The 144,179-nt window shown below is 37.6% G+C and overlaps 1 long non-coding RNA gene across 1 annotated transcript; it reads left to right on the top strand.

Moving 5' to 3' along the window:
• Positions 1 to 38,865: 38,865 nt before the first annotated feature.
• On the top strand, positions 38,866 to 86,936 carry LOC126959371 (uncharacterized). The gene is made up of 3 exons (XR_007727506.1): positions 38,866 to 38,971; positions 41,739 to 41,837; positions 86,527 to 86,936. It is a non-coding gene; the product is annotated as an uncharacterized LOC126959371 (long non-coding RNA).
• The last annotated feature ends 57,243 nt before the right edge of the window (positions 86,937 to 144,179 follow it).

The raw sequence follows: 144,179 nt of genomic DNA on the forward strand, positions 1-144,179 counted from the left end.
GTTGCACAGCAATAGAAATTATCAGTGGAGAAAACAGCCAACCTACATAATGGGGGAAAATATGTTCAAACTATGCATCTGACAAAGGTCTAATATTCAGAATCTATAAGGAATTTAAACAAATTAACACACATAAAACAAACACTATTAATAATGGGGAAGACACATGAACAGACACCTCTCAAAAGAAGACATACACATGGCCAACAAGCATGTGAAAAAATGATCAACATCACTAATCATCAGAGAAATGCAAATCAAAACAGCGATGAGATAACACCTCACATTAGTCAGAATGGATATTAAAAAATAAAAAACAGACGCCCATGAGGTTGCAGAGAAAAGGAAATGCCTATACACTGCTGGTAGGAATGTGAATTAATTCAGGCACTGTAAAAAGCAGTTTGGAGATTTCACAAAGAACTTAAAACAGAAATACCATTCAACCCAGTAATCCCATTACCAGGTACATACCTAAAGGAGTATAAATTGTACCATAAAGACTCATACACACGTATGCCCATTGTAGCATTATACACAATAGCAAAGACATGGAATCAACATAGATGCCCATCAGTGGTGGACTGGATAGAGAAAATGTTGTACATATACAACATGGAATACTATGCAACCGTAACAAATGTAAAAATTATGTCCTTTACAGCAACATGGTGGAGCTGGAGGCCATTATCCTCAGTGAATTAATACAGCAATAGAAAAACAAATACTGCATGTTCTAACTTATAAATGGAAGCTAAACGTTGAGTACACATGGCCAAAAGAAGGGAAAAATAAACAGTTTGTCCTACTTGAGGGTGGAGAGTGAGAGTAGGGTAAGTATCAAAAAACTACCTATCAGGTACTATGCTTATTAGCTAGGTGATGACATAATATGCACACCAAATCCCAATGGTGCACAATTTACCCATGTAACAAACCTGTACTTGTATCCCCTGAACCTAAAATAAAAGTTGGGAAGAAAAAAAAATCAATTATTTGCTCCATTAATTTTTTTAAATTTTTTTGGTGGGTCTCGATTTTGTTTATTTCTCCTCTAACTTTTGTTATTTCCTTCCTTCTATCAATTTTGGATTTGGTTTATTATTGTTTTCCTAGCTTCTTGATGTGTATTAATAGGTTCTTTATTCAGTATTTTACTTCTTCTTTGATGTAGGTATTTATTGCCATAAGATTCCCTCCTAGAACTGCTTTTACTGTGTTTTGGTATAATGTGTTTCTATTTTTGTCTCAATTTTTTTTTATTTACCTTTCAATTTCTTCATGGACCTATTGGTTGTTGACGAGCATGTTGTTTAATTTGTATGTATTTGTAAAACTTCTGAAGTTTTTCTTAATTTCTAATTTTATACTACTGTGTATAAGAAAAAATATACTTGATATAATCTCCTTCTTATTAAATTTGTTAGGACTTATTAGGGGCATAGCATATGATCTATCCTGGAGAATCTTCTATGTGTAGCTAAGAAGAATCTGTATTCTCTAGCTGTTACATAAAACATTCTGTAAATATCTGTTAGGACTATTTGGTCTATGATGTTTCAGTTCAGTTGTTCAGTTTCTCTGTTGTTTTTTGTCTGGATGATATGTTCAATGTTGAACATGGGGTGTTGAAGTCACCTACTATTATTGTATTGCTGTCTATATCTTCCTTTAGATTTAAAAATATTTACCTTATCTATTTGAGTGATCCAGTGTTGGGCACATATATATTTAGAATTTTTGTGTCCTCTCACTAAATTGATCCCTTTATTGTTATGTATTGACCTTCCTGTCTTTTTTTCCACAATTTTTGACTTAAAGTCTTCTTTATCTGATAAAATTATTGATACCTTACTTGCTTTTGATTTTCATTTGCATGAAATCTTTCTTTACTTTGTTACTCTCATTCTATCTTTGTCTTTAATGGTGAAGTGTGTTTCTATTAGGCAGTATATACTTGGATTTTATTTTTATATTCACTCAGCCACTCTGTATCTTTTAGTGGGAAAATTTAAATCATTATGTTGAAGATTGTTATTAATACACAAGGACTTACTCCTGCCATTTTGTTAGTTGTTTTTCGATTGCTTTGTAAATCTTTTGATTATTTCTTTTTCTCTTGTTGTTTACCTCTTTCGTTTGGTGGTTTTCTGTGCTTCAAAGCTTTATTTCCTTTTTCTTTTTTATTTTCTGTATCTGCTGTAATTTATGTGATTTGCATGACTCTAACATGAAGAGTCTTGTAGTTATAACTGATTGATTTAAACTAATAGCAACTTAACATTGTTTGCATAAAAATACTTTAGAGTTTATCCCCACAAACACAATTGATATTTTATTGCCTCAATTTACTTCTTTATGTATTATATGTTTCTTAGCTACTAATTATAGCTGTTGTTGCTTTGATTATTTTCGATTATTTTGTCTTTAAGTCTCCATACTATAGGATTGAATGATTTACATAATACTTTACCACACTAGAATATTCTGAGTTTGATTAATGACCTTACCTCTGCTGCTGAGTTTTAAACTTCGTGTGTTTTCATAATAGAAAGTATTTTCCTTTTATTTTGAGTTGTAGTACTCCTTTAAGCATTTCTTGGAAAGCCAGCACAGTGGTGATAAATTCCGTCATTGTTTGCTTGACGGCGAAGGTGTTCATTTATCCTTCATTTTTAAAGAAGAGCTTTACTGAATATAGTATTTTTGAAAGACCTTTTTTTCTTTTTTTCAGCATTTTGAAAATATCAACACATTCTTTCCTGGCTTGCACAATTTTTGCTAAAAAATCTGCCAATGATCAATTGGAGATTCTCTTATATGTAATTTGATGCTTTTCTCTTTCAGCTTCTAGAATTCTTTTCGTTTTTTTCTTTTGATATTTTTATTACAGTGTGCCTTGGAGAGAATTTTTTGGACTGAATCTGATTGGGAACCTATGAGCTTCTTGGATCTGGATGTCCATATCTCTCTCAATATGTTGAAAGTTTTTAGCTAATACTTTGCTACATAAGTTTTCAGTGTCTTTGTTCATCTCTTCTCTCTCTTGCACCATTACATTGCAAAGATTTGTTTGCCTGTGTCCCTTGAGTTCCACAGACTTTTTTTATTCTTCTTTATTCTTAAGTCTTCTTTTTTCCCCTCTGACTGAGTTATATCAAAAACCCTATCTTCAAGTTCAAAAAAATTATTTCTTCAGCTTGAACTAATTTGTGGTTGAAACTCTCAATTTATTTTTTATTTTATTCATTGAATTCTTTAGTTCCAAGGTTTCTATTGGGTTCTTTTTGTATAATATCTCTCTGTTGAATTTCTCATTCTGATGTTGAATTATTTTTCTGATTTTTATTAAATTATTTGTCTGTTTTATCTTGTGTCTTACTGAGCTTCTTTAAGATCATTATTTTTCATTTCTTTTTCTGCATTTTGTAAATGTCCCTTTTTGGGGGGTCTGTACTGGAGACTTACTGTGTTCCTTTGGAAGTGTCATGGTTCCTTGTTTTTCATGTTTGTTGTGTCCCTTTATTGATACCTGTACATCTCGGGGAATAGTTGCATTTTCCAGTTTTACGGAATAGCTTTCATAGGAAGAAACATTTTCCCTATGAGTTGATGGGTCCTAGCATATCAGTAGGATGCAGTACATTAATTTCGATTCTGGATAGATTCAGTCGCATGGACTTCGTGCAGTTTCTTCTGCTATAATCTTTGTAACTAGTGTGTCTGATTGTCTCAGTAGTCTAAGCTGAGGAAGTTTGTGATAATGATAGCATGGTTTTGTTTCAGGATAGGGCACTTGGCTGGTTATGGACTGAACATGATGGGCAAGACTGCTCTACCACAGTCTGTCAAAGGGTCAGGACCACCACAGGACCAGCTCTTGGGTTGGCCATGGTCATATGCAAGCTCATCATCAGGCTGGTTGTGCTGCATGGGTATGCACAGGTGAGGTTGGCCAGCCAACTTTTCAGCAATTTTCCTGATGTGAAAGTCTGGCTGTTTCCTGGAGGAAGTGGAGTGCTACATGGGTTTGAACATCGTGGTTTTGTTTGTTTCATCTGCCCTAGGCTCCAAGCAACAGGAGTTCTATTGTAGCAAGTACTGTCGTTAATATTATGTTATGATAGCAGAGACTCAAGGATGAAGAGAGGCAGTGGCTACCGGCCCCCAGAGCAGGATACACTTTGGCAGTAGCCAGAGGTGAAGCTGGCTGGGCTTCTGGGTCAGGTGGGGACTTCGAGAACTTTTCTGTCTAGCTAAAGGATTGTAACCACACCAATCAGTGCTCTGTGTCTAGCTAAAGGTTTGTAAATGCACCAGTCAGCACTCTGTAAAAACGGACCAATCGGCACTCTGTAAAATGGACCAATCAGCACTCTGTAAAATGGACCAATCAGCAGGATGTGGGTGGGGCCAAATAAGGAATAAAAGCTGCCCCTCCCCCAGCCAGCAGCACAACCTGCTGGGGTCACCTTCTTCTCAGTGGTAGCTATGCTCTTTTGCTGCTCACAATAAATCTTGCTGCTGCTCAGTCTTTGGGTCCGCACTACCTTTAAGAGCTGTAAAACTCAGCTTTAAAGGTCTGTGAAGGTCTGCAGCTTCACTCCTGAAGTCAGTGAGACCACGAACCCACCAGAAGGAAGAAACTCTGTACACATCCGAACATCTGAAGGAGCAAACTCCAGACACACCATCTTTAAGAACTGTAACACTCACAGTGAGCGTTCGCAGCTTCATTCTTGAAGTCAGTGAGACCAAGAACCCGCCAAAAGGAATAAATTCCAGACACAGTAGGTTCAGTTTCAAGAGTGTATCATGCCATTATAGGTTAGATCACAGGAGTGATGAATGCCCACCGTAGGCTTCTACTCAGGTAATACAGTAGTGGGAACTTCAAGCTACTCTCCAAACTTAATTCCAGGACTGTCAGAATTAGAGGACTCTCCTGTGGCAAGGATTGCTGGCATTTGAGGTAACAATGAAGACTGCAGAAGATCTCTAGCATACCTTTCTCCATAGGAAAAAGTCTATCCTGATTTTGAGCCAATCTAAGCAGAGGAAATAGTGTAGCAGAGGCAAAATGACTTTCTTCCCTCTTCATTGTGCTATCATGGCTGTCTAGATTCCACAGGGATTTTGCTGCTTTCCTTGGGCTCTCTAGCATACTGCTTCAGTAACTTCAGTCAAATCAATATACTGTTGTTTATTTGTTGTTTCGGTTTCTTTTTGTGGGGGAGGATGAGTGCCAGAAAGTCAGCCATCTTGCTCAGCAATCTGTCACCATGACTTTTGGATGGGCTATTAAGCAGTGTCTTTCTAATGTTAATATGTACATATTCATTTGCCCATAATTTTGAATGGCAGGGATTAGAAACATTAGTGAAAATCCATAAAATATAAATGTAGGTATGTATTGCAGAATTGTTGCCTAGCAAAAAAGAAATGCTATCAAAATGTTCATCAATAATGAAATATTTAATAAACTGTGGTACAGTATAATAAACAACCATTGAAAAGAATGAAGTTGATCTATACGTACTAATAGAAAAAGTAAGTTGCAAAATGGTTTTACTTTTAAACATTACATGTTTATTTGTGCTTACTGGAAGTGGTAGTGGAATACGTCTATGTGTATTTTTATCAGAGTGCTTTGCTCTAAGGAAGGTTTAGAGAAGCAATGTATGTCCAAGATGGCGTCTCCAGAATCGTTTTGGACCACAAGTTATAGCTGACTGAGCTATTTGTCAAAAAGTCTTCAGGGAGTGGTGAAAAAAGCCACAGATACTTGCATCCTGCAAATAGGATTTCAAAATTCAGCTTTCCAACTCTAATATGAGATTTAAACAATGTTGTTTTATAGACCTCAATGTTGTCTAATTCTGATCTTGCAGACTTGCCATAGGAATTAAATAAAATTATATTTATAAATCATAGATCAGACAATGTATTCTCAAGATATGCCATCATCATTTTCAATGTACAGAAATGCATATTTATCTTAGTAAAATTTTAAGCAGCATAAAAAAATGATATTTTTGGCTTTGGGTTGGAATAATAACTAGTGGTAGGTAATGTCAGTATACATTATGCTAATTAGAAACTCTAATTGCCAATTTTCTTGATTAATAATTTAAGGAAAAGAGTGAACTACTGCTTAATGGAAATTGTTAATGGAACCAGTCTCTCAAATTTATGGAGCAAATCTCTCAAATGTTGAGGGGAAACAAGGAAATAGGTTTGTGGTGATAGTCAGCCTAAGCTTTGCTCAACAGGACACCCTGTATGGCCTTTGCTTAGTCTCCTACAGCCTTTGCATTTGCAATTTGCACAGGAAGAACGCACTTCCAAACTCCAGGAGACAAACACATCTTTTGAGTTTTGAATCTGAAAACACACTGATAAATGTGATTTTCCTCCCCCTTTGAGGAAGGTAGTATTGAAGTGTTAGAAATCCAGGCTAAAGGATTATTTCAATATCCTCTTGAGGTAAAATCCTTTAATCATAAGAAAAGTCTATTTTGTATTACTCAGCAGTTTATTTTTTCACATGAAAAATTCTTCCCACTTACCTCATCATCTTCCCCTGCCCCACCTAACGTACTTATTCTCTATATTCTTATTTACTCACACATGCATACATATCACGAAATGCGGTTTGATTTTAAATAAAAGGACAATTCTGCAGAAATGCAGAGAGCATCTTTTGGTAAAATGACTTTGAGGTCAGTTTTCAGGGTCCCTTGGTTTTTATATGCAATCTAGCCACATTTCCTCTCTCTGCTTTGCTTGCTTAACTTACTAGAAACTTGGGCACAATTTTGCTGCTGTTGGCAGTTTTATGGTATGGATTCGTGGAGGCTATTTACAAGATGCCAAGGGATGTCAAATCAGGAACATGTGTTTTTTTATTCCATGGTCCTTCCTTGACAGCAGAAATACTCTGCAGATTATCAGATCCATTTGATGATATTTAACATCTTTTTTTTTTTAATCCACTACAGGTTTTCGAGGAGATGAATTTTAATGTTTCTTCATGCTGAAACTGACAAAAAAAAATCCTTTAAACATTTAAAGAGAGGAAATGGGAGCTTTACATTTCAATGCAAAGAGAGCTCATTTCATTTACTTAAACACTTCACAATTACTTTCTTGCCAAAGAAAGTCAGCTTTTTATTTTATTTTTTTAAAGAAATAGCACTCTGCGAACATTCTAAACACTGAGCAGAACTAATGACAACTTGGTTATAGCCATTCTGAATTTGTCAGTATTTGTTTTGCCCAAGTTATCATGATATTGCTGAGGGCTGATTCAAGATTATTTTGTTCCATAAAATGTTAAATTTTTTCTAACTAAAACAGTTATGAAAGTACCTACCATTTTTAGAGAAGATGCAGAGTCATCAAATGTGAGTTAAGATTAGAGAAGAGGGAGTCTGTGTTTCTCATAGTTTTTCTCACATTATTCAGTTTTTTTTTTTTTCTTTATCTGGCCTCTTTGCTGCAAGATGCTATGCCATGCCTTTCAGATTCTTGCTTCCCAGTCTGTTTCAGCTCCTCCAGAACTCTCTAAAACCAACACCATGCATCCTTTCTATTAACTAATCAGGGCTATAGCACAGGCCTTCCCAACCTGGAGGTCAATCAAAGTGTGTAAGCATTACAGTGATAAGACTGCACTGGGCTCTAAGCTCCCATATGCTAGTGACAGCTAGCTCAACCTGATGGTTCTGGGTGGCTGACACATGCTCTCTGCCTTTCATGTGCGTCTGTGTGAAAAGACCACCAAACAGGCTTTGTGTGAGCAACAAAGCTATTTAATCATCTGGGTGCAGGTGGGCTGGATCCAAAAAGAGAGTCAGTGAAGGGAGATAAGGGTGGGACCATTTTATAAGACTTGGGTAGACAGTGGAAAATTACAGTCAAAGGGGGTTGTTCTTTGGCTGGCAAGGGTAGGGGTCACAAGGTGCTCAGTCGGGGAGCTTTTGAGCCAGGATAAGCCAGGAGAAGGAAGTTCGCAAGGTAATGTCATCAATGAAGGGAGGAACCAACTGTTTTCACTTCTTTTGTGATTCTTCACTTGCTTCGGGTCATCTCGATGTATATGTGCAGATCACAGGGGATACGATGACTTAGCTTGGGCTCAAAGGACTGACATTCCTGCCTTCTTATATTAATAAGAAAAATAACATAAAATAGTATTAAAGTGTTGGGGCACTGAAAAATTTTGGGGGCGTGGCATGGAGAGATAATGGGCAGTGTTTCTCAGGGCTGCTTCGAGCAGGATTAGGGGCACCCTGGGAACCTAGAGTAGGAGAGGTCAAGTTGAAGGAGGATTTTGTGGTAAGGGGTGATATTGTGGGGTTGTTAAAAGGAGCATTTGTCGTCTAGAATGATTGGTGATGGCCTGGATATGGTTTTGGATGAATTGAGAAACTAAACGGAAGATAACAAGGTCTGAATAAAAGAAGGAGAAAAATAGGTACAGTCATGGGGGTCACGTGTGGTATCTGGAATAATGTGGGAGGCCAGATTGAAGTCCAGGCCAGGAACTGTGGTGAGTGTGGGAGACTCAACAAAGAGTGAGTATAGCTGAAGGAACCGGGGAGCAGAGAGTGTATGCATCAGGTGTGAGGAAGAAAATAGATTTTGGAAGTTATGAGAGCTGTAGAGAGTGAGTTGAGCATGATTTGTGATTTTGAGGGCCTCTAAATGTATTAGGGCAGTGGCAGCCGCTGCACAGAGACAGGATGGCCAGCCTAAAACAGTAAGATCAAGTTATTTGGACAAAAAGGCCACAGGGCACGGTCCCAGTCCTCGTGTTAAAATTCTGACTGCACAGCCCTGCACTTTGGCTGTGTGTAATGAAAAGGGTTGGGATGAGTCAGGGAGAGCTGGTGGGGTGGCAGTCTCTAAAGCTGTCTTCAAGGAACGGAAAGAGGAGTGGGGAAAGGATTTAGGATCTTTGGGGTCAGCTAGGTTTCCTTTTGTGAGTTTATATAATGGTTTTGTTAGGATGGCAAAACCAGGTATCCAAAGGCGAAAGTATCCAACCGTGCCTAGGAAGGAAAGGAGTTTTTGTTTTGTAGGAGGTGTTGGGGTTTGAGAGATCAGTTGGACATGATTGGCAGGGAGAGCATGTGTGTTTTTATGAAGAATTATGCCTAAGTAGGTAACGGATGGAAAAGAAATTTGAGCTTTGGAGGGGGATATCCTTTGGAGAATGAATGTTGAAGGAGCAGGAGGCTGTCTTGTTGAGAAGATTCAAAGGAGGAGCTACAAAGTAGAAGATCATCAATATATTGAATAAGGTGAGAAGCAGAGGGGTGGAAAGAAAGTAAATCATGAGAAAGAGCTTGGCTGAAATAATGAGGGCTGTCCCTGAAGCCTTGTGGCAGCACAGCCCAGGTAAGCTGCTGGGACTGATGGGTGTCAGGGTCAGTCCAGGCAAAAGCAAAGAGAGGCTGGGATGAGGGGTGCAAGGGAATAGTGAAAAAAGCATCTTTAAGATCAAGAACGGAATAATGAGTTGCGGAGGAAGGTATTGAGGACAGAAGAGTATATGAGTTGGGCACCACAAGGTGGATAGGCAAAACAATTTGGTTGATAAGGCGCAGATCCTGAACTAACCTGTAAGCCTTGTCTGGTTTTTGTACAGGTAAAATGGGGGAATTTTAAGGAGAGTTTATAGGTTTTAGAAGCCCATGCTATAGCAGGCGAGTGATAACAGGCTTCAATCCCTTTAAAGCCTGTTGTGGGATGGGATACTGGTGTTGAGCAGGGTAAGGGTGATTAGGTTTCAATGGGATAGTAATGGGCATGTGATTGGTTGCCAGGGAGGGAGTGGAGGTGTTCCATACTTGTGGGTTAAGGTGGGGGGATACGAGAGGAAGACGCAAAGGAGGCTTTGGATTGGGAAGAAGGGCGGCAATGAGATGTGACTGTAGTCCAGGAATAGTCAGGGAAGCAGATAATTTGGTTAAAATGTCTCAGCCTAATAAGGGAACTGGGAAGGTGGGGATAACTAAAAATGAGTGCGTAAAGAATGTTGTCCAAGTTGGCACCAGAGTGAGGTAGTTTTAAGGGGTTTTGAAGCTTGGCCGTCAATACCCACAACAGTTATGGGGGCAAGGGAAACAGGCCCTTGAAAAGAAAGTCATGTGGAGTGGGTAGCTCCCGTATCGATTAAACAGGGGATGGAGTTACCCTCCACTGTGAAAGTTATCCCAAGCTCGGCGTCCATGATGGTCCAGGGGGCTTCCGAGGCGATGGGGCAGCGTCAGTCTTCAGCCGCTAAGCCGAGCAGATCTGGGAAGAGTCAGTCAGAGAGCCTTAAGCTAGAGTTTAGGGGCTCTAGAAGTAGCTTCTGGGTGAGCTGGGCAGTCTGATTTCCAGTGGGTCCCTGCACAGATGGGACACAGCTTGGGAGGAATCCAGGGCTACAGGCATTCCTTGGCCTGGTGGCCAGATTTCTGGCACTTGAAGCAAGATCTGGTTGGAGGAAGTCCTGTAGGAATGCTTGACCACTGCGGCTTAGGCATATGCGGCTTAGGCATTTTGAAGTTCTTGTGTGCTGGAGATGTGGCTGAGTTTTGTCTCACAGCAGAGGCAAGTAATTGTAACTCAGAAATGCATTGCCGTCTGGCTGCCTCCTCTCTATTGTACACATTGAAGGCGAGGTTGATTAATTCCTGTTGTGGAGTTTGAGGGCTGAATTATAATTTTTGAAACTTTTTTCTAATGTCAGGAGCTGAGTGGGTGATAAAATGCATATTTAGAATGAGACAGTCTTCTGACCTTTCAGGGTCTAGGGCTGTAAAGTGTCTCAGGGTTGCTGCCAAATAAGCCATGAACTGGGCTGGGTTTTTGTCTTTACCTTGGGTAGTTTATTTAATTTTGTCATAATTAACAGCTTTGTAAGCTGCCTTTTTAAGCCCTTCAACTAGGCAGGAAATCATGTAATCTCACCTAGCTATATCATGAATCTGCCTGATGGTTCCATTAGAGATCCTCTCTGGGAACTGCTCTAATGCCTTCCTGGAGGTCTGGCTCATGGAGCAGGTGGTTGTCAGCATGAGATTGGGCCAGAGAAAAAACTCTTTCCCGTTCATCTGGGGAGAAAGTAGAAGTTAGGATGACATTTAAGTCACTCCAGGTTAAATTGTAGGAAGAGTTAGATATTGAAATTCCTGAATATATTTAGTGGGATCTGATGAGAAAGGGCCTAAAGGCTGACTGATCTGAGAGGGGTCTGATAGAGAAAAAGGTACATGTACCTTGACTATGCCTTCAGCTCCAGCCACCTCTCTAAAAGGAAATTATTGGGCAGGTGGGGAAAAGCTAGTCACGGAACCAAATTGTAAGCTGGACTGGGTGTGAGGAGGGGAGGTGATAGAAGGATTATAGGGTGGAGGAGTGGAGGTTGAGGAAGAATTGGGACCTGGATCAGCCTGGTGACGAGGAGCCTAGGGAGGAGGAAAGGGGTCAGATGGCTCTGTAGAAAAGGAAGATTAGAAAGACTCAGCGACACTTGGAGTTGGGACTGAGGGGACAGGCAGGAGGGAAAGAAGGAGGATTTGGGAGGAATTGCATTGGGAACACACACTAGGGAGGGAACAAAGTGTGAAAAATCCCTGGATGTAAGGCACCTCAGATCATCTGCCCATTTTTTGACAAAAATTGTATAGGTTTTGCAGGATGGAGAAATCAAAAGTGCCATTTTCTGGCCATTTAGAGTCATTATCAAGTTTGTATTGGGACCAAGCAGTGTTGCAGAAGAAAATAAGGCATTTAGGTTTTAGGTCAGGTGTGAGTTGAAGAGGTTTTAAGTTTTTGAGAACACAGGCTAAGGGAGAAGAGGAAGGAATGGAGGTTGGAAGGTTGGCCATAGGGAAGGAGGCAAGCCCAGAGAAAAGAGAGGGTGGAGACACAGAGAGAAAGAACGGGAGGTGCTTGCTCCCCAAGAAAGCGGAGAGAAAAGAGAGGGTAGAGACACAGAGAGAAGGGGTGGGGTGTGCTTGCCCCCCAGGAAAGTGGAGAAGGGGTGGGGGGTGCTTGCCCCCCAAAATAATGGTGCTTGCCACTAAGGGTGAAGGATCAAGGCAGGCGTCCCCGTGGTGATCAGACATCTCTGAAACGTGGGTGAATAATCAAGCAGGTGTCCCCGCAGTGATTAAGCACCAAGGGAAGACTGTCTTCCCGAGTCTATGACCGGCGCCAGAGTTTTGGGTTCACAGATAAAACACGTCTCCTCTGTCTCTACAAGAAAAGGAAAGGAACTGAAATTAAGATAAGGGAGAGATTGAAAGATGGCACCAAGATTGAAAGGAGAAAAAGGTTGGGGGGTAGTGAGAGAGGTTGGAGAAGAGAGTAAAAAGAGGCTGCTTACCTGATTTAAAATTGGTGATATGCTCCTTGGGCTGGTTGGTCTGAGGACCAGAGGTTGTAGGTGGATCTTTCTCATGGAGCAAAGAGCAGGAGGACAGGGGATTGATCTCCCAAGGGTGGTCCCCCAATCTGAGTCATGGCACCAAATTCACGCGTGTCCGTGTGAAGAGACCACCAAGCAAGCTCTATGTGAGCAAAAAAATTTTTAATCACCTGGGTGCAGGAGTGCTTGGTCCGAAAAGAGAGTCAGCGAAGGGAGATAGGGGTGGGCCGTTTTATAAGATTTGGGTAGATAGTGGAAAATTACAGTCAAAGGGGGTTGTTCACTGGCTGGCAGGGGTGGAGGTCACAAGGTGCTCAGTGTGGGAGCTTTTGAGCCAGGATGAACCAGGAGAAGGAACTTTGCAAGGTAATGTCATCAGTTAAGGCAGGGACTGGCCATTTTCATATCTTTTGTGGTGGAATGTCATCAGTTAAGGCAGGAATTGGTTATTTTCACTTCTTTTGTGATTCTTCACTTGCTTCGGGCCATCTGGACGTATATACATGCAGGTCACAGCGGGTACGATGGCTTAGCTTGGGCTCAGAGGCCTGACACTTGCTGTTCAGTATTCTCTCTGGAGTCTTTGACTTAGTCTCAGTCTACAGCCACAGATCTTGTTTTTCATTACCTCTGAGGATCTGTATCCTTGACACAACTAGTTCCATCTAGTTGGTGTTCGACAAATATTTGAGTGGGTGAATGAACGAATGAACAAATGAGGTGTTACCAATGTCCCATCAGACTCCAGGGAAAGGATGAGAAAAAAACTCCACTAATAACAGTAAACACCATTCACATTTTATTCCTGATATTTTTCTCTTTACCATTATCTATTTATTGATTTTAATTGACATATACTAGTATGTATTTATTGGGTACAGTATGATGCTTTGATTCGCATATACATTGTGGAACTACTAAAACAAGCTCATAACATATGTCACCATACATGCTTATTATTTCTTTATGGTGAAAACAATTAAAATCTTACTATTTTAGTAATGTTGAAATATACACTACATTGTTATTAACTATAGTACCCATGCTGTGCAACTGACCAAAACGTTTTCTTCCTAACTGAAACTTACACCCATTAATTAAAATCTCCCCTTCCCCCTCCATTGCCCAACATCCTACCCCAGCCTCTGGTAACCACCATTTTACCCTCTACTTCTACTAATTCAACTTTTATAGATTATACATATTACTTTTGAACATCAAATCTTATTGATATCTCTTTCTAGACTGGTAAACACTACCAAGAAGTCTGGATACTCCTTTTAGTATTTCACAGGAAGAAAGGCTCCCTCATTCCCTGGATCCCCCTGCAAGAAGATAAGAATTTATCCCCTGGGACCCTGGTTCTCTCTGTTCATCACAGTCAGGAAAATTAACTGGAGTATTTGAGATGATGAAAACTTATTTTTTTCCCTCTCTAAGCAATGCAGCCACATTGGCTGGCACCACATCCCCCAGCTTCTGCAGCTCCATAGACTCTGATGTACTCTTTAAACACAATGCAACAAATGAACCAAAGTTCATTTGAACAACAAAAAAGATGCTGAAGTCTCTGTAGCTGTTATAGCCAAACATCTTGTTGGGATTTTGAAGGAGGAGGTGGAAGCCCTCCATCAATGCCAGTTCTGTGGCCATAGCTTCCTACCCCTCTTCTGTCTCACCTCATTGTCCTCCTTTTCTTCCAAGATTAAAATCATGACTGAGGGAGATACTGTTTTTCCAGATATTTTAAGTAAAGCAGATGCATTAAAGGCTATACAACTGTGCAAAATATAAAAGAGAAAAAGATAACTATGACCAAAATATAGGACTATACTTTGCAAATTCTAAGTAACATTAAAATGTTAAATTTCTTCATTTTAAATGTAATTCACAAGTTTTTTACTATGACCTTCCAAAGGACATGAGACAGCTTAAATTAAAAGACATACATTTGAAAATAATATAAATAAAAACAGACAAAAATATAGAGCAAAAAAATAAATATTTCTACCCTATAGATTAATATTCTTGCCATAAATAAATAAATAAATATCAAATAAGAGTCTAATTTTTTTCTCAGAAGCGAGGGTAAAAACCGTGTGACACAGTAATTTACATAGCTTTCACCATCTGAATGAAAAAAAGCACAGTGGAATCCTTAGGGAAACAAAGATTTTACTGGCAACAAAGTCTTTAAGAAATTTCTCACTTCAGACCTGCTATAAAGAAAGAGATCATTTTTGCTCCTCAATTGGAAATCATATCATCACAAAATCTGACCCTTTAAAATTAAATGTTATACTCTCAGTGGAAGAAATTTTTAAAATCCTGAATAGGAATTATACACTTAAATAAAAATATCTTTTTGTTATGTAATAAGTTATTATTATTACTAAGTTTAATACCAGTTTGAAATTTAGACAAAAAGGTAAGACTAAGAAATAGAGGGGTTTTTTTGTTTTGTTTTGTTTTGTTTTGTTTTTGAGATGGAGTCTGGCTCTGTTGCCCAGGCTGGAGTGCAGTGGCACGATCTGGGCTCAGTGCAAGCTCTGCTTCCTGGGTTCATGCCATTCTCCTGCCTCAGTCTCCCGAGTAGCTGGGACTACAGGTGCCCGCCACCAGGCCTGGCAAATTTTTTGTATTTTTAGTAGAGACGGGGTTTCACCATGTTAGCCAGGGTGGTGTTGATCTCCTGACCTTGTGATCCACCTGCCTTGGCCTCCCAAAGTACTGGGATTGCAGGTGCGAGCCACCACACCTGGTGAAAATAGAGCTTTTTAAAATAATTTATTCAAGGGAAAAAAATGGAGCTGGCCCAGAGTCTAGTTTCATGGGTTGCACAAAATTAGTGCTCAATACTCCAGCCAATTGAACAAGTTTAGAGGGAGAAATGGCATAATGGAAGGACTCACTGACAACCATTCATGAGTCACTCTATATTTAGTGATTCCGGATAAATCTTTCTTAAGCAGTTATGAAAAGATTTTGAGAAATAGCAGCCAGAAGGGTGAAGGTTTCTGCAGGAGAGCATGGGAGAAAATGACTATGTAGACAGATGTTTTTCCATAAGATTGCCTGAAGCATTTTGAATCTCTACCTTAAATTCTTACATCTGCATAAATAATGCAAAATCTTCACATTAACCAATCATTTTAGAACACTCAAGATTTTGCAGTTTTCATTCTAAGGGTGAAATATTAAGCTGAGTCTATCTCAGCATTGCTCTCTTTCCAAATGCTCTGATCATCCAGTTTTTCTCTTTGATGGCCAATTCATATCATTCTCAATAGGAACTCATGACCAGAATGATGAAAACTACAGTAAGCAAGCGGAAGTCATTAGTCGTAAAGGCTAAGGCAGATGACCAGATAATTTGGATCAATCCCACTTGTTATTGGCGCTAATTCGTTGGATTCTGTGTGCTAATATTTTATTTCAAGTTTTTGCTTCAATATGCGTGGAAAATACTGAACTTGGTTTTCTTTTTATATTGGCTTTAGGAATTTAGATACCAGTATTATACTACCTCAAAAAATAAATTATTATGAGGTTTTCCTTCCTTTTAAATGTTCTTTTTTTATTTATAAAGCTATTTTCTGGTCTTTGAACATATAGTAGAATTCCCTGTGAAACTCTCTAGACTTGATACTTTTTGGGGAATATTTCCAATGGAAACTAAAAGCATTCTATTTGTAATGGGGCCAATTTCAGTTGATTGCACTTCTTTAGTAAGTTTTCAAAATTTGTTTGCATAGAAATCTGCAAGATAGTCTCTTAAACATTTTTTAAAAATTTTCTTTCCCAGTGCTGTTTCTCTTGTTATTTCCTATTTTGTATGATCCTATTTTTCTTGATAAATTTAGCTGGTGGTTCTTCTATTTTGTTAATTTTCTTAGAAACCAGAACTTACAATTTTTAAACTGTAGTTACTGTTTTTCCATTATTGACCTTACTGGTTTCTGCGTTATGTATGTATGTATGTATGTATGTATGTATGTATGTATGTATGTATTTTTATTTATTTGAGATGGAGTCTTGCTCTATCGCCCAGGCTAGAGTGCAGTGGCGCGATCTCTGCTCACTGCAAGCTGTGCCTCGCAGGTTCACGCCATTCTCCTGCCTGTCTCCCCAGCAGCTGGGACTACAGGCGCCCGCCATCATGCCCAGCTAATTTTTTGTATTTTTATAGAGACAGGGTTTCACCATGTTAGCCAGGATGGTCTCAATCTCCTAACCTGGTGATCCGCCTGCCTCAGCCTCCAAAGTTACGGGATTACAGGCGTGAGCTACCGCGCTCGGCCTGCTTTCTTTTTAATACTTTCATTCTCCTGCACCTTTTAGTTTTATCTTATTGTTCTAGTTTTTGAACTGGGCATTTAATTTTATTTATTTTAATTTTTACTAATGTATGTGTTTAGTATTACGAATTTTTCTCTGATCATTATGTTAAATATACTTCAGAGATTCTGATATGTAGTGTGTTTGTTGTTTTTAAACATGCATAATTATTTCCTATGTGCAATTTCTGTTTGTATTTCTTCTTCTACTCAAAGTAGTGAAATAATAAAATCCAAAATAATATTCATGGTAAAAATATTAAACGTCAAAGATGAAGATACAAATCTCTAAGGCCTCCAGAAAAAAAGATCTAATAACTTAACACAGGTGAAAGAAATAGACAAGCATCAGTTTCTTCTAAACCAACAAATAAAGTAAGACAATAATGAAGCAATATTTAAAATGAGAAAAACAAAAATGCAATTTAAAAATGTGAGCTTTTATATCTCATCTATTGATCCTTCAGATATCAAGGCTATAAAAATGAGCTTTGGATTAACTTATCCAGATACCCAATGAGCCATCTTAGTAATTTTCAGTTTTTTCTATTTCTGCAACATTTTTGGGGTTATAGTTTGAAATATTAGCTGAGTTCAATTGGTAAATTTTTATTTATTTTCAGAGACTCTAATAAAAGAAACATTATTTATTCTTTGTGTTTCTTCCACTTTCACTACTTTCTCACTGACCCTTTCATTTTCACTTTCTTGGTTATTTTCCTGTCTTTCTTCCATGCCTTATAAAATTATTATTTGAGTCTATCCTTCTTTGGGCCCCCTGCAATGTATTATTTATTTGCGAGACAGTTTTGCCTTTTTCTTCCATTTCTTTCCCTAATTAAATCAATTCCCTTTGTATTTCTTCTTTTTTGTTGTTGTTCATTTTTGTTTCTATTTTTTAAAGTTCTGACTCAAGATGGGTTTTCATGTACTTATTGCTTATTTGAGTATATTTAATTTTGTTTGAAGTGCTAACATACAGTTTTGTTCTGTTTCTTCCTCCAAACCTCCTCCCCACCTTCTCAGAGGAATGTTCCTCAGTTATTATGTGTGAAATTTTGTTTCCTGATTTTCTGCAATACATCTATGTGAATTTCACTCATCTGTCCGTTTTTATGGTATGTAGACATTTTGTATAATTACTAGTTTAGTAGCAACCTCATCTAACACCTCTAAGTCGATTTTCTTTGATTTAAATTGAATGCTCATTGTTTTGCCATTTGGCTCCTATCCTTTTACCATTGTTCTAATGAAAACTTTTATGACTTATCAGATAGTAGAAAGACTGGAACTAGAAATAAAATTTTGTCATCATGTTATATTCTCATCAGTGTAATTATCTCTCACAACTAAAACTTTTTAAGGGAAGTCCAGATATTTTGGCTGGTCTTTTCTGTTTGTTTTTGTGGTTTGGGTAGGAGATTGCAAGCATTTCAAAATTTTTTTTTCTTTTTTTTGAGATGGAGTCTTGCCCTGTCACCCAGGCTGGAGTGCAGTGGTGCAATCTTGGCTCACTGCAGCCTCTGCCTCCCAGGTTCGAGCGATTCTCCTGCCTCAGCCTCCCGAGTAGACTAGCTGGGATTACAGGCACATGCCATCATGCCCAGCTAATTTTTGTGTTTTTAGTAGAGATGGGGTTTCACCATGTTGGCTAGGCTGGTCTTGAACTCCTGACCTCAGGTGATCCACCCAACCTGACCTCCCAAAGTGTTGGGATTACAGGCGTGAGCCATTTCACCTGGCTGCATTTCAACTTTATGGTTCTCTGTTGTCTGGCAAGACCTTCCTTTTTTTTTTTTTGAGACATAGTCTTGCTCTTGTCCCCCAGGCTGGAGTATAATGGTGTGATCTTGGCTCACTGCAACCTCCCCCTCCTGGGTTCCAGTGATTCTCTTGCCTCAGCCTCCTGAGTAGCTGGGATTACAGGTGCCTGCCACCACACCCAGCTAATTTTTGTATTTTTAGTAGAGATGTGGTTTTACCATGTTGGCCAGGCTGGTCTTGAACTCCTGACCTCAGGTGATCCACCCGCCTCGGCCTCCCAAAGTGCTGGGATTACAGGCGTGAGCCACTGCGCCTGTCCAACCTTACTCTTTTTATTCTTCATTACTGTTGCTAAATTCTGCTCCTCTCTTCTTCTTTTCCCTCCTCAAATCTGTGCCACTTTAAATCACACTTATCCTTTTAAATTATGTTTGCTCTGTTAAATTCAGCCTACCACTTTAATTTACACATATTTTGAAACCTTTGCTTATAGTCCATACCTGTGAAACAGGAGAGTTCCCTGACTCCCCTTGCAAGATGTGCAACGGGGTTGTGGCTTGTCTGTTCAGCTACCATGGGTGCTTGAATCCCTTATAGGAGGGGGATCACACTGATGGGCAGGTGCAGGAGCGGGGCCAAGCGCTTCTGGGCTCTGGCCCCTCAGTAGCGTCTAGGGTGGGTGCCTGTGACTCTTGAAGCAACAGTGGGTGTGCTACGATTTGTCTTTTAGCTCCACTGTCTGCAGACCGCTTAAACGTTAACCAGCTCAGTGCCCTTTTGGTATCCTAGTTCTTGTCTGGCATCCAGGCAGAATCAGGTCACACACAGACTTGAAGGGGTTTTATTGAGTGGTGGAGGTGGCTCTCAGTGGGATGCATGGGGAATTGGAAAGGGGATGGAATGGTAAGATGATCTTCCCCTGGAATTTGGCTGTCCAGCGGCTGATCTCTTCTCTGACTGTCCCCAGATGAACTCCTCTTGACATTCAGATACTCCTTCTCTTCTCTCCTCCTCCACCACACTGTTCTACCACTCTTCTGCTCTTCTGTTCGTCTGCCCTTGGAGCCTGAGATTTGGGGTTTATATGGGTCAGGATAGTGGGGCATGGCAGGCCAAAAGGCAACTTCTGGGTGTGAAAATTACAATACCTGTTTAGGGCCACTTTCCAGGCTTGAAGGTGGAGCCTTTGCCAGGGATCCACCCTCTTCTACCCAGTATTTCCATCTCCTGTCCAAATCACCTGGATCCACTTGGATACTTTTCAGACTTAGGGAAGACCTACCTTGTTTTCCTGAAGCAGTTTAAGTTCAAGTTTAGGCCGCTTCACAGCCTTTCATCTTCTGTCTTTCCCCACAGTCGGGCATTACTTTGGGTGGAGGCCTGGCAGGAATATGAGAGATTTTAAACTGGAAATCATTGACTTTTTTTTTTTTTTTTTAAATTAGAGTGATTTGAAAGATTGCACATTGTCTTTCCCCAAGTTATGCAGAGGATGTGATTTACAAGTACAGTCTATTTTTCTTTCTATTATTTTGTCTGTTTTGTACTGTATTAAGGAGGCATGGAGTGGGCTGCCACCACAGTCTTCAGCCACCCTTAAGTTGGATTTTCTTCGATTTAAATTCAATGCTCATTGTTTTGCCATTTGGAGCCAGTCCTTTTACCATTGTTCTAATGATATGATTATTGCTCTAGTGCCTTTTGTGACTTTTGAGATGGTAAAAAGACTGGATCTGGAAGTACAATTTTTTCATCATGCTATGTCATCAGTGTAATTATCTCTCACACCTAAAACTTTTTAAAAAGCACAAATACATTTCAGTTCACTTGATCCTCACATAACCATGATGAAGTATTTACTGTCTTTATTGTACTAATAAAAAGCAAACAAAGCCCCCCAATACTTAAATAGGCTAAGCGTCTTGCCCAAGTCACACAGTTAATCTCAAAGCCAAGAATGTCAAAGTCCAATGTCCCTTTTACTCAAGTTATGGGAAAAAATAGAAATAACATAAAAATAAATGTGCTATAGGTGTAGAAACAATTATTAAGGCATCAGTGTTGTTTAACATCTTTACAAAGTGTAGTTAATTAGGGAATATGTATTTATTAATCCTTGACTCCACGGCAATTTTGGTTGTGGAGTTAATTCTTTCTAGCCCCTGTGGATTCGGGGACTTATCTTGGTAACACTGTGGCAATTCACTTCAAGACTAATATTTTAGAGTAAATAATATGAATTAAAATATTTACTCCAACATAGATTATTGAAGGTTGACAATTGCTTTAGTGTTTGATATAGTTTCCTAAGATGATCAATTTCATTTCTGAAAATGCAAGTGGGGACACCTCTTTGCTTCAGCTCCACATTCCTTTAAAGCTAATAGAGTAGTTTAGATTCAGTATAGAATGACTTGATAGAAAAGTTTTTAATCAACTTGAAGCACTTGGGTTTTGGAGATAGAAAAAAAAATGAGTAAATTACTTCTCACTTATTAAATGCTAAAATTTTCCACTTCTTATTTTTCCCCTTCTTATTTTAAATGTAATTGTGTAGAAAAACTCTTCAGGAAACAATTCAGGGATCTTCTTTACCCTCTAAACCCCTCATCTATGTATTTCTTCCCATTTACATGCATTTATACACTAATGACCCCTAATCTTAACACTAAAATGACCCTTCTCCATAGCAAATCGTTGATTTACAAAATTCAGACATCTCCATCATCTGTGTTCAGACAATTGTGCTGGGAATCTTTTCTTAACAAAATGTTGTGTCAAATTCTTAACAGCAGGTTGCATCTGAAGACTGACTTGTGGCAGAAATTAGTGACTTTGATTTAAACACCCTTTTCTCTAAATGTTTCAAAGAAAGAGTGAGAGGGAATAAAAAGGGCAATTTGTTAAAAAATAAAATGAAATAAATGATAGCCAACACTTAAAAGTAATACATTTATATTGGTTTCTTGTAGCAATTCTGATTTTCTCCCTTTAGGATTAAATGTCAGCTGAAGGTTGAATCGGGCAAAAACTGAAAGAAGACAACAGTTTGAAGCCTTCGTTTTCCATTTCCAAACATAATGCCAAATGACTTAAAATGAATGAAGATGTTTTAGAGCTCTGGGTGTCATGATAAAACATAAGCTTACACATTCACATTGACCCACATATTGTTCTTTCTAAAATGTTTCAAAATGGGAAAATCCTGTGTGTCATTTTATTTAAAAAAATCAGGAAGCACCATTGCATGCATGTGAGCTGAGTAGATGTGCACACAAACATGCGTGTGTGTACACGAAGCACAACCAGCATTTGGAATATCCTCCCTCAGGCAAAGCAAGGACCTGTAAGTAGTACTATTTTTCCTATCAGCCCCAGAGAGTACAGAGGCAGCCCTGTGTGTTATTAATGGATAAAATCTGAACAGCAGCCAACCCCAAGGTGAACCCTATGCATTTAAAACATTTCATCAGACAGCTAAGGTTTTTCTTTTTCTTTTTTTTTCAGCAGATATCTCTCCAGCCGCCACTCAATAGATCCCGAGAAGAGAGCAATAGCTGGCATCACTAATGTGCAAATTGATAGTATGAGCTCCCCACCAAAATATAAACAGCTCTTTATTCCTTAAGTATCAATATCATAGGCTGGGCTGGTGTGAGGAAAGTCTGTGGATTACCGTAGAATTATCTGGCAAAAGGAAGTAGTAAATGTAAAATCTTTGCCCAAACAGCTGGCTTCCTGAGTTTCTTTCTGTGATGTTTGAATGCTCTGCTGAGTTCTAACAGCTGGAATCTAGACATTTGTCTAGTTTATGACTTCAATTTTTTATAAGGGTTAATGTGGGTGGTTTGCAAAGTTAGAGGTAGAATAAAAATAATTGTTTACTTATTATTATTTTTATTTGTCTCTGCTTAATTACTAAAATGATTTGAATGTTGGCTGGTTATTTTCATTTGCTGCAGATCTGTTCTTCATTCTGTTTTGTTCCTAGAGAGGCTGACTCCTGTGGATTGTATCACCCTGGTTACCTGGCCAACTGGCTTCAAACTGGGCTTGACCACTGGGAGGTCCTGAGAGAAGACTGGAGGACAAGAAGAGGCAGAGACTGTGGTATTTCTTTCTTCCTACTGTGGGCCGATTCCTGGCACTGGCTGTGTCCTTCCAGGAACACAGCTCCCAAAGAAAGTCCCATCTGCATGGCCCCAGCTCTCACTGTGCTTCGCTAACACGACTTCCATTCATGTCCCTTTAGGCTTGAAGTGGCAAAGCCTGTCTACTCTTGCTAGTCTCTGAGTGCCTCATATCCCTAATTTTTCCCTTTTGCTCTATCCACAACTCAGGAAGTAATTTCTTCATTAGAGTCCCCTGTGCCACATGGACTGGATTCAACTTTCTGCTATTTTCAGTATTAAATTAGTTACTATTTGTAGAATGCTTACAACAGTGCCTGACACATAATAAGCATGCTTTATGTTTGTTAAATCAACCAAAATAAACACATATAATTATAACACTGAATCATGTGTTCAGAGGAAAGGGGTGCTGTGTTTGTCCAGGCAGAATCAAGAGCTCACCCCCGGCATAAGAGTTTGTGGAGTCAAGGGGTTAATACTCAGGAGAAAGAAAACCCCCAAGGTGACCAAAACAATAGCAGCAACAACAAAACAGAGTTGTATGCCATATCCTAGTTCCTAAGGTTGCTGTCTTGGCCTCAAGGATTCTTTTTTTTTAACATTGGTTAAACATGTGTTTCATTTTTCCAAAGGTAGAATTTGAAACAGTGTTTCCCTCCTCCTAACTAAAGAGAACAAAGACTAAGGAGGTATGAGTAAAACAAAAGGAAATTTTATTGACACATCCTGGCAACCTTTAGGCCAGTAGAGAGGAAGAGGAGGAGGGTGTACACGCCTAGAAAAGAATAGGAAGTCAGAGCCCTTGCCACTGCAGCCTGGGTGTGTGGCCCATTGATGGTGGCGACAGTGCAGTGGACTATGTCAAGGAAGGCTGTAGTCCCCAAGGAACTAGATCTGCCTTGTCTTGTGGGAGAAATGCAGAGCAGGAATTCAGCAGTCTGGCAGGTGAAGCAGCAAAGGTCCAGCAAAGAATGTGAATCCTGTCATTGAAGACCATCTTAGGGTTTTTTTTTTGTTTTGTTTTGTTTTGTTTTTTGAGATGGAGTCTTGCTCTGTCACCCAGGCTGGAGTACAGTGGCACGATCTCGGCTCACTGCAACCTGTGCCTCCCAGGTTCAAGCTATTCTCCTGCCTCAGCCTCCTGAGTAGCTGGAACTACAGGTGCCTGCCACCACGCCCAGCTAATTTTTGTATTTTTAGTAGAGACGGGGTTTCACCATATTGGCCAGGCTGGTCTCGAACTCCTGACCTTGTAATCTGCCCACCTCGGCTTCCCAAAGTGCTGTGATTACTGGCATGAGCCACCACGCCCGGCCCGGGCCCTTCTTTTAACTGAATGTACTTTATTGAATCTGACCAGTCTGACAATGGCTGGTCTGTGCCTGCACAAGAAACTCACCTATACCGTCAAATGATATTGTTCCAATCTAGACTGTACACATGAATGCAACTGCTACACTATTATCATGTTTTGTTGCAAATTTGTCCCCAAAAAGATTGCCCTAGGAACCATTGTTATATACTCTGCAATGCAAATCTCCATTTGCCTTTCAAGAAGCGCCATCCAGTAGGAACTGGCCTCATCTCGAAATCTATTACCCTTTTGCCACTTGTATGTATGCCCAAGTCTGAATTTTTTGTCTAGAACACTGCCTGGGGAGGCTATATCAGAACAGTTTGTGGTTGCAACTCAATGCCATGAAGAAGAGTTAAGGCGCTGGAGAATCCATTTTAAGTTCAGCAGAAGAATGCAGAGTAGGCAATTTATGTTCTGTCCTTTCACAGGTGTTCTTACACAGCTTAGAGGCAGACACACGTCTTTAGACTTCCAATTTCTAGTTGATAATTTCTGGCTTCCACAGATGCATGCACACATGAATAAGCACGTATATGTGCATGGGTACACAGAAACACACATACACAAACTAGGCACAATCCCATACATCTCCCAAGGCAAGCATTACTTCTATTCTAAATCCGTAAGAAAGAAAAAAAATATTTTCCTAAGTTCTCCATCATTTGAAAGGCAGCCTTTCAGAGTGGAGTTCACACTGAGCCCCGTCTGGTTCAATGCAAATAAGAATAATGCACATTGCTAAGACATATATCACTTTTTTTTTTTTTTTTTTTTTTTTTTTGTAGAGATGAGGTCTCTCTTTGTCACCCAGGCTGGAATGTGGTGGCATGAACACAGCTCATGGCAGCCTCAAAATCCTGAGCTCAAATCATTCTTCCACCTCAGCCTCCTAAGTAACTGGGACCGTAAGCATGTGTCACCACACCTGGCTTCTTTTGTTTGTTTGTTTTATACAGATGGGGGTCTTACTTTGTGGCTCAGGCTGATCTCAAACTCTTGGCTTCCTCCTGCCTTGGGCTCCCAAAATACTGGAATTACCGGCATGAGCCACCATTCCTGGCTGAGGGAGTGGTATTTTAAATTACTATGTTTTATTCTTAAATAAAATATGTTCATGATAATTAAAACAAGAAACAAGATTTATAATGAACAGTAACAGTATCCAAGCCCATCCCAGGTCCATTTTCCTACTCCAGAGATACAACCATTAATGGTAGTTTAGTTTTGTATTTTTAGCAATATGTATATAAATATGCTTTCATATTTTTAATTATTATGCAATAAAATGAATTTCTTTTTTGTCTTTATAGATCAATGATTTTTGTACTTTTTCATTGTGGTAAAATGTACATATAAAACTTACAATCTTAACCATTTTTAAGTGTACAGTTCTGGCATAAAGTACATTTACAGTGTTGTGCAGCCATAATCATGATCCATTTCCAAAATTTTTTCATCTTGCTAAACTGAAACTTTATATCTATTAATTGGCAACTCTTCATCACATCTTTGCCTCAGTCCCTGGAAACCACCATTCTACCTTGGCCTCTATAATACATTTGACTTCTCTTCATATCTTAGATAAGTGGAACCATACAATATTTTTCTTTATGTGACTGACTTATTTCATTTCAAGTTTCACCCATGTTGTGATGTATACCCAAATTTCCTTAGTATTGAAAACTGCGTAATATTCAATTAACTTATCCATTTGTCTGTGGACACTTGGGTTGCTTTCACCTTTTGACTATTGTGAATAATGGTGCTATGAATATGAGTGCACAAATATCTTTTTAAGTATTTGCTTTTAATTTAATCTTTTGGGTAGATATCCAAAAGTGGAATTGATGAATAGTATGATAATTATATTTTTAAGTTTTTGAGGAATCACAATGGCTGTATCATTTTACATTCCCACCAACAGCACAAAAGAATTTCAGTTTCTCCACATCCTAGCCATGTGCACTTGAGAAGAATGTGTATTCCGCTATTTTTGTGTGGAGTGTTTTTTAAGTGCCTGTTATGTCCATTTGGTCTACAGTGCTGTTCAAGTTCTCTATTTCCTTACTGATCTCCTCTCTGGTTTTTGTATTCATTACTGAAAATGGAGTATTAAAGTCTCTTACTATTATTGTAGGTACATATATTTCTCCATTCAGTTCTATAAATGTTTGCTTCATATATTTAGGAGCTCTGCTGTTTGGTGCATATATGTTTACAATTGCTATATTTTCTTCACGAATTGATCCTTTTATCATTATATAATGTCCTTCTTTGTGTCATGTAACAGTTTTAATGTGAAGTCTATTTTTTTTCCTATTACATGCCACACAAGAGACAGGCAATGGTAAATAAAAATGTTAAAACATTTCCTACCATTTCAAATGTGTGTTGTTTTTTTTTTTTTTTTTTCCTGCATTAAGTGTCTATTTGGTTGCTCTTTGGTAGATCTTTGGCTGATTTCCAGAGCACCTGTAAAATTACTTTGGTTAGTTTCTAGTTGCTTATTCTGTGTTTCCATGGGGAAATAATGTCCTAGAGCCTCCAAGTCTGCCATATTGCTGATGTTACTCTCAGTTGTATGGAGATACATATAATATAATATACACACACACACACGTGTGTGTTTATTTATATTTGTATAATCACTACCACACTTAGGACACAAAACAGTTAGAATTCAGAAAAATCCCATCCTCTTAGAGAACTCTCTCATATTATCTCCTTGTAATCACACTGTCCATCCCACACATAGACCCTGGCAACTATGCAGATATATATTACACAAACATAAATTCATACTATACCCACTACTCTGCAACTTGCTTTTTGTACTTATCAGTATTCTAGACACCATTGTAAATCAATGCATGTGGACACATTTAATATTTTAATGAAAGCTTAGTTTTCCACCATCATTGGTTTATCTGGGCTTATATACATGTATAAAATGATCTTCTTTACTAGACTTTTCAAGCTGTACTGAATACATATATTGAAATTGGTCATTCAATACTTGTACTAATGTAACTGTAGGATAATTAGAATTTCTATGTCAAAAGTTATATGAACTTAAGCTTTTAATATATATAGCCAAGATACTGTCCAAATTTTACCCCAATTTTCACTCCTACGAGAGTAAAGTGCCTTTCTCTCCATGTACTCATTAACGATGATTTTAATAAAACTGTTAAACATTGACAATCTTAGAGAAAAAAAAGTTACAAAACTCTGTTGAGTTTTGCATTTATTCAGAATGAACAAGGTTAACATCCTTTCCTTTGTTTAGCCATTTGTTTTTGTTTCCTGGAGGATTACCTTCTAGAATGTTTTGTCCTTTTTTTTATTTGATCGCCTTTTACACTGATGTTTAAAAACTCATTGTACATTGATGAAATTACTCTTTGTAATGATTTTTTTCAGTCTGTTATTTGTTTCTACTTTGTGATATTTTGCCATCTAAAAAATTTAATTTTCATGTGCTTAGATTTTTATTTTCCTTTCATGCACATGTGTCATGCTTAGGAAAGCATTATCTTTTAATTTATAATAAAATCTAATAATATTTTCTTCATTTTAAGGTTTAACTTTTGAATCTTTTATTTATTTAGCTTTGTTGTGTGGTTTAGGAGGTAAGGTGGAGATCTACCTTTATTATTTTTCCCAAATGGCAATTGAGTTGATCCAATGCATTTTAAGGAGAAACACATTTCCTTTCACTATTTTGAAATGTTAGTTTTATAATGACTAAATTCCAGTATGCAGTTAGATTCACTTCTGGACTCTCTATTATATTCTTTTGATCTGTGTATTCTTTAGTGCAATTCTTTGCCAAATTGCTTTAATTATTGTACCTGTAAGAAATATTTTACTATGTGCTAGGGTTAGTCAAGCTTTGCTATATTTTCTTTTTAAAAATATCTTGTTTATTCTTAAATGTATTTTAATGAAATTTATGCAAACAAGCAGAAAGTTTAAGACAGAAATCAATAGTAGCAACAACAAAAATAAATAAGATAATTGGAAATAAACCTAAAATTAAGAAAACCTTACACTTCTTTTAAGGACCACAAAATAAAACATGAATAAATGGGAAGAAATAGCTTGACCTCATCTAAAAAGAAAAAATTTTAAACTTTTCAATATTCCTATTTATTAAATAACTGCAATCTAATTCCAACCAAAATTCTAACAGGAATTTTCTTTTTAGTTTAACTAAATGTTACTAAACTTTATCTTTAAAATCTGTGTGAGTCTTCTTAGTCATTCCTTTAACAACACAAACAATCAGCTAAAGCGTTTGAATTAAGGGCCTATTTGTTACATAAGGTCCTTTTGGTGTTCCAGCTTTTGGGGGTGTGGTTTTATTCTTCCAGTTATGTAGAAACACTGACATTGTGTCTTTATCTTCAATATAAACATATACATAGATCGTATGATGACCAGCTTCTAAGGAAAGAAGGCTCTCCCTTTCCCTAATAGCTACATCATTTTCCCGATTTAGAGACCTGGAACATTCTTTAAAAATCCAAATGCCACATACCACCATGCAATGAAACGTTTACTCTATCTTCATTTAAAATGTAAACTTCTCAAAGGCAAGAGTGTTCACTTTTATTCTAACCCATGTTCTAATATGAAGGGGCTTAAGAAACATTTAGATTGTGAATAGGTGCCACACTTTCACGCATTCCTAAGAAATAATCTTCCTATTTCTTTTCCATTCTCTTTTTTCACTTTTTCATCTGATTTTTGTTTTGTTTTTGTTCTTAATCAGAGAAAGTATGACTGTAATTCAATGTGCATCTCTAACAGAAGACTGAATTTTGGAAAACATCAAGATTTCAGAAAATCAGGAAAATTATATATTGTGCCATGTGTTGATAAACTGACTTTTTTGTCAAGACCACCATATAAGAATGTGTTTTCTGCTGGGAACATGTTTCTTTGAAATGTAGGGCTGCCTAGCTAAAATGCCAGATCTTCTACATGTTTATTGAAATTTCTGTCTGCTTGTATAGGCTTCAGGATCCTTTTACTAAATGTGACTCGGTTCGGGGAATCCAAATATGTAGTGGGAGATCATGCCTAAATTAAGAGTTCTTCACACTTGACAGGCTGACAAAACATCCTGTAAGTGAATCTCAGAGGATTCAAGATGAAAAAGTCATGCTCCACTGGAGAAATTGTTTAAAGCAAAGGGAGGTTGTATTTAACATTCAAATGTGCTATTTTCTTCAGAACATTTTTAACCCTAGACACTATGTGTATTATGGCTAAAAAACAAGAGCTATAAATACATATACACATCTTTCTATGGCTACACCAAACCTGAGATACACACACCTCACATATGCATATACACACACCCACAGTTTTTCCAAGTTAGATATTTTTACCAAAGTTTTTTCTAATTTCCAAAGTCTAAGGCTTTAACTATTGAAACAATCAAAAGAATAAGAATTTTACATTTTTAATTGTCACAATTAATGTTTTTCCTCAGCTGGAAAGGCCTGTCAAAATAGATCCTAATTAAGGAGTTGTAAATTATTAACTTGTCCTCCAAATATAAGAGATTTAAAAATTTTTTTTACAACCATTTATTGCAGATGCAGTATGTGCAAACAAGGAATATCTACTGTTGACAAAAGTCAATGAGGTAAGGATCAGTGATAACCAGATCACTTTCAAGAGATGATTTGTTAGCACTAATATAGATGTCAGTATTCTGATGACTTAGAAGTATAGAGAAACATTTAATACAGTTTTCAAAAATTATTACTGTTAATATTTTAAACCCACTTAATTTTAAAAATTCTTGTCCAAAGTTACAAACCATACCAGAAAAATTAGGTAAATTCATCTATATTCAACTTAAGAACTTCTGTTCACCAAGGCAAAGATTTTTGTTTTGTTTTGTTTTTTAGACAGAGCAAGACTCTGTTGCCAGGCTGGAGTGCAGTGGAGTGATCTCGGCTCACTGCCACCTCTGTCTTGCGGGTTCAAGCGATTCTCCTGCCTCAGCCTCCCGAGTAGCTGGGACTACAGGCACGTGCCACCACACCCAGCTAATTTTTGTATTTTTAGTAGAGACGGGGTTTCACCATGTTGGCCAGGATGGTCTCGATCTCTTGACCTCATGATCCACCCGCCTCGGCCTCCCACAGTTCTGGGATTACAGGCGTGAGCCACCGTGCCCGGCCCAAGCCAGAGATTTTAAAACTGTTATCTACATGTTGAAATTGAGAAGTGGCTTAATATAGGGCCAAAATCAAGGCAAGAAAACCGAAAATAAACCAAGACGTACATCTTAAATCATGCTTTTTTCCAGAGATGTTTATTATTTTTGATGTGGGTGTGATTTTAAAATTATAAAATAACTTCATCACTCTCTTTTTATTCTTATGCCGTATCCTTCTTCTCCAGTGCAATGTTTGGCCCAAGTATGCTACAAAATAAATCAATGTGGACAAAAAAAAAGAAGAAGAAAATAAATAAATAAATGCTATTTCTCAGTGTTCTTTTTTTTTTAAAGGACGCTGTATTTTTCCATGGAAGAACTACATGCTGCAATGTGTTCATCTTGCTCTTCTTGTGAAAGAGTCAGTTAAAATGGGAATGCTTGTTATTTAAATGGACTTGTATCAATGTTCTCTATGAAGTAAAAATGTCAGTATCCTGCACTGACACATCTTATCCTAGTAAAAATTCTTTCTTGTTTTAAAAATTTTGGCTTCTCCCAAAAGCAGATTTGATTTGTGAATACTTCTTAACTTGGATCCAACAGAGACTACTGAGCATATACATTCATTCTAAAGAAATTTCCATTGGACTTTGGTGCTATCACATGAAATACCAAATGGTTTGTAATCTACACACTGCTGGCCACCATTGCTCTCAAATAGATGTTTTTAATGTCATGTGACTTTGCTGCCCTCCTGTGGCTGCTTCTTGGGGTGCCTGGGTCTTGGTTTATGTCTATGGGTTCCAGTGACCCTTTGACTAGGTCACCCCACACTCTATACTGAGTTCTCCTGGCCACGCATGCATGATCCACCTCTTATCTTACACCAACCAATGAACTGCTTGCAGTCTGTCTCATGACTACTCACCCCTGCCATTGTAGCAGGACAGCAGCCATCGATAATATATAAATGAATGAGTATAGATGTATTCCAATAAAACTTTATTTATAAACTTTCGTTTACAAAAACAGGTGGGGAAGTGTAGGCACTGGGTTTGCTCCATGAGTTGTCATTTACCAACATCCATTCTATAGTTATTTCCTATTGTATCAATGTTGAACAAATTTTCTTGATAAATACATTTGAATGAATTGTCTATTTTAAATCACAAAATATTTCAAACTATTCCATTCATAATTGAATTTATGCAAATATTGACACTGTCCAGTCCAAACTTTATACTCCATCATTATGATATTTAAGTTGCAATATGACTTTTCCAAGTGACTTCTCCAAAGAGCTAGCAAGCTATCCATTGCAATTTATCTATATATGTATCGATTTCAGGAAAATGGTTCTCTGCAGAGCAGCATGTCTGTACTTACAAAAGAGTACCATGTACACTGTGTTTTTCCTTAAAATGACCAGTGTCCCACATTCAATAACCTGCTAAGTCCTGCTGATTTGTTTTCTACGTCTCTTTCCAATCTGTCAGTCTTTAGTTCAGACTCTTAGAAAAGTTTCATCGTATTAAAAATATCTTCAAGTGTATTTTTCTGTTCCACCTCTAGTCTTACATTTCTACACCCTCATTCACATCATTGCCCAAAGGACCTCTCTACACTGTAGCTCTCCCTTTATCTCTGCCCTGGTCCAGCAGCTTCTTGATCATCAAGTCCAAGCTCCTTAGCGTGGCACAAAAAACCTCTCATGAACAGCTGCCTTCTCCTCTCATAAGCTTCACCTCTCAGGATCCTGTTAAGTCTCTTTCCATGGCACCTTGCTCTTATCACGCTTTCCAACTTTAACGTGCCCTTTCATTAAGCTTTTCTTCAAACTGGTTTTCCTAGACTGCCTGTGCTCACTTCCCTGTCAGCTCGTTGTTCTCTTCATCCATTCATTCATCCATCCACTGGCCATTTACCAATATTCATTCAACAAATATTAATATTTGGTAAATGCATTCCCAGTACCACAAAAAGAAAGTCTCTCCCAACTCCCTTCCCTCTATCCCCAATGTGCTTTGTACATACCTCTATTAATCTTTATCATATTCTACGCAATTTTTTTCCTGTTTCTGTGTTTCATCCATTAGACTCTAAACTCCTAAAAGGCAGAAGCAGTGTTTTAGTAATCTTCACATTCCTAGCACCACGCATTTTATGTAGTAGGCAATCAAGAAAGATTGAATGAATAAATGAGCAAATTAGTGAGTGAGTGAATAGACTAATGAATGGCTTCCACGCTCACTGATGAACAGAATGTGTTATACTCCATTTAATGTTATCCAAATAACAAGTTCTATGGCTGGCATTAGCTGAACATCAGAAGAGAGGCATGTAAAAACGTTACTGCTCCTCAGACTCTACTTCCCTTAACTGACTTGCGAGAACTACCTTCTCAGCTTGTCAAGTATTTTTTTAAAAAAGAGACACATTTGATGCTTTAGACTTCAATTAAGTAACAGCTCCCCCTGCTGATGGTGGGATAAGTAGGGACCTCAAAATCAACCACGATGCTGCATATCTGTAAGCCAACTTGGCAAGGTGTAAAGCAAGGTGATCCAAAGATCAGGCAGCCTGCTAGACTTAACGTGTCCAAGTGAGAGGTCAGGGGCAGGGTGCTGGCTACAATAACAAAGCAGCCCCATCCTCATCCAAGGACAAATGCAGCTGTAATTTTACAGCTCAGAAGCATTTGCAGCTCCCCCTTCCAACAAGTCTTTAAAAATGCTGATCTGGAAGACCGAAGCAACCCACTTGAGACTCGTTCTCAGTATGGCAAAAGTTCTGAAACCCAGACTGCAAAATCTCAGGAAGCAGCTGGGTTCCTAATTAAAACAAATCGTTAATAGATTTAGCAGTCCAAATTTATGCTTTTCAATTAAAAATGCTGTTGCAGTTGGTGTATCTGCGCAAGAGTATATGTGTTTGGGTGTGCGTGTGAATGTGTGTGAGTGCGTGAGTACATGTGCAAACAAACACGCCTACACTCCGGACTTGGGGTATTCCAGAGTTTAAGAGGCTATTATAAAGGCTGGGTCAATACTAAGATACAACGGTTAATTAAATCAATTCTTAGTTGTTTTGGTGACTTCCTTGAGTCGCTGCACATGTTTTGGAAATAGTGGTATTTGAACAAATCAGGCTTTCCTACCACAACTCCTTTAAGGAAATATTTTTAGCTGTTTTGTAAATGTTAGCTACCTTTCGAGAAGGTATTATTTTCAATTTAAACAAAGAAGACAATTTAAGGTGCATAGCATTCTCTCAAGGCCATCCAGTAAGTCAGCAGAAAACACCCTAACCCCAGTGCCCAGTTATATATACATATAAACAAGATGGCATGTCTCTGGGTGAACAAGCCAAATTTTATCAATGAGATGGACACCCTTTCCTTGGCCACAGGTTTTTAGAAATTGTACTGAGTAAAAATTTATGGTGCCCATAAGCAGAGCAATTAACTCCCTCCTCACCCGGAGGATGAGTTCATTTGTCTTCATCCCATTCAACAATTGCTCTACTTACATTACTGGGGTGTTCTCAGAGTACCAAGTGCTCAGGATAGGAAATAAGTCCTGAAAACCGGCTTACACTGGAACACATTTCCCGTCCTGCTTTAAGACGGAGTTTCACTCTTTGTTGCCCAGGCTGGAGTGCAGTGGTGCAATCTCGGCTCACTGCAACCTCTGCCTCCTGGGTCCAGGCGATTCTTCTGCCCTAGCCCCCCGAATAGCTGGTGTTACAGGTGTGTGCCACCAAACCTGGCTAATTTTTGTATTTTTAGTAGAGATAGGGTTTCACTATGTTGGTCAGGCTGGTCTCGAACTCCTGACCTCAGGTGATCTGCTTGCCTTGGCCTCTCAAAGCACTGGGATTACAGGCGTGAGCCACTGCCCCTGGCCTACAATAACTTTTGTAAGTACCTGGTCAAATGCTAGCATCATGTATTGCCCATGGTAACGGGATGATAATTAGGTGTTATAAAAATACCTCAGTAAAGTAATTTTGGAGTAATTCTTAGTTTATATTTTCTTTCTCTTTCCTCTGACCCCAAGCCTTTTTTAGCCCGCATCTTCTGATGGCATTTCCATTATTTTGGTTTGTTTTTCAAGTTCTATCAATAAGCTTCTGCTTCAGATTCCATACTAATGCTAGCTGGATAAAACAGACTTTCTCCTATACACAGAGTCCACAAAACTGGCCTCCAGGTGTATATAAATCTCCTGAAGTTATATGCAAAGTTCTTTCTGTGTATATGTATAACTGGAGATCCAGAGCCTTATTCTGCTTCTCAATGGTTCCATGACCCAGTTATGTTCTGCTGCACTACGGAATTTGTATATAACATTCTAGAAAAATATGTTTAAAAATAAAGCCAGGCCAAATGGTACTATGGTAAGATACTGACACTGTATATGAAGTAGCATAATGTGCTTCAAATGTAGTCCATAATTTATAGCTAATTATTATGATTGCTAGAACAAATACTAAAAAGAGAAAAATAGCTAAAAAGTAAACATAGACGCTAAAATAGAGTATTAAAAATTATAGGACCTACACAAAGAAGGTAGGAAGGGGCAAACCAAAGAACGAATACCAAATGGAATAAAAGAAAACAAAGAAGGGTGAGATAAAAAAAACTATATTAGTTACTATAATGAATGCAAATGGATAAATTATTCCACTTAAAGGGCAAAGATTGTCAGAATGAATTTTTTTTTAGCAAGATCACCTATGGGGGTTCTCCTTACAAGAAACATACTTGAAATATATCAATACAGGCTGGTGGAAACTGCAAGTGCAAATAAAAGATATTCTATTCCATCAGTAGTTTCAAGAAACATAATGCAGCTATTAATATACCAATATCAGAAAAAAAAAAGCTTCAAGACAAAGAGTAAAACTGGAGACAGAGAAATTTCATAGTGGTAAATGAATCAATTCATCAAGAAAACTTAATAATCCTAAATGCATATCTGACTAATAACAGCTTCATAATATGTGAAACAAAAATGAACACATCCTAAAGAAAAAAAATAGATACACACCTGGAGATTTTAACATAATTATTAAATTAAATCCTTGCTACATAATTGACAGAACAAATTTTTAAAAAGACATGCTATCGTCTCATTTCCTGGTTGTATAATTTTCCATCATTTTTGTGTCTATGAGAGAAAGTTCACTTTTATAAATGAGTTATATTAAATAATTGCTCCTTCTTTATATGTTGTTTTAAGAAGATATTTTTAGAAGAGAGGAAAGGTACCTCCGTGTGAAACTGAGAAAAGGATGTGTGTAGGAGGGAGGGGGAAAGTTCTTATTTGAAGAGTTATTTATTTATTTATTTATTCATTTATTTTTATACAACATCAGTTTGTGCCTTTTTCTCTTCCCTGCTTATGACTCCTCTGTCCCTACTCTATGTTCTTCAGACTTGTGGGGTTTATTTTATTTTCTTGCCTCAGGAAAAACAATTATCAGTGTGTAAAACAATAGATCAGCAAGAAGAAAGCAGCCAGATCAGGTAGAACTTACGTGCTGCGGTTTCCCAGAGACCCATGGCCCATGCTTTGCTTTCTGGAACCTTTCCTTCCAAAGTGGTGTCTGGGGTCCCAATCCATCACAGCGGCTACTTCACACAGCTGCTTCTGGCCACAGGCTTGAGACTCTATACAAGAGGCTGGTCAGCGTTTCGGGGGATCCTGATGGCAAAACAAAAGTACAAGACAAATAAAACTGTCGGCTGGATGAAAACCATCACCACCCAGGGAGGAATTAAAATAAATAATTTGAGAAGAGTCATATAATGTTGTTTTGGGGAATCATTGAATCTCAGATCTGCCGGTGGTCTTGAAGCTCAGTTAAATCAGCTCCTTCAGTTTACAGCTGAGGAAATACGATTCAAGATGGGGAGTGATGTGTTACAATTCTTGCTATGGGTTTAAACACGATCCCAGTGTAGAACCCAGGTAGGGTGATGCCAAGGCAGGGTTCTTGCAGTTGGGCCTCCATAGGTGGAACAGTGAACTGTGCTTCCTCTATGAGAACGGGGGTGGTAGGTTGGCGGGGTACAGAACATCTGAACTAGAAGTGTAGGTGATAGTCTAGGTCCTGAAGGACTGGATTTTCCTTGCCCAAGGTTTTCATCACATACCACAGCCCACCCTTCCCAGAAACAGTGCCAGCACACATCTTGCTCCTGTTTCCTATTCCCCAGACCAGAAAGCCAGCATAAATACAATAACCCTCCCAACAAGAGTGCTACATGGTCCTACCAACTGCTTCAATACTCCCTGTCACTTTTCTCTCAGAATCTCAAAATGCTGACCCATTTCTCTGGAAATCGTAATTAACAAAAGAATAAAACAGCAACAATAGCAGATCTTTGGGACATGGATTAATTATTATATGACCATTAATTTTAATATGAATTTAAGTTTCCACTATGGACACTACACAATATTTCACAGGAATTTTTGCTTACAATAGATTGATGGGATGTTTATATATGAACTGGCATGCTATTTCTAAGCAGTATGCCAGGATTATGCATTTTCATAACCAGAGAGAAAACCAAGCCACAGAGGCTTTTACTTGCCCAGGTTAGAATTTAGATTTCCTGGCTCTCTGCCTTGTACTCAGAATGGAGTTGTCAGAATTCATGAACTACTGTTCAGAGACACCTGGCACTATCTTGCTAAAGTCTAGGTGCTTGTGATGCACGTATTTAGGAGCTAATAAGGTCGCTTGCCCACCCACCCCCACCCCAGTCTCATTAAATCACCTTTGGTGCGGGCACAGGACAGAGATGATGTTGCCCTTTGTTTCCGTAAGAAAGATGGCTTTCTGTTCATAAGAAAAATGGCTCTCTGCATGTGTGTGTGTGTGTGTGTGTGTGTGTATGTGGGGGGCTATTACAAATATTTGGGGGAGCTGCATTAAATAGATACAAATATTCCAATGCATAATATATTTTTGCCTATGTCTCAATAAAATGGATGGGAGCATGATCTAGCAGGAATGGACTCCAGAGTCAAACCTAGGTTCAAATCCTGGATCAACCACTTGAGAGCTCTGTCACTTTGGGAAATCTATACAGCCTCTTTCATCTATTTCTTCAGCAGTAAAGTGGAAATTTAAAAAGGTGTCCCTACCTTGAAGTTTGTTTTCTGTGGATTAGAGATAATAAATGTGGAGTGCTAAGTGTTTCACGGTATGTGTGCTCAACAAATAGAATCACACAGCATTACTCACAGCTCAAATTGTGGTGGAGCAATTGCTGAGCGTGCAAGACTACTGACCGTTCTTGCAAAGCTACTTGGCATAAGGTATATTTAACTTATTGCTCCAGAGGGATGTTGAGGATCATCTGCTTGAAATAAACAAATTCAATTATTCTGCAATGTAGTGGTCTAGAGCAATTCACTTGCTACCCAGAGGTGTGTAATGAACCCATTAGAACATTTTGCATATTCGGGGCAACTGTTGGGGTGTGGGATAAAGCATGCATAACTAATTCCATAGGGCTCTATCTAGAAATTCTGAGAACACCTTCAGACTGAGAGCAAACCACAGAACTGGCCTAGAAGTGAGGAGGGAGACTGGAGGGAGAGCCCTGAGATTCTTCTGCTGACTCTAGAGGTCACTTGACCCTGACACATAACTTTTACTGAGTTGACTATATCTCACTTCCTGTAAGTGCCTGTCCCTCATACTCACTTTCAAGGACTTGGCCAATCTCCTTTTGTAAATAGAACAATGCTTTATATTTCTCTATTACTCTAGAGTGACTATATCAATAATGCAGGAAACGCATCTGTCCAGCACAATGAGATTATTTTTCTGATTTCGGTTGACAGTTATGGTAATAGTTTGGCAAACAATCTACTCCACCATCAATGACCACAGATTACAGCTGTTTTTAAAAATCTCAGCCGCTTCTGGAAACTTGGAAGATGGATCGCACACTGAGAGAGAGATGGAAAGACATGCCATAAGCCGTAACGGTAGAAAAATCCTTAACTCTTTCTGTACATAAAAGGCTAAGAAAATATTAAGAAAAGCACAATGTGCTATCTCTGGGTTCACTGTAATGAGAACAAGGTGAGGAATGACAGTACTGAGACACCGTTAGGACAGTCTAACATTGCCACGGGGGCCATAATGCAACAGAGAGAGTCTGCAATATTTCAGAGCACTGCATTTTATGTTGATAAATTTTCCAAGTCACCCAGGAGTTATTGCAAATATTTACAGGAGAGAAAATTGAGAAAGAATATTATCTTCCCTATTGGTCTTGATGAATAGAGCCACTAGCTAGTCAATAATAATGACCCAAGCCCAAGATTGTCATACGTTTGTTGAAAAAATAAACAATAAAACATGGTTTACCTTTACTTCTGCAAAAGTGATGAATAAAAGTTGATTTTTAAAAATTGGAACTTCTTAAGTCTTAATAACATGAGCTTTTCTTAAAAGTTCATAACAACTCTTAGAAAGGTTTGATTTTTGACATTTATTTTCCCCCTGTGGAATTTTTCCCTTTACTTTCGTTTCATCAGAAGCAGAATGCTGATCTTGCTACTGGCCTGCAACCTTGGCATTTGGCCAGCCATTGTTATCCAGGGACCAGGAGACAGAATGCTGGCTGTGCAAGTCTCCCAAGGTGCGAGCTTTCTTTCTGTCTGAGTTAGGAGGCGAAACCATTTGGAAGAGCCATTGTAAAGGGGAGGGCTTTGGGCTATGCATACTCCTCATATCCAGGTGAGTTCATTTTTCTTGTGAACTTTTCACCTAGGCCCCAATTAGTATCCTATTAACCTCCTTAAATATGGAATTGCTAAGATCTTAGAATACTCCAAAATGGACTATTAGCCAGCCCATTTCCTGGCTCCATCAGATGAAAATGCCAAAGTAGGTCATACAACAGAATTATCTTGATTAATGTCAGCTCTCTTGCATGGGCCATGATGTCATGCAAGTTAAAGGAGATTCAAATTTAATGCATCATTTCGATGACTGATTAAACATGGGATTTTCTGAAAAACATTTACAATTCCAGGTTTATAAAGATTCTCCTTTTTTAATATGACAAACATTTCAAATATGCTAAATTGATCAATTATACAAATGATAAACTCCCTTGAATATAATTTTTCATGTTCATGTTCTCCAAGGCCTAATATGTAAAAAGGTTTATTATCCCCAGTAACTACTATGTTAGACAAAAAGCTGTCAGCATTGTGCCCCTTTCCTATCCATGGATGCAGGCTATTGAAAAAAAAAAAAAAAAACCAACAAAAAAAAACTATGAAGATGCCACATCTACTCCAGAGCCTACTCAGAATGGCATTTCCAAATATAAATGGCTTTGCTAAGGCTAAAAAAAGCAACAAACTTTACATCCTTTATCATGCATTCCTAAAGGACTCCCTTGAAAAAAGTACTTAAAAACATTGTATCTTGGAACATCTCATATATTGGTGCAATTTATTTGCAATAGTTAGATTTAATTTGTTTTCACGTATAAAGCAGCTTTAGGGACTTATTAGCAATTTCAAATGTTACAGGAAAATATGTTGAATCTAAAGTTCATTATCACAAGTAAACTTATTTAAGTGAGATTATTTGTTTCTTAAAATGTATAACTAGTTCTTTAAAAGGCTTCTTGTCTTCTGTTGCATAATTTTACTTAGAAATAAAGCTTTTGGATGCAGCAGTTATGCTCTAAAGTCAGGATTGTGTCTCTTTTGTGTTTATAAGTAACATGGACACAGCCTGCTACTATAAACACTGAACCCAGCTTAACATGCCCTGTGTTTTCCAGATGAAAATGCAACTTACTTTCGTGATTTAGGTTATGAAATTTTAAAATGATGTCATACTTTAATATGCAGGGGTTCCTTCCTGTAATAACCTGCAATGTATATTCATGTTTGCAATTTCTAGCAAGAGGTAAAATAACAGATAGCTTTTATGAAGCATCTGTGAACTTTGAAAGTTCCACTTGTCTGAATCAGAGCTTCATAGACACCCACTTAGCACAGACTGGGTTGTGCCAGGGCTAGAGTAATTGCCTGCCAAAGGGATCCTGACCACCCCTCCTCTTCTTTCTGATCAGGCCACTGATCACTAAGAAACCAGTGGTGAGCTACTACCTTTTAGAACATGAATAAATAAAGGAGCTTGCCACGATCAAAGATAAACATCCAACTTCAGATGGATGTTTATGCTACTGAGCCAAATGTAATGTTCCTAAACATTAGGGAGCTTCAGGACCCCATATCTCTACTCTCTGAAATTCAACTTTTCTCAGATTCAAAACAGGAATTCAGCTTTTCTAGAATCTATGTGTCAAGGTGCACGTATCTGTCATCAGAGGAATTCCATCCTCATATTCTAACATCAGATTATTCCAATACATGTTCTATTCATTGGTTGCCTTAGTTAGAAAATTAGGCAAAATTCTAAGGCATGTTTATGTGGTGACATAAAGAAATAATGTATTTTAGTAATAGTGGTTAGAAAAATATCATACTCAAGGACTTCAGTCATTTTTTTCTCCATCTGAGAATTTATATGAGTCCCTTTAACTCATTTATGTATATTCTAAGCATCTTTATCTATTCATGCACTTTTCAAGCAATGTGACTTATGTGTTGTATGATTAAAATGTAGAAAATAAAACTCAGGCCTGGCACAGTGGTTCATGCCTGTAATCTCAGCATTTTGGGAGGCCGAGGCAGGTGGATCACCTGAGGTCAGGAGTTTTGAGAGCAGCCTGGCCAACATGGTGAAACCCCTTCTCTACTAAAAATACAAAAAAAAAAAAAAAAAAAAAAAATTGCTGGGCGTGGTGACGCATACCTGTAATGCCAGCTACTCCAGAGGCTGAGGCAGGAGAATCACTTGAACTCGGGATGCGGAGCTTGCAGTGAGCTGACATAGGCCACTGCACTCCAGCCTGGGCGACAGAGCAAGACATTGTCGAAAGAGAGAGAGAGAGAGAGAGAGATAGAAAGAAACTTAAACTCAGAGATTTAAAAATCACACTGGGCCTTTCTGCCCACTCCTTTACTTTTCAATTTTATTTCATTTATTATTATTATTATTATTATTTTTTGAGTCTTGCTCTGTCACCCAGGCTGGAGTGCAGTGGCGTGATCTCAGCTCACTGCAAGCTCCGCCTCCCGGGTTCAAGTGATTCTCCTGCCTCAGCCTCCCGAGTAGCTGGGACCACAGGTGCCCGCCACCACACCTGGCTAATTTTTTGTAGTTTTAGTAGAGATGGGGTTTCACCATGTTAGCCAGGATGGTCTGGATCTCCTGACCTTGTGATCTGCCTGCCTCGCCCTCCCCAAGTGCTGGGATTACAGGCTACTTTTTATCTTTATAAATTGTAAATAAAGTATTGTTTATTTGTTTATAAAGTACAAAATAAATATATGTTAGTTTTTAAAGAAATTAAAATTAAATAAAGTTGGAAACTCAGTTCCTCAGTCTTACTAGCCGCTTTTCGAACGACCCTTAGATTCAACAGATTCTTATTCTTCACTCCAACACCTTCCCTCTTGCAAGTTGCTAGCACACCGATGTCCCAAGGGAGTACCTAAAATACCAGTCCGCCCAGGTAAGTGTGGACGCACTCCTTCAGCCTGGCACACAAAGTTTCAGGAGCTTCAGCATCAATTGGCACAGCCTCCTTCCCCATGCTATGCCTATTCCCTTGTGACTGCCTGACAGCAGTACTTACTCAGGCTGTTCCCTCTGCCTGAGCAAGCGGTGCTTAGAGCCTTGTGTCTTCAACCCATACCTAAGCATCATTATATGTCGCTTTCCACTTTCTCCTTCCCAAACCCTACTCTGCACAAAATCTAACACTATACTCAATTACAATATTTGGATATTGACTTCATTTCCCTTCCCTACTGGTCAGTAAACCCAAGAGTAGATTTTACAATGGATTTCTTGGCTTAATTCAGTGATTGCTACAAGGTAGATGTGACATGAATGGCTGCTAAATCAAATAAAAGAATGTCCTCTGCTCCCTGTTGACCATACAAGAAGTGGGCAGGTGTGAATGTCTGCATCCCTGGCAGCACACAGTGTGAACTGTCTCTGTCTCACTATCACAGCTTCTTTCTTGTCTTTGGTGAATATGACAAGTAACTGAAAAAGTTGACTCCTCTGAGCCTAGTGGAGATCTTACACTGTTTGACTCAGTTACTTCCCTAAGTCTGCTCATGCATTTTTTCCTGGTTTACTCTAAGCGCCTCCTTTACAAAGTATCAGACATAGGTTAGGGCTGCCTCACCTTATTTTAACAACATTAAGAGAGATGAATTTTCAAAAATGAGACTAGCCAGTGAACTGTGATGGCAGAGTAATCCCATTACTTTCAGAGGACTTGAGTCTGTTAGAATCACTCAAGTGTTGTAGGGTTGTAGTTTAAAAGGGAAAGGATATGATAGTCGCTTGGGGAGGTGGTTTTCCTCAAAATAGAATTCCCAATCTTGGAAGGGTTGTGTATCAATAGAGGCAGGGTCTTTAGGGAGTTCACTAAGATCATTAAAACAATCCAAAAGTGTTTGCTAAAATGGGTCAAAGAAGTTGATACCAATTATGTCCAGTTGTCTTCTGTCTGGGATAAGTGGGCTTCTGTTTCTAAACAAATGAATTCTCTCGTTTTGATTCTTTCTAAAGTATCTCTGATGTGTTGGTATTCAGCCTTTTTAGAGTTAGGATTCATGGGGAAGGTTAAAGGGAAAATTAACAAATGTGAGAAAGAATGGCCCACTGAAAGAACCTTTCAGAAAAAAGGAGTAAGAAGAACCCTTAAATATTATTGATGCATCACTGGAATCCTTGTAACTATATTTCAGTGTTGATCTTAAATGTGGGTTACATAGAAATAGAGAGTAACACATATTTTGTTGGAATGATTAGGCTCTAAAGAAGTGTTTCTCACAGTTAAGTTTTCGGCCTTTTGGTGGGGCTGTAAAGGTCTTCTTGAAGGGCCAAGAACTTACCCCAAGTTTGATCTCCTTCTGTAAATGACATGAAATTCCACTGGAAGTTGGTAGCTATTAAAAGAGTTATGAAGAGTCACTAACATGTGATATTGATAAACTAAAATTAGCATGCTGAGGGAGTTTACTCTAGACCTTAATCTAGTATGGTGCCAGGAAGTCTGGCTTCTACAAAAAGCTTAGCATTGCTGTGAAACTCCTACCATTTAGGGAGGCAAGCTGATTGTTGGAATTCCCATAGTTTCCAGAAAGCTTTGTTATCAGAGCATCATTAGTGCCTTATTGAGTTGTTCTTGATTTTCAATTGCTACTAAGTTTGTAATAACATTTTACTTTTGTTAGTTGTTAGGGTCTTTTGTACTTGCTCTACCTCACCTTTTGGGTTGCTATTAGTTGGGTGCTCTTTGCTCAAATGTCTTAGGAACCCCTCAGTGGCCTGGCAAAGCACATGGCACACAGGTGTGGTATGGAAGTGCAAGCTAACATTTATCGAGGCTCACTAGTGCCTGAACATTTTCGAAGCCTGTTAGTTGTATGATTAATGTAATTGTCAATGCAACCTAAACTCCAGTTTCCTCAAACCCTTCTAACCTTCTAGATCAAGTCTCTGTTTAAAAACATCTCACTGTTTGAAAGAATTTACTTTTTCTCTCAATATTTATTTGTATGTGTGTGTGCATATGTGGTTTTTGTTTGATTGATTGATTGATTGATTGATTGATTGAGGCAGGGTCTTACTTGCCCAGGATGGAGCACAGTGCCCAGGATGGAGCACAGTGCCCAGGATGGAGCACAGCCCTCTTGTCACATTTCACTTTTTTGCTTTTTCCTGAATCATTTAAAAGCAAGAGATTTTAAAGAAGAGACTAACACTTCACTACTGAATAATTTCATATACATCTCCTACAAATAAGGGTATTCTCCTATAAAACCACAATGCTTTTATGACATCTAAGCATATACAAAATTGTACTATATTTAATTTCTAGTCTATATTCAAATTATCAAATTACCCAAAAATATCTTCCATAAATTAATTTTTCAGCTAAGGTCCAATTAATGTTGACAAATTACATTTGATGAGTTCTACCCTACCTTTTTATTTAAGACATGGACATTTTGAAAACTCCAGGCCAGTTGATTGTAGAATATGCCTCATTTTTTATTTATCTAATTAACTTTCTCAAAGTGTTGTTCATTTTTCTCTCCTATCCCTTGTATTCCCCATATAAACTCGAAATTAGATAGAAAGCGTTGATTAGATTTGTGCTCACTATTTTGGTGAGGTTAATCCATTGATAACGTGTACTTCATGTTGAATCACGTGAGAAACTACATAATGTCAAGCACTCTTTTTATTGATTAAGATGTTTGACTTGTTTATTTTGTTAATACGATAACTGTTGGATCTATCCATTATAACAGTAGATTTTTCCTTTTGTAATTTATAATTACTGTGTGGGGTGATTGTATTCGTTTTTCCATTCTTGCTGTAACAAATGACTTCAAATACAGCAGCATAAAACAAAACAAATTATCATTTTGCAGTTCTGTAGATTAGAAGTCCAAAACGGATCTCAGGAGGCTAAAGTCAATGTGTTGGCAGGACTACATTACCTTCTAAATGCTATAGGGGAGAATCAGTTTCTTTGGATTTTCCAGCCTCTAGAGGCCACTCACATTACTTGGCTCTTTCCTCTGTCTTCACAGCCAGTGGTGGTCAAGTCCTTTTCAAATCACATCACTCTAACCATCTCTCTGTCTCCTTCTTCCAATTTTAAGAACCCTTGTGGTTCAACTGGATCTATTTAAATAATCCAGTGTAATCTCTTTATTTTAAAATCAAATGACAAAGTATTATAATTCCATCTATGACATTAATCCCCTTCTGCCATGTCACCTAACATATTCACTGGTTCCAGGAATTAGGACACAAACATTTTTGGGGAGGCCATTATTCTACCTTCAACATGATATTTTGATGTTGTGCAAATAACCTGTTTCCCAGCAACATATCACTTGATAGTTTTAACTTCCATTGATAATCCTTGGTTTTGTCAGTAATTGGGTGATGCAAGCATTGGTGATCTACTTATATTATTCCTCCTACAGTTATGAGCTAGTATTCTTCCTTAAAGAAATGTTCTATATTATCTCCTCTATCTATCTGTCTTCCTTTTTAATATCACTATAGGCTCTTGGGTTTTTAAATTATTATAATAAATTGATGTATTAATTTTGTTAATGTTATAACTGCTGGATTTGTTCATTGTAATAGAAGTTTTTTTTTATAATACATTATCACCGTTTTTGGTTTTGATCTACCAAATTTGGCCAGTGGGAGTCCTGTAAATCAAGATCCTATGTCCTTTTGAGATATGCCCTTATTTTCTGTTACAAGCACATGCTACAGCTCACCTTGCACTTTCTCTGAAGGAGACGTGAAATCAGCTGTTCCCTCATCCTTCTATTCAAAGACAGCAGTGGAACTTAGAACTCAAGATTTGAGTGTTAGGTGCATTACTGCTACTGGGATATTAAGGTTTTTAGGCTGGGAATGAATAGATGCAATAGAGAGATAGATAGATAGATAGATAGATAGATAGATAGATAGATAGATAGATAGATAGAGTCATGTATAAACCATGAGTTTATATGGATATTTCCAATTCAAATTTAATATTAATATTGTAGTGTGTTGCTCAATTTTTCCCAAATTTTGTACTTTTTTGTGACAGTGAAATTCTTAGTTTCTAATCCTACAATATGGAAAAAACATTCAAAATTACAATCAGCAATGATCTTTTCGTGTATATTTAAGATTGACTTTTGATTCTCTCTGTTCTCAGAATATACCTCATTAAAAACCTATAGTCAGAGTAGTGTCCAAAAATTACTTGGAAGAAGTATTTCTTCTGTGTTGTCATGTTATCAGTTTTATAAAAAGTTAGGTTTATTTTTCTATTTTATTCAATTTTATGGTGATTTTTTTCTTTTTGATTTAATATCATGCTGTGAATGTGTAAAATGTTTCTGTCATTCAGAAGTTAAACCTACAAGAAAGGTGTCCTCTGTCAAGTTTCTCCCTCATCACTACCACCTCCACCCTTTTCCCTTTCTTTTCTTCTTTTTCTTTTTCTTTCTTTCTTTCTTTCTTTTTTTTTTTTTTTTTTTTTTTTTTTTGAGACAGGATCTCACTCTGTCACCCAGGCTGGAGTGCAGTGGTGCGATCTCTGCTCACTGTAAACTCCGCCTCCCGGATTCAAGAGATTGTCATTCCTCAGCCTCCGGAGTAGCTGCGATTACAGGCACGTGCCCCTGTTTCCCTTTCTATTGAGAATTTTCTTGTGCATTTGCTAATAATCCTTCAAATATTTCTCTTTGGAAAAATAATGTACACATATATAACCTTTTAGTTTTTACATTAAAGTAGCTCACTACTGTTATATACTTTGATTGTTTTACCTAAAAATATATCCTAGAAATCATAGAGTGGATTCTTTGTTCTTGTCCTGACACAGATGTCATAATTTTACGGGGTAGATACTATTACTATCAGCATTTTGCAGATGAAAAAACTGAGGCATAGAAAATGAGTAACTTGCTGAAAGTCATTCAGTTTGTAGGTAGGAAGGGTGTGGACCTAAGTAGTCTGCTTTCTGAATCTGTTCTTTTAACCACACCCTATAAGCATTCAGACACAAATGCACATCTTTTTATCTTGCCCTGTGGCAATGTTAATGAAGCTGGCAAAGTTTCTTCTTTTTTTTTTTTTCCTTCTTTCCCTCCCTCCCTGCCTTCCTTCCTTCCTTCCTTCCTTCCTTCCTTCCTTCCTTCCTTCCTTCCTTCCTCCCTTCCTTCCTTCCTCCCTTCCTTCGTGTTGTTCTAACATCATTTAATTTTAAGAAAAATTGAGCCTCTACTGTCCAGTCATTATTAGAAGTTCATGAAAGTATCTCAGTTATTTTACTTCCTTAACACATATATTAGAGTGATAGTCATTGATTTTCGGAGCTAGAAGAGGTCTTTGAAATGATTTAATCCAGTATCTCCATTTTACAGGTTCAGGGTTCTGAGTATAGAGGTAAGAAGACTGATGTAAGGTCAACTAGTTAGAGGCAGAGTGACACCTGGAGCTCTGGTCTCCTAAGTACTAATCTAGAGTTGTTTTTCACTGTAATACAAGACTCAATGGGAAATACATCAAGAGACAGATATCTAATGTCTCCAGTAACACACAGCTCAAGAAAAATGGATACTATCACACTTTGTGCTATAGCCTTTGACTAATGAATCCAATAATCCAAAATCTTAGCTCAATCCTCTCTAAGTCCAACAGTAAACATTTGACAGACTTCCACTGAGTACAGTGAAATCTCCTCATGTAATATCTACTCATCACATATGAAGAGTTTAAGCACACTGAGTTGTTATAATAACATTGCACCAACTTAATAACATTGAAAGTAATGGCAAGAGTCACAATTACTTTTGCACCAACCTACCAGCACAGCACGAAGCTGAATGGCAGTTTAGCAGCTGCATATCAAAAACTGAGTCCAGCTAGAGATACATTCCCAGGAGCCTGCCTCTGAAGTGCTAACCTGCAGAGATTTGGAAAGAAACACATTTCTTCACTATTGTGGAATGTGTATGTTGTGTTGTCTGTGGATACATTAGTAGGTCTCTCTCCTAAGTACCTAAGGGGAAGTTTCTGAACATCAGCCTCACTCACCAATGTCCCAAGAGCAGAGTGTTAATAGTGCACTAACAACATCCTGGACAGCTGATATGGTATCTTACATCTCCAGAATGGTACCAAAGCAGTTACTGGGGGATTAAAAATGAGAATTTGACAGCTGTTGTAAGATTTCACTTTACCCTTACCACTGTGAGTTAAAAACGAGTATCAGGTCAAACATTACTGTGAGTTGAAACCGTCAACTCAGTTCTGGATTATTAACCCGGGAGGCAATTCTTTTTGGGGAGTCTTTCCTGCTTGGTAGAAAGTCTGAGTTCTAACAGGGCTTTGTTTGTTTGCACTTTTCCTATAACCAATTGTCTCTCTTTTCCCTCAATTTTTCATTAAAACAAAAACAAAAACAAAAAAACAATGGAGTAGACAGGTTCACAGTGGTTGACGTTTGAATGTGCCGTTGGCTTATTTTTTCAGTAGAGTCTGTTAATCCATTTTTCTAAATGTTTAAAATAGCATGACAATGTTCTGGGAGGGGGATCACATGCCTGCTCTAAAAAGTCCTAGATTCAGAAGATATTCTGATGGGCCACAGAGCAGTCTCAAGGATGGTAATGGAGTGTGTTTTCTCTGCCATTGTTCCTTTTGTTCCTCACTTCTGGCCTTTCCCCTAGCTTGTACCAACAAAGATTCTCCTAGTAGCTGCTGCATCATACCAGGAGCCCCTAAGTTTCTCCTTGGTTCCATTTCTGGTATTAATGCAGAAGGAGTCATTGGTGCTGTTATAAAAATATAATTATGATAAGCAAGACTGAGAAGCAGCTGTTTAGGGCCACGGGAGAAATGTCCAAGAAAGAGGCGCCAAGGAAAGGAGTTGAGATTAGCCTTGATAGCTGGGTAATGGGTTGACTGATTTTTTTTTTTTTTCTGATTAATTTCTTTATAAGAAATAAAACTAAAATTCCCATGTCATTTTGGGCTTCAGAAACTCCACAAATCCATCTTCTAAAGAAGGTAAAAAAGTAAAAAGAAAGATTAATCTCACTTTCTCACTTTCACTAATTAGACAGGAACAATAACCAATCAGCTCACAGAACATAATAATACCAACAAATGCAGCATGCTTGCCTTTATATGGTAAGTCCACAGACACTAACGAACAGGAGTCATAACTGATCACTTCATGCCAGGAAATTAAGCAAGAGTGGCCTTCTATATAATAATAAAGGTTGTTAACCATCAAAGACATTTAGACTTGAAAAGGCCTGGAGAGCTTCAAAGATAAAAAAAACCTAGTCCAGAGAGAGGACACACATTCTTAGAGTTCTAAAGAGAATTTTGGAAATGCTTATCAAATTTAGTGCATTGAAACATTTACATATTAATAAAACCCAAAATCAATCAAATTAAGGTTTAGATTTCTGGCTAAAATATTAACTCACTCCTTTTGAAATGCATTTATCTTTGGTATGCATGTGTGTGTGTGTGTTCGTGTGTGTATGTGTGTGTATTTATATACAGTCATCCCTCAGTCATCATAAGAGATTTACCCCAGGAGATTTCTCAGGTACCAAACTCTGCGGATGCTCAATATGGCATGTCCTTTGCATGTAACCTATGCACATCCTCCCATATATTTTAAATAATCTCTAGATTACCTACAATACTGTTAGAGGGAAAACCTTTTACAAATCAAATTTAACAGACTTAAAATGAGCAAAGAATGATTTTCGAATCAGGCTGCCCTCGAACCAGAATAGGTTCAGAGAGAACTCAGAGCTGCCACATGGTTGAAGAAGATTTAGGGAGAGAAAAAGGAAAGTGGCAAGTAGAAAATGGAAGTAAGGTCCAGGAAAACCTGGATTGGTTCTAGCTCAGAATTTGCCTTACTTAAACAGCTATCTGATTTGAACAATTAGCTATTTGTGATTGGCCAAAACTCAGTAATTGGCACAAGAGTAGGTTATAGTCAGCTTGCACATTCAGCTGGGTTACAGCTCACCTATGTGTGGAGAAACTTTAGGCTAAACTTCGAATATGTAAGAAGGCAGCTTTAGGCTAAAAACTATACATAATACAATGTAAATGTTTTATAAATAGTTGCCTATAACGTATTGTTTAGGGAATGATGATAAGAAGAAAAGGCTGCATGTGTTTGTTACAGATGTTGTTTTTATTCTGGAATTTTAAAATCTGTTTTTGGTTGAATCCATGGATGCAAAACCCACGGATATGGAGGGCCAACCAGGTAAAAAAATTATGTGTATAATTTTGCAAGAAGAAAAGCAATGACATATAAAACAATTTTATTCTCCTATTTTATTCATTAATTTATCCCGTATTTAATAATGCTTGTATAGCTTTTGCCTTGTGCCAAGCATTGTTCTAAGTATTTTACAGAAATGGACTCATATAATCCTCTCAACAAATTAATAAATTAGGTACTATCATCCTTATTTTAGACATGAGAGAGTTGAATCACAAGGAGTTATATAGCATATCCAAGTTCACAGAGCTAGTAATAGTTTTACTTCAAGAAAGTTTTGTCAAAATTTGACATAGCAAAAAATTCCTGGCCTGGTGCGAAGGCTCGTGCCTGTAATCCCAGAAATTTGGGAGGCTGAGGTGGGTGGATTGCTTGGACCCAGAAGTTTGAGACCAGCCTGGACAACATGGTCTCTACAAAAAATACAAAAAAGTTAGCTGGGCATGGTGGCCCACGCCTGTGATCCCAGCTGCTTGGGAGGTTGAGGTGGGAAGATCACTTGAGCCTGGGGAGATCAAGGCTGCAGTGACGTATGATCGCACCACAGCACTCCAGCCTAGGTGGCACAGTGTAACCCTGTCTCAGAAAAAAAAAAAAAAAAAAAAAAAGAAAGAGAGAAAAGAAACATTCCTCAATTTTTTTCTCTCGACTTCATTGTGTCTCCCGGCAAAATTTGTTGAGTGAGTTCCCTCCATTTAGGCCTGGGTAAGAAGGCAGCACTTCCTGTGCTTCTGAATGAAGTCCAGGCAGACTTCATTCTGGTGGATGGGTAGTTTCTACATACTCACACGTAGCCTCAGTCCCTCATTGTATATATTATCATGAGATTTTCAGGTTTGCTGAAATAAGAAGAGAGGAGACTCACAGTAATAGAATATTCGAAAAAACTTGGTTGTGGCAGAAAGAGAAAAATGGTGGAGCTAATTGTAAGTAATGATCTCAGGGAGTAACAAGTTCAAAGAATGACTCATTCCCCTCTTTTTCTAACTCGTAAGTTTTATGGAATCACTGGGTGCAATAACGCATTGGCTTTTAACTCTAGAGGCTTCAGCCTTCTATCACAAGGGTCACTGAACCATGAAGAGTGCTGAACTCCTGTCTCAGGCCTGGCAAACGCACACACTTACGTGCTCACATAATTTTAAGTGTAGCGTTAAGTCTAGTTGGTCACCTCTACACAAGAAAACTCCATGTCATTCAATATGGACTATTTATTGAAGAATCAGAGGTTTCATGCCATAATAATGAGAATGATATCAGAATAGCAATAATATTGTCAATTTATTGAGTATTTACCATGTTCCAGGCACTGTGCTTTGCAGTCACATGGATTACCTTGTTTAATCCCTACCGTAATTATACCTCAAGTTTTACAACTGCATTTAACTGCCTTTATGATTTGAGGAAATCAAAGCTCAAAGAGTTAAATGAACTTTGCAAGTCATACGGCGATTAAGTGGTAGAACTATCTTCAGTTTTTCTTGGACATCAAGCTCTTAAGTGCTACATCAAGGTTCTCACACATTAGTTTCACTTGATATGTGTACCTCAAGGAATGTATCGACATTATCTGCAGATCCTACTTTACCAAACAGTGGGCCATCATTTGTTTATGCTCTGTAGGATATTCTCTGATTCTTACGTCATCTCAACAAACTACTACTCACCAGAATCTACACATCCAAAGGAAAGAAATCCTCCAATTTATGACTGATTTATTGTGTATACTCACCTCATTCTAACCAGGAGCCACATAGTAAAGCCAGTGATAAAAACAATTCAATTTGGTTTAGAAAAAAAATGTAAAATCTTTTCTCTTGAAAAGATTTTGTGTTCCACATCCTGGTTTGCCCAGGTCATTCATTGTTATGACGAATAGTAGAATGATGCAAAAGAAGAATGTGATTATTACAGAATAACTACTCCCCTGGTGACTTGAGACACATAGGGGTCTGTTGTTCCTTCTGCTCTCCAAGGGATGATTGTATGTCTCTGATGGTGTTGGAAATACACTGAGATAGGGAGTCATTCTTCGTGGTATTCTAGCTGATCACCTGCCTGCCTGCATGGCGCAGAGATCATTTGGTGGAATAGGTGAAGCTGTAAAACTACACTGATCCACTCAGAGATAGAAAGGTCTGCAGAGCACAGACTTTAGATCTCCTAAAGAGAGCTCTTAGAAAATCAAAACATGCCCTTTGCTTTACCCACTTGGAGCTGATTTGAACAAGCAACAGGAAAACAACACAGAACGGTATCCAGTATACTTGGCAGAGTTTATTGCCAGTTGGAATTAACGGAACACTATCTGTTATCCTGTTATTCACGTCACCACCAACACCAGTAACATTTACCAAACACGAATCTTACCTGGCACTTGGTTGGTGTTACACAAATTAATCATCATCTTCTAAGAGCGTTTTTGCTTTCTTGTCCAAGGCTCAACCTAACAATGCCAGACTGTTTAATTTGTGAATGCAAAGTATTATTTATGTTCACAAGTGAGCTCATTTTATCTTGCAAATTTAAGTGTTGCAAAGATAGTGATGTGTGACAGTTGTTTTCTTAGAAACTCCTATTTGGGAAAACTAAGCAGGTTGACTATATCCAGAGCCTTTGACTCTATGCTGACTCAGCACATTACATGATGTAGCATATTTAATATTCGGAAGCCACTATTCACTCCAGGAGATAGTGACAAAGCTCACCTTCAAAGAAGTTTAAATTCTGTGTCAACAGGTATAATACATACAGAATCAATACCAATCTATAAATTACACGTATAACACCATACTCTCGTATGTCTAAGGAAAGTCAAAAATTACAAGTCAGGGGCTAATAATGCCCAGTCAAAACCAGTAGTAGAGACATATGCAACTTTCATCTACATGGTAATTAAGAGGCTGCATGCTCTGCCAAAGAGATCTTCCTTCATTGCAAAATGGCAGCATTGATTAATTACAATGAGAAATTGTCAGTTCTAGGTATATTTGGTGTGATCAGTTTTACATCACAGAAACAATGGCCATAAATTCACAAGCCACTTCCTAATAATGAGGCAAATTTCTGGCCCTAAAGCCCAGGATCAATGCCGTCTGCCTGGTCACAGCCAAGTGTCTGGAACACTGGACTCATCATTCTTTATTCACCACCATGCTACAGAGGTTGCTGTCAATTTTGGAAATAATTAAAGAGGGAGGATTATTTACACACTACTATTGGCAGAGAAAAAGAAAGCTTGCAATGATCTTCATTAAGAAGGTGGGACAGAAATATGGATGTGGGGTGCAAAGCGGGGTCAGAATTGATTTTGGTTTTGCAGTACTCTGGGATGGAGTTACTAGATACAGAATTATAAGTATATAACCCTGTGTTCTGGGCAGAGTTTGAGAGAAAACCTTAGAATAGATGTAGGATTCTCCTTAATTATGCCTGCCTATTTATGCTCTTATTCTGCACTTGCTTTTTATTGCTATTATTTTCTTTATCTAAATCACTAAGAAGATTCTGTCTCGAGAGTCAGAACTCTTCATAAAGCAAGGCATTAACCATTGTCCCCATCCTCCCGTGATGCCATGGCCACCACCCTTGAGCCTCTGCAGAAAGGTGTTGGGACTTCCAGAGTAGTGGGGTTGAAATGGATGATCTGGATCTCGATCATTCTCTCTGCCTCAGGCTTTGGAATGATGCCAACTTACTGCCCACCTGGGCACAGTGCTTTGATCAGGACACAGACCCTGTCAGGGATGTTTATAATCCACACGGAGAGATTAAATGTCAGTACCTTTCCCCAATACAACATCCAAATAAAGATGATTTCATTGGGGGCCAAGCCTTAAGAACATCCAGAACTGCTCAGAGCCATCACTAATTGTTCCTATTTTTCATCTGAAGAGTTGGCAGGTCCATGACATTATAGCAAAAGTCTTCCCACTAGGACCTTGCCAATTTCAGCTTTAATTCCATCAGTAAACAACTTTGACTGTGTTGGGAAAATTCTATTAATCATTCATGTTCTGCAAATAATGATACACAAAGGAGCTGTCAGCACTAGGCAGCAACTTTCCATTTGTTTGGTAATTAAGAACTCCAGGCCACCTAATGGTGCTGAGATGCAAATTCATTGCCTGGTTGGAGCCACTGGAATGGGCTGAAAAGGATTCACTTACACTTAAACCCCTAATGTCAGATGATTTGATGGATTTTTCCTGCTTTTCTTAGGTGAACAGCAAGAATATTGCTTCAAGCTGAAATAGTACACTTTGAAAAAACCTCGTGCTTCTTTCAAGGAGATACAAACTCTTTAGAACACATACTTTTTGTTATTATTTTACTTTAAGTTCTGGGATACATGTGCAGAACATGCAGATTTGTTACATAGGTTACAAGAACACATACTTTTCAAACCTGTTTCTGAATGATGTTTTGATGATACAAATATATAAATGTACATTTTTCCTGAGCTGAAATTTTTCATCACCTGAATACCATGAAATTTACTTTCATTAAAAACATGAGTGGGATTTTGTTTTCCTCCACAGAAACGCTATCATTTAGCAGAACCTAGAAAACTTTAGAACTGAAAATCTCCATGCAACGGGTAAACAGGTCATTAAAAAAAAAAAAAGAAAAAAAATCTGAGTTGTGTGTAACTACATCTATATTGAAACTCAAAAAACAATTTGATACTTAGAGTTTCCCAAGAATTCAGCCACGACATTAGGAAAGGCCGTGAAACTAATCATCTGGAAGGCCAGAGGTTGCTAGTGGATCTCTACTGGTTTCTTATATTAATCAGAAAATTTCACCACAATGTCACACTTAGGAATCCAGATGGCATTCAAATGCTCCAAGTCCCCTATCTCTATTTTCTTTCCGCCACTACCTTCTTCTTATCATAAAAATGTCCAGTTGAACATTCTATGTCTCATAGGAAGCTACTGGGAAACGGTCCAGTCAGGTGCAACTCGTGCATTTATGGAATTTTTAAAAAGGGACATTCTCAGTGACACTTTCTGAACAACACGCTGTATTCTTTTTTTTTTTTTTTTTTTTTTTTTTTTTGGTGAGACAGAGTGTCGCTCTGTTGCCCAGGCTGGAGTACAATGGCACGATCTCGGCTCACTGCAACCTCTGCCTCCCTGGTTCAAGCAATTCTCTGCTCAGACTCCCGAGTAGCTGGGGTACAGGGGTCTGCCACCAGGCAAAACCAAAATCCCCTCTGACCCAGCTTTGCACCCCACATCCATATTTCTGTCCCACCTTCTTAATGAAGATCATTGCAAGCTTTCTCTTTCTCTGTCAATAGTAGCGTGCAAAAAAAAAAAAAAGAAAAAAAAAAGAAAAATTTTGCATTTTTAGTAGAGACAGGGTTTCACCATCTTGGCCAGGCTGGTCTTGAACTCCTGACCTCGTGATCCACCTGCCTCATTATAGCATCCCAAAGTGCTGGGATTATAAGCATGAGCCACCGTGTCCAGCCCAACACTCTGTATCCTTGCCTCTTGGTTACTTGTTCTTCAAGAAGTTTTCCCTCTAGCTGAGAAAAACGTGCTGCAGCAGAATTCCAGGACTTTTTATTAACAAACGTGATTCAGATTTAATTCTTCTTGGATATGTTTAGATTTCAAGTGGGGCTTCTATTTTTAAGTAAAATGTTTTTGTCTATAGCTGAATATGTACTGTAAAATGTAAACTTTAATTATGGCTTTATATGAGCAATCCTTTTTAAAAATGTAAAAGTGTAGGGAATTTATAGTTCCTTAATATTCATTTGTTTCTTATAGTTAGGTAGTAGTCTGCCTTGTATTTAATTCTCTTTCCAGAGACTTCTTCTCAGCATTTTCCTTCCCAGTAAATTTTATGGACTTAGACAATAAGAAAATATCCTAAAAGAATCATATTAGAAAAAGCTTTTACTCAATGACCCATTTGCTAGTTAGGGAGATTATTATAAACTCAATACTAATCAATTATGCCTAAAACAAATTGAATACAAAACATAACCAGAGAAAATAACATTGCCCTATACTCTTTTCTTCCTTTCCACATGAAAGGTGTTTATATGAATGCATGATATTCCATTACGCTGTTTAAATTATTTAAAAGCATTTTTCTGTTTTCTTAAATACACAGGCTACATTGACTATGCATGTTTAAATTTCCATTTTGCCTCTATATACATATATATATGTCACACAAATAACAAATGGTTGCATTGATGTGTCTCCAATACCACATTTGTGATTTCTTTTTGGAAAAAAATGAAAATAAAAAAGTCATTCTGTGATGTTTTAGCTCCGGTGGAAGTTTTCACATGATGAACTCACACAAATTGATAATTTGGGTATGTATATTTTGAGAGGTGCATGAGACAGGTGGAAACAGTAATGCTATTTTATTTTATTTTTTTGAGACGGAGTCTCGCTCTGTTGCCCAGTCTGGAGTCCAATGGCACGATCTTGGCTCACTGCAACCTCCGCCCAGGTTCAGGTGATTCCTGCCTCAGCCTCCCAAGTAGCTGGGACTACAGGCATGTGCCACCACGCCTGGCTAGTTTGTTGTATTTTTAATAGAGACGGGGTTTCACCATGTTGGTCAAGATGGTCTCAATCTCCTGACCTAGTGATCCACCCGCCTCGGCCTCCCAAAGTGCTGGGATTACAGGCATGAGCCACTGTGCCCTGGCACAGTAATGTTATTAAAACACTGACTCCATTTGCCCCCGACTTTCTGCGGTGATCTGGGTGAGAGAGGTTTGTTGTGCAGGAGGAGAATGAGGAAGATGTGAAGAAGACCAGCCTCCGTGGATACTCATCTTCATGACAACTTCGCTACCCCCAACGCAGAATTATTTCCTTTTTATTCCACCTCAGTCTCCTTTACCACAGCTGCAAAAAGGTCAGACTCACATTTCAATCTTAGATCACTACTTCCTAGCTTTTTGGCCCTTTCTCACTCTATACACCATATTCCGCCTACTTTTCAACTTCACCAAGTGCCTGATCCCTGCACTTCTACTCTCAGGATATTCCTGGCTTCTTTTCCTTTCTGTGCTTAACCTAGAACTCTATGGATAATATCCCAAATATCATCAACCCAACATTATCTGTGGCCTCATGCTCTCTACCTTCAGCTTCTGCTGGGGCCAGCCTCAAAGGCATGAGACCATACACCCTCAGAGGGCCCATATCCTCAGAACGTGGCCCTCATCCGTGGTTTATGATTTTCTACTCATAATCTTAAAATTTTGTCTAACTACCTTTGCATTTGTATTTTGCTGGTGAAGTCCAATGGGTCAATGAACATGTGTCAGGGGCTGGGACCCTCTGTTCATGCACAGACCTACCTGCCACCCCCTGTTCACCACCTTGGGATAAGTTTTTACCTGTATGCTCCCTCACCTCTACTAAAAATCACTGCTGCCCTTCACCTGCACTGAGTCCTGGAGAAACATACGAGAGGATCAGGGTTGGGCACCTGCACCTCAAGTCATGAGCTACGGGTGTCTACACCAACCTCATGAGTACCCTGGAGCCATAGAGAACATCTCAGCAGTAAATAGCCAATAAAAAATACCTTTACAGGTGAAGAGAGAGATCATGGAAGAAAGGAAAATACCTTTCTTCTGCTTTATTTTTTTTTAGATGGAGTCCCACTCTGTCACCCAGGGTGAAGTGCAATGGCACAGTCTCGGCTCACTGCAACCTCTGCCTCCTGGGTTCAAGCAGCTCTCCAGCCTTAGCCTCCCATGTAGCTGGGATTACAAGCACCCACCATCATGCCTGGCTATTTTTGTAGAGATGGGGTTTTGCCATATTGGCTAGGCTGGTCTTAAATGCCTGACTTCAGGTGATCCATCCTCCTCGGCCTCTCAAAGTGCTGGGATTATAGGCATAAGCTACCACACTCAGTCTTCTCTGCTTTTTGAACAAGGGGCCCCTATATTCATTTTTCACTAGGTGCCACAAATGAGGAAATCATCCCTGGCCTTGGCCTTCCAGCAGGGTCTCACAAAGCTGTGGACTGGCTGTGCTTCTAATCTCGTCTCTGCATCATCTTCTAAGCTCACTGGTTGTTGGCAGAATTCATCTCTTTGTGGCTGTAGACCTGAGGTCCTGTTTCTTGACCAAAGACTGCTCTCAACCCCTATAGGCAGTTCTTAACTTCATGTGATAAAGATGCTTCCATATTCAAAACCAGCCCCTCCATTACTCCTGTGAAATTTCTCTCACTTCAGAAAGGCCCTGCCCTTTTTCGGGGCTTGGTGATGAGGTCAGGCTCAGCAGATAATTTGCCTACTGATTAACTCAAAGCCAACTGATTAATGACATTAATTATATTTGCTATATATCCCCTTTGCCATGTAAGATTACATAATCTCAGTGAAGTCCCATGTAATCCAGAGGTTTCACCCACACTTACAAGGAGGAACTAAGACAAGGCATGCATAGGAAGGGGTGGGGATCTTGGGGACCATTTTAGAATACTGCCCACCACATTAGCTGTTCAAGGAAAGAGGGACATCTCTAGATAAGGTGTCATTTCAAAATGGTAAGCGCTGGGAGCTGCATGCTCCAGGTGCCATGAGGCACGGAGGAGGAGCTCTTGACCAGAGTCGACGATGTGAGAAATCCTGGCCTACATGAGGACCCTGGAGTCTTAGAAGAACTAACAAGTGACACTGAGGCCCAGCTTAAGTTGAAGACTACGAGGTATGATGTGTTTGCTGCAGACATCGGCAGCTGAGGAGAGTCCATGCAGAGACTGTGATGCTGGAAAGCAGAGGCCAGGGCTGACTACCTCATTTGTGTTGTTTTAAACTGCTACATTCATGGTGATTTAGTACACAGCAACAGAACATTAATACACATGGGAAGTTCTTCAATGTCAGAAACTGAAAGTTTTTTTTTCATTTCTGTTCCCCACTCACGTTCACAACTCCCAATTCTTAACAAGGGTTCAACGCTTCCATGGTTGCATGCTCTTTGAATTTTTAATTTATTCAAGGAAGTCAATAATGAGTTATCATGTTTAAATCCCATTATAAGGAGCATAATTATTATTATATTATTTTTATAAACCTCACCTCAAGAGGCCGAAGGGGGACCTTCCTTTCCTCTGTTTTTCCCTCACACCTCACACTCCACAACCCGCACCTACACACAGATAAAGTTTCTTTTCAACGTTCCCCTACACTTTTCAAGATAAAGCTCATGCTCTCTTCTCGGAAACAAACAAAAAAAAAATTTAGCTTCCAGAAGCTTACATCTCAGGAAATTGTTATTCACAAAGTGCTTTGAAATCTCCAGCACAAAAAATACAAAGAATAAAGTGTCTGCTGATGTACACATATTAAAAACATATGCCATAATATAAGCCCAAGGATCTCAGACCCACAAATAATACAGAAGGCAGCATTTAATTTCCTGGTGGAGAGGCTTCCCATTATTTTCTTTCTCTAACTCCCATTTCCATCAAAGTGAAGAACAAACGCAATTGTCCTACACAAGCAAAATATAGGGAGCTAAAGCCATTATTCGAGACCATTTGGAATCTAAATGTAGATAAACGTATAAACTTACAGGACCTTTGCAATCATGATCAACTGTGGTTAAGAATTGGTGTTTCTGAATGTTAGAAAAGTGCTCAGTCCTGTAAAGGGCCATGCTCACAGCAGATCCCTACTGTAAATCTGGTCAATTTGTTTTTAAATTTAAGTAACATATATATGACATAACATTTACATTTTAAGTGTACAGTTCAGTTATATTAAATATGTTCACATTGTAGTGCAATCTCCAGAACATTTTCACCTGGAAAAATGAAACTCTATACTCCTCATAACAATAACCTCCCATTTCCATTTTCTTCCAGCCTCTGGGATCACCCATTCTTCTTTCTGTCTCTATAAATTTTACTACTCCAGATACTTCATATAAGTGGAACCATATGATATTGGTCTTTTTGTGATTGGTGTATTTCACTTAGCATAATGCCTTCAGGTTCATCCATGTGATAACATGTGTCAGAAGTTCCTTCCTTTTTAAGGCTGAATAATATTTCAGCTGTAGGTATGTGACACCTTTTTGTTTATCCACTCATTTGTCCATGGACACTAGGGTGGTTCCTACCTTTGGTCTATCATAAATACTACTTCTATGAACATGGGTGTGCAAATATCTCTCTGGGACCCTGCTTTCAATTCTTTTGGGCATATACCAACAAGGAGAATTGCTGGATTATATGGTATTTCTATTTTTAATTATTTGAGGAACTGCTGAACTGCTTTCCATAGTGACTGTACTACTAGGAATCTGGCCAGTTTTTCAAATGATAATTTCCTATTCTTTCATTATTAAAATAATATTTATACATATATGTATATATACATTTATAGACACTAATTGTTCTTTTTGTTAATTATGTACAATTGACATTTGGTGACCCAGACAAAACTCCTAACTTTAAAACTATAGATTAATTTTATGTAGTTTATTGAAAAAAAGGGGAGAGGGGATACTTATGAACATGATGGGCAAGTTCAAATTCTTAAAGAATGAAGATATTTTAAAATATGTTAGATTTTAAATTCCTATTCTATCAGTCAGGTCAGGCTGCCATAACAAATACTAGAGAGACTGGGTGGATTAAACAACAGAAATTTATCTTCTCACTGTTCTAGAGGCTGAAGGGTCTAAGATTAATGTGTTCACCTGTTCCCTTTATGGTGAGGGCTCTCTTCCTGGCTTGCAGACAGTCATCTTCTCACTATGTCCTTATATGATGCAGTGAGAAAGAGAAAGAGACTCGTTTTCTTCTTTTATAGCCACAAATTCTATATAGAATTAGGGCCCCATCCATACAACCGCATTTAAATTTACTATCTCCTGATAGTCCTACATGCAAATACAGTCACATTGGGGGTTAGAGATTAAATGTACAAATTTGGAGAAATATAATTCAGTCCATGGCACCCACCAACAGTACACAAGGATTTCAATTTCTCCACATCCATACAGGCAATTTTTTTTTTTTTTTTTTTTTGCTTTTTCTGGTAGTAGCCATTCTAATGAGTGTGAGGAATCTGGTCAGTTTTTTTTTTTTTTTTAAAAACGAACTCAATAATTTCCTATTAAAAAAATGTTTCATTTAAAAATAATATTTATATATATGTGTGTATATATACATTTATAGACACTAATTGTTCCTTTGTGAATGATGTACAATTGATATTAGGTGCCCCAGATGAAACTCCTAACTTTAAAACTATAGATTAATTTTATGTAGTTTACTGAAAAAAAAACTGAAGAGGGGAGGCTTATGAACATGATGGGCAGTAAGTTCAAACTCTTAAGGAATGAAGATGATTTTTTTAAATGTTTTGGACTTGTGTACTTTTTTCATATTCCTTACCATGTAAGACTCTTTACTCTCAGAGTCAAGGATCTTTGCGGTTCTCAATGTTTTGGTGATAAAGTATAAGCCACAGGAGCGATAGGTGCCAGGGCTAATTTCAATTACAATTTGCTGTATAGAGAGCAGCAAGTCATTCAGTTTCTCCCACCCCCAATTTCTCCAATCGTAGTAGAGGAATACTTAACTTATTCAATCTATGACATAAGATTTTTGAAAGGATTAACTGAGGCCAAAGATGACAATATTTCATCCATGCTAATGAAACTTTAAATATGTTGAAGAGATCTTTGCAAAAAGTATTCTTATGTTCAGTGGCTGCAGAGCAAATCATTGTCTCTGCTTCTTTGGCTATAACACAGATTTTGTGCATTACACATTGCACAGAGTGCTAGGAGATAGCTGTACCAAGATGGGGAAGGACACCAATGGTGATTTTGGTGCTCATGTCATGTAGTGGGTATTTAGCAATTTCCACAAGCCTTATTATGTAAAATAAAACACATGGTAACCCACACAAAGTGAAATAAATAGTCTCAAAGCTGTGGAAAATATTCTATTATCTAAACTACAGCTGGCTCAACTATCGTATGTTTGCTTATCACTTTATTTTCTTTTTCTTTTTACTGAATTGGAAAATATTTTAAGTCACAATTATAGATTATCAGTAATGGCAGCAACTGTTTGGTGGCATCTGTCAGATAATTCCAGATATTTGGATCTAATATGTGCCCTGAATTATGAAGATGTTTCTCCCAGAAGACTACTTTTAGCACATCATCAGATGCCATGTTCAATCTCACCTGACATTCAAAAACTGGAACGGGAGATGGCTGCACTAGATTCTCAATCCTCTCTTGGTTGGACTCAGCCCTGAATAATATTTCTTCATGTGTAGTACAGTATTTGAAGTATTTTTAATAGCCTCAATAATATATTATCAGTTCATTTTTGTCAAAATGAAAAATATTGAGCCCCCTTAAAATGTTAATTTTTCTTTTCAAAAATAGTAATCATGATATGAATACCCTATAATTAGGTTCAGGTAATTCAAAATAATGAATAACTAAGATGTATCACTTGAAGTCATAAAAAGAGTCTTCTGGCTTTATCCATCTCATGAAAAAAGCATTTGTATATAATTTTACAGTTGACAAACCCAAGTGATAAAGTTTCATTAGCATGGATGAAATATTGTTTTCTTTGGAAAATCAGATTCTTGGCTTCACTAATAATTTCTTCCTCCAGGATGCTGAAGAGGCTGGCCTCAATATTATCACAGTAACAACTTTCTATAGAACTTCTTAATACTGAGTGTAGATTGGGGTAAACTTGTTGGCCAACTATTCTCTGTTGTTCTCCTACAACTGTTTTATTCTTATAGCAATGGTGTTTATTGCTGCACACTTGGAGGCTGTTCTGTTGTTCCTGGTTCCAATGTGACTTTTCTAATCTCACTTCACCTTATGCCCAATGATCAATAATTCATTAAATACTCACATCTTCTGGAGCACAGGTTTTCAACAGTAAACACAACTTCATCAAACACTCTTCTTTCATATATGCACTATATACAACACAATATTAAAATCAGGGTTTTTGTCTCAATTTTTGCTGAGTCACCCCTTACCCATCCCTAAAAATAACATCAATCAAATCCATATTCCCTAAAAAAGATATTAGGCAATATTTTCAGGATTTGTAAAGACTATATATAAAAACTTGTTTTGCAACCTTCTCCTATCACCTACCTCCAGACTACAAAATCTAAGATAGAGATTGGAGGATTTCTTTGAGAATTTTTAAAAATCCTACAGCCTGTTTTTTTCACTCCTCTTCCTAAAGGGCAGAAGAATGAAATACTTCTCCTTATCTTAAATCTGTTGAGGTAGGCTTCCTAGAGATTACTTAGATTATTTTAGTATATAATTCTTGAAGTTTGGAAGGGTAAGGTGGGACATGGTGGGCAAAATTTAAAAATAGGAGGCTAAGTACATATTAACCAATAGAAAATCTAGGTAGGAATGCCTGTCACTACTGGCCAAAGGAGAAAGAAGGGGAAATAAATGGCCCATGTTAGAAGCCTGTTGCATTTACACTCATGAAGCCACCAGAATCAGTGAGGGTTTTCTTACAGACTAGATAGGGAAAAGGTCAAGGAGAGGGAACAGCCTGGAGACATATTAATTTTTCCCAGATTAACTGCCTGGAGGAAATATTGAACCAACATAGGATGAAGCACAGTATAGCTGATAGATACCTGAGTGACTTTTAGGAAGAAACTAAATTGTTCTCATTATGAGAAGTAGACTCTAAGATCTAGTGGGGGCTAATAATAGTATCCTTACTAGGCCCCAAACAAGGAGGAGAATTTATCTACCATTAGAGACCAAACAAAGTTAGCTCAAGATATCCACCATGGCCAGAGGAAATCAATCCAACATGGCCAGAGGAAAGCAAATCATACTGATCCCAGCCAAGAGAAAAACACAGCCTCGGCTCACAATGATGAGAGAAAGGAAGAAAAACTCATCAAGGGAATAAAGGTGGCGGCCACTTATCACAGGTTCTATGTGAAACTATCAAAGCTGGCTCAAACCAAGGGGAGAGAAGGAGCTTTCTTGAAATGTGTTTTTGCTTATTGCCTAGGCATTTAATTCCTGAACAAAGACTATTTAAATCTTAAAGATTAAAGGATGTTTTTCAAGTCTGAAAATCATAGGACTCAAATTAGCTTTCAATTCAGGGGCCAGGAAATGGCAAGCCCCGCTGTGTGAGTTGGAGGGGTGAAGAATAGTGGAGGGAAGGTGTGAGAGAATAAAATTTTTTTCTTTTGGCTCCATGTAAGTTACGTATACCCACGCCAGAACTGCAAGAACATCCATGGCATAGACTGCAGCTCCCACCTTATGAAAAGTGTTATCTATATAAGAACAATATTGCATGATAAAATAATTTTATTTACCAGGTGCAGTGGCTCATGCCTGTAATTTCAGCACTCTTGGGAGGCCTAGGGGGGTGGATCACCTGAGGTCAGGAGTTTAAGACCAACCTGACCAACAAGGTGAAACCCCATCTCTACTAAAAGTACTAATATTAGTGGGGCGTGATGGCGGGCGCCTGTAGTCCCAGCTACTCAGGAGGCTGAGGCAGGAGAATTGCTTGCACCAGGGAGGCAGAAGTTGCAGTGAGCCGAGATTGTGCCATTGCACTCCAGCCTGGGTGACAAGAGCAAAACTCCATAAAAAAAAAAAAAAAAAAAAAAAAATCAATTGATAGTTTTGTTTTTCTTCCATGAATAATACATTTTTTTTACATGTGACTAATTTCACAAGTCTCCTGTGTAACTCGTAGCTATTCAAGGCGAAAGTTGTGTAACTTTGAAAGACCCCTGAGTAATTCCAGTTTGTTCTTTATTTTTACTAAAAAGCGTGACAGGTATTTTACGCTCATTTTAGGGAGGAAAAAAAAAAACAGAACTCAATTGGCTTATCATAAAGGTGATAGATTATGTTTTATAAGAACACAAAGCACCTGTTTCTTGTTAGTCTTTGACTGAACTTCACACTAGTTAACACTCTGGGAACCAGTGAAAGGTTAATTTGTACTATAAAATTCAATTCTCAGATATTCATTGTCATGCTTCTAATCACATTTCTTTTTGGCCACCAGGCCAAATTCAATTGTAACAATACACGCAGGTTTGCAATATGTATTCACACTGGAGACCTGGGCATTGTTTCTATTTATGCTGATATTCTAGGTTATAATAGTGCATTACTTTTTACATCTCAATGAACTAGCCGAATATCTATTTTGGGCAGTTGAAGATACAAAGCAATATAGTCATTGATACAGTTTGGATGTTTACCCTTGTCCAAATTTCATGTTGAAATGTAATCCCCATTGTTGAAGGTGGGGCCTGGTAAGAGGTGATTGAATCATGGGGACAGATTCCTTATGACCTGATGCTGTCCTCGTGATAGTGAGTTCTTGCAAGATTTGTTTAAGTATATAGTGCTCACTTGCTCCTGCTTTTGCCATGTGACATTCCTGCTCTATTCCTGCTTCTGCTTGGCCTTCTGCCATGAGTAAAATCTCCCTGAGGCCCCCGAAGGCTTAGCAAAGCTGGCACCATGCTTGTACAGCCTGCAGAACTGTGAGCTAATTAAGCCTCTTTTCTTTATAAATTATACGGTCCCGGTCTTTATAGCAATGCAAGAACAACTTAATACAGTCGTGATGGCAAAAATTAAAAACTATGTAGTTAATGAAACATAGAAGATACCATTTCAAATGATTTGTAAAATGTTAGCAGGGATGAGTTGTACCTTGGTAAATTGATACAAATAAACATTGTCTGAAGAATTCACTCTTTGTTTGATAAAAAACTATCTTTAAGAAACTGATAATAATGAGGCAAGAAAATTTCTATAAAAATAATAATAGGCAGGGCCCTGTGGCTCACGTCTGTAATCCCAGCACTTTGGGAGGCCAAGGCGGGCAGATCACAGGGTCAGGAGATCAAGACCATCCTGGCTAACACGGTGAAACCCTGTCTCTACTAAAAATACAAAAATTAGCTGGGCATGGCGGTGTGCACCTGTAGTCGCAGCTGCTGGGGAGGCTGAGGCAGGAGAATGGTGTGAACCTGGGAGGCGGAGCTTGCAGTGAGCCGAGATTGCACCACTGCACTCCAGCCTGGGAAAGAGAGTGAGAGTCCATCTCAAAAAATAAAAATAAAAAATAAAAAAATAAAAAAGTAAAAAAAAAAAAACACAATAAAGTTTACATTTTAAACTTAAAATGTATGTGAACTAAATTTTTTTAAATTTTTTTCCTTTGAAACTTCCAAACTTCTCACAGATCACTCCCAAGCACTGGTGCCACAGCACCATGTCATCCTCATCCTCTGCAGAATAGCATGATACATCACTGGATGTCTTCTTGTTGATTGCCTTCTCTAAGGCAGACATTGACTTAGGCATTTGGAACACAGTGTTGAAGAACACAATTATGTAGCCTACCCTCCAAAAGCTTACACTCTAGCAAAGAAGTCATATAAAAACTCATCATTAGGCCAGGCGTGGTGGTTCACTCCTTTAATCCCAGCACTTTGGGAGGTGAGGAGGGTGGATCACCTGAGGTCAGGAGTTTGAGACCAGCCTGACCAACATGATGAAACCCTGTCTCTACTAATACAAAAATTAGCTGGGCGTGGTAATGCATGCCTGTAATCCCAGCTACTTGGGAGGCTGAGGCAGGAGAATCACTTGAACCCAGGAGGCAGATGTTGCAGTGAGCCAAGGTAGTGCCATTGCACTCCAGCCTGGGCGACAAAAGCAAAACTCCGTCTCAAAAATAAATAAGTATAAATAAAATAAAAAATAAAAATCCATAATTAAAATAGCATCAGGAACACTTGACCTGATAAAGAGGTGGATCTTGTGAAGTCATATAACCTGAGCCCTGAGGTATGAGTAAAGGATAGGCACTTGAAGCGGGGTTGGCAGTATGTGGTGTGTGTGTGTGTGCACATTTGTGCATGTGTGTGTTGGTTGGGAATGTTGGGTGGGGTAGTAAGTAGAGCAAATGAAGCAGGGGAGCACAATGCCATAGATAATCAAAAGGAATTACCAAAGATAAAATAATTACAGAGCATGCCTAGGAGTTGAAGTCCTGCCAGAAAAATGGGAAATGGATTCACCAGAGACAAGTGGGGGACCCACAGCAGCAAGTATAAAGTCAATTGTTGAATGTGCATAAACAGAGAAATTCCTAAGCATGATGATGAGACGTTGTATTATTTGCTTTCTTAATCCTGATAATCAATTATATATAGTAATAATAATACTCCCATTTTCAAAATTTACACTGCACCAGCCATAATAGCATTTCTATTAATACATTTCTGATAACATTCACGAAAGATCATACACTTAAAAGCTGTGAGATCAATCAGTTGTAATACATCAAGCTCCACCTCAGAGCAGCAGATTGCCACCTCCGGCTACCACTCACAGGTAGCAAGAGCAATTTTATTTGGATCCGTTGTGCTTTCTAGTTTACAGCATGTGCATTGTACTTGTGCTTAGATGTGAAGCATTTTATCAGCATTATTAAGCTTATCATGTGGGAGACATGCAAAAGCACTGAGAGTAATGGAACTATTGGTAAAAAAATACATACTCTTACAATGAAAACATCAACAATTTTATTTTTTTACTAAATGTTTTAAAAAGTTTGAGATACAGAGAAATCTCTTTCACCCTTTATCCAGTTTCCCCCCATGGTAACATATTGGAAACTTTAATGTAATATTATAACCAGGATAATGGCATTGATACAGTCAAAATAGAGAACGTTTTCATCACTGCAAGGGTTTACAATGGCACCCTCTTATAGTCACATTTAGCTACCTTCTCTCAGCCTCTTCTTTAACCCCAATCCCCCTTATCCGTTCTGCATTTCTATAATATTGTCGTTTTGAGCATCTTATGTAAAGGAAATTATATGCTATGTAACTTTTTGAGATTGAAGTTTTTTTAATTATTCAACATAATTCTCTGGAGATTCATCTAGGTTGAGTGTGTCAATAATTCATTCCTTTTCATCGCTTAGTAACACTTCTTTGTATCAATGAACCACAGTTAGCTTAACCATTCACTCATTGTAGAACATTCTGGGTTATTTTCAGTTTAGGTCTATTATAAATAAAACAGCCACAAACATTCATGTACAGGGTTTTGTGTGAACATAAGCCTTCTCATCTCTGGTGTAAATCCAGCACTTGTTAATAGAACATGTCCACATATTAATAGCATGTTTAGTTTTTTAAGAAATTGCCAAACTGTTTTCCAGAGTGGCTGTGACATCTACCTTTCTCACTGGCAATGTATGAGTGATCCAGGTTCTCTGCAGCATTGCCAGTATTTGCTTTTGACTCTCTCTCTCTCTTTCTCTATCTATATAGTCAAAATACATACATATATTTGCTTTTGACTACATATATATATTTGCCTTTCACTATTTTTTGCTTTTGAATATATATGTATACATAATTCATTGTGTATATATGTATATTGTGTGTACATATGTATATTATGTGTGTGTCTACATATATATGTATACACACACATAAATATATACAGTTTTTAAATTTTAGCCATACTGTTAAGTGTGCAGTGGCTATCTTGTGATTTTAATTTATATTCCCCCAAAGACTAATCAAATTGAACATTTTATCATACACGTATATGCCATCTGTATATTCTCTTGGGGAAAATGTCTCTTCATGTTTTCTCCCCACATTTTGTGAATGGGTTATCATTATTATTTACTGTTGAGTTTTGAGAGTACTTAATATATTTTTAGATACCAGTCTTTTGTCAGTTTGCAAATATTTTCTCCCAGTTGGAAGCTTGTTTTTTCATCCTCTTAACAAGATGTTCCACAGAAAAAAAGTTTTTAATTTTGGGGAAGTCCAATTTATCAATTTTTTCTTTTATAAAACTTGTTTTTAGTGACTAGTTTCAGAACTCTTTGCCTAGTCCTAGATTCCAAAGGTCTCCTATTTTTTTTTTCTCTAAAAATTTTATGGTTTTACATTCTACATTTAAATCCTTGAGCCATTTCAGTTAATTTTTGTACAAGATGTAAGAATTAGATAAAAGTTCATTTTTCTGTTTTGCCTCTGTATGCTAATTTCCTTAGCACCATTCCTTGAAAAGGCTATCTTTCCTCCATTGAATTGCCTTGGCACCTTTGTCAAAAATTACTCTGGCATATTTGTGTGGGTCTGAGTTCTCTGCCCTTTCTTACTGATCACGAAGTACAATGTTAGCTGTAGATTTTTCCTGGTAGCTCAAATTGAGAAATTTTCCCTCTATTCCTACTAATCTGAAAGTTGTCTGTTTGATTCCTTTAATCATGAGAGGGTGTTGAATTTCATAAAATGCTTTTTCCTGCACGGGCTGATATAGTCATGCAATATGTTTTTCTTTAGATTGTTAATATGATGGCTTACATGGATTGATGTCAGAATATTGAACCATTCTGCATCCTTAGAATAAACCTCACTTCGTCATTGATCCATGCCTAGCTATTTCTTTTCTGAGAGTTAATTCATTATGAAGTTAATTTTCTTAATATTTATACAAATATTCAAATTATCTATGACATATTGAGTACATTCTGGAAGTTTGCGTTTTTATAGTAACTGGTCCATTTCACTAAATTGTCAAAGTTATGTGTGTAAAATTATGGAAAATATTTCCTTATTCTTTAGATAGTTGCAGGATCTGCAGTAATATTTCCTGTTCCACCCCTAATATTGGTAATTTGTGTCTTCTCTCTTCTATCATTGTCAATCATGCTAGAGTTTTGTCAATTATATTGACTTTTTATGAAGAACCAGCTACGTTTTATTGATTTTCTCTATTGTCTTTCTTTTTCCCAGTTTCATTTTCTGTTTTATGTTTATTATTTTCTTCCTTCTGTTTTCTTTGTGTTTATTTTGCTCTTTTTATTTTCAAATCCTTGAGGTGAGAGACTAGATTATTTTGAGACTTTTCTTCTTTCTTAATGTATGCATTTAGACTTACAAATTTTCCTATCAATACTGCTTTAGCTGCATCCCACTAGTTTGATTTTTTGTTTTTCATTTTAATTTGGTTCAATTTAGTTTTTTTTTAATTTCTTTTGAGACTTTCTCTTTGACCTTCTATCTAGAAATGCATTATTTAGTTTTTCAGTGTTTGAAGATTTTACTGCCATCTTTCTTGTCAATTTCTGTCTAGGTTTTATCGTAATCTTATGTCACATTATGTATGATTTTATTATTTTTGAATTTGTTTAGGTTTGTTTTATGGTTAAGGATATGCTTTATCTTGGTATATGTTCTGTGAGTACTTGAAAAGAATGTATATCATGCTGTTTCATGAAGGGTTCTATAAATGTCAATTGAATTCTGTTGGTTGATGGTGTTGGGTTATTCTATATCATTGCTGATTTCCTGTCGAGGTATTCTATCAGTTGTTGAAAGAGGGAAATTGAGCTTTTTAACTACAATTGTGACTTTGTCTTTGTCTTTTCAGTTCTGTCATTTTTTGCTTCACATATCTTGCAGCTTTGTTATTTGCTATACATACATTTAGTATTGTTATATCTTCTTGTATTGAATCTTAAAGAGTATTGTATAACTTTTTTATTATTAATGTCCCTTTCTATATCTGGTAATTTTCCTTGCTCTAAAATTAACATTATCTGATATTAATATAACCACTACTGCTTTAATTAATGTTTGCATGATCTCTTTTTTCTTCCTTTTACTATCACTCTACCAGTACTTTAACTGGTGCATTTAGACCATTTATAGTTAGTGTAATTATTTGTATGTTAGGATGAAGTCTGACATGTTATTGTTTTGCATTCTTTTTATTCATTCTGTTTTTTGTTTCTGTTATATCTTTCCTATCTTCCTGTGGGTTACTTGAACATATTTTGGAATTCTCTTTTGATATAATGTTTTCAGTGTGTCTCCTTTACAGCTATTTTAGTGTTTTCTCTAAGTATCACATTAAATATACATGACTAATAGTAGTCTACTAGTGTAGTGATCTTACAACTTTGATTATAGAAATCTTGCCTACCTTTATATTTCTTTACTTTCCCCCAATTAGAATATAATTATCCTAAATATTTTATTTGCATACATTTAGAATCACACAAGGAGGAAGGGGAAATAATAGAGGAAACTGAAAAAAGGGCATTCTGTAGAACTTACTCATATTTTGGGTTACCATATACTTTCTTCTTTCCTTATATTTAATGTTCCTTCTTTATTGTTTTTTCTGATTAAATGAGTTATTTTGGCTATTCTTTTAGAATACATCTACTGGCAACAAATTCTCTTAGATTCTCTTTATCTGAAAGTATCTTGATTTTATTTTCATTACTGAAGGAAATTTTGTTGGATATATAATTCTGGGATGGCTGTTCTTTGCTTTCAGCACTTGAAAAATATAGTGCTACATTTTTCGGGTCTCCATGGTTTCTGAGGATGAATTCCCTATCATTTGAATTTTTTCCCTATAGGTAAGGTTTTCTTATTCTTTCTCACCACTTTGATTTTTTTTTGTTTTTATGTACTTTTGGAATTGTAATTGTGATCCATCTTGGCATGTATTTCTTTGGACTTCTTCTGTTTGAGGTTTTGTCAGTTTCTTGAATCGGTAGATTTATATCTTATGATTTGAAAAATTTGGACTTCTTTTTCAACATTTAATGCTGTTCTTATTTTTTTAATTGACAAAAAAATCTATATTTTTAGTCATTATTTCTCTGAGTATTTTTTTCATCTGTGCTCTCTCTCCTCCATTCTCTCAGACCCCAAAGACATAAATGCTACAACTTTGGTTATGGTCCCTCAGGTCCCTGAGGCTTTGTTCAGTTTTTTTAGTCTATTTCTTATCTTTTGTTCAAATGTGGCAATTTTTATTATTCTGCTTTCCAGTTCACTAATTTCTTGCTCTGACCCTTCCATTCTGCTGTTTAGCTCATTCACAAATTTTTCTGTTTTGTTTTGTTTTAATTTGGTCATTGTATTTTTTGGTTTTATAATTTCAAATGTCTAAAATTTACAAAATGTGTTCTTTATATTTTCTACTTCTTTGCTGAGATTTCCTGTTTCTCTGCTGAGGCCATCTATTTTTTTTTTTTTAATTAGTTTCAAGAAGGTTTGTATACCTGATTGTTGAAGCATTTTAATTATAGCTGGTTTAGAATTTTGTTAGATAGTTCTAATATTTCTGTGATCTCAATGGTGGCATCTATTTATTGTCTTTTTTAATATAGTTTGAGATCTCTTGGTTTTCAGCAGGTTGAAAAGTTTAGGAGACCTCCCAAATCACCCTCAAGTCAGTAATTCACTAGACGCATTCACAGAACTTAGAATTCAACAAAGATCATTTTATGTCTTCAAGCAACTTATAGTTGTCATTTATTGCAGAGAAAAGATAGAGATTAAAAGCAGCAACCAGAAAAGGCATATAGGGCAGGGTCCAAGGGATATAAGTTTTTGATGTCTTCTCTCATTGGAGATGGAGTATTCAACTGGAGTTTCCCTTCCCTTCCCTTCCCTTCCCTTCCCTTCCCTTCCCTTCCCTTCCCTTCCCTTCCCTTCCCTTCCCTGCCCTGCCCTGCCCTGCCCTTTTCGTTCTCTTCCCTGCCCTTTCCCTGCCCTTCCCTTCCCTTTCTTTCTTTCTGTTTTTTTTTTTTTTTTAGTGCAGTGGCGTGACCTCGGTTCACTACAACCTCCGCCTCCCAAGTTCAAGAGATTCGCCTGCCTCAGCCTCCTGAGTAGCTGGGATTACAGGTGCCCACCACTATGCCCAGCTAATTTTTGTATTTTTAGTAGAGATGGGGTTTCACCATGTTGACCAGGCTGGCCTTGAACTCCTGATCTCAGGTGATCCACCCACCTTGGCTTCCTAAAGTGATGGGATTACATTGGAGTTTTCAATTGTCTTCTCCCATTGGAGGTGGGAAGGCAGTGCTCATTTGTCTTAGCAGTGATGGGTGACAATACATGGAGTTTCACCAATCAGGAAAACTCCACCAAGCCTTGGTGTCTACAGTTTTCTTTGGGTGTTGGTTACATAGACGTGGTTGACTGCTCATGTTGTTGACCTTAGTTTTTCACCCCTTTAGAGATGAAGTCACATGGCCCAAAGGCCCACCATAAATCACACTGTTATCACAGACTATGCTGCATAGCACAAGGCTCCTGTGTAAACAAAGGTACCCTTATTAAGCAGGACGTTCTGAGAACTTGTAGGTTAGCACCCAGGATCCAGGGGGAAAGGCTAAATCTTTCTTCAGGCAAGGTTAATCCTTTGCTTCACAGTATGAAGCCTTGACATATGGTATCATGTTATGAGAGTCTGGATCTTATTTAAAGTTCTGCTTCAGGTGGCTTTCTCTGCCACTGCTCCAGCAACAGAAGGAGAGACACTGTGTTTTTTATTTTTGGTTTCCAACTTTTATTTAAGTTCAGGGGTACACATGCAGGATGTGCAGGTTTGTTACAAAGGTAAATGTGTGCCCCGGTGGTTTGCTGCACAGATCATCCCACCACCCAGATATTAAGCCAAGCCTCCATTAGCTATTCTTTCTTTTTCCTTCTCTTCACCCTCTCCTCTGACAGGCCCCAGTGTGTATTATTTCCCTCCCTGTGTCATTTAGTTCCCACTTGTAAGTGAGAATATGTGGCATTTGGTATTCTGCTCCTTTGTTAGTTATAACAAAGGATATGTGGTCTACAGCTCCATCTATGTCCCTGCAAAGGATATAATCTCATTCCTTTTAAAGGCTGCATATTATTCCATGGTGTATATGTACCACATTTCCTGTATCCAGTCTATCATTGATGGGCATTTAGGTTGATTGCTTGTCTTTGCTGTTATGAGTAGTGCTGCAGTGAATGTACTCATGCATGTGTCTTCATAATAGAATGATTTATATTCCTTAGGTTATATAACCAGAAATGGGGTTGCTGGGTCGAATGGTATTTCTAAGTCTTTAAGGAATAGCTACGCTGTCTTCCACAATGGTTGAACTAATTTACACTCCTACCAACAATGTCAAAGTCTTCCTTTTACTCCACAACCTTGCCAGCATCTATTGCTTTTTGACTTTTTAATAATACTCATTCTGACTGGTGTGAGACAGTATCTCACTGTGGTTTTGATTTGCATTTCTTTCATGATCAGTGATGTTAAGCTTTTCTTCATAGGTTCATTGGCTGCATGTATGTCTTCTTTTGAAAAGTGTCTGTTCATGTCCTTTGCCCACTTTTTAATTTTCTTTTTGGTGTAAATTTGTTTAAGTTTCTTGTAAATGCTTGATATTAAACCTTTGTCAGATGGATAGATTGCAAAACTTTTCTGCCCTTCTGTAGGCTGTCTATTTACTCTGTTGATAGTTTCTTTTGCTGTGCAGAGGCTCTTTAGTTGAATCAGATGCCATTTGTCAATTTTTGCTTTTGTTGCAACTGCTTTTGGCATCTTTGTCATAAAATCTTTGCCTGGAAAGGCAATGTCTTATTACTGCCAGGTGGAAACAGAAGTCCAGGTTTACCTCTCAGCTTCCATTGGCATGCTACAGGAGTCATTCTTTTTACTCTTTGGTAGGAGTAGGAGGCCTTGCTTCCCCACATGGTCTTCGCTGACACAGAGTGATGGTGGCCTCATTATTGTGGGTGATTCTGAAAATCCTCACCCTCCAGTAGGCCTCCTCTGATATCACTTGGTAAAGGAGAGGAAGAAGTGCCTCATTATTGCCAAGTCAGGGAGGAATTTCAGGCCCTATGTGTTCCCACTGACACCACGTGAGGAAGCATCATTACCACCTCATGGAGATGAAAGTCCCAGATTTTTGCTCAACTTCTTTGACATCACTTCAACGAGTGCTGGACTCTTTTCAGAGCCTCATGAAGGAGGAAGTGTAGGGTGCCCAGCTGGGCTTTGTTGGCTTGGGAGGAAAGGAAGTTACAATTTTACTGTGGCGTTGGGCTGAAGTAGTATAGTTATTGTCTACGATTTGTATGTCTTGCTAAGTTGCCCTTTTTTTGATCCTATAGCTACAGAGATGAGGTCTTTTTTGGAGCATTTATTTTCTGGGTCTTTGGCATTTCTGGGTTGCTGGTTTCTTTAGCTCCTGGTTTGTGATAATGAAGCAAAAAGAAAACTCACGGAGCTCCCCAATGTGCTATTCCATAAGTTCTGAGGTTCCTAGACTGTCTATCTTCCACTCTGACATTTCAGGGTCTTATTTTATTTGTTCTCTACATAATGCTCAGGGCTTTTCAGTTGTATATAGTGAGATACTTTTTTTAAAAAAGTCCATTCTATATTTTCTTAAGTGGAAATCCTCCAGGACATATTTTGAAGCTGAAAAACGATGACAAATATTTTGAAGGACACAAAACAAATCATAAAACATGTAAAATGTGTTAATCTGTGCAACAGATGATAATAAAAAAATACATAAACAAGGGATTGTCAAAAAGGAAAAAGAAAACTTTCCAAGGGTGTGACTAGAAGGTCAGTTTCAACACTGGATGTCTGGTTTTCTGATGATAATTCTGGAGAAATCTGGGAATTTATTTGAGAACTTAAAGATTAACAGTGAAAGTTTTACAGGTTCAAAGCCCTTTTAAATGTAAAACTGCTGTAGCTGTTAAGGCATTCCTGATAAAGTTTGTGGAATTCACAAAAGAAGAGGAATGCATGCTTCTATTGATTTCCAGTGTTAATAAAACTGGTCTGTTTGGTAAAATGCAGGCTGATGGAAATGTACCAGCAACAGGAGAAAAGCATGCTCCATGTACCACTTGAAGTTTTTTCAGAAACAGAGAGTTCCCTAGATGGTCCAGGCAGGAACAAATTAAATAGATGAAAATACAGTGGTGCATCACTTAAGGATGGGGATGTTCCTGGAAATGCATCGTTAGGCAGCTTCATCATTGTGCATACATTATAGAGTGTGCTTACATATACAAATGTAGATGGTATAGTCTACTACACACTATTGCACATAGGCTCCAAACCTACACAACATGTAACTGTGCTGAATACTGTAGGCAATTGTAACACAGTGGAAAATATTTGTGTATCTCAACATACGTAAATGTACAAAAGGTACAATAAAAATATGGTGTTATAATCTTATGAGACCTGAGCCATCTATACTGTTGTTGACTGAAACATCGTTATGCTATGCATGACTGTAGTCACTTACAAAACCTTTAGAAGATTTGAGGAAACAAATCTTAGGGGAAACACTATTTGATTTTAGGTTTCAGAGGCAGTGGGAACTATAGGAGACAGACACCAATGATCTCAGCACCCTTCTGCACTAAAGTGGTTGATTAGCAGAATTCCTGTAAGCCATCAGCAGTTCCTAACCCCTGATTGTTTCTACCAAAGCTCCTTACCTTCCAGCTGCTGTTGAAGAGCTCTGTTGCTGCTTTACTTCCTCTTTTCAAATATTCTATGTGGCATTTTCATTACTTTTTCTGACAGACTCTAAAACCAGATTTGCTTTCAATGATTCTGGGAGGTGTGGTTCCCATGTTTTCAGTCCCACAATACAGGAGAGAAGATAGAAGGTATAGAATAGTATAAACTTGCCAATACATAGCCGGGCATACCTGGTGTTAATGTGATGCACTTATGAACAGTTAGATGAAAATAACAGTACATTCTTTTTTACCCAGGAAATAATCATATAGATTTTATTAATAGAAAATGATTGCTCTCTTCTTATAGATTAAATAGAGACAAATAAAATTTAAGCAACGAATTCTGCCAACCAAGGTTGCCAAAAAAAAAAGTGTTGGAACTGGGATTTGAGGTGGAATTCAATTGTCCTCTTAGGTATCAAATTTTACTTCTCCTTTAAAAAGCTTTGAGGGATAAAGTATTAAGCTTAAGGTCATAGCTAAGCACATTCATGTATAATTAGAGAGCATGATATAGTCAGAAAACTGCAAATATGACACAATGGGTTGTGTATGTGAGGAAACAAGTAGAAAATAGATGTGTACAGAAAAAAAGAAAAAATGCATATATTAAACATATATAAATGATTACTGTGCTTTGATGAGCATCAACACTTGAAAGGAATTGTGTAAGGAATGGCAGAGGCAAGAAAAAACCTGGAGAGAAACGATTCCACTAAACTCAAAGAGCAAAGACAGATTATCTTCTTTTTAGGAGGCATAGTTCTTGAACTCCCCCAAATGCCTTCATAACAAACAGAGCACCTGGAGAGCCAAAGCAAAAACTTACAAGAACTTTTGTGAGAAAGCTTTTGAGAAACCGCCAAACTGTATTCCACAGCGGTGACATCTTCTGCATTCTCACCAGCAATGTAAGAGCGTTCCAGTTTCTCACATTCTGGCCTATATGCAGTACTTTCTATTTCTTGTTGTTGTAACAAATCTAATGGGTCTAAAAGAGATATCCCATGGCAGTTTTGATTTGCATTTCCCTAACGACTAATGATCTTGAACATTTTTTTCATGCCTTATTGGCCATTTGTGTATCTTCTTTGGAAAAATGTCTATTCAATTAATTTGCACAGTTTTATTTTAGTTTTAGCTTTTTAAAAAATTTTCCAACTTTTAAATTCAAGGGGTACATGTGCATGTGTGTTATATAGGTAAATTGCATGTAATGGGGGTTTGGTGTACAGATTATTTCATCATCTAGGTAATAAGCATAGTACCAAATAGATAATTTTGTGATCCTCACTCTCCTGCAAGCCTCCTCCCTCAAGTAGGCCCCAGTGACTATTGTTCCCTTCTTTGTGTCCACAAGTATTCGATATTTAGTTCCCACTTATAAATGAGAACATGTGGTATTTGGTTTTCTGTTTCTGCCTTAATTCATTTAGGATAATGTCCTCCAGCTGCATCCATGTTCTAGCAAAAGACATGATCTCCTTTTTTATGGCTGTGTAGGATTCCATGGGGCATATGTACCACATTTTCTTTTTTTTTTGAGACGAAGTCTGGCTCTTTCACCCAGGCTGGAGTGCAGTGGCGCGGATCTCAGCTCACTGCAAGCTCTGCCTCCTGGGTTTACGCCTATTCTCCTGCCTCAGCCTCCCCATTAGCTAGGACTACAGGCGCCCACCACCTCGCCCGGCTAGTTTTTTGTATTTTTTAGTAGAGACGGGGTTTCACCGTGTTAGCTAGGATGGTCTTGATCTCCTGACCTCGTGATCCGCCCGTCTCGGCCTCCCAAAGTGCTGGGATTACAGGCTTGAGCCACCGCACCCGGTTCTTTATCCAATTCACCATTGACGGCATTTAGGTTGATGCCATGTCTTTTCTATTATGAACAGGGCTGCAGTGAACATATGTGTGCATGTGTCTTTATGGAAGAACGATTTATATTCCTTTGGGTATATACCTAATAATGGGATTGCTGGGTCAAATGGTGATTCTGTTTTAAGTTCTCTGCGAAGTCTCTAAGCCACTCTACACAGTGGCTGAATTAGTTTACAGTCCCACCAGCAGTGTATGAGTGTTCCCTTTTCTCTGCAGCCTTTCCAGCATCTGTTATTTTTTTACTTTCCAATAATAGCTATTCTGACTGGTGTGAGATAGTATCTCATTGTGATTTTGATTTACATTTCTCTGATGATTAGTGATGATGAGCATATATGTTTGTTGGCATTCGTATATCTTTTGAGAAGTGTCTGTCCATATCTTCTGCCTGTTTTTTTTAATGGGGTTATTTGTTTATTGCTTGTTTGTTTAACTTCCTTATCGATTCTGGATATTAGACCAGTGTTAGATGCATATTTGTGAATTTTTTTTCTCCCATTCTGTAGGTTGTCAGTTTACTCTGTCGATAGTTTCTTTTGACATGCAGTAGCTCTTTTTTGAATTAGGTACAAGTAGTCAATTTTTGTTTCCATTGCAATTGTTTTGGAGTCTTTGTCATGAAATCTTTGCCAGGGATGATATCCAAAATGGTATTTCCCAGGTTTTCTCCTTTTTCTTTATTTCCTTTTGTAGTTTCAGGTTTTATATTTAAATATTTAATCCATCTTGGATTGATTTTTTTTATACGGTGTAATGTAGGGGCCCAGTTTGAATCTTCTGCATAGGGCTATCCAGTTATCTCAGTAACATTTATTGACTCGGGAGTTTTTGCCCCATGGTTTGTTTTTGTCTTCTTTGTAGATCAGATGGTTATCAGTTTGCAGCTTTATTTCTGGATTCTCTAACCTGTTCCATTGGTCTATGTGTCTGTTTTTGTACCAGCATCACGCTGTCATGCTGCTTTGGTTACTTTAGGATTGTAGTAGGGTTTGAAGTCACATTTGCTCTTTTTTTTTTTTCCTTTGAGATGGAGTCTTGCTCTGTCTTCCAGGCTGGAGTGCAGTGGCACCATCTCGGCTCACTGCAAGCTCCGCCTCCCGGGTTCACCTAATTCTCCTGCCTCAGCTTCCCAAGTAGCTGGGACTACAGGCACCCGCCACTACACCTGGCTAATTTTTTGTATTTTTAGTAGAGATAGGGTTTCACCGTGTTAGCCAGGATGATCTCGATCTCCTGACTTCGTGATCCGCCTGCCTCAGCCTCCCAAAGTGCTGGGATTATAGGCGTGAGCCACCACGCCCAGTCCATTTGCCTGTTTTTAAAGAAGGTTGTTTGTCTTTTTTGTTACTGAGTTTTAAGTGTTCTTTAAATATTTTGGATACTGAACTCTTAGCAGATATATACTGCACCTCCTTCTGAATGTTCATAAAATCAATGTCACATAAAAGTAAATAATACAAAATTATCTAGTCCAAAGATCATGCAATGTGGAGAGGAAAAAAGTTAACAAGAAAGATAATAGCATTCCTATAGATAATTAAAGTATATCAGAAAGATGTGCTCATGAAAGAAATCACATTTATATTCTACTATTTCAAAAGAAGTTTAACATATTTTAAAAATAACATGAAATATAGAATAGAGAAATCAAATTAAAAACTAAAATACTGCAACTCACTTACATAAGAAATAAAACTAGATTATCATTTTTAAATCAATGCTTATTTCAGAGGAAAATGGGGTGAATTATTCAAAAGATGAAAAGTTTCCAGAGAAATTACCTTTTAAATACATATAATAGTTATAAATTACCTTTTATCAACATGCAAGAACTCAGAAAAATTTTTATAAAATCTTCCTGATGAATATACTAGAAACTAATTTTGAAATATCTAAAGTGACTAGAGAGGTGCTGATGTAAGACTGGCTGTGAGCATTAAATATGCAGTTATTTGATAACCATGACTACATGAGAGTTAAAAAGCAGACAGTATAGTATGTAATGAAAATATGCTGCAATATTATAAAAGCAGTACCACCATAAAAATAAAATCTGGGGTAAATGAGAACCTAAGCAAAAATATTTACTGTTTTCAGTAATCATATGAGTGTTGGTAATATTTGCATTATTATATTGAGAGAAATATGTGCATAATGTAGTAAATCTAGGGAATTTCACCTTTGTCTCTTTTTTTTTTTTTTTTTTTTTTTTTTTGAGACAGGGTCTCACTCTGCTGCCCAGGCTGAAGTACAGTGGCACAATCACGGCTCACTGAAGCCTCAAACTCCTGGGCTCAAGCCTCAGCCTCCTTAGTAGTTGGAACTAAAGACATAAGCTACCACTCCTGGCTATTGTGTGTGTGTGTGTTTGTAGAAATGACATTTTGCCATGTCACCCACATTGGTCTTGAACTTCTGGGCTCAAGCAATCTGCTCATCTGACCTCAAAAACTGCTGGGATTACAGGCATGAGCTACCGCACCTAGCTCACTTCTATCATTTCTTATACCCTTAGGAGCCAGAATTTTTGTTCTATAAAAAAGGTGGCATGATGTAATAGCAAAGATCAGTTAAGTAAAATCTTGTAGTGCTGAATTTTAATTGGAATTATCAATAGGAATTGATACATTTTCTATCTATCTATCTATCTATCTATCTATCTATCTATCTATCTACATATCTATCCAGCTTGCCTAACTCTGTCCACTGAATAGTGTTTGAAACAGCAACCATCCCAGGAGCAGTAATTATCTTGAATACACTGATCCTGTACTGAAATACCTTTTCCCACTGTGGTTGTCTGTGAGGGTTCCTATAATAAAGTCCCACAAACTGAGGGTCTTAAACAACAGAAATATATTTTTACCATGGTTCTGGAGGCTGGAAGTCTCAGATCAAGGTTTCAGCAGACTTGGTTTCTGGTGAGGGCTCTCTTCCTGGCTTGTGGATGGCCACGTTTTCACTGCATCCTTATGTGGCCTTACAGAAAGGGAAAGATCTCTGGTGTCTCTTCCTCTGCTTGTAAGGACTCTAATCTTGTTTTGTCAGGATCCCACTTTTATGACCTCATTTAACCTGAATTACCTCTTTTTGGCCCTATCACTAAATACAGCCACATTGGGATTAGGACTTTACATGAATTTTAGGTGGAAACAATTAAATTCATAACACCCACTAAAGGAGAAATGGCTGATTCCAGATTTGGGGCAAGAAATATATAATATAAGCCTTAAACGTTTTGCCTTACCAAATAGCATGAAAGTTATCAAAGTTCACTAAATATTACCAACATTGTGTCAAAGGGAGTAAAGAGCCAATTTTTAAAAACTCACACTGCAAAAGATGTGAAAATGTGAGCATCAGCGAAGATAGTAATTACAATGGATTAAAACTCATCAAATAGTTTTAAATGCATTAGTTCATAGGGATATTAAAGACACAGTAATTGGTTGTTTCAAAAGAATGATAAGAACATATTCATTTTATACAAAGTGATGAAGAGAAAGAATCATGCATTCATCCTGCCTTACTACATGAATGATCCCATTACATGACCAAATGAAAAATACCTCTTTATAGAGAATATTTTAGATAACACATAATAGAAAAATAAATGAAAGAGCTGGGTGTGATGGCTCACGCCTATAATCCCAGCACTTTGGGAGGTCAAGGTGGGCAGATCACCTGAGGTCGGGAGTTTGAGACCAGCCTGACCACCATGGAGAAACCCCGTCTCTACTAAAAATACAAAATTAGCCAGGAGTGATGGCACACACCTGTAATCCCAGCTACTCGGGAGGCTGAGGCAGGAGAATGGCTTGAACAGGAAGGCGGAGGTTGCGGTGAGCTGAGATCGTGCCATTGCACTCCAGCCTGGGCAACAAGAGCGCAACTCCATCTCAAAGTAAATAAATAAATAAATAAATAAATAAGAATAGCTCTTGTAATCTCCAGTGAATGAATGGATCTAGACATTGAGCATCAATGATTGGTAACATCACAAAAACACACAAGAAGAGCTAGAAGCCTTTTGTCAGAAGAGCAGAGTACCACTTTCTTTCTTGCCGAGGGAATCAATCCTGACTCTCGTCAAGTCTGTGGCTTCACTTGACACTTTTCAAAAAATTCAGAGGACATGGGAGCCTGAAATACCATACTGTGAATATGCAATCCACAACGTGTAGACTGTGGGAAACTGTAAGTCTTCAACAGTTTACCGTAAGAATAAGAGATAGAAAGAAAATCATTAGGCTAAAAGAAGTTTAAAAGACATCAAATTTTAAAAGAAATTAAACTATAGTATGTAAGGATGTCCACTTGGATGATAAAACTATACAAAAATGCAAAGAAGTGATCCTTATCATTCAGAAGGTGTTGTAATGATGTGGTGGCATGGGAGAGAGACTGTGATTGGGACTGGATACACGGAAGGGATTTCTGGCGTGCCTGACCAATATTCAATTTCTTGACAAGGATAATAAATAGAAGACTGTTCAACTTACAACAGTTTATTAAACTATAAGTTTACTTTATGTGGTTTCCCCTATTTGTATTTTTTAATTACTATAATGGCAATTATTACTATTATTATTTTATTTTACAATAAAATGGAAACAATGTCATAATCACATATGCTATGTAATAGAATAGAATTTTCCAAGTGTGTATATGGTCACAAGATCATGGTGCCACTCAGGCTAAGTTTTGACACTTTGGGCATGTCATTTAACTCCTCTAAAGTCTCTATTTTCTCATCTTCACGATAAACATAGTTTGCTGGGCTGCAATGATGATTAAATAAGATAAATTATGCCAAATACCTCACATGGTGTTTGTCATTGGAGAAATGCTTATTGAGTGATAACTATAACTGTCAACTAAATGGTGGAACTTAAGGGTTGGGTAGAGAATCTAGATTCAGAAGGAAGTGAATAATATGAGAGAATATGAGAATTGAGGGCAATCAAAAAATTGCACAAGAAAGTGAAGGATCACTGAGAAAAAAGGAACATCAAAAAAAAGGTCCTGGCCAGGTGCAGTGGCTCATGCATGTAATCCCAGCACTTTGGGAGGCCAAGGCCAGTGGATCACGACATCAGGAGCTTGAGACCAGCCTGGCCAACACAGTGAAACCCCGTCTTTACTGATAATACAAAAAAATTAGTCAGGTGTGTTGGTGGGCGCCTGTAGTCCCAGCTACTCGGGAGGCTGAGGCAGGAGAATTGCTTGAATCTCTGAGGCAGAGGTTGCAGTGAGCTGAGATCGCGCCATTGCACTCCAGCCCAGGCGACAGTGTGAGACTCAGTCTCCAAAAAAAAAAAAAAAAAAAAGTGCTGGGGACAGAACAGGGGAAGGAGTGAAGAGGCCTGCAGTGTTGGAGTCTGGTATCAAGCATGAGGCTGCATTATAAGATATTCTTTAGAATATTCATGGGAGTGTTGCAAAAGGATACACTTTGAGTGTGCCCAACAGAGACTTTGTCTACATAACCATGCCACTGAAGGCTGGCCCTCATCCGTATTCTTTAGGTGCCTAACGTTGCACTGGTGGCAGCCACAAAGTGAAGTTGAGATCTGATGTTTTCCAAGTGAAGAGATGTTACCTGCCACCAACTCTTGCTCAAATTAATCTTTGCCCTTCCCTAGGCATATGCAGTGGCACTTTGCAGTACCACTATTTTCTGTTTGAGATGAGTGTCCTTCGATTAGTTGAATTAACTATGCATTTAAATATAAAAAGTATGCATTTCAGGGAAGGTAAACAGAGTCACCACTTCTCTCACACTTGTGAATATTAGTCATCTTGTTATAACTTAATAATTCATTATTTTAGGGTTTTTACTTGGTCTTGCTGCTACAAATATATATGTCTAAGAACTTTTTTGATTATCGTAGAATGTGAACACTTTCCGGAAGTAAAATATAAGTAAATCTTAGCCTTTCCTTAGGAACTTTGGCTTGTGGATTTGTCTAGAAAAATAGTTGAATTATGTGCCTCAAATACCCTTTTCTCAAAAGCACGAAGCTCAAGGTCAAATAAGCCATTTGCTCTAGTTTAACATGGGTGACTGTGGAGATGAACAGATTTGACATATTTAAATAAAACATTCTAATAGCATGTTCTGGTCTTGGGGGCCTCAGGCAGCATGAGATGTATTTGTTAGACACTACGGCTTAATTACTCTCATAAATGAATTATACCAATTTCAGTTTAAAACCTAAGTGTTACAGTTGAACTAGGGTCAAATTAAACTTCCTGTCAATTATGCAGATTACTTAAGCAATTATGTAAATTGTTAATAAATTCTTAAGTGATGTGGAATTTTTCTTGAGAAAATAATCTGTTTTATGCTATCGACTAAAAGACTTGGAGAGCATGGGTATTTCGGAAAAATGAAACCTCTCACTAAATATCTATCTTCAGAGTTCTCTTGGGAGCATTTGTTATGACAAAGTTAGACCTTCTGATTTCTTGAGGCTGAAAAGTCACAAATTTTCTACTCAAGAACTCCGTTTTATGCTGTGAAGACTCACATTCTTCACTGTGCAAAATAGCAATAGAGTTCTGAGGGTTGAGGATGGGGGGGAATGGTGGTGTTAATAAAAAGATCTACTTTAGTCAGTTTTATGATTATTTTAAGATTCTTTGCAGACAACGCACCCCCTTTCTGCCTGTCTCTTGGGCAGAGGGCACTCCTTGCTCGCCCATCCTTCATACGATATTAAACCATGAGAATATGTTGGCCAATGAGATCCAGGACTGAAAATGCCAAGGGATCTCCCTCTTATATCAGTGTTCACTGCAATTTTAATGAACCTGCTTTTATTGTCTTTTACCTCCTGGGTCTCCCAATTTTTTTTTTTTTTTTTTTTTTTTTTTTTTTTTTTTTTTTTTTTTTTTTGACAGAGTCTTGCTCTGTCGCCCAGGCTGGAGTGCAGTGGCGTGATCTCGGCTCAATGCAACCTCCGCCTTCCGGGTTCAAGCCATTCTCCTGCCTCAGCCTCCCGAGTAGCTGGGGCTACAGGCACCCGCCACCACACCCGGCTAATTTTTTGTATTTTTAGTAGAGACCAGGTTTCAACTTGTTAGCCAGGGTGGTCTCCATCTCCTGACCTCATGATCCTTCAGCCTCGGCCTCCCAAAGTGCTGGGATTACAGGCATGAGCCACCGCACCCGGCAGGGTTTCTCATCTTAACTTGCATCTTAAGCCTCCATTGAGTACATATTTACTCTCTTCTTTAAAATGCTTTGAAGACAAGTATCAGTCTGTCCCCCTTTTATTTCTGGGTTGTTTTTAATGTAAAGTTCAAAAATACTCTTTAGTAGAATGAGGCCTCTTTTAAAATATGAACATGTGCTCTTTTATTAGGTCAGTTCACTCAGGCTGCAAAGAGAAAACAGATCAGGACTTTACAGGTGATGGAGTTTTATAATTCCCAGGGAGGTCAGAATGAGCGGTTAATTAGTGAGGTCCCGAGGAGTCCCGGAATGTGCTCTGATGCCATAACTTTTTTGGTGCAGGACAACAATCTCAGTAGTCTCTGCCTTCCTATGATTCAGCATTTTCCTGTCTCTACTTTTCTCTCTGCCTGCTTATGTTAACTGCCAGCTCCTTGTATGTGTCTCATATGCCTATTTCTTTAAGAGAGTGGACTTTATTGAGTGGTTTTGTTGTTGCACAAAGTAGTTTCCCATTTGGGGGAATATTCTTAGAGCAAGGCAATTCACGGGCTTTGGGTCAGTTGGGACCAGAATGGAGAGATTGCATGCTGCAAAGCGTAGTGACCATGGCAAGCAAAATCAATATCCATGGCCAACGTTCTTCAGAATGGGACTAGAAAGCTACCTGATAGGCATACATCTTCATGAGGAAAAGGGAAAGAAATGTCATATTAGTGTCTACAGGTGAAAAATTCAGTTCTCTCCTTCTCTCTTCAGAACTATCTATGAGCCTCACATTTGCTATAACTGAAAAATTGAGCTTATAGCCTTTTACATATGTTTCCTCTTTCTAGGTATGTTAACGGGGGAAATCTACAAGTCCCAGAAAAGGAATGATAAAGTATACCTGGATTTGGAAGGGAATGCTCCACTGTTGTAATATTCAACCAGTTGTTTGAATCCAGTTGAGGCTTTCCAAAGTTCACCTATGACTAATTGAAGCCCTAATAAAGGCAAAAACTCTGACCTTGGTCCTCTGTGTTCCCTATCTTGTGTAAATTAACAGCTGAACATGAGTTATGAAATGCGTGACATATCAAAAAGGAAAGCACCTGATACTGGGAAATATGCATATTGATGAGAGGAATGAAAGAATTCCATGAATGCTAAATTATGGGTCTACAGAGGGCTGCTTTTGTTAAAATCGACATGTCCCTGATGTAAACCCCAGAGTATTCGATGGAAAGCATAAGGGGTAAGTGTACCTGGGAAACCTCCCTTAAAAAAAAAAAAAAAAAAAAAAAGAAACATCTTTGTGATACAGAGGAAAGACTTTATAAAATATTAGATGAAAAAAGCCTTTTCAAAACGTGTTTGCTTTGTAGTGCTTCCCTTTCTAGCGTCTCCGCATACTTAAAAGTCATCACCACCTTGAGTAGATTGCTTACTTTTAAAAAGACATTGCACCTTTCCTAGTTCTGACACAGAGCTACCAGACCTGCATTTTGAAATGTCTTACTGTCATCACCATAAGCATTTCTGTGAAGGCAAGAAAAGCCAAACAAAGCTCTCTCTCTCTCTCTCTCTCTCTCTCTCTATATATATATATATATATATATATTTTTTTTTTTTTTCTAATCTACTCAATGACAATGCATCCAGGACACCCTCTATGGCCCGGGTTTCAGGGCTACATATGACTGCAGACAGAAAGCTATTTCGAGCATTGAAAACAGCCTTATTACCCTGCCATTTTTGTACAGGTTTTTTTTTTTTTTCCCTTCCCCATGACATTAGAGAGTCCGAAGTGACATACATTTTTTATAGCTTCATAAAGTCGTCTCCTGACCGGGTCACTCTTCTCATAACTAGGGAGCAGAACGCTTGAAAAAACCCATTCATCAACGTGAAAGCAGCCTCTGTCTGTGGGTTCCAATATGCACAGTCTGGCAAGATCCAGCTCAGTGCAAATGCGAACTTACTCCTTTGCTAATGCCAAATGACCCACTCACTTCTATCAGCACACTGAGGAGGACACGGAGGGCACAGTGGCTGTCCGCATCTGCAGAAGTGTTTCTTGACAGAGCTCAGCACCAAGTCTTCTTGCTAAATGTACTGAACACATTCAAAAATTAGTTTTATATTTATACTAATTAAATATTCAATTAAACAAAGATAAAATTATGGAGGGAAATTTATTCTTGCCTAATGAACTATAGCCCATTTATTACTTTTCCACAGATACACCATTAAAGTTCCAATGACAAATTGCTGGAATGGTTACCCTCCCTTTTATTTCTTTAAATGTTTTTCCTCTATGCTTTGTTTAGACATTCAAACAAAGAATGGCCTATCCAGGCATGACAGGTAGGTTAAAGAAGGTAGGGAAAGTGGAACCAGGAGAAAATGGTTGTTCCTTAAACTTCTTGTGATCGGCAGAAATTTCCTCCATTAAAGCAGAAGACCATTCAAAGGGATCTCTCCTGTGGAATTTAATGGTGTGATTCAGGAACGTGCAGGCTTTGGGATTTGAAAGCAACATACTAGTCACGGACGTTAGCTCTGTTAAAATTGAGGTCTTCTGACAGGTGCAACCAGCCCTCAGGTCAGAATGAACAGAACATTTCACCCCCACCCCTGCACATGATACCCTGAGTTTCTGTACTGAATCTTTTGGTTTTAGAAACCTGAATTCATATTTGAGTTACAATGACAAATGAATAAAGAATAACAAGTCACACTTCGGGAATGTGTTTTCATTTGGGATTATTGCTTTCACGGTATTGAATTGCTTGTACGCACGTGTGTATGCGTACATATACATACACATATGTAATACCAAGATTATATATGGTATGTATATATGTCCATAAATTTTAGGTAGCCATAAATAAAAATATCTATATGCACACATGTTTGCATAACTTGATAAACAGCTCAGAAATAATTACAGCATAATTCAGAGGACAAAATAAAATGATTGCTATAAAACTATTTGGTGTATGTTAAAGAAAATCAAAACAAGGTAGAAAACATCCTTGCCTCTATCTTCCCATGTTTTGGCCCAATGTCATATTGGTAGATCTAGAAAATGAGACAATATAATTTTTCCAGACATCCTGCCAACCACACCATGCATATATGATGTAGATATGTCACCACTAACGTCTATAAAGGGGCTGCCCCTGGGAACAAAATGGCACCCACTCTCTGCCATGCTGTTGACTTCTAGGCTGGGCCTGAGCATGGAAGACTGCAGTCCTTCCATCATCTAAGAACTAAAATCATTGTGAGCATCACAGTGGGGTGGTGAGTGAGTGAGGAAGAGCACTACGAAATAAAACATATCTTGCCATTTATTGATTCTGAGCAGTAGATGCAAGGCTGTTGGGAATGTTTCCACTTACCTTCATAATTTTTCTTTCTATTAAGTTGAAGACTTTTCCAAAAATATTTCAAAAACAGCTTTAGAAAACGAGAAGAATTCATCTGTTTAAAGTGGCCGTTGACAACATCTGAGTGTGCCTCTTATTTTTGAAACAACAGATGGTGATGCAATGACATCTCATTTGATTTTAAGACTCAATTATAAATTCAGGTATAAAATAAAATATTGGGATTAATAAAGATCACATCTGTGGGCTTCCCCAGAACCTTCAACTATAAATATGAACCATGTCGTCCCTAAGGCCCAGCTCCCTCTCCTTATCCCGTCCCAGAACTGATGATTTAATACACATTGTCATTTGCTCACCCAGAGGACCCTACTTCAGTTAAGTTGTCTAATTGTTTATTGTTAACAAACTTAACCATTTTAATTTATTTTCAAGAAAGTCTAGTGTCTTTCTTTTTTAAAAAATCATATTAAGAAAATGAATGATGAATGTTTTTAGAGGGAAAAATCAAGATTTGGAGTCATTGTTATTCAACTTAATACAATGAAGTGCAGGTCAGTAATTTCCTGATAAGATACATTTTGATCATTAAAAAGTAGCTTTTACCATCTCCATTTTCAAAACTTACGGTGTATTTGGCATAAGAAATTGGGTGAAAACAAAATATTTCATAAGGTACTTGAATACAGCCATGTTCATAAGAGCAAGTAGAGTATACAGAATAAAGTTGTTTTTGACATTTCATTAATATTTATTCAATTTCATGTTTGCTTAAATTGATGTAGAATACCATACCAGTTTTGGATTATAACCCTACACTTAAGAAACCCTTTACTTGAAAGCATCCTTATAAAATGAACACTCTCAGCAATACTATATGTAGAAATACCATGCCAACCTATATTTGCTTTTTCTACTCAACTTTTAATCTTACAAAAACTAAGACTTAATTTTGTCTGTTGTCTAAGTGCTTTAATAAAGTCATGTCACAACAGTGAATAAATATCTGCAAGGTATGTTATGACCTTAAGTTAATATTCTCTGTTCAATCCTATTCTAAATATAATCTGTGATTACGTTTGATTTCCCTAAAATTCCCCTGCAGTTTTCAGGACAGATGGTACATGCAGCTTTCCTCCCCTTTCCTGACTACTGATCATTCAGCTATGTCAATTACAAAATGAACTGCACTTTCAGACTCGCTGGGAGGGCTGGACTGGAAATTTCATGGGGGCGGAGGCAGGGGGCCACATCATTCTCTATTGTCATTACATCCTCAGCACCAGCCCAGCAGCCTGTTAACACTTAGTAGGTAGTCAATAAATATTGGTTGAATAAATGAGTTAATACAACTATACAAATAAATAGAAACTTTATTGATAGTACAAGCTTGTTAAAAAGTGTTAGAATGGAGAGGAAGTGACACTTTTCCCAATTACTTTACAAGTGAATGAGATCAAAAAGAAAAATGTAAGGAGAAAAATGTTGGGGAAAAGAGGATATAAGAGTTTTAAATAAATAACCAAGGGCCCCTGGAGACTACTGCCCTAATATCTGATGTAAATTACTTGAACTGATAAATTGAGAGCTTCACTCCATCTCTAAATTGAAGAAAAACCTGTGGAAATATGCATGCTCCAGGATCCGGTTATAGATCTTTTTCGTTTGAATAATTGCCCTTTATATCTTACAGAATAAAATACACTTACGGTACCTTCGTGACCCTCAAGAAAAATTAAGTCAAATTCAGATAGAATAACCAAACTGCATCTACCTGAAAATGGCAGACAGTTGGAGTCAATAGTCAAATACGCAACTTGGATTTGACTTTATAAGTAATAATATGGATTTCCTCTTTGACTTCGTACTAGAAGTGCAGATTCTGAAGATGCAAACAATCTGCCAGCCCTAAATCCAAGTGCAGTTGGAAAGTTAATGGCTTAAGCAAATTTTGCTTTAGTTTCTTTTTTTTCTGAATAAAAAACATGAGGTCTAGAAATGAAAATGGACAGTCTTTAGTTCATTTCACCAATGAGAAATCTGAATCCTGGAGAAATTTATTTCCTCATGGTCATTTATCCTGTAGGTAAAAGTTTATTTGAATTTGGCCTTGTTACTCTAAACCTTCTGCTTATCCCGCCAAAACAGACTATTGCACCATAAAGAACTATCAGCAGAATAATTCTTTGTGAATCTCTACTCTGTCTCTGTATTCCCAAAGAAGAATCTATCCATAGCCAAATACGAGAAACAAAAATAGAAATTTCCAGCATGTGTTTATACTCAAGTACCTTTTTTATCCAGGACAGACCAAACTTTGTGCTTCCAGAATCCTATATTCAAGGGTTTCAGGGACCTTCTGTGTTTAATATACATCCCAAATTTAAAATAACCCTAATTAGTTGATCACCTCTTCAATTTCCCAACATTCTCATTCATAATCTGTATTAATGAAGATCACCCAGGACACAATTCTCCATTCCTTCTCTGTCCCACTCCCTTGACCACCAACTCGAGAGAGATGAAGTAACTAAAGCTGATGTGAATTTGTTCCCTCTTCTGCATCCTTTTTAAAGGTTACTGTGTTTAAAGGTTATTGTGGTCCACACTCCCATAATATCTCACCTGCATTAGTGCAAGTGTGAACTTCTATTCTTGTCCTGCAGTTAAATGGCTTATTTTCGCATTTGTTCTCTCACTTAGATGGGAAATTTATTCAATGCAAATACTGTCTTTATATGACAGTACAGGTTGGTTCTCACAGCAGCTGGAAATGTGTAGTTAATGCAGAGAGCCTCACATGTAGTTGGCACTCAACAAATATTTGCTAGGTTATCAAGTGAATGAATCTAGCACAGTGTCTGGAAACATCGTGATCATCTGGTAAATCTTAACTAATACATTTTTCTATCATTGGCATCTTAATATTAGAAATAAATGAAAAAATGGAAAAAATGATAGTGTTCAACTCCAAACTTCTTTTGAGAATAATTTAAACGAAACAATAAAAAAGCTTCTTTGTTTTAATTCTGTGTGAGTAGAAAAAAATTGCTTCAGGCCGGGTGCGGAGGCTCATGCCTGTAATCCCAGCACTTTGGGAGGCTGAGACAGGTGGATCACGAGGTCAGGAGTTCAAGACCAGCCTGGACAAGATGCTGAAACTCTGTCTCTGCTAAAAATACAAAAATCAGCTGGGCGTGGTGGTGCATGCCTGTAATCCCAGCTACTCAGGAGACTGAGGCAGGAGAATCGCTTGAACCCAGGTGGCAGAGATTGCATTGAGCCAAGATCATACCACAGAGCAAGACCCCATCTCAAAAAAAAAAAAAAAAAAAAAAAAAAAAAAAAAAAAAGAGAGAAAGAAAAGAAAAAATTGCTTCAAAAATTGAATCTATTTAAAATACTTATTTTAGGTCAAATCTGCATTTACTAAAAACCTCCAGATTTTCTAGAGGTTTGTCCTTGTCCAAAAGCACTACCACTCCATTTGTGAATAATTATTTTCCTAATGTCAAACTTAATTGTTTCTTGTTTCTGGAGCTTATTCATTTGTATTTGTTACTATTATATAAACTTCTTTTCTTTGCTCGAATTTAGTCTCCAAATCAAGCTTTTGTTATGTGTCCCATTTTTTGAAGAGGGAAGACAGGCAGAAACAGTGGTCAAATGATTCATTCAAGGTCACACAGGATGTCAACAACTCCACCAAGATCAGCCTCTCTGCCTGGGTACAGGATGTTCTGCCACAACTTGTCTTTATGGCCACCATACACATATTTATTTATATGCTATCAGTAAATGGAAGTAGCAGGCAATTCAGCTGAAGCTAGTTGACAAAAAAAAAAAAAAAAAAAAAAAAAAAAAAAAAAAAACCAGAAACTTAGCTTTAATGATTTAAAAAATAGTATCTGGATTCCAGTATTTACTAAGCAGAAACGAAAAATAAAATATTACATAGGTTTCCAGGATTGAGGGTTATTTGTACTGCCCCTTCTGCCAAAACTTTTCCGAGAACTTGTAATGTAAGAAAATGCCATGGGTCAGATGTGCCAATGAATGACCAGTATAGACTGTGTTTGCTGTGATCTGCAGTGCAAAACTACTGTGATGAGTATACTTGGTATACTAGTTCAGTAATTTGTCTTTATTATTATAAAAATTTATATATTATAATTTTTTACTATAGAAAAATTATAAAACACCAACAAAAATAAAAAGAAAGAAAGAAAACATAATTTCACCTACTCACTGACAGCCACTTTTAACCATTTCAAACTCTCTTAACCTTGCCTCTGCCACACACAGATAAATGGAATCATATGGTATATATTTTCTAACCTGCCTTTCAGTGGGACAATGTGCCAAGAATACATTTTCATATCAATCAATATATGTATCATGAAAAGTAAACTCTATCATTCTGTGACAGCAACCAAAATCAAACTATTAGAACGAAAACCAGTAAAACTTGATTTCTGGTTCACACTTCGTGATCATAATGGAAGAGAAAATTCATTGTAGCTATTCAAATACTCAAGGTTGTATCAGATGGAAAACAGAGCTCTACAGGTTCTTTTTTAATTTACACATCATAATTCTACACAGTACAGTTTTACATTTTGATACATATATATGTTGTGTAATGATCAAAACAAGGTGGTTAGTATATTCATCACCTCATTCATTTATGATTTCTGTGTTGTGAGAACATTCAAAAGCATCACTTCTAGCTATTTGGTAACATTACAATATCTTACTGTTAACCTTCATCACTCCACTTTGCAATAAAGCAACAGAACTTATTCCTCTTATCTAATGGTAACTTTGTATGCATTGACCAACCTGTCCCAATTCTTGCCTCTCCCCTTGCCTCTCCAGTCTCTGGAAACCACTGTTCTACTCTCTACTTCAATATATCAACTTTTTTTTTTATAGATTCTACATATGACTGAGATCATATAGTATTTGTCTTTCAGTGTCTGGCTTATTTTACCTAATATGATATTCTCCAGGTTCAGCCATGTTGTCACAATGACACAATTCTATTCTTTTTTATGGCTGTATAGTATTCCATTGTGCATATATACCACGTTTTAAAAATGCATTAATTTGTTTTTGGACACATAGGTTGATTCCATATCTTGCTATTCTGAATATGTTGCAATAAACTCATGGGAATGCAGATATCTTTTCAAAATATTGATTTCATTTCCTTTGTATATATACCCAACAGTGGGATTGCTAGATCATATGATGTTTCTGTTTTTAATTTTTTAAGGACACAGGAGCCTATGTGAAGGGGCTTCCGCTGGCCAAATCTGGGGCAATCTGAGTATCAAAACAATTAACTATTAATGGAATACACTACAGCCCTTTATAGGGAACTACATGCTCATACCGATACATATGAATTGATCTGGAAGTTTCCTAAGGAATGGGATATTTACAGATTTGGAGAATGCCCCACAAAACACTGTTCAGTTAGAAAGGGAAAGTCACACTGGAGAAGCCCAGCAGACACCATCTTCACCAAGTGATCAAAATGCACATCAGTAATGGGCACCTTGAAAGTATGTGCACCCAAGAATGTCACTGCTGTCACACTCCTGCCGAAGATGCTTAACCTGAATTCAATCATGAAAAAACACCAGCCAAACAAACTGAGGAACATTCTATAAATTCAGAACACTTCAAAAGTGTCCATGTCCTGAAAGTCAAAAAGCATCTAGGCAGAAGGAGACCAAAGAGATGACAACCAAATGCAACTCATGAACCCGAACTGGATCCTTCTTTTTTTTTTTTTTTAATTATACTTTAAGTTCTAGGGTACATGTGCACAACATGCAGGTTTGTTACATATGTATACATGTGCCATGTTGGTGTGCTGCACCCATTAACTTGTCATTTACATTACGTGTGTCTCCTATTGCCATCCCTCCCCCCTCCCCCACCCCACAACAGGCCCTGGTGTGTGATGTTCCCCATCCTGTGTCCAAGCGTTCTCACTGTTCAATTCCCACCTATGAGTGAGAACATGCGGTGTTTGGTTTTCTGTCCTTGTGATAGTTTGCTCAGAATGATGATTTCCAGCTTCATCCATGTTGCTACAAAGGACATGAACTCATCCTTTTTTATGGCTGCATGGTATTCCATGGTGTATATGTGCCATATTTTCTTAATCCAGTCTATCATTGATGGACATTTGAGTTGGTTCCAAGTCTTTGCTGTTGTGAATAGTGCCACAATAAACATACGTGTGCATGTGCTTTTATAGCAGTATGATTTATAATGTTTTGGGTATATCCCCAGTAATGGGATGGCTGGGTCAAATGGTATTTCTAGTTCTAGATCCTTGAGGAATCGCCACACTGCCTTCCACCATGGTTGGACTAGTTTACAGTCCCACCAACAGTGTAAAAGTGTTCCTATTTCTCCACATCCTCTCCAGCACCTGTTGTTTCCTGACTTTTTAATGATTGCCATTCTAACTGCTGTGAGATGGTATCATATTGTGGTTTTGATTTGCATTTCTCTGATGACCAGTGATGATGAGCATTTTTTCATGTGTCTGTTGGCTGCATAAATGTCTTCTTTTGAGACGTGTCTATTCATATCCTTTGCCCACTTTTTGATGGGGTTGTTTGACTTTTTCTCATAAATTTAAGTTCTTTGTAGATTCTGAATATTAGCCCTTTGTCAGATGGGTAGATAGGAAAAATTTTCTCCCATTCTGTAGGTTGCCTGTTCACTCTGATGGTAGTTTCTTTTGCTGTGCAGAAGCTCTTTAGTTTAATTAGATCCCATTTGTCAATTTCAGCTTTTGTTGCCATTGCTTTCCTTGTTTTAGACATGAAGTCCTTGCCCATGCCTATGTCCTGAATGGTATTGCCTAGGTTTTCTTCTAGGGTGTTTATTGTTTTAGGTCTAACATTTAAGTCTTTAATCCATCTTGAATTAAGTTTTGTATAAGGTGTAAGGAAGGGATCCAGCCAAACTGGATCCTTTACCTAGAGGATATGACACAAGCCTGAGGACCAGCTGGGAGTACTATGTCCATGCTGACTTCTTGTTCAGTGTCTGTATCATGGGCGGGCAGGAGATGATCAGCAACTGACTCTCACATGGTTCAGGAAGGAAAATTCTTTGTAACCTAATTGAACCTTTCCCATAAGTTTGAGATTGAAAACAAACAAACAAACAAACGAAAAAACCAGCAAATAAAAGGAAACTCCATACTGTTTTATTTCATGGATGTACTAGTTTACAATCCCACCAACACTGTGTAAGTGTTCTCTTTTCTTCACATTCTCACAAACACTTGTTTTCTTTTCTTTTTTATCATAGCCATTCTAATTAGAGTGAGATAGTGTCTCATTGTGGCTTTGATTTACATTTCTTTGCTGATTAGTTGAGTATTTTTCATATGCCTGTTGGGCATTTATATATTTTCTTTTCAGATATGTCTACGAGCATCTTTTGCCCATTTTAAAATCAGGTTATTTGAGGGTATTTGTTTTTGTTGTTATAGAGTTCTTTAAGTTTCTTTTGTATTCTGAATATTAACCACTTGTCAGACGTATACAAATAGCTTCTCTCATTCTGTAGATTGTCCCTTCACTCTGTTAATTATATCTTTTGCTGTGAAGAAGATTTTTAGTTTAATGTAATCCCATTTGCCTACTAATGCTTTTGTTACCTGTGCTTCTTTTAAAAATTCTTGCCCAGCCCAATGTCATGAAGCATTTCCCTATGTGTTCTTCTAGTAGTTTCAAGAGTTTCAGTTTTTCCATTAAAGTTTTTCATCAATTTTAAGTTGTTGTTGTTGTTGTTGTTGTTGTTGTTGTTGTTTAATACGGTGAGCAGTAGGGATCTATTCTCATCCTTCTGTGTGTGGATATCCAATTTTCCCAGCACCACTTATTGAAGGGACTGCCTTTTCCCCCATATGTGTTATTAAAACCTTTGTCAAAAATCAGTTGACTGTAGGTATGTGAATTTATATCTGGGCTCTCTGCTGTAGTGGTCAATGTGTCTGTTTTTATGCCTATACCATGGTATTTTGATCATTATAGTTTTATACTATATTTTGAAATCAGGTAGCATTATATCCCCAGTTTTGTTCTTTTTGCTCAGGATTGCTTTGGCGATTTAAGGTCTTTTGTGGTACCATATGAATTTTATAATTTTTTTCTGTGAATGTCATTGGCATTTTGATGGGATTGCATTAAATTTATCATTGCATGTTGTAAAGTCATTTTAGCAATAAATTTTCCAATCCATGAATATGGACTGTTTTTTCCATTTATTTGTGCCCTCTTTAATTTCTTTTACCAATGTTATGTAGTTTTCAGTGTAGAGATATTTTTCCTCCTTAGTCAAGTGTATTCCTAGATATCTTATGTTTTGTAGCTATTATAAATAAAGTTTTTCTTGATTTATCTTTCAGGTATTTTACTATTAGTGTATAAAAATGCTACTGATTTTTGTATGTTGTCTTTGTATACTGCAACTTTACAAAATTTGTTACTTCTAGTAGTATTTTGGTAGTCATATTTTTTCCATATAAGATCATGTTATCTGCAAACAGATACTTGGCTTCCTCCTTTCCAATTTGAATTCTTTTTATTTATTTCTCTTGCCTAATTGATCTGGCTAGAACTTCCAGTACTACATTGAAAAAAATTAATAAAACTGGGCATCCTTATATTATTCCCGATAAGGAATACGCTTTTCCTTGTTCAGTATATTAGATCCCGTCTGTAGCTAATTTGCCAAGAGTTTTAAATTTTGTGAAATAATTTTTCTGTATCTATTTAAATGATCATATGGGTTTGCCTTTTTTTCTGTTAATATGGTATGTTATATTTATTTATTTACATGTGTCAAACTACCCTTGCTTTTCTTGGATGAATTCCACTTGATCATAGTAAATGATCTCTTTAATCTGCTATGAAATTTGGTTTGCTAATATCTTGTTGAGAATTTTGCATCTATGTTCATCAGGGCTTGTAGTTTTGTTGTTGTGGTGGTGATGTTTTTGTCTGATTTGATATTGGGGTAATGCTGGCCTCATTAAATGAGTTCAGAAGTATTCTCCCATCTTCAATTTTCTGGAATAGTTTGAGAATAATTGGTATTAGTTCTCTTTAAATGTTGGTAGAATTCAGCACTAAAGTCCTGGGCTTGCTTTTGATGAAAGAATTTTTATTACTGATTTAATTTTCTCACTTGTTATTGTTATGTTCAGATTTTACCATTTCTTCACAATTTAATCTTGGTCGATTTTAGTGTCCAGGCATTTATCTATTATTTTATGTTATGTAATTTGCTGGTATATGGTGGTTAATAATAGTCTCTTATACTTTTGTATTTCTGTGGTATCAGCTTTAATGTCTCTGTTTTTATCTCTGATTTTATTTTTTCAGTCCTCTCTTTTTTCCCTCCTTAACCTAGCTAAGGGTTTGTAGATTTTGTTTATCTGTCCAATACCCAAGTCTTCATTGTGTTGATCTTTTGAGTTGTTTTTATAGTGTCTATTTTGCTTATTTCTGCTCTAAACTTTATTATTTCCTTTCTTTTACCAGTTTTGGGTTTAGGTTGTTCTTGTTTTGCTACTTTCTTGAGGCGCATTATTAGGTATTTATTAAAAATCTTTCCTCTTTTTTGACATTGGCATTTATTGCTATAAACCACTCTGTTAGAACTATTTTTGCTGTGTTCCATAGGCTTTAGAATGATGCGCTTCAATTTTAATTTATCTCAGAATTTTTAATTTCTGTTTCAACTTATTCATTGGCTCATTGATTATTCAGGAGTATGTTGTTTAATGTCCATGTATTTGTAATGTTTCCAAAATTTTTCTTATTGCTCATAGCTAATTTTATATATTATGTTCAGAAAATATACTTCATATGAGCTACTTAAATTTGTTAAAGACTTGTTTTGTGCCCTAACATATAATCTATCTCACATGGAGAGAAGGCTCCATATGTAGCTGAGAAGAATCTGTTTTCTCTAGCTGTTGGATGGAATAATCTGTAAATGTCTGTTTGATTCATTTGCTCTATAGTGCAGGTTAAATCTAATGTTTATCTGTCAATTTTCTGTTTAGATAATCTATCCATTGTAGAAAGTGAGGTGTTGAAGCTCTCTACTATTGTTGTTTTGCAGTCTATCTCTTTCTTTAGATATAATAATTCTTGCTTTATATATTTGGGTGCTCTTGTGTTGGTTAGATACATATTTATAATTGTTACATCCTCTTGTTTAATTGATCCTGTTATCATTACACCATGACCTTCTTAATCTCTTTTTACAGTATTTGACTTAAAGTCTATTTTGTGTGATCGAAGAATGGCTCCTCCTCCTTGCTTTTGGTTTTCATTTGCTTGGAATATCTTGTTATATCCTTTCGGTTTCCATCTATGCTTGCCTACAAAGATGAACTGAGTTTCTTGTAGACAGCATATAGCTGAGTCTTACTTTTTTTCCCCCTAAATAATTAATTTAGAGACAGAATCTTGCTCTGTAGCTCAGGCTGGAGTGCAGTGACACGATTATAGTTCACTGCAGATTTAAACTCCTGGGGTCAAGTGATCCTCCCACCTGAGCCTATTACAGCCAATTGCATTGGGAACTCATGAATGGAGAGTCAGTGGTCACTGATCCTCAGGGCAGGACACAGTCTAGCTGTGGATTTAGTTTTAAAATAGTACTATGTTGTAGTAGCTTAGGGTACAGGAGTGGAGAGTACAAGACGGGCTCCTACTCTGAGGCAGCATAACTGTGTGAATTTCCAGTAACTCTCCAAACAGGATTCAAAGAGTAAGAGGACTGAGAGCTCTGAAGTACCTAGGACTAGGTGAGTTCCACCACAACTGGCTAATTTTTAAATATTTTCGTAGAGATGGGGGTCTCCCTTTGTTGCCCATGCTGTTCTTGAACTCTTGGCCTCAAGCAGTCCTGCCTCAGCCTCCCAAAATACTGGAACTGCAGGCATGAGTCACTGCGCCTAGCCCTTTTTTTTTTTTTTTTTTTTTTTGGTGGTGGTGGTGTTGTTTTGAAGTCATTCAGCCATTCTGTTTCTTTAAATTGGGAAATTTAATCCATTGACATTCAAGGTTATTATTGATAGGAAAGGTCTTACTTCTGCCATTTTGTTAATTCCTTCCTGGTTGCTTTGTAGATCTTTGTTTCTTTCTTCCTCTCTTGTTGACTTCTATGGTTTGTTGTTTTGCTGTCGTGCTTAGCTTTATCTTCTTTTTCTTTCTTATTTGTGTATCTGCTGTGATTTCTGTATTTGTGTTCATCATGAATCTATAATAAAGTCTTGTAGTTACACTAGAGTATTTCAAGCTGGTAACACCTAATTTTGTTTTCATGGAAATATACTAGACTTTTTCCTTCTCCCCCCAGAATTTATTTTTGTTGCCTTAATTTACATCTTTATCTATTATGTGTTCCCTGGCAACTAATTGTAGCTATTGTAAGTTTTGGCTATTCTGACTTTAGACCTTCATATCAGAGGACTGAAATATTTATATAGCGCCATTTTGGCAGTAGGATATTCTGAGTTTGATTGTGAATTTATTTCTAGTGGTTAGTTTTATATTTTTATGTGTTATAATAGCAGTAATTATCAACCTTTTATTCCCAGTTAAACACTCTCATGCATTTACTGTAAGGCTGTTGTAGTGTTAATGAATTATTTCAGATTTTCCTTGTATAAGAAAGTATTTCTCATTCATTGCTGAAGAAGAGTATCGCTGAATATATTCTTGGCTCACAGGATTTTATTTTTAATTTTAGCATTTTGAACATATCATCCCATTTTCTCCTGGCCTGCAAGATTTATACTGAAAACTCTGCTGATAGTCTGATGGAGATTCTCTTATATGTGACTTGGTATTTTTATTTTGCACTTCTTAGAATTCTCTCTTTATCGTTGCCTTTTAAGAATTTGTAATGTGCCTCAGAGGAGATTATTTTGTGTTGAATCTAATTGGGAATTCTTCACCTTCCTAGATCTGGATGTTTATGTATCTCTCATGATTGTGGATATTTTCAGTTATCACTTCATTGCATACGTTTTCTGTGCTTTTCTCTAGAGCTTCTCCCTCTGGTAATTCTATTATGCAAAAATCGGTTCACCTAATGGTGTCTCATAAGTCTCGTAGTCTTTCTTCGTTCTTTTTTATTTTGTTATTTTTTCCTTTTGCTAGATTATGTCAAAAGAACTGTCTTCAAGTTCAGAAGTTATTTCTTCTGCTTTATTTAGTCTATTGTTGAATCTTTCGATTGTATTTTTAATTTATTCATTGAATTGGAAAACTCCACAACTTATGCTTGGTTCTATTTTATGACATCTATCACTTTGTTGAATTCCTCATTCAGATTATGAATCACTTTCATGATTTCATTGAATTGTTTGTCTGTATGTTTTATACCTCACTTAGTTTCCCTAAGGTCATTATTTTGAATTGCTTCTTAGGCCGTTTATAAATATCCTTTTATTTGGAATCTGTTATTGAAGACTTATTGTGTTTCTTTGGGGAAGTCATGTTTCCTTGCTTTTTATATTTCTTATGTCTCTGTGTTGATATCTGCACACCTAATGGAACAGTCCCTTTTTCCAATTTTTGCAGTAGTTTTTGTAGGAAGAGACATTTTTCTGTACATGGGTCTTAGGATTGGGTATAGTGTATTGACTTTGATTTTTGATGGATTAAGAATTGTGGTCTATGTGCAGTTTCTTAAACTGTAATCCTCATCAGTGATGTCTGTGATCTGCTCGGTGGCCAAGGCCGTGGGAGTTTATAGTGGTATTGGAGAAATTTTGCTGGGGATGGGGACACCAGACTGGTTGTTGAACTAAGCACATGTGGGTATGCCATTCTAATGGGCTGTGCCCTGGTCTCTCTAGGGAGATAGGGCCTTTGCCAAACTGGCTGTCAGACCTGGTGTGAGTTTGTGCAGCCGTGGCAGCCAGGCAACTGTGCAGTGATCTCTCCGAAGAGAAGGACCTCTGATTCTGTCTATTAATCCAGACACAATCTCAGAGGCTGGCTAACTGTGTGGCATTCTCTCTGGAGAGGCAGAGTTGCCACAAGACTAGGTTGTAAACTGGACATGGGTGTACATGAGCTTGGTGGGACAGCTAGCTATGAGGTGCAGTTGTATGTGAGCATGGTAGACTGACTGGCTGCTTAGCACCTTTCCCACTGTGCAAGTCCATCTGTTCCCCAGGCAGGTGGGGTGCTATGGAGGTTGAGACATGGAGGTCTTGGTCATTCCTTTGGGCCTAGGCTCCATGCAACCAGCGTCATGGTTTTGTATGTGAATGCGGTAGGATTACATTGGGACCTCATGAATTCAGAGTCGGGGCCACTGGTCCCAAGGGAAGAAGAGTCTAGTAGTAGGCTTAGTTTCAAAAATGGTACTATGTTGTAGTAGCTTAGGGTACAAGGGTAGGAAGAGCAAGAGTCGCTCCTACTCTGAGTCAGTGTAGCTGTGTGAAATCTAGTAACTCTCCGAACAGGATTCAAGGCATAAAAGGACTGAAAGACTCTCCTGTAGCAAGGACTGATGACATCTGCAGGGATAATAAGGAAATCTCCAGCTTACCTTTCTCCCTTAAAGAAAAGTTTCCCTGACTCAAAGTTTATCCTGCAGGGAGACAGTGTAGCACAGAAAAGATGCCCTGCTTTCCTCTCTGTGTGGCTATGCTGAGCTTCTGTGCTACACAGAGGTTTTGTCAATTCCTTGCTGCTCACCAGCATACTGGACTTCAGTCACTCCAGTCAAAATATTGTTGCTTATTTATTGTTTAGGTTCCTTTTGTTGGGGGTATGATTGCTAGGCAACTCACAGGCCATCTTACTGACATCTCTGCTCTACCTGTCCTTGTATTTGTGATTACATGCTTTATTTTAGAATTAAATACATCTGCTCTTCAAAACTCGCTGAACAGAACTAGTCATAGAGGTCCATCCAATTACCAAATACAACCTTTCTCCATGCTTGAAGTTTGAAAACTAAAAATAGTTGAATCTCTGTAAGAATCTTTCATAGTTTCATAATATTTTATTTTCTAATAGTATTTGACTTCTTCAGTTTTCCTGTAAATACATTTTTAATTTCATAGACTGCAGTTAAATCTTTCTGTTTATTTATAATGGTTTACTTAAGGTAACCATGCATAAATAAAATTATCTTGTCTTCATATATATTGTTAAAGGCTTTAGATATGTAGTATTTAAACATATTTCAAAAAGCTAAATTCTAGCAAGCTGTATATAAGAGCATTTTAAAAAATCTCTTAACCTCAACTACACTGAATTTTATTCCGCTTTTATAAATTTTGTAGGCAAAAACTCAAGTGATTGTGGCAGTTTTTAAAATCATAATTTGCATTATTTGTAGAGTTTGAAATACTTTCACTTTTGCTACTTCATTGATAGCCTGTGGATATAGCAACACCGCTGGATACACTGCAAATCTGCTGAATTCAAGAACCCTAGAGTTTCTAAATCAGGTATCCCACTGTCACTCTCAACTTCCTGTTGAATGCCTAATAGACATGTCACATTTAACAAGTAAAAAACAAACTTTATGCTCCCTACTACCCTATAAAGACTTCATGCCTTCAGCATAAACAAAGTTACTCAGGCCAAGCAACCAAAAGTCATCATGGATCTTCTCTTTCCCTCAAGCCCCTATTCAGTTAATAAAGTAATTTCTGGTTTAAGACTTATCCCAAATCCTGCCACTATTCTCCATTTCTACCACTCTATCCTGTTCAAACCAATCATTATCTCTTTCCTGAATTAATGCAAAAGTTACGTAATTAGTCCCCTATGAATATCAATTTAACAGCAGGGCTGATTTTTTATGAGAAAAATTCATGTAATGTTATTGATTTGCATAAAATTTCAATCATAATCAAAACAAAGATCAAACTTCTCTTCCAAGTCAACAAGACCCTCGCTTGCTATTATCCTCACTCTTATTCTATTTGGTTTAGCCACACTTTTATCTTTTCCTGGAAAAGTGCACCTTTCCTTTTCCCCTCTGTAGGATCTTTAAAAATTTGTGGTTGCTAGTTCATATTAAAAGGTGGGAAAAAATCTTTTTTCACAGGTTTTCATATGACTCCTTCTTCACTTTATCCAGGTCTCTGATTAAATGTAATTTTCTCGCAGAGGCCTTTGTTGACTATTACACCCAAATATCCCTCTCCTTACCACATACTCATTTATCATCACATCATCATCATCATCTTCACTGTTTATTAACACTATCTACTTGCCCTCATAACATTAAGAACCACTTCAAACACAGACACACTTCGTTTGTCTCCTTTGCCTCACTACAATTCAAGCTCCATGAGAACAGTGATAAAGACTTCCTTATCACCCACTGGGCTTATAACCTCCAGTCAGGGATGGGCACAAAGTAGGTGTGAGTTCTCCAAAAATATTTTTAAATGAAAAAAGTAGTCATAGGACCTATGTGTTCTGAAACATGGCAAAGTGGTCACTACAATGAGGCCTCCAACGTGCCAAACACCAAGATGCTGAATAAATTTTTACTGATGTAATTTTTAATGTATTTCTGCACTGACGGGAAAAATTGAACTGAATGGTGAGCTGCAAACACGTGTTGGCAAACTTAACAGCAAAGAAGGGGATATTCTTTTGAAAGAGCAGTACCTGAGGAACATAGTCTGGTGTTTAATGGCTGCTCACACAATGAAAGACTGTCCCTTCGGCCCACGTGAAGAGGAGGATTTCAATCAAAGATTATACATAAAGGACACCTGATAGGGTTAAACCAGCAGTGAAAAGTAGAGTCAGGGAAAATTTAATTTGTTTTTGTGCTTTTGCTTCAAATGGGGAGAAAAAATTATCTCCTTTGAAAATGTATAATCACAAGCCTGCTTTTACTAGAAAGGTACCAGCACTGTTTCACCATCACCAAGCTTCACAGATCCCAATGCCTAGATAACTATTTAATGTCAAGAATAGTATCTAACAGCAGGAAAAAAAAAAATATATCTACTGATAAACAAGTAAATCATCGTCAAGTTAGTACCTTGAAAATACCCATAGATTAGACTCAGTAAAATAGGAAAAAAAATAATAAGTGTGCCAAATAAGTAAGGAAACAAAGCACACCATATGTAATAATTAGCAAACTAAAAAAAAAAAAAAAAAAATACAGATTTGAAAAAACAACAGGTTTAGGGTTTCTAAAAGGACCTCAGATTTTAAAATTACCAAATACAGATTTTGAAAATGTGTAATATAATTTTTAAATAACAATTTTATTGAAAAATTGAGCAAATAACTAAAAAAAAAAAAAAAACTATGAATGTGATCATGTAGATTGTAACAGAAATCCAATAGAATTTTAGAAAATAAAAATGCAATTGTTAAAAATCAAAACTACAGGTAAAATACACAGAAAATTGGCCGGGCAAGGTGTCTCATGCCTGTAAACCCAGCACTTTGGAGGCTGAGGTGGGCAGATCAGGAGGTCAGGAGATTGAGGCCATCCTGGCTAACATGTTGAAAACCCGTCTCTACTAAAAATACAGAAAATTAGTCAGGCATGGTGACGGACGCCTGTAGTCCCAGCTACTCGGGAGGCTGAGGCAGGAGAATGACGTGAACCCGGGAGACGAGCTTGCAGTGAGCCGAGATCTCTCCACTGCACTCCAGCCTGGGCAACAGAGTGAGACTCCGTCTCAAAACAAAAAAAAAAAAGAAAAAGAAAAAACAGAAAATTAGCATAGATAAAGAAAAAACTAGTGAACTGAAATAGAGAGATGAAAAACTCAAATGTAGCTCAAAAATTAAGAACATGGAAATTATGAAAGTTTGGCAAAAATAAGAAGGAAAGAAAACGTGTCATATATTTAATTGTGGTTTCTAAAGAAAAGGTCAAGAATAGAAAAAAATTGGAGAGTATAATGACTAAGAAATTTCCAAAATAGATACAAGAGAGTGAATAAATAATAATAGTAATAAAAGGAAAGCATTATATGTTTAAACAAATAAAAAGAAATAAATAAAATAAAAAGAAAAAAGTTATCAGGCACACAAATAAACGAAGAAATACAAACCACGATAAGAGAAAAGACTCAGCAATTGAAATGGTCCCCCAAAAAGACAGATAATGAAATTACATTACCGAGTTACAGACTCTTTCGCCTCTCCTAAAATTATTGATAAATAGAAAAGTATTGATCATATAGAAACCTTGAATAAAAATACCAAACAGGCCAGTGCAATGGCTCCTGCCCATAATCCCAGCTCTTTAGGAGGCCAAAGCTTGGCAGATGGCTCGAGCTCAGGAGTTCAAGACCAGCCTGGACAACATGGCAGAATTCTGTCTCTACCAAAATAAATACAAAAATTAGCTGGTTGTGGTGGCATAGTAGTCCCAGCTACTCAGGAGGCTGAGGGTGGAGGATTGCTTAAACCCGGGAGGCGGAAGTTGCAGTGAGCTGAGATCATACCACTGTACTCCAGCCTGGGCCACAGAGTGAGACACTGTCTCAAACAAACAAACAAACAAACAAACAATTTGATCTAATTGACTTTTATCATTACAACCAAAAAAAGCAAAATATGTACTTTCTTCAAGTGAATAAAAAGTATTTACCAAAATAAGTCATATTGGGGGCCATAAAACATTACTAAAGTAATTAAAATTAATGCAAATACTATATTTTGTAACTGTAATGTAATTGATTTAGATATTGAAAATGGAAAAAAATTTGGAAAATATGAAAATATTTGAAAATTAAACAGCATATGGGTGAAAAAAGGAATTAAGAAATTAAGAAAGTATTTAGAACTGTATAAAATAAAAATACAGCATATCTAAATTTTTAGTATATAGCTAAAGCAGTACTTAGAGGATAATTCATAAGACTACATACATATACTAGAAAAGAAATGTCTCAAATCAATTATCTCTTTTCTGCTTTAAGGAAGAAGAAAATGAAGAGTAGATTTACATGAGTGTAAGGAGAAGAAAGGAAATAAAGAGTTTAGAGTGGAAGTCAAGAGTAGAGAAAACGAGAAAAAATAGAGAAAACCAAGAAAACCATAAGGTGACTCTTGGAGAAAAATCCACAAAAGACATAATTCTCTTTCCAGACCAGTCACAGGGGGAAAAAAAGAAGACAGACAATCAGAAGGTATCCTTCTGTCTCACTAAAACTTTGTACCCTTTCACCAACATTTCCCCTTTCCCCACCCACCATCCCCATTCTTTAGCTTCTGGTGACTATAATTAATAATAATATATTGTACATTTATGAATTGCTAATAGAGTGGATTTTAAATATTCTCACCACAAAGAGATGATATGTGAGGTAATAGATATGTTGATTACCCTGATTTTATCATTCCACAATGTATACATGTATCAAAACATCACATTGTGCCCTGTAAATGTATACAATTATTTATTAATTTTAAATAAAATATAATTAAAAATTAAAATTAAATGAAAGTTAAAAAAGAGAAGATAGAATAACTTATGTCAAGGATAAGAGAAGTAATATTACTATAGACTCAATAATAAAAGAATAAAAAATGAATGACTCATTCTATGCTAATAAATTTGACAACTTAAAATAAATGGATGGGTTTCCTTAAACTCTTAAAGTTCACTCAAGAATAAATAGGTATTTATTCATAGTAAAAATTTTCCCACAATGAAAATTCCAGTCTCAGATAGCTTCAATTAACAATTACACAAATGACTAGATAAAGAAAATGTGTTACATACACACCATGGAATACTATGCAGCCATAAAAAAGAATGAGATCATGTCCTTTGCAGGAACATACACAGAGCTGGAGGCCATTATCTTTAGCAAACTAATGCAGGAACAGAAAACCAAACACCACACATTTTTACTTATAAGTGGGAGTGGGAAAAATAACTAACAGGTACTAGGCTTAATATCTGGGTGATGAAATAATCTGCACAACAAACCCCCGCTAAATGATGAGAACACATGGACACACAGAAAGAAACAAAAGACACTGAGCTTTAATGGAGGATGAAGGGTAGGAGGAAGGAGAGGATAAGGAAAAATAACTAAAAATACAAAAATTAGCTGGGCAGGTACTAGGAGATTCACTTGGAGGCAGAGGTTGCAGTGAGCCGAGATCGTGCCATCACACTTAATATCTGGGTGATGAAATAATCTGCACAACAAACCCCCGTGACATGAGTTTACCATATAACCAATCTGCAACGTACCCCTCAACTTAAAATAAAAGTTAAAAAAGAAAAAAAGAAGAAACAGTTCGTGTTGAATAAATATTTCCACTGGGAAAATGTGAAAGGATATAAATTTGGTTCATATTTTAAAAGGGAATACAAATTAAACAAATTGCTGTGAGCTGATAAATTTGACAAAAGTGAGATAACTATGTTTGTGTTTGAGGAGACTCTATATTGTTAAGATATACATTCTCCACAAATTGATCTATATGTTCAACTGAATTTCAATTAGGATCCCAGAAGTCATCGTAGAAATCAGTAAGTTGATCCTAAATTTGAGGCCAGGTACGGGGGCCTATGTCTGTAATCCTGGCACTTTGGACGGCCGAGGTGGTTGGATCACTTGAGGTCAGGAGTTCGAGACCAGCCTGGCCAACGTGGTGAAATCCCATCTCTATTAAAAACACACACAAAAAATAGCTGGGCGTGGTGGCGTGAATGTAATCCTAACTGCCCAGGAGGCTGAGGCAGGAGAATTGCTTGAACCCGGGAGGCGACAGTTGCAGTGAGCTGAGATCAGCCTACAGCACTCCAGCCTGGGCAACAAAGTGAGACTTCGGCTCAAAAACAAATTTTTTTTAAGTTCATATGAAAATACAAATGATCTAAAATAGACAAAGCTTTGGAAAAGAATAAAGTTGGAGGACCTACGCTTCCTGAGATCAAGGTTTATTATGTCTTAGTAATCAAGACAGTGTGTGTTGGCACAAATATCAAAAACTAAACAAATGGAACAAAACAGAGATTCCAGAAACACCTCTACACACATATGCTCAATTGATTTCTTATAAAAGTGTAAAGACAATTCATTAATGAAAGAATAATTGTTTCAAAACTTTTTGTTAGAGAATATTGGATATTAATGTGCAGACAAGATAACAATAAAAATTTAACTCAAAAAGGATTATTGATCTATTTATAAAAATCTAAAACTACAAAACTTCTAGAATAAAATGTAGCAGGAATTATCACAGCCTTTAGTCACTGAAACATTTCTTATATATAATTTACAAAGCATCATCCAGAAAAATCAAAGTTGATAATGTGAAGTTCCTAAAAGTTAAGAGCCTCTGATCTTTGAAAAGCATGGTTAAAGGAATCAAAGGACAAGGTACAAAGCGGGAGAAAATATTTCCTATATCTGAAAAACTACTTGCATCCAGAATAGATTCAATAAAATCCCTCTCAATTAAATAAAGGGAAAAAAAACTATCCAATACCTGATGGGCAAATGAGCACATTAATAGAGTCTCAACATCATTAGCCGTTTAAAAAGTACAAATTAAAGCCAGAATGGGGTACCTCCACACACCTATCAGAATGCCTAAAACTAAAAAGGTTTAGAGTAGAAGTTTTGTCAAGTCTATGCCACAACTAGAACTCTTGTAAACTTCCTGTGGGAATGTAAAAAAGTGCAATCACTTTTCAAAAGATTACTAGTTTTCTAAAAATTAATCATACACTTTCCAAATTATTCACCAATTCTATTTCTAGGTATTTACCCCAAAGATATCCAAAATATAGTATAAAATAATTCAAAGACTTGTATTCCAATATTCATAGCACCTTTATTTATAATAGCCAAAATGGGGAATAATCCATAACCCATCAAGGATAAGTAATATTGTGGTATATACAATGAAATATTACTCTGCAATAAAAAGAGATACAGATACCAACATGAAAGAACCTCAGAATAATTATACTGAATGAAAGAAGCAGGACAACAAAACAAGAATACATACTAAATAATTCCAATTATATAAAATTCTAGAAAGGAAATCCAGTCTAAAGTGATAGAAAGCAGGGTACTTCTTGCCTGGTGATGAGGGTTGCAGAAGGATGGAAGTATCACAAAAGCAGAAGAGAAAATGTGGGTGTGATGGATATGTTTTTTTTTTATTGTGGTGATAATTTCACATGTGTGTGTACATGCATATTTGCATGTATGTCTATATATGTACAGATATTTCAAAATATCAACATGTACACAGGAAATATTTACAGTGTATTGTATACCATTTACACATCAATATAGTTGTTGTAAAAACAAAGTTCATTTTTTCTAAGAAAGCAAAGAGGCTGGGCGTGGTGGTTCATGCCTGTAATCCCAGAACTTTGGGAGGCCGAGGCGGGCAGATCACTTGAGGTCAGGAGTTCTTGACCAGCTAGGTCAACATGGTAAAACCCCGTCTCTACTAAAAATACAAAAGTTAGCCAGATGTGGCAGTGCATGCCTGTGATCCTTGCTACTTGGGATGCTGAGGTAGGTGGACCACTTTGAATCTGGGAGGCAAAGAATGCAGTGAGTCGAGATTGTGCCATTGCACTCCTGCCTGGGGGACAAAGTGAGACTCTGTCTCAAAAGAAATAAATAAATAATCAAACGAATGATAAATACAATAGTTATAAAAGCACTCTTGGCAGTAATTGGGAGTTTAAGACAACTGGAAGAGAGAGAGGACAAGAGAAAAGAGATTCCTTAGGGAGAGGCAAAAGAAGAATAAAGTGCTATTAAAGACATGAAATGGTCTATTTCTTGAAGTAGTTGGCAAATACATGGGTGTTTGTTATATTATTCATTAAACATTTTCTTTGTTTATATAAGCTCTTGCATATCAATGTAATACAATAAAAAAGAGCAAATAACAAGCATACATCATTAAATGGCCAAACTCTCTTCAATTTATGAATCTAATTGTCTTTAAAGTTTTGAAGCTGTCAGTACTAGTGAAAAATATTAAATTTCTAAACATTGTAATAAATATTACAATTTTTTTTCCATTCCCTTCTTTTCAAACTTTCTGTAACATCATGAACCCTGGATGAGAGGGTGAATTCTCTTGGTTTCAGAGTATCATTTCAAGGGCATGAGCCTCAGAAGGGGAGTCCAGATAGTACACTGGCCAGAAATATACCCTATTAATTTCCTGTGTATGACAAAATTATAGATACAGTAAGAGTCTTCAATAGATAATTTTAGATAAATCAAGGTTAAGTTCCATATTTGGATTTTTTGGGGAAAAGCCTAGGTTAGATATTCCTCGACTCTAAAAGTCTCCTAATGTGCCAAGTAGCATATTCCTGTGTGGCTTAAGCCTCTCCTTTTGGTCACCTTATCTGAAATCTCATGAATATAAACATCAAGTTTTTTGAAGAAAACATATGGGGTTAAAATTTACTAATAATGCCTACCACTACTATTTAGTGAATCTCTGTGTGGCTAGAACTGTAATAGATGTCTTATATTACTTTATTGAAACATTAACAAAGAAAAAGCCTTCAACTGTAGAGAAAAGTGAGTCCTTTAGCACTGTTGATTGAAATGTAAATTAGTAGAGACACTAAAAATAGCAGTATGGAGGTTCCTCAAAAAATTTTAGAGAACTACCATATGATTCAGAAATCCCAATACTGGTTGGAATATATTCAGTTGTATATATCCAACTGAAATGATATAGTATGTCAAACAGATATATATGTTATCTTATGTTCATTGCAGTATTATTCACTATAGCCATGATATGGAATCAACTTAGGTTTCCATTAGTGAATGAATACATGTTTTAAATATGATCTACATATACAATGGAATATAATTCATCCTCAAAAAAAGACCAGGCATTATGTCTCAGGCCTGTGATCCCTGAATTTTTGAAAGCTGAGGTTGGGAGATGGCTTGATCCCGGGAGTTCAAGAAATCTATTATGTCTATTAATTTCAGAGAATGGTGTTCATTCATGTTTTCAAAAATAATTCTCTTCCTTCTCCTCCTCCTCCTCATTCTTCTCCTCACTCTCCTCCTCCTCATTTTTCTCCTTCTCCCCCTTTTCTCCTCCTACTTATCCCCCTCCCCCTCCCTTCCCCTTCCTCCTCCTCCTCCTTCTCCTTCTCTTTCTCCTTCTCCTCCTTATTCTTCTTCTCTTACTCTGTTGCCCAGGATGGAGTGCAACAGTATGATCATGACTCAATACATTCTCGACCTCACAGGCTCAAGTTATCTTCCCATCTCAGGCCCCTGAGACTGGGCAACATAGGGAAACCCTGTCAACACAAAAAAGGAGTTTAAAAATTAGCCAAATGTGGTGACATGTACCTGTGGTCACAGCTACTCAGGAGGCTGAGAGGTCAAGACTGCAGTGAATCAGAGAGGTCAAGACTGCAGTGAATCATGATCAAACACTGCACTTCAGGCTGGGCACAACAGAGTGAGAGCCTGAGAAGAAGAAGAAAGAAGAAAGAAGAAAGAAGAAGAAGAAGAAGAAGAAGAAGAAGAAGAAGAAGAAGAAGAAGAAGAAGAAGAAGAAGAAGAAGAAGAGAAGAAGAGGAGGAGGAGGAGGAGGAGGAGGAGAAGGAGGAGGAGGAAAGAGGAGGAAAGAGGAAGAAGAGGAGGAAGAAAAGGAGGAAGAGGAGGAGGAGGAGGGGGAGGAGGAAGAAGAAGAAGAAGAAGAAGAAGAAGAAGAAGAAGAAGAAGAAGAAGAAGAAGAAGAAGAAGAAGAAGAAGAATCTTGTCATTTTTGAAAAAATGGATGAAACTGAAGGGCATTATGTTAAGTGAAATAAGCCAGACACACAGACAAATGCCCCATTACCTCACTTATATGTGAAATTCAAAAAAGTTAAACTCATAGAAGTGGAAAGTGTAGGGAAGGAAGGGAGTTGGGGAGATATTGTTCAACATATAAAATCTCAGTTAGATAAGAAGAATAAGTACAAGAGATCTATTGTACAATATGGTGACTATGGAGATCAATGCACTGTGTTTTTAAAAATTATTAAGAGAGAAGATTGTAAGTGTCCTCACCACACAAAATGATAAGTGTGTGAGGCAATGCATATGGTACCTGCTATATTTAACCATTCCACAATGTTGTACATGATAAATATATACAAGTTTTACTGGCCAGTTAAAATAACTTAATTAGAGAAAATAGCCTGCAATATAGTTATCATTATCCCTCTTTTGCAGATTATAAAATAAATATAAAAAACTGAATAAACATTTCCCAGAGAATCTCTGTATTTCAAAGTCAGAAGAAATGAATCCTAATTGAGGTACACAATCTGAAACAATCTCAATTGTATCTACTTGATTATTGAAACAAGAATTATCATCTAAAACTTTACTTTTTTATTGCAGTATATAATCGAACTTTCTTTTATTTTTGACAAAGGCCAAATTCTTGAAATATGTAAGAACGATATATCTTGTGGAGATTCACAGTAATTAGTGTGACCAATAAAACAAATTATGGAAAGCTAAATATAGACCAGGTTAGTTTTAACCGGATAGAGAAGCATTCGCTATTGATTTTGTCAAATCCAGAAATAAAAGACTCCAAAAAGAGGCATTAATTTTCACCCCTATTGAATTGAACTGAATCTGAAATGATTATATTTTGTGTAATTATTTAGCAATTGTTTCTCTCTGTGGTGGTTAAATTTATGTGTCGGTTCAATTGGACTACAAGGTGCCCTGACATTTGATCAAGCATTATTTTGAGTGGGTCTTTGAGGGTGTTGCCGGATAAGATTAATATTTGCATCAGTAGACTGAGTAATGAAGATAGCCCTGCCTAATGTAGATGGAACTCATCCTATCAATTAAAGGCCAATTAGAATAAAAGACTGAGTAAGAAGGAACCTCTCCTGAGTGACTACTTGAGCTGAGGCATTGGTCTTTCCCTGCTTTGAAGAAGTGGCTCTTCAGGATCTCAAGTCTTTTGACTGTTGAACTGAAATGTACACCATCACCTCTCTTGGTTTCTATGTTTTGGACTGGAGCTAAAACTGCATCATCTGTTCTTCTAAGTTTCCAGCTTGCTGACTGCAGACCTTGGGATGTTTCAGCCTTCATAATCCCTTATTAGATAGAATTAGAATATATAAATATTATAACATTATGATATGTAATATATTATTATCTTATATATAATTGGTTCTGTTGCTCTGAAGAACCCTAATACATGCTCCATGTAAGACTTCACCAAATTAACTAAATTATAGATTCCCAGTGGTCATGTGAACAACAGGATGACCTACTGATAACCAGAGGAATACACAAATCTTAGCTACCACAAAACTTCATAATTTTTGAAAATACAGCAATAACAATAATAATCCTAATAATAGCTCTCTCTCCCTATATAGATGTGTGTATATATGTGTGTATATACTATATATGTACTATATATGTACATATATACATATGTATATATGTAATGTGTGTATACATATATGTATATACTATTATGTGTTACATATATATATATTTCCTTAAAGTATCACTATTAGTATCAAAACTGGGTTCAGCTCTCTGATCTTGTTTCTTAATATAAATAACAAGGTGAAGGTTGGCATGGGAGGAATTATCTTTCTCCAGCTGGGATGAGGCTCCTGAAAAGTATTTTCCCCTGCAGGTTCTTAGTGTATTTCATAATAATGCCTCTTCCTGTTTCAATGCCAGAGTTGTAAGGAGATCTTCATTGGATCTTCTTGGAGGTAAAGCTCGTGAAAGTGCTGTATCCCTCTCATTCTCCTAAGGCTGCACCCCAATGAATTTTTCCCTCTGAGTTCACAATAAGCCTTGAGCAATTTATCAAAATAACTATTTAAGTGTTCCTACCTGTTTATGACTCCAGGGGCTTCTATAGGTGGTAAGGAGTTTTTGTTCATGTCTTTCTGTGTGTGCCTATCTTTCCAGATTTCAGCATGACGGTTTGTCCTAGTTCTCCAATGGCTCCAAGAAAAGTTGCTGATTTTTGGTTTGCCTAGCTTTTTTTGGCATAAGGATAGCAATAATGACTTACAACCTTTTTGTGTATTAAAGCTGAAATTGAAAGTAATTTTGGTAGACATAAGCTAGAGGCCAATGAAACGGAATCTTTAAAGTACTGATAAATAATTCTGTCCACTCATAGTCCTATACTCAGTAATAATGTATTTTAATATTAAGGTTAAATAAAGATGGTTTTTATTAAAAAAAAGCTTAGAGAATTTGTTGCCAATTTATTATGCTATAAGAAATATTAAAGGAGGTTCCTAAGGCAGAAGAAATAAGATGCCAGAGGAAAAGTTTGAACCCACATAAAGATATAGAGGGGTAAAAAAATTATATTAAAGTATTTTCAATTACAGTGGAAAACAATGTACAATCATGCGCTTCAAAACATTTCTTTCAACAATGGAATGCATATATGATGATGATTCCATAAGATTATAACAGAGCTGACAAATTTCTATCACATAGTGATGTCATAGCCATCATAATGTTTGACACAATGCATTACTCACATGGTTGTGGTGATGTTGGTATAAACAAACCTACTAACAAACCTATTTGTTAGATATAAACAAATCTACTGATGCTGTCAGTTGTAGAAAAATATAACATATACAATTATTTATAGTACATAGTACTTGATAATAAGAAATGACTATGTTACTGATTTATGTAAAATAAAAACACTGTAAACAAACATGAAAAAAGAAAATATAACTTCTTTCTTATGTTTAATCACCGTAAAAGATAATTCACCCTTTAATGCAAAAATGGTAAAAATACATTGTTTGGTGTATTGAATATAGCAGGGCAACCACTAAAATAAACACTAAACAAGTATATCAAATAGGACAATATAAAGATAAAAGTTGAATTTAAAAAATCAATGCAGGCTAAAAAAAAAAAAAAAAAAAAAAAAAAAACAGAACAAAGTCTTTCATCCCAGCTACTCGGTAGGCCAAGGCAAGAGAATCGTTTAAGCCTGGGAGACAGAGGTTGCCATCAGCAGAGATCGTGCCACTGCCCTCCAGTGTGGCTGACAGAGCAAGACTCTGTCTCAAAAAGAAAAAGTAAAAGAACAAAGAACCCACGAGACAACTACAATATAGCTAACAAAAGATACATTTGAAATCAACCATATAAATAATTTCATTAAATATGAGTGATCTAAATATCTAAATTAAAAAAACAGATAGATTTTCTATTATGTACAAATGCAAGATCAAAATATGTAGTCTATGAGTACCCATTTTAATTAGAAAAACATAGATAGGGTAAGAAGAATATGATGAAAAAAGATATACCACGCAAACACTTATCAAAAACAAGTTCAAGTAGTAATATTAATACCAATCAGGTGATGTGGGCTTTGGAAGAAGGAATATGAAGGAAGATAGAGACTTTACAAAATGATGAAGTGGTCAACTCATAAAAAAAGCATTGCATTTATAAATTCTTACCCGCTTAACAAAAGAGCATTAGATTATACGAGAAGACAAATTGAGAGCATGTGATGGTTAATATTGAGTGTCAACTTGATTGGACTGAAGGATGCAAAGTATTCTTCCTGGGTGTGTCTGTGAAGGTGTCGCCAAAGGAAATTAACATTTGAGTCAGTGAACTGGGAGATGCAGACCCACCCTCAATCTGAGTGGGCACCATCTAATCAGCTGCCAGTGAGGCTAGGATAAAAGCAGGCAGAGGAACATGGAAGGACTGGACTGGCTAAGTCTTCTGGTCTCCATCTTTCTCCTGTGCTGGGTGCTTCCTGCCCTCGAACGTCGGACTCCAAGTTCATCAGCTTTTGGACCCTTGGACTTACACCAGTGGTTCTCCGGGGGCTCTCAGGTCTTCAGCCACAAACTGCAAGCTGTTCTGTAGGCTACTTTTGAGGTTTTTGGACTCCGACTGGCTTCCTTGCTCCTCAGCTTGCAGATGGCCTATTCTGGGATTTCACCTCGTGATCGCGTGAGTCAATACTTCTTAATAAACTCCTATTATTAGTCCTGTCCCTCTCTAGAGAATCCTGACTAATCCAGGGCCTAAGAAGTAAATTGTACTTTTGGACCATATGTGCGTGTTTGGGACAGGACACAAATGACAAGAGGGAAGAATAAGGTGGAAAGAAGCTGTAATTGATTAAGTTACCTAGAGAATGTCATCTCTGGCAGTATTGGCATTTAGAGGATTCACCTAGTCACAGATTTTCTCTAAGAAGACAGAAAAAAAAGCAGTAGATTAATAAACTCACGTGATATAGAAAAATGTTAATCTTCCTAAGCATTAATGTTTCTATACTGTATATAAAGTAAATGTGACATTCATGAAATTGATAAATGACTTGTATGAATTTTGACATATACATTAAGCAAAAATATATTGCAATAAGTAAATATGTATAAAAATATCAGTAACATATTTTTAAAGAATATGTATGCTATAAAATTTAATCAAGTCTATTAAAATATGTGATACAATTAAGAAATTTTAAATATCTGACAAAAATTGGTTACATATTAGGAGAAAATTAAAATGTGCATTTATGAGAAAATTGGTTTGTTTAGAAAAGAGGCTTAATCTGATATAATGTAAGCACTCAATTTAAGTTTAATAAGAACAGGAATCTTAAAGAGATGTTTTCCAAAGCGTATTAATAGTTGATATACTGAATTACATTTGCCTGGATTCACATAGATTGGAAATATTCAAATATAACAGAAAATATGGCTTTAATATTTTTTGTCAGAATAAGGAATTACAGAAAGTTTTACAAAATCTCTCTCACCAGACTAACTGAAACAATTCAGATACAAATGTGAACTTTGGAGGGATTATCTAAACAAAGCCTGTCAACTGCTGAAGTTCACCTGCTACTATACTGTTTCTATTTCCTGCTACTCAGAAAGATTTTTCTCTTCAGCTATTCCACTTATTCAACTATTGCTGACTCAGGACTATACTACTTTCTGCCAAGAAAAGTATATTAGATGTCTATACATTTTGATATTTCATCAGACAAATGAATCTTATCTCAGTTTACTCTTTGACCCCAAGAAATTTCATGAGATCCTCAACAGCTATGAACAATCAGCATAGCAAAATTTCCACGTCAGGGAATACATGATTTCTCACAATCTAAAGGGTTTTTTACATTTATTTCGGCTTTTTCTGTAAGTCTAATGTTGGAGGTGAAGAGACCATCATCATAAAATTGGAAGAAAAATAATCTGTTAAACCCAACAACAAAAACTATCCTCACTGAGAAGAAATTTAACTTGTCCTATATCCATCTGAGCTACTCCTTTACAGGATATATTCTGAGATATGTGTTGTTAGGCAATTTCATCACTGTGCAAACATCACAGAGTGTACTTACACAAACCTAGTGGTATAGTGTACTGCATACACCTAGGCTTTATGGTACAGCCTGTTGCTCCTAGGCTATAAACCTGTGCAGCATGTTATTGTACTGAAGACTGTAGGCAATTGTGGCACAATGGTGTGTATTTATATATCTAAATATCCAAAAGGTACAGTGAAAATACAGTATTAAAATCTTACAGGACCACTGTCACGTATGTGGTCTGTCATTGACTGAAACAGTCTTGTGGCCCATGACTGTATATGTATATGAGTATAGATATAGATATAAAATTTAACTCTCCCTAACCCCCATGCCCAATAAAAGTAGTAATAATTATATAATTATTAAGGTCAAATGTTGCCCTATATATACTAATTTAAGTGCACATTGCTATTAGATGCTGTCTACATGCCAATGCTGATATTGATACTGTGTGCTACAAATGAAGTTCACTAGAGGTTCACTTCATGTCTTGCTTCAGAGGGACAGTAATTGGGTTGCAATCAGTTACAGTATTTCAATATGGCTACCTAGTCAAAGTCTGGTTGCCAGTTTTGTAGTTATGACAATTCAATTTTGTTATGACACTCAGCCCTATCTAAGCTTCAGGATACTAAGCTATGGCAAACAAATACATAAAAGACTGATAGATAAACCATAATGTCAATTTTTTAATTTCTAGGAAGACATAACTAAAATACAATGAGAATACTCTCTCAGTGGACAGATTTACATGATAAGCTTTTAATCAGAGAATTACTGCTTAGAGATCATGTGATTAGAATAAGAGGAGATAGTTGTTTGAGCAAAACGGTTAGTGTCATGTGATTTTATATTCTGATATCTCTGTAAAAGCCAGGTACCCTTACTTCAGTATTGCCTAGAGACAACAGCCAACGATTGCTTCCCTAACTTTCTTCTTCCCGTGGTGTTTAGGGCTACCAGCATCCTTAATGACAGATTTTCTTCAGATAGGTTAATACTAAGAGTTGAGTTTCCATGACATCTTAACCTGGGCAACATTCTGACCCTTTAAAAGTAACTAAGGCTGGGTGCAGTGCTCACACATACGATCCCAGCACTTTGGGAAATTGAGGCAGGAGGATAGCTTGAGCCCAAGGGTTTGAGACCAGCCTGGGTGATATTGTTTGGCTTTGTGTCCCCACTCAAATCTCATTTTGAATTGTAATCCCCAGGTGTTGAGGGAAGATCCTACCTGGTAGAAGGTGACTGGATCATAGGGGCAGTTTCCTCCATGCTGTTCTTGTCATAGTGAGTGAGTTCTCTCAACATCTGATGGTTTTATAAATATCAGTTTCCCCAGAGCCTCTCTCTCTCTCTCTTCTTCCGTCATGTGAAAAAGGTGCCTACTTCCCCTTCTTCCATAACTGTAAGTTTCCTGAGACCTCCCTAGCCATGCAGAACTGTGAGCCAATTGAAGTTCTTTCCTTTATAAATTACCCAGTCTCAGATAGTATCTTTATAGCAGTGTGATAACAGACTAATATAGGAAATCGGTAGTGCAGAGAGTGGGGTACTGCCATAAGATAACCTGAAAATGTGGAAGCAACTTTGGAACTGGGTAGCAGGCAGAGATTGGAATAGTTTCGAGGGCTCCGAAGAAGACAGGAAGATGTGGGAAAGTTTGGAACTTCCTAGAGACTTGTTGAATGGTTTTGACCAAAATGCTGATAGTGATATGGACAATGAAGTCCAGGCTGAGGTAGTCCCAGGTAGAGATGAGGAACTTGCTGGTAACTGGAGCAAAGGTCACTCTTGCTATGCAAAGAGATTGGCAGCATTGCGCCCCTGCCCTAGAGACCTGTGGAACTTTGAACTTGGGAGAGATGATCTGAAAATGGAAATTATGTTTAAAACGGAAGCAGAGCATAAAAGTTTGAAAAAATTGCAGTCTAGTCACTTAGTTGAAAAGAAAAACCCATTTTCTGGGGAGGAATTTAATCTTGTTCCAGAAATTTGCATAAGTAATGAGAAGCTCAATATTAATAGCCAAGACAATGGGGAAAATATATCCAGGGCATGTCAGAGGTCTTTAGGCAGGCCCTCCCATCACAGGACCAGAGGCCTAGGAGGGAAAAATGGTTTCCTGGGTTGGGCCTAAAACCCTGCTGCTGCTCTATGTAGCTTCCAGACTTGGTGTTCTGTGTCCCAGCTGCTCCAGGTCTAGCTGTGACTAAAAGGGGACAAGGTACAGCTTGCATCATTGCTTCAGAGGATACAAGCCCCAAGCCTTGGCAACTTCTATGTGGTGTTGGGCCTGCGGGAACACAGACATCAAGATTGAGGTTTAGGAACCTCCACCTAGATTTCAGAGGATGTATGGAAATGCCTGGATGTCCAGGCAGAAGTCTGCTGCAGGGGACAACCTCTAATGCATTCATGGAGAACCCCTACTAGGGCAATGCAGAGGGGAAAACGTGGGATTGGAGCCCCCACACAGAGTCCCCACTGGGCCACTGCCTAGTGGAGCTGAGCAAAGGACCACCATCCTCCAGACCCCAGACAGGTGGATGCACTGACAGCTTGCACCATTGGCATGGAAAAGCCACAGGCACTCAATGCCAGCCTGTGAAGGAGCTGCCTAAGGCTATGGGAGCCCAACCCTTACATCAGCCTGCCCTGGATGTGAGACATGGAGTCAGAGATTATTTTGGAGCTTTAAGATTTGACTACCCTGCTGGATTTTGTACTTACATGGGGCCTGTAGTCCCTTCATTTTGGTCAACTTCTCCCTTTTGAAATGGGAACATTTACTCAATGCCTATACCCCCATTGTATCTTGGAAGTAACTATCTTGCTTTTTATTTTACAGGCTTCTGGGTGGAAGGCACTTGCCTTGCCTTAGATGAGACTTTGTGTTTGGACTTTTGAGTTAATGCTGAAATGAGTTAATACCTTGGGGGACTCACTGGGAAGACATGATTGGTTTTGAAATGTGAAAGAGACATGAGATTTGGGAGGGGCTGGGGCAGGATGATATGGTTTGGCTTTGTGTCCCCACTCAAATCTCATCTTGAATTGTAATGCCCTGGTGCTGTGAGAGGAACCTAGTGGGAGGTGATTGGATCATGGGGATGGTTACCCCTGCCACTATCATGTTCTCGTGATAGTGAGTGAGTTCTCTCGTGACTTGACAGTTTTATAAGTGTCAGTTTCCCCTCCACTTCCCTCTCTCTCTCGTGTCACCGTGTGAAGAAGATGCCTGCTTCCATTTCTGTCATGATGCTTAGTTTCCTGAGGCTTCCCCAGTCATGCAGATCTGTGAGTCAATTAAACTTTTCCTTTTTATAAATTATCCAGTCTCAGGTAGTATCTTTACAGCAGTGTAAGAATGGACTAATATATGGGCAACATAGCAAGATCCCATCTCTACAAAAAATTATTTAAATTAGCTGAGCATGGTATCCTGTGCCTGTAGTCCCAGATACTCCGGAAGCTGAGGTGGGAGGATTGCTTGAGCCCAGGAGTTTGAGGCTGCAGTGAGCTATGATTGCACCTCTGTACTCCGGCATGGGTGACAGTGTGAGAACCTGCCTCAGAAACATAAATTAAGTAAAATAAAATGTAACTGAGTTAGAACTTACTACTGTTCACTACCTATTCTTACAAGACATCTCATTTAGCCCTCAAGAACTTCCATTAACTGACTGATGAGATAGCACTTAATATTTTTTATATTATCTGAGTGGGGGCCAGAAGGCTCTAGAAAAGCTGTTATCCACTGCTTCAGTTCTCTCTTGTTTCTCTTCCATTTTGAATGTAACCAGAGAAATAGAAATGCTATCTTGAAACCTTATGAGAAGGCATAGCTAGATAGATTGCCATGAAATTCAAATAAATATTTTTAAATCTTCATTCTCTCTAATAATGAAGATATTAAGTTAGTTATATATTTTCCTAATGTGTACTAAACTGATCTATATGTAAAATGACTCCTTATTAGCAGGCAATGGCCGATCAGAATTCCTGAGGAGTAGAGATGAGGTACAGAGGTTACTCTGAAGTACATATAATGAACACGAAGTAGAAATCCTACTAAGCCTTGACAATGCAGAATTCCTTGAATGTGATAGGTGTTCAGTAATCACCACTGAAATGATTGCTACTTAACACGATGATTTGGCCATATATAATTAAAGTCTTTTTTGAAAATAAATATGCACATAGCTTTATTTTAGCCTCCATTTTTAAAGTAGTATATATATAGATTCAGTACTACGATAATATTCTTAGAATTTCTCACAGCATCTGAAAACGATATGAGATTTGATAACTTACTTTCAAACTGAAGTTTTGAGAAAATTTTCTCAAAATATAGTTGAAAAGCTGCTGCTGCCTGGCTATGGTAAGATTGATAATTTTTATGCCTTAGTTGCCTGAGCAATTATCTCAAAGATAAAGTCCTCTTATCTGAAGACAAATAAGAAGCACATATCGGGACATCTATTATGTCTGTCTTAGGTACAAAACATCAAGCTTGGCAATGTGCCATCTCAAAAATACTGGCCACAATGCCTTGTTAATTTTTGCTCTTTTTGCATACTGCATCTGACTTCATAATGAATAGGCTTACATCTGATACTCTCCCAGAAATCACTTCCTTCTCTGTAAAAGCCACTGCAAAGGGATTGTAAAAATTTAGTTTTGTTCTTTACCCAGAATATTAAATAGAACTTCCTAAAGATGTGAAGCTTTACCTGTGGCAATTTTCTTCAGACACTATGAAAGGAACTCTGTTAACAGCTGACATTTATTAAGTGGTTTACTACATATCTGCAACTAGGCTAAGCACCGTATACAATTCTCGTTCTCACAGCAAACCAATGGAATAAATGATATTTCTTTCCATTTTACAGGACGTGAGGTTTACCAGCTAGCTCAGGGTCCCACAGCTAAAAACTGAAGAGATGGGAATTTAACCAAGACAAAGTGGGGCCAAAGATTAAACTCTTAACCATAAGAATATACCATCTTTTGATGCAAAACATGGATTGTTATGTCTCATTTTCCAGGAGGACTGGAAAACCAACTCAAGATTCTAGCCCTGGGGAATGCCAACAGTTTTGATTCTACACACTTAAAGATTATGCTGTTTCACCAACAGAGTAGAAATTTGATTCCCAAAGGTAGACCTGCTATTTCACAAACAAGTTCACTAAAGTAATTTATTTGTCCTCGTGGGTTAGACAGACAGTACTGTAGGTGTCAAACTGAGTTAATAGAAGACCAGATGTTGGTTGGCACAAACACTGCCAGCCAGCAGGAGAAATTAGGAAATTATGAGTTCAATAGGAATATTAGCCCAAAGATAAATGATGAGAGTCCCTTACACCTGGGGAAACTTCTGTCATCAACAAAGTTTAGGGAGATCCACATTTCTCCATTTCAGGAAATATCCAACCTAAATAGTTTCCTTAGAATACAAATATATATCAAAAAATAAGCTACAAAAAATACATATTGTTTAACACAATGCTTATCAGGAAAATATTGTTAATTAAATCCAATGGAGAATTACCAATCTCATAAGGCTAATCATCTCTTACTAAATACCCTTTGTACAAAGAGATTCAGAGAGTTTAATTTTTATTTTCCTCTCCCACGAATCCACAAATATGAAAGTTACCTAAAGCTCAAATTATTTTGGAAATGTCGAAGGTGTTCGGATAGAATCATTCATAAAAATAATAGTGCCATCTCCCAAACCCTACTATTCTCCACACATGGCTGAATGAACATTCTTTGATGATCTCATGCATTCTTAACACTATGCTATGTTATTAGAATTTTGACAATGTCTTATTAGGGCAGTTTCAGCCCTAAGGTGGTAACTGAGTATTCTTACCCTTTCTTCTGACAATGCACCTGGACAGCTCTTGCAGAATGAAGGAAACAGGATGCCAAGGGGAATCTCCTCATCATACACCATTTCCTGAATTTTTAGCTGTGCCACCTCCTTCTCTCTTTACTGCTTTCTACCACATCTCAGTAGACTTGAACTTTAAGAGGCCCAGGAGAAAGAAGAAATAAGACTTTAAATAATTTATTTGGAGAAACAGTCAGTGAAGAGGAACAAATCATGTTTAGCTGAAAGAACCGGGACCTTTGACACTCCCCTTTTCGCTCCAGTACCTGGAGCTCTAGCTGGATTGCATTAGTGAAATTTTCCTTTGATGGCATTTTAATATTCTGCCTTGATGACTTTTTAGCAACATTTACTTTCAGAGGTCTCGAGTGTTCCCTCGGAGGAAATGAAACATGTCAGAGCCCATTACAAAAATCAAAATTTAAATACCTCAACCACGTTCGGGCTTACACACAAACCCATCAGCGCTTAAGCTGGGACTCACAACCATTCATTCTCTTGCTCAATCAGTAATGAGTACATTTGATGAAGCATTCCAGGGTCAGGGAACTCACGTTAGTGATCTAACTTAACCCATTGATTGCCTGCCCACAAAGGACCGGAACACAACTTCATTAAATTGTAACATGAAAATAATTTCAAAACAGCACTAAAGCAAACTCTTTTTTTTTTTTTTTTTTTTTTTTGGTCTTTTAAAAAATATTTGCAATTTCTCTAAAAAAATTGGGAACATCATGGCAATAAGACAGCTGTAGATTAGAGTCTGTATTCTTAGGACGTTTCTATATGTCTGTTTATTCTATGAATCTACCTGTTTTTGTTTTCATCCAGCTATGGCTATAGTTATTGTTAAGAGCTGCTGTAGACTGTAAGTGGATAGTCACTGAAAGCATCATTTTTATTTGAGTAACACCTTAACCTTCTCATATTCTCCTGACTCCCTCAAGAAATTTCACCTTATTCTTCGCAAAGAAGCATCCCCAGGTTGAGATCTGACTGCCCGCAGCATATTACATTACCTTTGGCATCATGGAACTGGCCCCAAAGCCTCTTGGATGTTGATCCTGTATGCAAAAGCAATGTAAGTCACACATGTTGCTGTTTGACATCACAGCTTCAAAAACCCAATTTTGCCCACAGATGATGACTATTTGTGCTATAAGAAAGAATCTCTCCCTCTCTTTCTGTCTCCCTTCCTCCTCTTCCTCCCCCAACTTCTCTTGTTTCCTCTACTTAAATTGAACAACTTATATAATGAAGTAGGCAAATGCAATATTTGGTTACAGCACTATTATGCTCTGAACTTCAGAAAAATTTGCTGCTGGTTTCTCTAGTTAAGCCTATAGGTTAATAATGATGCTTCAGCTCTTCCTCAGGATTTCAGACAATATTCTTTACTGTGATCTTAAATCACAGGGAATGGATGATCTATTCCCTGACTTTCCCTTCCAAGAGACTTGAGGGATTTCCCTTTCAAGAGAGAATTAAAAGGGACCAGGGGTGTGAGGGAAACTTGTGGACTGATCCTGTCTTCACAAAGTCTCTTCTAGACTTCAAATCATGTTCTGGTATTCCCCATAAAACCCTTACACTAAGTACTATGGCAAGCAGCCTGTCACAAAGATGACAGAAGTTGAGGTCACAGTGTTCTTGTGCTCCCCTTAGGGACTGTCACTGGCCTCTCACATGGTACAGTGCAGCCTGATGGCTCTCACCAATATCTTTCACTATCAGAGTTAGCTGAACAGCTTTGGAGTTCACAGTGATGCCCAAGATTTACATAGTAGTTTTTATTTGCCTCAAAGGACATCACATTTAAGATGAGAAATGCATTCCTTTTACCAGCTAAAAGCAATGTTCATTGCCTCTTCTAGTCTTGTTGCATGTAGGTTGCCAGAGGTATGCAGTATGAGAACTATTTAGGAAAGAAAAACCATTAGAAAGCAGGAAAAAGCATTAAGAAATCCAGGATGCCCAACAGAATGGTAGAAAAGTGAAAGGCTGAATTTCGACACAACTGGGAAGGAGGCACCCAAAGTGAGTTTCTCATTCATTGCCCAGCAGCAAAGCACTGAAGAACCTACTTTCAATTAACACTTTCCTTACTTACTACCGTCCCTTGAACCAGGTGCAACTCCTTGAAGCCAATGGCTTTTAGCCAGGCAGTTTACAGCACTGCCAATCATGAGTTAGAAAAAGACTCATTTGAAAGCTTTACATTAAAAATATGTGATGAGGACAGGAAGTCATGAAGCATAGTGATCCAAATCTGAAGCAATTTTAATTCCCTATAGAAACTTAAAAATGGAAGAAATAGCCATTCTCTCTTGTAATTCTGTCTGTCCTCAGAATTGTGAAACCAACTGCAGAAATATCCAGGATTATGGAAAAATCTTGACACTAATTTGGTTCCATTTGAAATTTTAGTAAGGATAGGTAGGCATAAGCATTCATACTAAATTTGTTCTAGCTTACCTTTTTGCCATTAGCTAACTACCTGACACCCAACGCCCACACCACACAAACATTCTAGTTGAAAAACCATATTATGGCAGTGGAGGAAGATGGCCAAAGAGGAACAGCTCCAGTCTCCAGCTTCCAGCACCAGTGACACAGAAGATGGGTGATTTCTGCATTTTCAACTGAGGTACGGGGTTCATCTCACTAGGGAGTGCCAGACAGTCGGTGCTGGTCAGCTGCTGCAGCCCGACCAGCAAGAGCTGAAGCAGGGCTAGGCATCACCTCACCTGGGAAGTGCAAGGGGGAAGGGAATCCCTTTTCCTAGCCAGGGGAACTGAGACACACAATACCTGGAAAACCGGGTAACTCCCACCCCAATACTGTGCTTTGCCAAGGGTCTTAGCAAACGGCACACCAGGAGATTATATCCTACACCTGGCCGGGAGAGTCCCAGGCCCACGGAGCCTCCCTCATTGCTAGCACAGCAGTCTGCGATCTAAAGGCAAGGCAACAGCAAGGCTGGGGGAGGGGTGCCAGCCATTGCTGAGGCTTAAGTAGGTAAACAAAGCCACTGGGAAGCTTGAACTAGGTGGAGCCCACAGCAGCTCAAGGAGGCCTGCCTGTCTCTGTAGACTCCACCTCTGGGGACGGGGCACAGCTAAACAAACAAACAAAAAAAAGCAGCAGAAACCTCTGCAGACACAAACGACCCTGTCTGACAGCTTTGAAGAGAGCAGTGGATCTCCCAACACGGAGGTTGAGATATGAGAACGGACAGACTGCCTGCTCAAGTGGGTCCCTGACCCCTAAGTAGCCTAACTGGGAGACATCCCCCAATGGGGCAGACCAACACCCCACACCTCACACGGTGGAGTATACCCCTGAGACGAAGCTTCCAAAGCAAGAATCAGACAGGTACACTGGCTGTTCAGCAATATTCTATCTTCTTCAGCCTCTGCTGCTGATACCCAGGCAAACAGGGTCTGGAGTGGACCTGAAGCAATCTCCAACAGACCTACAGCTGAGGGTCCTGACTGTTAGAAGGAAAGCTAACAAACAGGAAGGATACACACACCAAACTCCATCAGTATGTCACCATCGCCAAAGACCAGAGGCAGATAAAATGACAAAGATGGGGAAAAAGCAGGGCAGAAAAGCTGGAAATACAAAAAATAAGAGTGCATCTCCCCCTCCAAAGGAACACAGCCCATTGCCAGCAACGGATCAAAGTTGGATGGAGAATGATTTTGACGAGTTGAGAGAAGAAGGCTTCAGTCCATCAAACTTCTCAGAGCTACAGGAGGAATTACGTACCCAGCGCAAAGAAACTAAAAATCTTGAAAAAAGAATGGAAGAATGGATAACTAGAATAATCAATGCAGAGAAGGCCATAAATGAACTAACAGAGAAAACCATGACACGAGAAATACGTGACAAGTGCACAAGCTTCAGTAACCGACTCGATCAACTGGAAGAAAGAGTATCAGTGATTGAGGATCAAATGAATGAAATGAAGGGAGAAGAGAAGTCTAAAGAAAAAATAGGAAAAAGAAATGAACAAAGCCTTCAAGAAGTATTGGATTATGTAAAAAGACCAAATCTACATCTGATTGGGGTGCCTGAAAGTGAGGGGGAAAATGGAACCAAGTTGGAAAACACTCTTCGGGATATCATCCAGGAGAACTTCCCCAACCTAGTAAGGCAGGCCAACATTCAAATTCAGGAAATACAGAGAATGCCACAAAGATACTCCTCGAGAAAAGCAACTCCAAGACACATAATTGTCAGATTCACCAAAGTTGAAATGAGGGAAAAACTGTTAAGGGCAGCCAGAGAGAAAGGTCAGGTTACCCACAAAGGGAAGCCCATCAGACTAACAGCAGATCTCTCAGCAGAAACTCTCCAAGCCAGAAGAGAGTGGGGGCCAATATTCAACATTCTTAAAGAAAAGAATTTTCAACCCAGAATTTCATATCCAGCCAAACTAAGTTTCATAAGTGAAGGAGAAATAAAATCCTTTACAGATAAGCAAATGCTTAGAGATTTTGTCACCACCAGACCTGACTTACAAGAGACCCTGAAGGAAGCACTAAACATGGAAAGGAACAACCGGTACCAGCCATTGAAAAACATGCCAAAATATAAAGACCGTTGATGCTAGGAAGAAACTGCATCAACTAACGAGCAAAATAACCAGTTAATGTCATAATGACAGGATCAAGTTCACACATAACAATATTAACCTTAAATGTAAATGGACTAAATGGTCCAATTAAAAGACACAGACTGGCAAACTGGATAAAGAGTCAAGACCCATCAGTCTGCTGTATTCAGGAGACCCATCTCACATGCAGAGACACACATAGGCTCAAAATAAAGGGATGGAGGAAGATTTACCAAGCAAATGGAGAACAAAAAAAAAGCAGAGGGTGCAATCCTAGTCTCTGATAAAACAGACTTTAAACCATCAAAGATCAAAAGAGACAAAGAAGACCATTACATAATGGTAAAGGGATCAATTCAACAGGAAGAGCTAACTATCCTAAATATATATGCACCCAAAACAGGAGCATGCAGATTCATAAAGCAAGTCCTTAGAGACTTACAAAGAGACTTAGACTCCCATACAATAATAATAGGAGACTTCAACACCCCACTGTCAACATTAGACAGATCAACGAGACAGAAAGTTAACAAGGATATCCAGGATTTGAACTCATCTCTGCAGCAAGCAGACCTAATAGACATCTACAGAACTCTCCACCCCAAATCAATAGAATATACATTCTTCTCAGCATCACATCACACTTATTCCAAAATTGACCACATAATTGGAAGTAAAGCACTCCTCAGCAAATATCGGAGAACAGAAATTATAACAAACTGTTTCTCAGACCACAGTGCAATCAAACTAGAACTCAGGACTAAGAAACTCAATCAAAACTGCTCAACTACATGGAAACTGAACAACCTGCTCCTGAATGACTACTGGGTACATAACGAAATGAAGGCAGAAATAAAGATGTTCTTTGAAACCAATGAGAACAGAGATACAACATACCAGAATATCTGGGACACATTTAAAGCAGTGTGTAGAGGGAAATTTATAGCACTAAATGCCCACAAGAGAAAGCTGGAAAGATCTAAAATTGACACTCTAACATCACAATTAAAAGAACTAGAGAAGCAAGAGCAAACACATTCAAAAGCTAGCAGAAGGCAAGAAATAACTAAGATCAGAGCAGAACTGAAGGAGATAGAGACACAAAAATCCCTCTAAGAAATCAATGAATCCAGGAGTTGGTTTTTTGAAAAGATCAACAAAATTGATAGACCACTAGCAAGACTAATAAAGAAGAAAAGAGAGAAGAATCAAATAGATGCAATTAAAAATGATAAAGGGGATATCACCACCGACCCCACAGAAATACAAACTGCCATCAGAGAATACTATAAACACCTCTACACAAATAAACTGGAAAATCTAGAAGAAATGGATAATTTCCTGGACACTTACACTCTCCCAAGACTAAACCAGGAAGAAGTTGAATCCCTGAATAGACCAATAGCAGGCTCTGAAATTGAGGCAATAATTAATAGCCTACCAAAGAAAAAAAGTCCAGGACCAGATGGATTCACAGCTGAATTCTACCAGAGATACAAGGAGGAGCTGCTACCATTCCATCTGAAACTATTCCAACCAACAGAAAAAGAGGGAATCCTCCCTAACTCATTTTATGAGGCCAACATCATCTTGATACCAAAGCCTGCAGAGACATAACAAAAAAAGAGAATTTTAGACCAATATCCCTGATGAACATCGATGCAAAAGTCCTCAATAAAATACTGGCAAACCGAATCCGGCAAGACATGAAAAAGCTTATCCACCATGATCAAGTGGGCTTCATCCCTGGGATGCAAGGGTGGTTCAACATATGCAAATCAATAAACGTAATCCAGCATATAAACAGAACCAAAGACAAAAACCACATGATTATCTCAATAGATGCAGAAAAGGCCTTTGACAAAATTCAACAGCCCTTCATGCTAAAAACTCTCAATAAATTCGGTGTTGATGGAACGTATCTCAAAGTAATAAGGGCTATTTATGACAAACTCACAGCCAATATCATACTGAATGGGCAAAAACTGGAAGCATTCCCTTTGAAAACTGGCACAAGACAGGGATGCCCTCTCTCACCACTCCTATTCAACATAGTGTTGGAAGTGCTGGCTAAGGCAATCAGGCAAGAGAAAGAAATCAAGGGTATTCAGTTAGGAAAAGTGGAAGTCAAATTATCCCTGTTTGCAGATGACATGATTGTATATTTAGAAAACCCCATCATCTCAGCCCAAAATCTCCTTAAGCTGATAAGCAACTTCAGAAAGTCTCAGGATAAAAAATTAATGTGCAAAAATCACAAACATTCTTATACACCAGTAACAGACAAACAGAGAGCCAAATCATGAATGAACTTCCATTCACAATTGCTCCAAAGAGAATAAAATACCTAGGAATCCAACTTACAAGGGATGTAAAGGACCTCTTCAAGGAGAACTACAAACCACTGCTCAGTGAAATAAAAGAGGACACAAACAAATGGAAGAACATACCATGCTCATGGACAGGAAGAATTAATATTGTGAAAATGGCCATACTGCCCAAGGTAATTTATAGATTCATTGCCATCCCCATCAAGCTACCAATGAGTTTCTTCACAGAATTGGAAAAAAACTGCTTTAAAGTTCATATGGAACCAAGAAAGAGCCCGCATTGCCAAGACAATCCTAAGACAAAAGAATAAAGCAGGAGGCATCATGCTACCTGACTTCAAACTATACTACAAGGTTACTGTAACCAAAACAGCATGGTACTGGTACCAAAACAGAGATATAGACCAATGGAACAGAATAGAGTCCTCAGAAATAATAACACACATCTACAGCCATCTGATCTTTGACAAACCTGAGAAAAACAAGAAATGAGGAAAGGATTCCCTATTTAATAAATGGTGCTGGGAAAATTGGCTAGCCATAAGTAGAAAGATGAAACTGGATCCTTTCCTTACTCCTTATAAGAAAATTAATTCAAGATGGATTAGAGACTTAAATGTTAGACCTAATACCATAAAAACCCTAGAAGAAAACCTAGGTAATACCATTCAGGACATAGGCATGGGCAAGGACTTCATGTCTAAAACACTAAAAGCAATGGCAACAAAAGCCAAAATTGACAAATGGGATCTAATTAAACTAAAGAGCTTCTGCACAGCAAAAGAAACTACCATCAGAGTGAACAGGCAACCTACAGAATGGGAGAACATTTTTGCGATCTACGCATCTGATAAAGGGCTAATATCTAGAACCTACAAAGAACTCAAACAAATTTACAAGAAAAAAAACAAACAATCCCATCAAAAAGTGGGCAAAGGATATGAACAGACATTTCTCAAAAGAAGACATGCATACAACCCACAGACACATGAAAAAATGCTCATCATCATTGGCCATCAGAGAAATGCAAATCAAAACCACAGTGAGATACCAACTCACACCAGTTAGAATGGCAATCATTGAAAAGTCAGGAAACAACAGGTGCTGGAGAGGATGTGGAGAAATAGGAACACTTTTACACTGTTGGTGGGGCTGTAAACTATTTCAACCATTATGGAAAACAGTATGGCGATTCCTCAAGGATCTAGAACTAGAAGTACCATATGACCCACCCATCCCATTACTGGGTATATACCCAAAAGATTATAAATCATGCTGCTATAAAGACACATGAACATGTATGTTCATTGCGGCACTATTCACAATAGCAAAGACTTGGAATCAACCCAAATGTCCATCAATGACAGACTGGATTAAGAAAATGTGTCATATGTACACCATGGAATACTATGCAGCCATCAAAAAGGATGAGTTTGTGTCCTTTGTAGGGACATGGATGCAGCTGGAAACCATCATTCTCAGCAAACTATCGCAAGAACAGAAAACCAAACACCGCATGTTCTCACTCATAGGTGAGAACTGAACAATGAGATCACTTGGACTCGGGAAGGGGAACATCACACACCGGGGCCTATTATGGGGAGGGGGGAGAGGGAGGGATTGTACTGGGAGTTATACCTGATGTAAATGACGAGTTGATGGGTGCTGACGAGTTGATGAGTGCAGCACAGCAACATGGCACAAGTATACATATGTAACAAACCTGCACGTTATGCACATGTACCCTAGAACTTAAAGTATAATAATAATATAAAAAGAAAAACCATATTATGCATAGATCAAATCTCTATTGCTTATTTTCCATTCAGATTAAAATCAGAGAGTGACTTAAAATTTTTACTCTCTAGGTCTTTTGGCTAAGACTGCTATTTTTATAATTCCTTTTGCCAAAACTCAATGAAAAACTCAGGTTGAATGTTTAAACTTCTTAAAAACTCTCCCCAAATGGATGAACTTTACCCTTCACCTAGAAGCCAACCCCACCTTCTGTCTGCACAGTTTCCCTTTGACATTGGAAGCCTGTTTTCATGGACATCTTACCTTTCTTCTTGCTCTGTTAACCTTCTCTGCTTGCAGCTGGAGGAGTAAAGACTTAAATGTGGAATAGGATTGTGATTTGGACTTCCTTATCCATGATTAGAAGTAAGTAGAAATGAGGAAAAAACCATAAGGTCTTAGGGAGGAATGTTGGAGTGTTGCTTTTTCTCTTTTTTTTCTTTTTTTTTTTTTTTTTTGAGAGCAAGTCTTGCTCTGCTGCCCAGGCTGGAGTGCAGCGGCATGATCTTGGCTCGCTGCAACCTCTGCCTCTCAGGTTCAAGTGATTCTTCTGCCTCAGCCTCCCAAGTAGCTGGGACTACAGGCACATGCCACCAGGCCCAGCTTATTTCTGTATTTTTAGTAGAGATGGGGTTTCACTATATTGGCCCAGCTGATATCGAACTCCTGACCTTGTGATCCGCCCACCTTGGCCTCCCAAAGTGCTGGGATTATAGGTGTGAGCCACCATGCCAGTGAGCAATATTTCTTAACCTTTGTTGTTATTGTTGTTGTTTTGTCGTCAATAAATTGGGGATAATGAATTGTGGTGATGACTAAGTCATATAACATATGGATAGCCAACAGCAAAGTGCTTGGCCTACAATTGTCTCTTAATAAGTTCTTGCTGTGGTCAATATCATGAATATTAGCAGTGCTGCTACTATTTCTTCTTCTAGAAGATAAGTAAGGATAGGCATATTGAAATACTACGTTCCAATAATGGAACACTAGGCATAAATTGAGAAGCAATCAAGGTGTTCAACCTATGTAATACTTTTCTCTTTTTGCTCTATGGATTCTCATTGACTTTCTCTTTCTCTCATATGCTTGCTGTGGCTGCACTGGCCTTCCAGTCCTTTTACACTTCCTTTCATAGCCCCACCTTAACCTAAGAAATGAAACATTGAGAAGAACTTCTATTTTTTTTATTTAAAATTTTTATTTTGAAATAAAGTCTCACTCTGTCATCCAGCCTCAAGTGCAGTGATGTAGTCATGGCTCACTGCAGCCTTGACTTACCGGGTTCAAGCAATCCTCCCACTTCAGCCACGCAAGTAACTGGGACTACAGGCACATGCTACCACATCTGGCTAATTTTCAAATATTTTCATAGAGATGTGGTCTCCCTGTGTTGCCCAGACTGATCTCTAATTCCCAGGCTCATGCAATCCTCTTGCATCAGCCTCTCAGAGTGCTGGGATTATAGGCATGAGCCACCACACCCAGCCTGATGGGAACTTTGCGTGATGGTCTTTTCAAGGAAATAGATACATTACAGAGATATTAACTCTAAGTCAAAGGGACAGAGTTCAGATTGTAGAATGTGAAATATTAACAGCAGTTGGTCAGAAGAGAGAAAAGAGTTGGGACCTATCAATGTCCTTGGAGCTTCTCTGAAAATAAAAAAAAAGAATAGTGATCATCTCCAGTAGGCTCTAGAGATGTTTGGTTTCAGAAAGTAAAGAGAGAGAGCGAGCAAAAGAAACAGAAAGAAGGAATGAAGAAAGGAAGGAAGGAAAGGGAAAGAAGAGAGGAAGAGAGGACACACTAACTGAACCTACTGCTAGTTTTGTTTCCTCCTCAAAAAAAAAAAAAGGAGCAAAGTGATGGTTTTTAAAACGTTACAAGCATTATGTTCTTATTATCTGGGTCTTAGAAAGTTTGAACTAAAAACTTTCTCAAAAGATTTTCAATTTTGAAAACTTAAGGAAAACAGAAAAGGGCATTGGTTAAAATAGACTGATACCCAATTGAAGGAAAATTTTCTACCATGATCATGGATGATAACTGCTTTCTTCTGTTTCTGAAAGTATTTTCATTTCCAGATTTATAAAAATCACCTTATATTCTTGCCAAAATTATTCATTTGGCCGTGTAAACTAGAAAACCAAAACATCTACCAAAAAAAAGAAGTCCCTATAAATAATTCAGAAAATCTTGTAAGTGGGCTTTTATTGAAATTGAGAGAGAAAAATGTATTTGCTTCTTTTAGTTGAAAGGCAGAGCCCCAGAATAACTTACTTAAAAATATGGCATTTGGAATGTTTGCTTGATGGCCATTTCAAATTTTTAGGTCATGACTGTCATGAATTAGAATTATTGAGATATAATTGTCTCTAGAATTATTGAGGTATGCACATTTCCCCCAAAACATAACTAAATATTATATATTCCTGTCTGTGAACATGATTCATCATTAACGTAATGATTGTCGGCATTAAAGAAAGCCAGCTCCAGCTAACAGAGGTGGACATTTCTCATGCCGAACCCGCTGGAAACTGTGGGAGATTTCCCTGTCTTCAGTCCCTTCACTTGACATGTCTGTGTAATAAAGTCTCAGGCAATAACACCATTCAAAAAGAATGTAGTTATAATTTGCAGTGGTTTTATCATCCTGATCCAGGACCTGTGTATGGATTCTCTGACCCACTTCCTTCTCCTATTGATCTTCATCTTGCCCCTCACATACATTATAAATCCACCAAGTGGCATGCCGTGCTGCTCTTCTGTAACATGAATTTATGCTAATGGCTGTCTGCATATGCTTATATCACATATCTATATTAAGCTTAATAGTCTGTTACATTGCTTCTTAACCCTGTGTCCACACATGATTAACTTTCCTGATTTCTTTCAAAACCGTTATTAACACAGTGTAGCATTTCACTCAACATGCCACTAAGTTTCTCTGCCTAATGCTGGAGTTGGGGGCATTATAAAACCCCTCAGCTTTTGCAAGTAAAAAGGCATCTAAAAAACGTAAGAAGCATGAAAATAATCTCCTTTTTGTGTGTTTGTACAACTTGAAGACGGTAAAAGCTTAAAGCCTAACTCACAGACAGGAGACAAACTCCAACTGGTCTTCTGGGAGTTCACAGAAAAGGGTAGAAAAAACTTACCAAGAAATAAGAGTGCTTGGATGGTGCCAACCAGTGTGTAATATGCCAGTTCTTATTAAAGTTTATCTTTGAGGAATTTTAGAGGAATTTGAAAATATGGCACTCAGGGGCGGACATGGTGACTCACACCTGTAATCTCAGCACTTTGGAAGGCCAATGCGGGCGGATCACTTGAGGTCAGGAGTTTGAGACCAGCCTTGCTAACATGGTGAAAACCCATCTCTACTAAAAATACAAAAAATCAGTCAGGTATGGTGGTGTGTGCATGTAGTCCCAGCTACTCAGGAATCTGAGGCAGGAGAATCACTTGAACCCGGGAGGCGGAGGTTAGAGTGAGCCAAGATCGGGCCACTGCACTCTAGCCTGGGTGACAGAATGAGACTCTGTCTCAAAAAAAAAAAAAAAAAAAAAATTAATTAATTAAATTAAGATATGGCAATAAGATATTTGAAATGTTCCACGAAACCTCCCAGTGGATTATGAACAAATAATTCTAAAGTTTTTGGAATCTTCCTCCTTATTACTACAGCATTCAGGTCAAGTGAATGAGAGTATCCAAGTAATCAAAAATTCCCAGGGAAAAAAATAATCATTTGAAAGTATATATCAACAAATATTCTGGGTGCATTCTCTTTATCCAATAAGCTTATAGAATCTAAAGGGAGCTTGTAAACCCTGAAAAGGTCAAAGTTTGAGGCCAATTATGTTGCGGTAAGGCCCTGTAATCAGTCAGAAATTAGAACTTTTATAAATGCAAGAAGAGTAGAAATTTGCCACACATCAAACCATCCATGGGTTATGATTTAAGTGAAAAGTGCTTTATGTAGTACACAAACTTTGTTCGCTACAGTCAATAAAGTTCTGGCTGAAAAAATTACATAATACCATACAGATGATGAAAAAACAGAAATTACGATTTTCCCAAAATTGTTTGTGTATGCGTGCATGCTCTTTAAGTATTTCACATACACACACAGTTATGTATATTACTTGACAGATAGCATATACAATTAGGATAATGCCATACATTGACCCATGAGGTCTTCCGCAAATAGCAACCAATGTTGTTATGCCCATTGCTGCCAAAGGTATTGATCTCTTCAAGAAAAGCTAAGATTATATTTAAATGAAATATTCTAATTTTTCAAACTGATATTATACAGGCCAAAGGAAAAAAAAAAGCTGGTTAGAGACTAACTTCAGCCCAAAGGCTGCCTGCTTGCCAGCATTGGCTTGAGCCCTCCACACATACCACTGTCTAATGAAATCCCAAGGTCCTCATTGGTTGCTATTTGCAGAAAACCTCATGGGTCCCTTTGGTCTTCAGTAGACTTAATTTGAGGTTAAATCTTATGACAAGCTGGACTCTGAAGATAAAGAAGATCTAATCTTTGAGCTTCTTCAAATATTTGAGGGACCAAATGAGCTGCCAAAGGTCCCAGAGAGCCTTGATCAGTCTGAGGACCACTACTGAACGGCCACATTTTGTCCAGTATGGGAAATACACATCTTTCAGTTTTTCCTCATATGATGCCTTGCTCATTTGTATGCATACACTTCTATTACATCTTGTTTTACACTAATAACTGGTCTGCACTATAGGTTTTTGTCTTTGCTGATGACATTTATATGTAACTCTGAGATTGCTGAGATTCAAGATTTATCCATTAATTAAACATATTATGCTACCTATAACAAGGAAGTACCATCAAATCTACTTTTCAAAATGAAAGTGTGAAAATTCAATGATTCTATGAATTGCCCATTAAAATATTTCTGCACTTACCTTCGTCAATACCATTTATGGGACAAGATACACATACTGTAAGACAGAGCTTATTTCATACTAAAATACTATAATATGCTTCCCTCCGTTTAAAATGTTATCATCTCATGCACAACACAACATATTAAATATGTCTGCTTGTACAGTATTTATTTTGTTATGCATTGATGTTTACTTCAAAAGCATATGTGATGCATATGCTAAATAAATAAAAGAAAACTTGTTTGCTATCAGATCAAAAATATCTCTGGTAGTGAAACATGCTTTCATTTTAATAAAGATGTTTTATTAGATTTCAGAACTAAATAAATGATTCATAATGCTTGAACCCTAAGACGTCTTCCTGTGAAAAAGTTGGCTTGATTTCACTTTCCTTTTGTCTCTACAAAATCCATGTGTGCATTTCACGATTGTATTTGAAACAAAATGCTGGAGAGAGTGTTTTTACCACGTTGCATTAATGACACTGTAAGATTTTTTAAACCAAGTTTTCAAATGACTACCTGCTAATTTCAAATTGCTTTCTACATTACCCTTTTTTCTCATTTGTAACTCTGCTGCAAATTCACAGAATAAGAATAGTAGTAACAACTATAATAAAAAGAATTTTAATGGCCCAGTAGTAAGTTCAGTCAATTCTAGCAGGTATATGGACAATTTCAAATAGAATCTGTGAGTTATAACATGGGAAAAGTTTTTCAGAAACGAGAAGGTGATTTTTATTTTTAAGTCAGTTAACATAAACCGATGCTTTTGATAGCTAAGTACTTTTTCCTTATTAACAACTGACAGTTATTCTAATAAACATGATAGAAACCAGAATATCCTGGTTTTTCATGACCAAAGTGGTAAGGTTAAGAAAATACATAGATTTTGATTACCAAAACACCAAAGATAAAGATTTGTGAAACACTGGGTAGCAAGTTATCAATTAAAATACAATGAAGACACCAGATACTAAGAGATGATCACAATTCTTCATGTCAAACACCGAACTATGATTCCTTTACCAGTAACTCATATGTTTCAGGTTGTTTTTCCATTTGCCCTTTTAACTAACATTTTATTTGATTGAACAGAAATACTTTGCTCAAGGATGAAATTTCATTTAGAGCAACATTTCCCAAAATTAGATCTCCAGGGAGGAAAGATTTTGAAATCCATTAAGTGAAGATAAACATGTACACTCACACACTTGAAGTGTCATATAGATATTGGCATGTTAAGAGCAAAGGAGAAAGCTGTTTAATGTTTTTATTTCAGTGCGTCCTGAGTATTTGTCCAAGGAAATCTAATTTTGATTAACACCTGTTAGACTGGAAAGGGTTAACTCAGGAGGCCTGGGTTGCTTGAACACTGGACATCCCAGAAAAAGGCCTATTTTCAGGATGGCTCATAGCCAGTGGCTTATGGAAGATAAGCTCCGAGCCCTTGGAATATTCTGCCTGATAAGAGTATTTTATATCCCTGAGGCCGTTGGCCATGCTGTTTTTATATCGAATGTCTGTTCTCGTATGCCTCAGGCTTCGGACTGTGCTGTATCAGTTTAACTAGATAAATTTATCCTAACAATGTGACCTTTAGAAAACACCTATTTTTATTTATTCTAACATTTCTTATGGTGAACTCTATGGTGGGACTGGAGTCTGAGTAGCTGAGGTCAGTCCTGAGGGCATTCCATGCCTACATGATTGACCCCCAATAAAAACCTTGGATAGCAAAGCTCAACTAAGCTTCCTTGGTTGGCACCACATACATGTGGTCGCTTGCCAATGCTGAGGGCATTAAGCAGGTCCTCTTGGATCTACGAGGAGGGGATACCTGAAATCTTGCTTCTAGTTTCTCCTGGACTCTACTCCAGCCTTATCCCTTTGCTGAATTTAACTTGTATTCTTTGCTATAATAAATTATAACCATGACTATAACATTTTTTCTATGTGCTTTGAGTTCTTCTAGCAAGTTGTTTAGCAAGTTGTCAAAGGTAGACTTGGGTACCCCAGAAACACCTACTTATTAATATTCCACAGAAATGAATTTTGGGGAAAATGTTAAAGCTCTCTGTAACCAACTGAACTAAAAACAATTTTTAAAATATTGATAATAATGTTAATATTGAATTCCCTTTGACGTGAACTTAGGAGAAAAAACAGGAAACCGTCAAGCAGTCTTGATATGAAAGTAATCTTTGGTAGCTTTGACACTGTCTTGGGGATATTCTATTCCTCAAATTTAAAAGATAAGGATATCTAACTTTTAATAAGTTGTATGGTCCCCACCCAAATCTCATGTGGAATTGTAATTCCCAATATTGGGGGAGGGTCCTGCTGGGAGGTGATTGAAACATGGGGGCCAGATTTCCCCCTTGCTTTTCTTGTGATACAGTTTTTATGAGATCTGATGGTTTAAAAGTGTGTGACACTTTCCCATTTGCTGTGTTCCCTCTCTCTCTTGTCACAATGAGGAGAAATGCCTTGCTTCCTTTTCATCCTCTGCCATGATTGTGAGTTTCCTGAGGTCTTCCACTCATGCTTCCTGTTAAGCCTATGAAGCTGTGAGTCAATTAAACCTCTTTTCTTCATAATTTGCCTGGTCTCAGGTGGTTCCTTATAGCAGTGTGAGAATGGACTTATACAGTAGGCATGCATGTAAGTGTGCCATATACATATGCTGACATACGCGGTTATACACACATTTAAAAATTCAACTTTTTTTAACCAATGTGTGAAACAAACACATATAACAAAATGAAGCCTTTAATGATTGATATCTGAACTACCATTTACCAATTTGGTTTCAGCTAACTGCTAAAATGGTGAATAATTTTTAATTAACCTTAATTCTCATTCAGAATTTGACTTAAAGAAAAGTCAAGTAGTAAAGCACAGCTTTGGAAAATGTGCCCCCTGTACTTGATATATACTAGTACATTGACAACTGAGGTACCTCAGACGCATTACAAACCAAAGGGTATGTCATTTGTAAATTAATTTATTATTATTATTATTGTTTTACTGTTTAAGCAGTGGTTGAACAATCAAGAACAAACATGAAACAGGTAGGCACCCCAGTGGGATTAACTCTTTTATTGGCCATTCTCTGGGATAAAACAAGCATTGGTGATGAAACCAGATAAGAGAGAGGCAAATATAGTGGAATGTTACACCATTATTGCGATTGAGTGAATTGCATAGAAGAATAAAAAATGGAAAAAGAAATTAGACTTTTCACTAGTGGAAAAAAATGACTAGGCAACTCTGGGATATGTTACAACAAGCTCCTGAATAAAATAAATAGGAAATATTTTTCAGGCTGTGGGGATTGAATGAATGCAATCAATCTTCTTTGCGTGGGAACTGCATCACTCCTACCCACAAGCTCCCTCTAGTGAATTAAAATCTCACAGCAACTCAGCCTATAGGCAACAGTCAGGCTTGAGCAATGGCCACTTAACCAGGACAATACCTGGCATATAACCCAGTCAGACCCACAATAGCAGTGCATTTTGTTATGATCCTTTCCTGCAGAAAACAATTTTTCCAGCCATATTGTCTGTCTTCCCTACATTAGTTATATTGGACATATATGCATAATCACTCCCGCTTTAGTAATAAGAACGTTGCATCACTTCCAATATCAAAAGTTGACCATATTTTCTTTTGAAATTTTTTAAAAAATCCTAACTCTGTATAGTGTAGTTATCTGTGTCCCTGGGACATATATCTTAGTTAGATGTGTTATAAATATGATAGAATTTATTAAAGAGATCCAACACAGGTGGCTGGCTTTGAAACACTTTTGTATTCATTCCATTCAACAAATATGTATTAAGCATACCATACAAAAAAGATGTCCCACAGGCCATAAAGATGAGGTATTAATTTCCTTGGATTCCAACACATGCATAATGCTGTTATGAGTGATACACATCATTATAATGAAAGGCAAAACAGATTTTAAAAATTATAGACAAAAAAAAATCATAGTTCTGGAAACACAATTGTGAGTATTTACAATGACCATTCTTCCTACTACTGAAAAGGAAATCTCTCATAACTGAATTGATGGGTCACTGGCTTTGGCCTGAGTGGTGCAATGGAAAGATTTGCACCACTGGGGAAGCCCAGGGAGTTCATAATGCCAGATGGGCAAGTATGAGGGAGAGAGACACATGTCTAAATGGAAAAATCAGGCAAGAGAGGGGAGATGGGTTACTTGAGAAAGGCAGGGAATGAGGATGAGTGCAAAAAGAAAGTTAAAGGGTAGGAAGGCGATAATTACTTGGGCATTTGGCACAAAGTAAGTAGTTGGAAAAAAGATCTAAAAATTATCTTAAAGATGTTTTGCTGCAAGATGTGGTCTGAGCTCCATCGACATGCCTAATAAATATTCATTAAAAATCTACATTACTCTTCAATTGAGTTGTTGGAGATTTTAAAACAATTTTATTTGTGTTCATTATGCCATACATAATAGGTACCCGACAACTGTTCGTTAAATTGAATCCTCTTTTGTACTCAATTCCATGAAGCATAGTTCAATTTCAAGTCTGTTATGCAGACCGCAGAATTGACAACAGGGAAATGTAATTGGGTGATGTCTTTTTCTCAATGCAAGAACTTAGCGCATCTTTAATTTTGATTGGGAAACAATTAACCTGGTGGATAGGAAAACTGGCAGGATATTGCAAGCTGGCAACCATCTGGGGAGCCATGCTCGGGATCACATAGGCTACTGACATGTGACAACCATATGCAACCTAGGGTCAGTCATGCCATCAAAGAGATTCACTCAACTCTTGAGCAGAACACACAGCATTTGAAAGAATTTGTAGACAATTTGCTATATCAGGGATAAACAACTATTTTCTCATCCCTGAAATGTCAGATTTCTTCCAGATGGTATACTTTAGGCAGTGGTGTGCTAGCAAATCAGTCTGTTGGAAAAAGGAGAATAAATTAATACTAGTAATAAATAAAAGGACTGACCCGTAGCATTTGCCAATTTTTGTGCTCTAAATATTTTCACCATGGCTGGTTTGACAACCAACTCACAGAACTCCTAAATATTTAAAAACTGGTCCTCAAGGGCCGGGTGTCGTGGCTCACACCTATAATCCCAGCACTTGGGGAGGTAGAGAGGGGGCAGATCATGAGGTCAAGAGATCGAGACCATCCTGGCCAATATGGTGAAACCCCGTCTCTACTAAAAATACAAAAATTAGCTGGGCATGGTGGTGCATGCCTGTGGTCCCAGCTACTCGGGAAGCTGAGGCAGGAGAATCACTTGAACCCAGGAGGCGGAGGTTGCAGTGAGCTGAGATCACACCTGCACTCCAGCCTGGCGACAAAGTGAGACTCCATCCCAAGAATAAGAAAAACAAAACAAAACAAAACAAACAAAAAAACTGGTCCTCGAACACCAGCCCCTACCCACTTCAGAAGATAAATTCTTGTGCTCTGAGTTGATTAGAGGGCTCCCAGGTGTCCATAGCCAGGACCTAAGTCAAACTTGAAGCCCAAATCTAGGGTCTGTGGGAAAGTCCTTTGGCTACTCACCATGGTCATCTTCTGTGACCCAGCTCCTTCCTGGAACAGAGGGGTCCTGACAATGAGGACATTGCTGTGGCCAAATATATCTTGCCATGACCAAGACAGAAATTTAGACAAAGCAATAGTAGGAAGGGGTATCTGTATGTTTTGTGTGTGTGTGTTTCACCACTATTTTTAGATACTTTTTTTCTTAACTTTTCTAGACCTTCACATCTCCATAGGCAAAACCAAAATAATAATACATGCAAATTATGAGGATAGCACATTAAGCTAGATTTTTAAAAAATAGCGTGTTGAGTCACAAGATGTATCATAGTCTGGTATCTATAAGACCAAACTGTGAACTAGGTAGAATACCTTAAACAGGAGAATGGAATAGACATTTGTACTGTCTTATCAGACAAAATGAAACGAGTTAAAGGAAAGAAAAGTTGCTGAGGCAGCAAAAGAGAGAACAGGGACTGGAAAGAGGACTGGAGAGTTCACTCCGATTGCATAGCTCAAGTGTGGGCCATGATTGGAGGC

The sequence above is a fragment of the Macaca thibetana genome, chromosome 7 (assembly GCF_024542745.1).
Source record: "Macaca thibetana thibetana isolate TM-01 chromosome 7, ASM2454274v1, whole genome shotgun sequence".
Classification (NCBI taxonomy): Eukaryota; Metazoa; Chordata; class Mammalia; order Primates; family Cercopithecidae; genus Macaca; species Macaca thibetana.